The following is a 113,757-nucleotide window of genomic DNA, read 5'->3' as shown; positions in this document are numbered from 1 at the left end:
AAAAAAAACCAAAAAACAAAAACCGAGAACAGTGACAACAGGAGATAAACCAAAGGGGGGGAAAATAAGAGAAAATAAAAAACTAAAAATCCCTCTTGTTTTCATATCTTGGAGTTCATCTCGATTAGCACCATTTTATATGGTCATATGTACATAACTATTGAACTATTGTGATCCTCCGCTAGGACAATCCTAGATATATGCTAATTATTACAAATGAGGGACACCAAAGCTTACTTCCCTTCATATGATTTTTCCTAAATATTTCCATTTCTTTACGAATGGGGCTATGGTATTCTTTCTGATGCTATTCTTTCTGAACTCCATTGCGCATATATAGCACATTTTCTTGATCCATTCATCTACTGAGGGGCACACTTTGAGGAAAACTAAGGTGTCTGTTAACTCTTCTATATGCTCCCTTCTGGACTAAGCCTGAGTAGGTCTGTCAGGCATTGTTCTAGAAAGTTAAGGACCACGTACTTGGCTTCCCTCTTCTTTGGTCAAGAGTTGTACCGAGCCATTCAGACAGGCCTGGGCATTTTGCATACCTGATAATGATTCTGCTCCTCCTGGCACTTGCTCAGACTCAGTACCAACCAAGCATTTCCCCTCCTCCCCACCCCAGGGAAATCGGGGCGGGACCACTACCGAGGGCAGTTTGATGATTGGCTGCCTTAACCACGTGGCCAGCGCTGACCCTCCCGCGCTATGTGATTGGCTGTTGGTGATATTGATAGACGGGGGGGGGGCCGGGGCGGGGCCAGAGCCCCGAGAGTGTGAGTGTCTAGTGCGCGCGCACTGGGGGGAGGGAGGAGGGGGCCCCCCGGAGGGGGCTGAGGCGCGGGGAGCGCGAGCGCGCGTGCGCGAGCGGCGGGGCTTTCTCCAGAGCCGGTCGGAGGGAGCCGGAGCGCTTCTCCTGAGGTGAGCGGAGGAGCCCGCGCCGGCCCGTCCCCCACCCCTCCCCGGCCGGCTCGGCTCTCCCTCGCCCGGTCCTCCTCCTCCGTAAGCCGAGTGGGCCGAGCCGGGATGGAGGGAGGGAAGGGTTGGGAGGACGTTTCCCGGAGGAGCCCCGCTCGGAAGAGGATGCTTAGCCCGCCCGCCCTCCCCGCCCCACCCTGGCTGCCTCAGTTTCCCCCTCCCCTATCGTGGAACGAACGCATCCCGTCCGCCGCCTCCCCACCACCGTGGCGGGCCGGAGGAGGGGGTTTGCCCACCTGGGCAGCCTCTTCTCCTCAGCCTTTGTTTCCCTCCCGGAGGGTGTGTGGTGGGGTGGGGGGGGGGCTCCTCAGGTAAAAGATGCGCGTGGGGTTGGGGGGGCGTCACATGACGGGGTGGGGGGACCCGAACTGATCCGGAGGCGGCGCATTCCGAGTTGAGCGGTGTGTGGAGACCCCCCCTCCCCAGCGCCCCCTCCCCAGCGCCCGTCCCTCCCCGCCGCGGCCCCGCTGAGCCCCGCAGGCCGTGGGGGGCGGCGGGGCGGGCAGCGCTGCCCGGACTTCCACCCCAACCCCACGCCGCTGCTGGAGGGATCTCAGGGATGCGTTAGGTGCCTTTTATTATTATTATTATTTTAAAATTACAAATACATGTCTATGAACAGTTGGGAACTGGTGGAGCAGGTCTGGGAAGAAGGACCGGAGAGCCGGTGTGATTGATGACCGGTGTGCATGGCGAGGAGGGGAAACGCATGCCTGCAGTGAACTGCAGACCAGAGCCATCCGAGGTTTTCTTTTCAGGGGAAGGGGAAGGGGTGGAATGGGGGGGGGGCGTTGTGTTGGTCATTTCTGCACATTTCAAGAGCCGTCCAGGTGATTTCTTACCATCAGGCATGACCAGCGGCGGAAGGAAAAGGGTCTAAATAGAATCCATTCAGATTTCCTTCATGAGTTAAAAAATAAAAAATACCATTTGGTTGCTATGAGGTGGGTACGGGAGAATGTCTTCCTTAAATCCCGCTTTAAAGGGGGTAGGGGGCATCCGGGAACTTAAATGCTGGTTAAGGGGTCCCCCGCCTGACTCCCATTTCACTAAGACTGCCCTAGGAAGAGTGTATGCTCTAGGGATTGAGCCATATCGAGTCTCTTCAGTTTTGCCCTGGTTAAACTAAATTTTGTGGGAACGTCTCTACTGTTAAAAAATTGGTCAATGGCTATGAAGATTTTTTTTTTTTTACTGTATTCTGCAGTGTCGGTGGAATTCATTGAGAATGTGTTCTGGTTTGAGATGAACAACTCAGAGATTCCTGCTTTAAATTCATCTTGGTACTCCCTTCCGAGTACTATGAGGTTGTATTTGTTTTAGGAAACATTCTAATATTCAGACATCTGAAACATAGCTCATGACCTCGCAGTGTCTACAGTTGCTAAGAAATCAATGTATTAGATGAGTTAAGAATTTAAAAATGGAGAGAGGGCCAGCACTTAAATGTTTTTAGGGGATCACACTTGGGTTTCACAGCAGCAGCAGCAGCAGCAAATCAGCTTCTCTGATGGTGTTCTGACCATGAAAGAAGTTAATTGCAAACCTTGCCGGAATGCCACAAATGATCCTTGTAAAGCAAAAATGTAGGTTGTCATCTGACAGATTGAAACAGAAAACAGATGACTGGGGTGGGGGGGTGGGGGGAGTAAAACGTTTAAGTTTTTCTGGGGTGCAGAAAAGAAGAAAGAATTTTCAAGGTGAGGTAGGTGTCCACTTTTAGAGAAAAAGTGTCATTTTTGTTTAAAAAAAAAACCTACACAGAGGGCATGTAGTGTTTGCTTAGCCTATGGAAAGGATGCAGGGGTTTGGGGGGCAGGGAGAGTGAGAAATACTCATTTGATTCCGGGGGGAACCAACAGAAAGATTGACGGGTTTAGTTCAGCTAGAGGGAAACAAGACAGCTTCATCACCTATGGGACAAAGTTTTATTCTCTAGATCAATAAAAGCCCACACTGGTGCCGCTTTTAAGACAACAACTAGATGGTTTCCCTTTCTGCCATTTTCTGTCCCCCTAGGCCAGGGACAGGAAAGGATGAGGAATGAAGGAGAGAGATTAGAATCCAACCTGTGTGTCTAAGCAGTGGCATCCTTTAAGGATCTGTGTCACATTGTGTAAAGATTAAGAGCCTTCACCCTGAATGGGCAGCAGCATGCTGCCTTTGGGTGCATGCCATGGGATTAAGACTGCGGATGCAGCCACAGGTTGGGGTCATCCCATAGGAAAACACTGGGGGAAAGGGGTAGCCTGCAAATGCTTAAATTCAGCTAGACTCTGTTGCTTGTCGCAGGAGCCTGGTGAGCAAGCAAGCATTTGCTGGCTCAATCTCCTGGTTAGTGAGGACTCTCCTTGGCTTTCAGAGCGTCTGCAGTTCACCAGGCAAGGCTCCTGTGGAAGTTACAAGTCTGAGGCTGAAACCCACCTGCATTATGCTCTGGAAAAGCAAACTTCACAAAGGCATAAATCAAGGCTGCTGTTTTTTCCAAGTTCCCTGACTCGGGTCAACCCCCACCTAACTTCCACAAAACAAGCTGTACCCTCCCTGCCAGTAGATGGCGCTGCTGCCTCTGGGAATTTGTGGAGGAAATGATGGGGTTATCAGAACAGTCAGGTGTGAAGTCCCCAGTTTAGATTTTCAAAGGTCATGTAAGTTCCCAGGCACGGTGAATCTCAAAGAAAATAGTTTGGAAAGGAGCTGTTTATAGAACTGCTTAAGAGTGTGGGAAATGAGGAATGGTTCTAAGGGGTGTGTGTGTGTGTGTGTGTGTGTGTGTGTGTGTGTGTGCAGAGGCTAAAATGGTAGCAGGCATCATGATAGTATACATTTTAAAAGTACTTGGTGTGCATGTTTGTTGGTTAATTAAACAGGATATTTGAGATCATGATTCAATTGGAAATTCCCTGCCATTTCCCATTTCTACTTGTTTTATTTTTTTATTTTTTTTGCCAGTCCTGGGCTTGAGCTCAGGGCCTGAGCACTGTCCTTGGACTTTCTCAAGGCTAGAGCTCTATCACTTGAGCCTCAGCACCACTTCTGGCTTTTTTTTCTATATGTGGTACCGAGGAATCGAACCCGGGTCTTCATGCATGCTAGGCAAGCACTTTAACCACTAGGCCAAACTCCCGGCTCCCATTTCTACTTGTTTATATGAGAAGCACCACATACAAAAGATACATGTGATTTCCAAACCTAATTAATAGCCAATAACTACATGTCTGATGATGGCAGTGAGTATAGTAGTAGAAATAATTCTGATTTGCCTGGCACTGGTAGCTCACACCTGTAATCCCCCTTGCTGTGACTTTTTGCTCCAATTTAACACCCAGAAAAGCTGGAAGTGGACCTGTGGTTCCAATGGCAGAGCACTTGCTTTCAGCAAAAATGTTCAAGGAGAGCTGGGTGCAGTGGCTCATACCTGTAATCCTAGCTACTCAGGAGGCTGAAATCTGAGCATAAAGGTTCAAAGCCAGCCCAGGCACAAAAGGAGCCGAGACTCTTATCTGCAGTTAACCTCTAGAAAATGGAAAGTGGGGCTTGGCTGAAGGGTAGGGTTGGTATCCTTGAGCTGAAGAGCTCAGGGACACCGTTCAGTCCGAGTTCAAGCCCCATGACCCACAAAAAAAAAAAAAAATGCTCAAGGACAATGCCTAGGCTCGCAAGTTTGATTTGTTACTATACTTCAAGTCTGTCCATATAAATTAAGCCAAAGTTATTTCAAATTAGTTTCCTCTAAACTTAATTTTTTGTTTTTGGCAGTACTGGCATTTGGACTGAGGACCTTGTACTTGCTAAGAATGTGCTCTCATCATTTGAACCACACACTCCTATCCTTTTTAGTTATTTTAAGATCTGTTCTCAAGCTTGCATCTGGACCAGTTTGATCTGTGGGTTTCCTTCCTATGCTTCCATGGTAGCTGGGATTACAGAACTATATCACCATGTGATTCTAGAACTATATTACCATGTCTGGCCCTTTGCGTGGAAATGAGGATCTCACTAAGTTTAGGCCTGGACTGCCCTTAAACCATGATCCTTTTGGATCTCTGCTTATCATGAGATTTTTTTCTGAGCAAATTCTTTCAAGGTCAGATTCAAACTTCAGTCCTCCTGACCTTGTTAGCCAAGGTTCATCCATCCATCCTCCAGTTACAAAATACCGGTCCTTTGTTCTTTGAGTGTTCTGGGTTTTTCTCTGAGATTGCTTTTGTAGATTCGAAATTTTTAGGAGGTGGTGCAGTGATAGGTAAGTTTACAGTATAGAGACAGGGGTTTAGCTCTAACCCTGTCAGAGGTACAGCACCATGTCCTTGGGTAACATTGCCCCTAACCATGTACCAGAGTGTACAATTTCATCTCATGACTCAGCTGTGTGAGCATGCTTCCTGCCTCTCATCAATAAACCCATGAGCCGGTTTTTACTACCATATCATTAAGTCCCACTGAGGGCAGGCAGCTGTTGAAGTAGCTAGCTCATTAACATTGTCCCATGTCTTGGGTCATTTTCTCACGTGTTTACTGAGTTTGGTGGGATGGTGATTCTTGAAACTCCTAAATTGATGATTGCTTTAACAGCATATATACTAAAACTGGAATGATCCAGAGATTAACATGGCCCCTAAGCAAAGATGACATGCAAATTTGTTGAAGTGTTCCATATTTTTTTCTTGAATCTCTGTATCTTTTGTCTTATATGTAAGTTTTATCAGTTTGGGGAAAGGCAAGAGGGAGTATAGAAATGGTGGACCGAGGGCCGGGAGTTTGGCCATGTAGTAGAGTCATGTAGTAGCCTGTCATGCATGAAGATTCGGGTTTGATTCCTTATTACCACATACACAGAAAAAAACTGGAAGTGCTGCTGTGACTCAAGTGGTAGAGCTCTAGCCTTGAGAAAGCCCCAGGACTGGCAAAAAAAAAAAAAAAAGGAAATGTAACCCTTCTGTATATCACCTTGCAATAACAATACAGTGAAAAAAGACAAACACATTTTAAAGACCCCATAACACCCAGGTGGGGTACAATCCTAGCTAGGATTACAGGTGTGAACTACTGAGCCTGGCTGTAATAGGCTTTTTTAAAATGTTCTTTTGCTACCAGTTTCTAATTTTATTCCAGTGCGATCTGACAAAATAAATTATTCTGTTTTTTTTTTCCTTAGGGGGTGGATGGGGGGGCGCATGGAATGTTTGTTAAGATTTATATTCTGGCCTAAAATGTGACCTATTCTGGGAAAGGTTCTATGGGCTGTGAAGAAGAGTGTGTATTCTGAAACTCTTGGTTGGAATTTCTGCAGATATCTGTTAAGCCCATTTGTTCTGTGGTGCCCTTTAACTCTAAAGTTTCTTTGTGGATTTTTTTTTTTTTACCCATCTGAATGACCTATCTGTCAGAAAGAAGAGGGTATTAAAGTTCCCCGGTCTTACTGTACTGTGGCCTATGTGTCCTCCTTTATGTCGAATAGTGTTTGCTTTATGATTCTAGATACACCATGTTCAGTGCTTATATATCTTCTTGAAATAGTGTCCCTTTTATTAATGTGTAGCGTCTTCCTTAATCACTTTTGATTCATTTTGTCTTTGTCAGATAGCAATACGGTGACTCATGTCTACTTTTGGGTTACCTTTGCTTAGAGTATCATCTTTGCTGTCTTGTAGCCTGTGTTTGTCTTTGTCAGAGAGGAGAGTTTCTCTAGCTGTGCATAGTTGGATCTTGTTCATTTAATCTAAGCAGGAAGTCTGTGTCTTTTCATGGGAGAGTTAAAACCATTTACCTTAGTGTTATTATTGAAAAGTTTGCACTTTGTTCTTTCTTCATTTTAGAGTTTGCTGGCTTGCTGACTTAATGTTTATTTCCTACTGCTCATATATTTATTCTCTCAGAGTTACTCTTTCCTTAGCCCTCATGCCTATGTATATCTTTTTCTCCCCTCTCCTATGTGTATTGGTTCTTTCAGTATCTTTTGAAAATATTGCTTTATTTGTCTTGATTTGGTTTACTTTATACTTTATAAAAAATTCTGCTGCTCCTTGAATTTTAAAAGATAGCTGCTAGCTATCGAAGTATTGATTAGCAGACAATGTTGTTAGAACTCGATCATCAGTCCATGTTTTGCTGGCCTTCAGTGTTTCTGCTGTTACTCTGATAAGTTTGCTTTTGTAAGTAAGCTGGCATCGTCTCTCTTGAAGTATTCCATATTCTCCGTTCTGAATTCTTGGCGTTTTAACTATAATGTGAGTATGTTCTTTTACGGTTATTTCTGTTTGGGATTAAAAATTTTTCATATACTTGGGTTTGCATTTCTTTCAGTAGATTGGGGGAAATTATGACTGTCATTGCTATTGTTGTATTATTGTTACTACTGGAATTTGAACTCAGCGCCTGGCACTTGATAGGCTGGTACTCTACCACTTGAGCTATATTGTTGGCTTTTTGCTGTTTATCTTCAAGGTAGGGTGTCATTGAATTTTCTTCCCTTGTTATCCTTGAGCCATGATCCTTTAGATCTCCTAGTAGCTAGGATTATTGGCCTGATTAACTAGTGCCCAGTTCATTCACCTTTATTTACATCCAAGGTGTACCACAGAAACCACTGTTCCACTTCACTTCATTATTTCATTTCATCCTTTATACTATCTGCAATCCCCAGAACTTTTTCTATGTGTCCCCAGATCGGAGTGACTCAGAGCTTGTATATATTGGAAGGGAAAAATCTTGTTTTTGCCAGAAGGCATACAGAAGTTATTTTGTGTTCCATTCCCAATTTAGACACATGAAAACCACTTTGGAGGAGAATTAACCACCTTGCAAAAGACATTTGCCTGAACATCTCTTGATTTCTGTCTGTGACACCTTGCAGAAGCCAGGCTTGTTACTTTGGTGGCCTGTGCTGGTAATTCTTCCTTTTGGTTCCGTTTTTTTGAGTATAAAGCAGGATGATATTTGTTCTTGCTTTAGCAGAAGAATAAAAATTACCTTTGCTTCTTCCGGAGGTTATTGACTGAATTCACGTAACAAATAAGACAAATTTGTCCATTTGATTCCCAGCATGCTGCTGAATTATTGTAAAAGAAAAAAAAAGTGGTGGGCAGAAAGGAAGAGCATTGACTTATTCTGAGTTTGCATTGTCTGAAAAATAAAAGAAGAAAGCAGTGACTAATTCAAGTCTTTACCTGTCCCCCAAATCCCATGACTTTGTGAAATTCTGGTACCCATACTAAACATAACCTTTAAAATGATGACCACTAAGGATCTCATTTATAGTCCATCAAACTCAGTGCCAGTATAAGATTTCTTTATATCTGCACATTGCTTTAGTACTTTCTGAGTCCCTACCTCTTTTCTGAGGAAAGTACAGCTGGAGAATGGCAGCATGGCTGTCCTCTGGGTACCTGTTTGAAAGGCTGCGTATCAGGCTTTCCCCCATCTCCACCTCATCAGAATACCTAGATGACGTACATGCATGTGAAAACCCTGAGACATTTTGCTTCAGTTCATTTTGAGTCTTCCATGGACCATGTTGGGGAGACAAGCATGTTTTACAGAAGAGGAAACTGAGGCCCAGAGTTGTTAAGTAACTAGGTCAAGGTTATTATGCTAGAATCTCACCTAGTACTTCCTACTCTAAACTGAATGCTTCCGTTGTTGGTTGAGCCAGAGTCAGCCTCATTTGATTCTGTTGGCTGCCATACCCACAGGGTTAGGTGTGGTTATTTGGTTGAGTCTTAGCCAGCCAAAGAATATAAGTGGAGGTATAAAAATGTGAAGGTGGAGGTTTACATCTATAATCCTAGCTACTTAGGAGACTGAGATCTGAGCATCAAGGTTCCATGCCAGCCTGGGCAAGAAACTCTTACTTCTAATACACTACCAAAAAAGCAATAGAGTTGTGGTTCAAGTGTCAGATTGCTAGCCTTGAGCAAAAGAAGCTCAGGGACAGTGTCCACCTCTGAGTTTAAGCCCCAAAATTAACACATGCACATGCCCCAAAAGAAAAATATTGTGAACTACTTTAAGGAAACACACACACACAGACACACACACACACACACACTACCCATGCACATTCCTTGATATTATTTTCTATTCCTAGATAACTAGAGTGAAGAAGACCCCTAAGAAAACTGGGGATTATGTTTTAAAGACCCAGGGCTTCATTTGAGTGCCAGTAACTCACACCTGTAATCCTAGCTAATTTAGGACACTTTGACCTAAAGGATTGCAGTTTGAAACCAACACAATCAGAAACGTCCAAGAAACTTCATCTTCCTATTAATCTGCAAAAAACTGGACTGGGGGCATGGCTCAGTTGGTAGGGTGCTAACTATGAGCACAAAAACTACAAGAATGTGAGGCCCAGAGTTCAAGCCTCCTCCCTGCACAAAAACAAAAACAAAAAATTACAGGTCTTGCCTCAGCCCGAGTGCCTTGATGGCTGCATGTGGGCCGCTCTATAATAGTTTGACCTTCCATCTGTAAAGGACACTTACGGGAACCAGAAATGGACCTTTATCGAGTTCAAACCATTAAGAGAGATTTGGACCTGTGTGTTGGACACTCAAATCTCTTCTCAGCAATTCACTCAAACAGAGGCTTGGGGCTTGACGTCTGGTTCTTGGGCCTAATGCATTCATTCATTTTTGTCTTTAACAGCTGACAATCCTTCGGTCCAGCATGCACAAGTGACTGAGCAGTGAAAAGCCCATGGGTCATGAGGATGTAAGTGCAGCTGAAGGTTTCCACACCCTCCACTCCAGGGTAAGTCCTGCGCATTCCCTGCCATTGTGTGCAGAGTTCCTTTCTTGGTATCCTTGCACTAGGAGACCCCGTGGATGAAACATACCCAAAGCTTTACTGACACAACAACTCACATCCATCAGCAGCTCTACACAGAGAAAACCATGACCAGCGAGATGAATTGGGTTCTGTGCATGGGATTATCTCAGCCCGGGAATTGATGGCATGTGCGTATGGTGTGTGATTTACATGGGAGCGGGCCTGGAGGACTTCCTGAGTTGTGCTATAGAGGAGGGAAAAGGGGCAGTCAGGGAAATGGACATAGCATGAACAAAGTCCCCAGTTCTACCCATTCTGTGTTCTTCATCCAGCACCACCACAAGTCGATCTCCCCTTCCCCCACTCCATGTTTGCAGCCCCTATTTCAGTGCCTTTGAGTTTTTGTTTGTGCTGGGAAACAGCAGAAAGAATTCACTGTCCTGTGTGAACTCCTCAGCACCCAGGTGTAGGAAGAAAGGGGGTAGAAAGGACATCGATTCCTTTCTGTGTTCTCCCAACTTGTCGAGCTTTGACTAAAACCAGACTCCTGGAAGAGGAAACAAGTGATCAATACTAATGTAAGCAGAGCTTAGGATGATTAATAGAGGAACAGGAGGTTAAAAAAAAAACAACAAATAATCAGCTGGAAATCTGGTTGTTTTAAACACCTGAATTTGGTACTATAGAGCCATCGCTAGATAATATTGCATCACTCAGGCTCAGAGGGCATCCCGAAAGGCTGTTGTATATAAAGGTGCCATGAGTGGCTTAGTAATGAGTACAATTTACTGAACAAAATGAACAATTAAGGGCTGCAGATCTCTGGAGAGTCTGGTTAAGTGTATATCATTGAGGCCCAGAGGGACATGCATGCTTGGAGATAAGAAGAGCAAGGACAGGCAGCTGCAGAGCAGCGCTGTCAATGGAAGGGTCCAGGTGAGCAACCGGATGCAGACCACAGTGTAGGCAACTAATGACAGAAGCAGGTCCTTGCTAGGTTTTCTCATAGCCAAGAAGGGGCTTAGTTTTGCTAGGATCCTTCTAGCATCCTTCATTTTCCTCAGTAGCTACTCTATTTTAAGAGTGAGTTTTTTTAAAAAAGGATAGAATGTCAGGAATAGCACTTGACTGACACATTTTTGGGTAAATATTATACAAGAATCAAATTGTTGAGGGAGCCATTCTGACTTTCGATTAGGAACCAAAGAAAGTTATGTGAGCTCAGGCCTATAGTCCTTACTTTATAGGAGACTGAGATCTGAGGATCAGGGCTCAAAGCTAGCCCTGGCACAAAAGTCCATGATACTCTTATCTCTAATTAACTACTAGGAAACTAGAAGTGACGCTGTGGCTCAAAGTGGTAGAGTACTAGCCTTGAGCTGAAGAACTCAGGGGCAGTGCCCAGGCCCCGAGTTCAAGCCCCACAATTGACACAAAAAAAAAAAGTCTCCAAAGATTGTCAAATGTTATTTCACTCTGAGTTTCTCTGGAAGTGTATTTTAATTACGTATCTTTATGTTACCTCAATTTCTCTACCTGTAAAATAGGGATCCCACCTTAACAGTTCAGCATAAAAGTAACAAGATACATAGTACCTGGTAACTCCTTTAGGACCAAATTTCAGGACCCACGCATCTCTCCTATTTATTTATGATGGTGATCAGTGGGGGTAGTTAGAAGAGTCTGGAGCAGGGTAAAATTAGTTGTGCGGGAAATCTGGATTGTGAGTTTGTTCGTTTGTGTCATGTTCCAGCTCAGGACCACAGTCTATTCCAGATAAAGATTTGTCTTTCTTTTCCTTTGCATTGCTAAAGAACAAGGAAGAAGGGACAAGGTAGAAAGGAGGAGGTTCTGAAGAGCGGTCATGGAAATTGCATATGACAGGGTGATCTCTTAATGTTGAAGTGACTCATGCATAATTAGACCAAAGGACATAAGGAAATAACCTCCGAAAGAAAAAAAAATCTCTTCCCAAATGACTTGCTGACCCACACTAAATTTTGCACGTACTATAATATTTGGAGAAAACTCCTTTTGTTTCTTAAAATAGAGCCTTTACATTTTTAATTCTTCTGTTTTAAGGGGAAATGGAAAAGGATCATCTTTACTGGTAAATGAAATCTTTTTAGGTTTTCTTTTGGTATTCTTCAGTACTCTCTGTTGGAGTAGTGAAAGGGGCTGTAAAGTGACTTACATCAAGAAGTAATCTGTTTCAGTAGAGTAGCTCAGGTGCACTCTAGGACAGGACCAGTGCTGGGGTTAGAAGCTGGGGATAGATTTCAACCACTCTGGTGGTGCCCCTGGTCCAGGTTCATGGTTGGAGTTACTCACAAAACTTGCAGCTGGGCTGGGAGTTTGGCCTAGTGGTAGAGTATCTGCCTAGCATGCACAAAGACCCGGGTTCAATTCCTCGCTACCACATATATTGGAAAAAGCCAAAAGTTTCAAGTGGTAGAGCTCTAGATTTGAGAAAACCCAAGAACAATACTCAGGCCCTGAGTTCAAGCCCCACAACTGGCAAAAAACAAAACAAAACAAAACCTTGCAGCTGTTTTCCATCTTGGATCTAATCCATGGTGAACCATTGTCATCAGTCTTGCTGCTTTGCATTCTTGTGTGTGTGTGTGTGTGTGTGTGTGTGAACAAGTTCAGGAAAACTTGCAAGAATGCCAGAGAATGATTCTCGCTCCCTTGCTAAAGAGGTATTTTCTTCAGAAGACGGGGAACAGTGAAAGAAGCTCAGGTGGAAGGAGGCTGGTGTTTGATGTGGAAGTTTTCAATGTCTAGTGCTATTCAAAGTGTGGTCCCTGCACCAGTAATACCAGAACTGCCTTGGGTATTCTTAGAAATACACAGATATAACAAGTCACAGTCTGTGAAGGTGGGCCTGCCACCCTGTGTTTGGCAAGATCCCAAAGAACTTCTAGTAGGCACTAAAGCGACAGAAGCCTGTTGTATCTAGTGGTTTGTGATGAAATAACATCTTATCAATTGCATTTTTTTCCAGCTGCTTAATTTAAGGTTTTCTTGTGATAAGCTTTTGTCTGTCTGTCTGTCTGTCTGTCTTTCTTTCTTTCTTTCCTTCCTTCCTTCCTTCCTTCCTTCCTTCCTTCCTTCCTTCCTTCCTCCTTCCTTCCTTCCTTCCTTCCTTCCTTCCTTCCTTCCTTCCTATCTTAATTTCTTTCTTTCTTTTTTGTGGGTCATGGGGTTTAAACTCAGCCTGGGCATTGCTCCTGAGCTCTTCAGCTATCACCCTACCCTGAGCCAAGCCCCATTTCCATTTTCTAGAAGATAAGAGTCTCAGGTCCTTTTGTGCCTGGGCTGGCTTTGAACTTTAATCCTCAGATCTCAGCCTTCTGAGTAGCTAGGATGACAGGCATGAGCCACCTCACCCAGCAGGTTATTTATTATTTTTACCAACACATGGTCTAAGTTTTTTTTCCTACATTATCCAGTATGGCAGCTATGAATGACGTGACTACTGTTATTTAAATGATTACAGCTCATCTCTTCTTTGCCTGAGCCACATTTCAAGTAACCCCAGAGCCTGCCACATGCCATTAGTGGCAATTATCTTGAATGGGGCAGACATGGCACCTACCCATCAACTGAGAATGGTCTGTAGCAGAGTCTTGGATTAGTCCCTATTTGTCAGAAATCCAAGTTTGTAGTCATACTGTACATGCTCTTTTTGTAACAAGACACTGATTCTTTAGAAAAAAAATCTTAAATAAATAATAATTAAAAAAAAAAACCCGGGCTGGGAGTTTGGCCTAGTGGTAGAGTGCTTGCCTAGCATACATGAAGACCCGGGTTCGATTCCTTGGTACCATATACATAGAAAAAAGCTGAAAATGGTGCTGAGGCTCAAGTGGTAGAGCTCTAGCCTTGAGAAAGTCCAAGGACAGTGCTCAGGCCCTGAGCTCAAGCCCAGGACTGGCAAAAACAAACAAATAAACAAAAAAACAACAACAAAAAAACCCCTCTCCATCCTGGGAAGACTTAGAGCTTATGAATATACCTTGCTGAACTTTTTACCTTGCTGCAGCATCTGTCTGCTACCCAAAGGGCCACGACTATGTCCTCTGACATAATCTAATGCACTACCTCTAAAATATTTGCCCTTTTGTTCAAGGCTGCTGAGCTGTCTCTTTCCATTTGTCCTCTTCCTGCCCTGACCCTCAGTGGCCAGGCTTGTTTGTACAGCATGTCTTGTTTGATATTGCCTAGAGTTCTACAAAGAGTCTGGGAGATATGACAAGAGAATTTTTACCCCTCTTCTTGCAAGCCCCAACTTTGGCTAAAAAAAAGTGTTTCATAAGAGGGTATTAGTTAATAAGCTTCCCCTCTGAGGAACATGTCTCTCAAGCAGAATTTCCAGCACAGACATATTATAGCACAGATTGAGTGATTAAGCCCTTCAATATCACAGAAGAATATTCTGTTGATACTATTTATTAATATTACCAGTATTAGTTGCTCAGAAATGATCATTAACACAAATGAAAAGAGGGAGGGAAATAAAGACGTGCTTTTAAAAGCTGTAATTGAAAACTAACTGAGCCCAAGATGGTTTTATATGACGGAATAAGAAGGAGGATTTATTTATGCGCTTTTCATATTACTGCTGGAGGTGGAAGAAAAGGAGAGTGGGGACTGAATCAATCCTTGCTCTGCCTTCCACTTATTCACTTCTGATGGAATGCATTTCTTTTGCTGTCTTCTAAAAAGACTTCTTTTTTTGTGTGTGTGTGCTTTTAGCTTCAAGAAAAAGTGAAAGGGGAAAGTACAGAGCTTTCTTTTATACCCCTGCTCTGATAGATATAGAGTCTCTCCCATGATCACATCTCTCACCCAAATGGCACATTCATTACCATTGATGAGTTAGGTTGTTATCACAATCAACCAAAGATCAGTGTTTATGTTAGAGTTCACGCTTGGTGTTGTGTATGCTTTGCAGTTGGACTGATAGGTATTTGCCATTAGAGCATTATCCAGGCAGTTTTTGTTGTCTTAAAACCCCTCCGTGTTCTGCTTATGCATAGCTCTTTTCCTCCCATGCTCAAGATCAAGTCTGTGGAAACCATTGATATTTCTCTTACCTGTGTAGTGTTGCTCTTTCCAGCATGTCTCATAGTTGGAATGTTAACAGATAGGCATCTTCCACTTAGTGATACATAGTTAAGTTTCCTTCTTGCATTTCCGTGGTTTGATCATCTCCTATTGGAACTGAATAGTAATATATTCCATTACCTGAATCTGCCAAGGTTAATTTAGCCAGACTCCTGGGGTGGGGCAGGGGAGGGGCAGCACATCTGCACTAACTGTAGTTGGTTGGTCCATATTTTACCTCTCTGGCTGGGCATCTTCATGTTGGCTTCTCCTCTTGATTCCTCTCATTCCTGTTCTCCATTTTTGTTCCCATGACCCAACTGAGGATCTATGTATGGACCAGCTCTGAAGGAAAAGAAGCATGGTAGCTCTCCTCCTACCTTTCATCTTTACTTGTCCAAGATCTCATTCCAGGTAAACTGAGAGCTACTGAGGTTCGGTCTCTGTCCAACCAGCTGTGACCAGGACTGCTTGTTACATGAGGGTTAGACGCTCACAGTTTCCCTAGAAAGAAACGGGCAGAATAAATGGATAGAACCTAAGACTCTTCTCTAGTTTTGTAGACCCTGAGTACTTAACTCCTGGGATCAATAGAAAACAGGGTTTTTTTTGGGGGGGTGGGGGGTGATAGGCGTAACACAGAATTGGAAGATAATCTGTTGAATCCATGTGTTTAGTAGCAATTGTGAGGTAGTACAAGTCTGTTTTTTGCTTTGAGAACTCTGGCTATATCCCAAGTGTAGAATGGTAGAGAAATTGCTGGTGTGGGTGATTGCACAATGAGGGGTATAGTTTCCACACACACACATACCTTATGTTTTTTCATCTATCAGATGTGGTTCTCTCAGCTAATGTGTGTGTCTGCCCCACAGGAATAATGGCTAGGTGGCTGTCTCAATGTTGAAAGACATTTTGACATCTTTGACAAGTGTTATTCAACAGCTGGGTTTGTAATGATTCTAGACCCGATAAGGGGAAAATAACTTGGCTTATGACTCTAAAAATAAACTGCATGGAAGTGTTGAATTTGGAGATGAATGCCTTGCTAAAATTGATTTAAATATTTCTTTTACAGTGATATCTCTTGTTCATTTCTTCACACCCCTCCCTCCCCCCCCCCCCCCCAGTCCTTGGAGCATTGGATTCAGTGGCACCAATGATGGAGTGACTTTACAAAAGAATGCATTCTGATATTGCAGAAGGCATGGTCTTTATTTCTGGTTCTCTGTCAGCAAAAAGCATGGGCCCAGCTGCATTTGAACTTGTACAAGTTGTGTGTGGAGTGACCCAGAGCCAGTTCAAACAGCTACCATTTCATCAAATTCATTTGATGACTCTAACATCTCTTAAAGTAGCTGGATCTCAGAGCAGTCAGTATTTTCTTAAAGGGGAACACAGCTTTTGTTGAAAGAGAGCTTTAAAGCAAAGGTATCCATGAGCTGCTGGCTGGGGAATGGTATTTGTTAGTGAAGGGTGGTAAGGATGGGCTTTCTCCCCACAGCTTTGAACTGTTGGAATGTAGAGAGCAGACATGAATCATTTGCTCAAGTTTCTCTTCTGACCTTTGAAATTCTCTGAGGGAAACAATTATATCCAGTTGATTTGAACATATACTCATGTTTCTTCTGAACAGGAAGATTTATCTACAGCTAACTACATATTGTCAGAAGATTAAACTCTTCCATTTAGATTTTAAAGAAACAGTCATCTTTCCATATAAAGTACCTCAAATTCATGTGAATGCAGTTTTTTTTACAAAAAGAAAACAAAATGATGTTAGCTCTCATTGAATCAAGAATTAATTCCCAGCCCCTTAGTGAAGATTCTGTATGAAGAATGAAAGGAATCTGCTCTCTCCAGAGTGTAGAGAAAGATTGCTGTGTACCAAGAATCCTAAATCTTTGAATCCAGTCCTGCTATAGGTAAACTCCCTGTGGAGTTTGTAAGGGGAATAAATTCACACTGGGAGGAAAACAAGCTTTAAATACGGATACTTGGATTCCTACAGCTGAAACTTCCAGCCCTGAACCACAGGGGTGAAGGCACATCTCAGTCCTTCCCCACACCCAGACCTACCATTTATAATATCTTCAAAGGTGACCAGTTCCTATCAGCGCCCCCCCCCCAACCTCTTACAGGGTCCCAGTAGACGAGGAAGCAGAGAGACAGAAGCATGTATTTCCTATGCTGTCAAAACTGTTCCTTCTCCATTGCAAAGAACTTGTCAAGTTTGCTTCTGAAATACCTGATTATTGACACTAGTACACCATTAGCTGAGCTTCAGATGACAGAATGTTATTTAGAAACTCTCCATTTAGAAAATTACGTTTTGACTTAGAGAGACGCAAAGCATGTATTTGTGTATAGTCCTGGAACTTTATTTTTTGTTTCTTCTGGGTTTTGTCCTTGGGCCCCTTTATTTTTTTGTTTCTTCTCTTAACCTTATTACTTTATTTATTAGTTAGGTTTGCATCCTTTCTTAGTCTTTCTTTGGTTTCTGGAGTTTTGTGGCTCCCAGCTAGCTGGTGCAGACAGATACTTCCTGAGTAGGCTGGAAAACAGTCCACAGGCCTGTCTATGGGCTGGCAATTTCATACTTAAGGGTGATTTGCATGGAATTGAGTTTGTTGGTGAGAAGAAATCCATGCAACTAGAATCTTCTTTATTCTTTGGCTAACTTTTTTATTCTTTCCTAACTTGGCCCTTCCTGATTATCTAAATTGTGTGGTTTTATTTGTTTTCACCTTAGGCTTTTGGGTCAGCTGTGTTAGAGGCCACAGGAATATTGGGGTATAAAATCTAGCACAAAATACACTCCCCCCCCCTGTTTTGACAGTACCAGAGTTTAAACTCATGTCCATACACTGGCTTGGTTTGCTTGCTTGGCTGGTGTCCTACCACTTGACCTATACCTCCAACCCAACTTTTAGCTGGTTATTTTCAAGATAGAGTCTCATGGACTCTTCTGTCTGGTTGATTCTGAACTATTGGCCCCATCAACACAATACATTTTTCTCCCAGTGTCCCCTTTGGCAGAGTGTTAAGGTAGATTGTTTGAGAGCCATATCTGGATGATCACCTAGTGTAAATGCTTTGAGGAGGTTTGATTGGCAGCCAGAGGACCCTCAAAGCCCTCACTCCCTGAGCTGTGATGGGAGGTTTGCTTACCTTGGAGTACATGAATGAGCAATATTGTCCCTGTCCACTGGGAAATGAACCTTCCAATCCTGCCCCTTCTCCCCTCAGTTTGTGAGGGCCCAAAAAAGCTAAAGAAATGAGAGGTGAATTCCCCACCGGCAAAGGCTCTGAACTCGGATGCAACTTACATAGCTGAAATACAGATGTAAAAGAAACACAGAATGAACTCTGAAGAATATGATTAAGAGGAGGGCATGATTTAAATGTCCTTCTAATGTTTTATCACATGGACTGACTCTCTGTAACAAAACATTGTCCACATCCCGGCAGGCGAGCTACAGGAGAAGCATTTTGATGATCTGAGTACAGTACTCTTTGCAGTGAAAGCTTTCTCTGAACCTTGTTCATTTAACAACCGCATGTCATCAGAAATGAATTGTGTCAGACCCAGGCTATGGCAACAGCGGCTTTCAGTGTTCCATTGACTCTCTCTCTCTTTTTAAACTCCACACTGACTGCCTACAGGAAACTTGCATTGAGAAAGATAGGAATACCTGCCAGCTAGCTAATGTAGGTCTGATTTCCTTACAGGCAGCAACTTGGGAATTCTTGTGGTTTCTCTTTTTTTCTTTCTTTCTCTTTGTTAAGCAATACTTTCTGTGGTACCCAGTGGCCAGAAGGCATGCAGTAGACATTCTCTTTTTTTTCTTACTTGTATATAATTTCAAAAATTGAAATAAGTTGCAGTATAGTATTAGAAAATACCCATATCATCTTAACTCAGTATATTATGTCGCTAAGGCTATTAAAAAAAAAGAAAGAAAGAAAGCACCATGGACTAGATATCATCAAGAGTAAACTACTCTGCTTTATTCTGTACGTCATTCTAATAACAATTTTTTTAAATTTTAAAGAATAAAAATGATTATACTCCTTAAAAAAAATACTTTACAATTCCTAAAGATTAAAACTCTGAGATCAAACTATTGATTAGACAGAGCTGGCTTCCTTTGGGGCTTGTATATCTCCTTTTGTCATTACTTGAACTAGATAGGTCTATGTCTAAATTTCCTCTTCCTATCAAGGCACTGGCTGTATTGGCTTTGAGCATACTCTAATGGTTTCATTTTCATCTCATTTCCTCTTGAAAGATTTTTGTCTCCCCAGTGGATTTACATTTCTGAAGTACTGGAGTTGGGAGTTCATCATGTGAGTTAGGGGTAGTGAGGAAAGAGTGTAGCCCATTTAAAAAATCCTGATCTACTTAGTTAAATTTTATAGCTGTCATGCTGCTTGCCTCTGCTTCCTTATGGGGGAACCCATCACATTTTACCCATCTATTTACGCATTTGTGCTCATTTAGGTTCTCCAACTCAGTATCTGCTGCTTGCTTTGGTTCATTGGCTGGCACTCTATGACTGGAACCACACCTCCAACCCCTCATTTAGATTCCCTCCAGCAGTCTTTCCCTCAAACAAGGCTCCCACCCCAACAATAGGTTCCGATCTTGGCTCGAATCTGAGAGTTCAAGAAACAGACATAGGGATGAAATTCCTGACCTATATTGAATATGGCTAATCAATACTGATTTTCTCATCACATGACTTAGCCAATATGCCCCTCAGCAGTTCTCAGAAGGTTACAGTTTCCCCATATCCCACCAACACTTGGCATTGCCCAACTTTCAAACGTTTGCTAGAGTGCTAGGTGTAAAGTCAGCTTTTGTTTGCTTGGTTTCTTCAGATCACAAGCTTCTCATGCTCTTTTGCTGTGATTTATTTCTTACAAGTTAAAACAGCCTGGCTGTGTTGTCTTTCTAGCCCTCTACCTCATTGCTGTTTTTTTTTTCTGTGTCATATATATCTGGCACATCCCTCAGAGTTTCCTCCTCTGGCTACCATCCCTCTTCTTGTGTCTTCTTTGTGAGTTGGTAGAATGATAGAAAAGTCATTGAGCCAGTCCTCTTACGTTTCATTGCTGTAAGAAACAGCTTTGTACCAGCAGTGAGTTAGGAAGTAACAGATGGTTTGACAGGTTAGTGATATTCCCTTAAAAAACCAGTTGATGGGGGGGAGCGGGGTAAGTGAATGGGTTGAGAGAGTGCAGGACTCTGAGATGGGTTACTGGGAAAGAGTTTAAATGAACCTTCCCAAAGTCCAAAAGAAGGAGGAAAGATGGCACAGCAGGACAATGTGAAATATACCCAAAGGAGATTGTTGCCATTTGAGCAGGGAGGAGGTTAGAAAGAAAGGAGTTCAGGTCAGGTGCTGGTGGCTTGTGACTATAGTCCCAGCTACTCAGAAAGTTGAGATCTGAGGATTGAGATTTAAAGCCAACCCCAGGCAAAAAAATTCTGTGAAACTCTTCTCTCCAATTAACCACCCCCCACCCCCTCCAAAAAAAAAAAATGAGGGGCCGGGAGTTTGGCCTAGTGGTAGAGTGTTTGCCCAGCATGCACAAAGGCCCGGGTTCGATTCCTCGGTACCACATACATACAAAAAAGCCAGAATGGTACTTTGGCTCAAGTGGTAGAGCTCTAGCCTTGAGAAAGTCCAAGGACAATGCTCAGGCCCTGAGCTCAAGCCCAGGACTGGCAAAAACAAACAAACAAACAAACAAACTGGGGCTGGGAGTTTGGCCTAGTGGTAAGAGTGCTTGCCTAGCATGCACGAAGACCAGGGTTCGATTCCTCAGCACTCCACATACATAGAAAAAGCCAGAAGTGGTGCTGTGGCTCAAGTGGTAGAGTGCTAGCCTTGAGAAAGCCCAAGGACAACGCTCGGGCCCTGAGCTCAAGCCACAGAACTGGCAAAAAAAAAAAAAATAAAAGTAGAGCTGTGGCTCAGGTGATACAGTACTGGCCTTGAGCAAAAGATCTCAGGACAATTTCTAGATCCAAAGTTCAAGCCCCAGTAGTAGTCAGTGAGAGAGAGGGAGGGGGGCAGGGGGAGGGGGAAGAGAGAGAGAGAGAGAGAGAGAGAGAGAGAGAGAGAGAGAGAGAGAGTCAAAGTCTATATTATTGCAGAATATATGTAGCAAAATATAGATTTATCCTTACAGTGGGTGTATTTGACATTTTATGTAAGGTTTACTCTATCATTCTGAAAGTTATGAGATCAATGCCCAGAGCATTCATTGCCTGAATACAGAGCTTTTTGAATTGCTTTAGAAATTGTGGGGTAGAGAAGAGGCCGATGGACATGTTTAAGACATGTGCTGAAGTTGTGTGTACTTCATGGGTTCAGCCACACTCTGATCAGAACTGGCTGGTGATTAGAAAAGTAGAGGAAGAAGGGATGAAGCAGGAGAGGGTTGAGCTGAGGATCAGATCTCTGAAAGAATATGGACCAAGAAGGTCAAAGATGATGAAAAGTACAAAACCAGCAGAGAAGCAGGCCAAAGTATCCATGGTCGATAATGCCATGTCAGTGACTCTGCGATCATGTCATTATCCACACTATCACTCTTACCCTCCATGCAACCTCATGGGCTGCCTCATCTGCTTTGTCTTCTGAAAACAGATACTTTCTCTCTTGATTAAAAAGGGAAGTATGTGAGTGAATGCCTAGCCATTTGTGACCCAACCAAGAGAACAGCTAGGATGGTACCAATGGTTATAAATCATAAGATAGAAAAATGAATTGTGCAGAGACGTGACCATGTAATCGTGTTGTGTATTCCTCTTATTCCTCTTTCTTTGCTTTTATTATGACAACTGAACTGCAGTGTTGTTTAATGAAAGATCAAGTGAAGTAAGACTAAATGACTCATTTATTAAGTGTGAAATCTCTTTCTTGGACTATTAAAATAGTAGATGACCTTTGATGGACCATTTTGCTGCTTTCCACTTTTACCCTTTTTCAACCTTCCAGGTAGCACTTACCTCCTCCCCTCTGGCCAGATACTATCCCCAGAACTTGAGGGCTCTGGGCTAAAAATGGACTTCTTTGCACAAAGTATGTCCCATAGTTCTTTGTTTTGTTTAATTCTCTTTGTGGCATCACGTTCATTGGAAGTTCTATTCCTTTTCATGTCCCTGAAGTAATGGTTTATTTTTAGATAGTTCTAATCCAGAGGGCATTTGAAAGACAGTATTTCTGAGTTTGTTTTTTTTTTTTTTATAAAGGGATATGTCATTTTTTTAGAAGCACATTTTGCTAAGGGACAGGACAGTGGGGTGAGGTTGTTGTTTTGTTTTTTCTTTTTTTCTTTGGGGGGAATGGAGAGGGCTGTATTGATAGCATTACTTTCTTTCTCACTCCTCCAATAGTCCTGAGTGACTCAGTTCTAAAAGCTGTTCCCCTTGTGACCCAAGCTGAGACCTTCCATTTAAAACTTCTTCAGATACCACAGATGAACTCCCTGACATGGTGTAACTAACAAAGGAAAACTGAAAAACCATCCATATTACTCTAACCAAGGAAGAATATAAACTCCTTTTTTTTCCCCCAAGTCGGTCATGGAGCTTGAACTCTGGGCCTGGGCACTGTTCCTAAGCTCTTTAGCTCAAGGCTAGAGCTCTATCACTTTGAGCCACAGCTCCACTTCCGGCTTTCTGGTGGTTAATTGTAGATACGAGTCTCACAGACTCACGCCTGGGCTGGCTTTGAACTGTGATCCTCAGATCTCAGCCTCCTGAGTAGCTAGGATTACAGATGTGAGCCACCAGCACCCAGCTACCATGCACTACTTAAGTACTTTATTATCTCATTAATTCTCAACAGCAACAACCCATTGAAGTGCAGGAGGATCTGGGACACAAGAAGATAGTAAAGAGTGTCAGATGTCCACAGATCCACAGAATGGGGTGAAGAGCATTGAGACTAACTCCTTTAGGAGACAAGCCATAGGGCCAGAGGCAAAGGGACCCACTGCTAGTAGTTGATAAGGCTCAGATGGCCCCTCCAAGGCCTGCTGGGTCTGGTGTGTTTCTGTTAAATCATACAGTTGCTTCTATTCATGAGTCTTCTGGTGCCCTCCATACCCTTCAGGAAAGTGTCCTGCTTTATTTTCTTCCTTATCTTAGCTCAATAATCTCTTGGGCTCTGCAAACATTTAAAGAATGTAGCCTGTTCAAAGCATGGGAATAAGACAGGGCAAAATTAGAGGTAAGAGTCCCTTGACATCCTTATCTGAAATTCTGAGTACAAAATGAGATGTTTTCATTCCTTGTCCATTTCCTATCTCTCCCAAAGTGATTGATGCTGAAAGGTAATTTCTTTCTCTGCCATCAAAGGCATTGCCCACTGTGAGGCTTTCTCATTTTCTTCTTTTACTTTTATAATGGGTGGGAGGAGGTGCTGTACCAAGCCAGAATTTAGTGAGAAAGGAACATGAAGCGGATTGCCACTTCTCAACCAGATACTCAGAGATGGGAATAAGATTGAGTTAGGAGTGTTGCTCTTTTCTCCTTTTATTGTTATTTTTATTGCATGCCACCATATACTCATGGGCTTCTACTCACTCAATTTATTATCATCAGTTGTACTCATTATTTGGTACACATTTGGCAACTGGGAGCCTCCTCAGTCTGGTTCTTACATCTTTCTCACATTGCCCCATTAATCTTTGAGTACTTTCTCACTTTCATGACAGTAAGATATCTAAGTGAACTGGGCACTGTAGCTCATACCTTTTAATCCCAGCTGTATGAGACTTAAGATCGGAGGACCATGTTTTGAGATCAGCCTGGACTAAAAAAAAAAAAAAAAAAGCAAGACTATCTCATACAACAAGATAGCATAGTATTGTACATTTGTAATCTATACTATGAAGGAGGTAGAGATAGGGGGATCATAGTTCAAGGCCACCCTGGGAAAAAGTTATTACAGACCCTCTGTCAAAGAACAAGCCGGGCATTCCAATCCCTATCCTTAATATCAGCTAGGTAAGTGTAGGTAGTAGGGTTGAGGTCCAAGGAGCTATCTGGAAAGTAACCAATGCAAAAAGGACTGGAAGTATGGTTCAAGAACGCTTGACAACTGAGTACAAAACCCTGAGTTTAATCTCCAAAACTGCTCACACACAGAAAGTGTTGAGATGTCATATTGTACATTGTTAGGGTTCCTTCATTCCTTCTTCCATTCTTTCCCTTAATTCCCCCCATCCCTCCTTCCTTTGTTTTTTGTAATAATCACTCGTGTGTGGGGTTATGCCAATACTGGGGCTTGGACTCAGGGTCTGTTCACTTGAGCCACAGGACTGGAGCCACACCTTCACTTCTAGTATTTTGGTGGTTAATTAGAGATAAGAGTCTCATGGACTTACCTGCCTGACTGACTTTGAACCATGATCCTCAGATCTCCTGAGTAGCTAGGATACCCAGCATAAGCCACTAGCACTCAGTTTATAATAATCATTCTCACTCTTGTTTTTGAAAGACGGTCTTGCTATCTACCCCACGCTGGCCTTAAACTCTAGGTCTTCCTGCCTTGGCCACCCAAGTAGTAGAAATTCAGGTATGGCTCATTGTCATGCTCAGCACCTTTACTGTTTTCCTTCTGTAGAAAAATTTAAGTAAAAGTTTGTTTAGATTCTTCAAGTTTTAGTGTTACTTGCAAAAAAAAAAAAAAAAAAGAAAGAAACCAAACTTGAAAGCCTTTAGTTAGATCAATGTACCATTTTCTAACTTTCAGATAAAAGGAAAGAAAATTTCAGCCTTGAAAGGCATTTAATTTTTAGAGCCTTATTATGGAAATGGAATTTATGTGTTTTCTAAATCGAGAGTTTCTATTTTCTATTCATCTTCATCTCTTCTCTTGTTAATCTCCCACTAATTTCTCCCGAGCTCAACTTGAAAAAGAAAGAAAGAAATCAGGAACAGTGCTTGCTGCAGGGATTTCATATGGAAAGCCCTTGAAATGATCGTCGGCTCTGACCTTGTCCAGGGCATGGTAATGAAGGCCCAACGTGGCTATCCTTAGCCTTAGCCCCACTGTGTATCCGGAGGTCCTTTGTCCCCATCCCCATCACCACCCAGTCAAAAGGCAAAGTCCCAAATGCCTAGAGTCACCTCTTCCCATCTTATCTCTAAAACATTAAAGATCTTTCTTTTCTTTTCTTTCTTTCTTTCTGTCTGTCTGTCTTTTTGTCTTTCTTTTGATGCTGGTATTGGGGTTTGAACTCATGACCTGGCCACTGTTCCTGAGCTTCTTTTGCTCAAGGCTAGCATTCTACCACTTGAGCCACAGCACCACTTCTCACTTTTTCTGCCTCTCATTTAATAAACTTTTTTTTGTAAATATAAGACTGATGCCCAAAACATATAACTGAATAAGTTATGCAATGAACATTCTTTGCAGAGGCATAAGTTAGGAAATCAATCCCTCTTTCTCTGTGAGATGAGAGATGAACAGGAAGCCCTGTTTTCTTCAGCCACACACAGGAAGGAGAGATGACATCCATTTGACTATTTCATTTGCTGGATCTCTTTGTCTTTCCCTACACTGTGGCCTGGATATTGCTGTGGATTAATTTCACCATTCCAAATTTCCAAAGTCACAGAAAGACTGATCTGCTTTGCTGTTTGCATTGTTTTTGTTTTGTCTGTACTATACCAGCAGTTGAACACAGGCATTCACCCTGGCTAGCCAAGCTCTCCATCTACCCACTGAGCCATGACTCCAAGCCATTGCTTTGTTGTTTTTCAATTATTAGTAGGAAACAGAGAATGCAGATGTTTGGAAACCCTGGTGTTTGGCCCAGAAACTTTTAATTTACACATGTGAAAGGAAATTGAAAATTATAGAAATCCCAGAGGAAGAAAATTCTAGTGTCTGGGTTCTGGGCTTGTTGGGAGATTTTTTTTTTTAACCCTGTGGTTGTCAGCAGCCATTGAGTATGTGTGTGTGACTCAGCTTGGTCATCCTCTCCTTTTGAGTTCCTACCTCAAATTCCCTCTGTGACTCAGCTCTCCATTTCCTGGGCCTGCTTCTCAGCCCCCAGTCCTCTGTGAATTCTGAATGTGGCAGTGGGAGTTACTTGTCCCTTAGAATCCCACACACAGCTCTGTTTCTTGTTCTGATGTGGTAACCCTGCAGGAAGAGCCTTCTAGAACTATTTTTCTCAAGCACTGAACCTTACCATCAGTGGTGGCGGTGATTTGCTTTCTTGTCTAACCCTGGTCTAGAGACCAGACACTGGCATCTACTGGCTTAGGGGTGAACCAAAGCAATGTGTTTATGTTCTTTCTGTTCTTGTTTCCTTGCTTGCTTTTCATTCTGGCCCTTAAAAAAGAAGTCACAAAGCTTTAAGCATTATGATCAGATAGCATTGCTATTAGGGACTGGAGGATGACTAGGCCAGAGAAACCAAAACCAAACAATGGCAAACATAGCTCTTCTCTGGCAGCTGCCACACATATAGATGATATCACTAACTGTTCAGGGTTTAAGGAAGTAAAAAAAAAAAAAAAAAACAAGAACAGACATGTTCTCTATCTCAAGCCATGCTGGAGCCAGCCGGCAGCGAACCTGATTTAGGGGGTGAGGGCTTGGAAAAGAAGAAGACAAGAAACAAACAGATGGGGTCGGGAGGTCTACAGCTCAAGTCAGCAGCCCAAGACTGCAGCCTAAAGTGAGCTTAAGACTATAGCCTAAGGCTGTGAGTTTAAGACTGTAGCCCCATTTATTTTTTAACTCCAATCTTAAATACTTTTCTTAAAACCAGGGAACTGCCTGTGGTTACATTTGTGCAAATGGTAATCAAGTCTCAGATCGGTTAAGCAGAAAGTGACAAAGCCATAAATGTTTATGATACTGGTGATGTGGCTCATATGACAGCTCATTTCTTTGTGTACTTAGCTCTAATCAATACTTTAGGTCCAAGGTCAGTCTGACCCTGTATTCAGCTTTCTACAAAGCCATCAGTGGGCCCATTACATGGGGCCCAGAGTAGCTGCCCTGAGATGCCAGGGTGCCTGAGAACCATAGACAAGGCCTGGCGATCTGGGGTGTAAGATGGACTAAGAGGCAAGAAAGGCCTTACACACCTGATTGAACGTGAAATCCTGAGTTGGATCTTTATCATTATGGGGATTTGTTTAGTTCAGGGAAGAAGGCTTTTAAGGAGAGAAGATTAAGAAGTTAAAAAGCTAACGTACTGGGCACTGAGCAGGAAAATTGGGCTGAAGTATAAGGAGGATAAGACAAAGTAATATTGGGTAAGTTGCTTCGTTATGAACCACCAAAAACATGTAAGAAAGGATGCTTCGGAGAAGATGATACAGGATTTGCTTCCCAAGGGCATTGAGGGTCATAGGGATGCACTGATGCCAAGAGAGGCCCATGAGGGGTGGTGAGATTGCTGCTAGAGCTGCCCATGGAAGTAGAGCAGCTCAGGCCTCTGTGTTCTCCCCCTAAATGGATGCCGATTTGTCTTTATAGATCCATGCTAGCAGTTCATCACACAAAGAGGGAGTTTTGAAGGATTCATGGTACAGAGCCGTGCACGCACATCATATTTAAATGTTTGGCTTGTTATAAATACAAGCATTAATAACTTTTCAGGGCATTTCTGTTGGCTAGCAGTCATGTGAACAGCACTTGCTAGATTGACTATAAGAGTGGTGCTGTTAGTCTGGGGCTTTATGACAGCTTTGCTGTTGTTTGGGGACCCATGAGGACAACTTTGCCTGTCATGAAGACTGGCTGGGCCAGTGAGTGGAGTACTGGTGGCTCATGCCTGTCATCCTAGCTACTCAGGGGGCTGAGATTTGAAGATCATGGTTCCAAGCCAGCCGAGATGGAAAGTCTAAGAGACAGCTATCTCCAATGAACCACCAGAAAACCAGAAATGGCACCGTGGCTCAAAGTGGTAGAGCACTAGCCTTGAGCTGAAGAGCTCAGGGAAAGCACCCAGGCCCAGAGTTCAAGCCTCACAGCCAAAAAAAGAAAGTAAGTCAGTTGGACTTTCCTGCTCAGCCTGGCTTCAAACTGTGATTCTCAAATCTCAGCCTCCTAGGGATTACATAGGTGAGCCACCTCCACCTGGTAATAAGACCTACTGTCTTTGAGCTTCTTTTGCTCACAGCTAGCACTCTAGCTCGCCACTTCCAATTTTTTCTGTGTATGTGGTACTGAGAAATTGAACCCAGAGCTTCATGCATGCTAAGCAAACGTTCTACCACTAAAGCCACAATCCCTGCCCCAGATGTAACTTTTTACATGAAGTAAATGGGCAAACAGAAACCTCAGTGTTTGCTGCTGTTTCCAGGTATTCCTGGAATGTCATGCCGACTGTTAAGGCCGAGTAACTTTCCAAGTTGGAAGCCTTGCTATAAGCAGGTAGAGTTTTAATGCATTGGAACCTTTGGTGAAATCTTGGTGGATGCTGTGTCTCTTTTTCTATCAGTCCCAGGCCACTCTGAAACCTGTCATTTGCATTTGTCACAAGTGACGGCAGCAAGGAGAGTTTATGTGTAACACAGGCACCTGACAAGCTAACAAAATCCCAGAAGCTTAAGTTGTTTTGAGCTGATAGATCAGCTACTACACAGACAGCAAAAATAGTAGCCCAACTCCTCAGCTCAGTCCTAATTTCCGCCTAGGATGTGTAAGAATTTAAATTTTTGTATCTGAAATTTCTGAAATTTTTGTATCTCTTTCACCTGGACTAGCAATGAACTGAGATCCTCAGATTACAACCTTCTGATAAAGTAGCGTAAGCTACTTTATTTTTTTATTTCCCTTTTTTTTTTTTTTAAATACTCTTGTTTACAACCACACACAATAATCCCATGAATAAGGTAGGGCTACTGAAAGAGCATCACTAATGCAGTAACACTGAATAAATGGACTCTCATAAGAAAAATAGAAGCCTTCAAATATAGCAGCCAAGCCATCAAATCAAAACTGAATTTATTTGAAGTAGTTGCCTGGCTTTCTCTCCCCCACCCCGAGGAGAAAAAAATGTTTAGATTCCTTGGTGGAAGACAGCTATTTGACTTCGTTTATACCACAAGTATCTTCCTTTTTCTCTGAGGGCCCCTGTGCTTGCTAGAAAGATTGTACATATAACTGGGTTAAATTATTATGGAAATGAGTTAAATTAGCCATTTTAGAAAAGGTTGTTAAAATTATGGAGAGGCTAAGGCCAACCATTCTTTGTAGGAGTAGATAACAGTCTTTGATCAGTCTCTAGAATAGACTGTGTTTAGAAAAGCAATCACTGGAGGTTAATAGCTCTGCATCTGTGGTGTTTGGTATTTAAAGAATCAAATTAAACGTCTTTCATTCTGAGGAGAATTTTAACAATGTTCTTTGGTGATTAATATATTCCAAGGGTGCTTGAGACTTAAAGAGTAGGCCAAAAAAAACCCAAAACAGTAGATTTCTCATGGTTAAGGTTCCTGATCATTAAAAAAATAACAAAATAACTATTTCCTCATGTTTTAGTCTTCTTCCTGTGGTGGTCCCAGGAGGCCTGTGTTGTGGCTCTGTGCTGGAAAAGAGAGGCACAAAGGAGTTCCCTGACAAAAATCTCACACTAGGCAGACTCACTAAGCTCTGAGGTGATTTTCATTTACCACCCTCCCTCATGTTCTAACCCCTGCCCCCAGGCATCACTTTTGAAGGAATTAGAAAAATAACCCTGGCTGTACCTGAAAGGATAAAATTAGGAAATACTATATACTTTGTGATGTTTGCTTGCTTGCCATATGAGCCTGATGGTATCTTCATGGTAAGCTAAGTGAGCTAAGTGTTATTACACACGCAAAAGTCACTTTAGAAATCAATGATGTTAGATATTTATTATTTTATTTTCCATTCTGGGGCTTCTGGACCAGCAGAGCATTTCTGTTTGACTTCCAAACCCTAAGAGCTGCTTGGGTTTGGAAGGGTGTGTGACCACGTGTCACAACATGAAGGGCAGATGTCAGTCCTGCCTCTTGTCCTATGTTCTCAGACAACACTGGGAGCCAGAGCAAGTGACTCTTGCCAAATGTTTCTCCCAAGTGAGGAAGCATAACTCCTTCACCATACTAGAAAGAAGTCTTTAGCCTAGGCCCAGATGCCAGGAAGCCTGCCTTTCAAAGGGGATGGAGAATACTTATTCATTCTCAATTTGGTTTCTGGTAGGTCAAGACAGGAAGTTTCTAATGTACTTCCAGGTCAAGTCTTCACTTTTTTCATCTATAAAATACAGTCTATGAAGACCACTTAGAAGTGCTGGCATGTGCCTTTAGGAGTATGTTGGAGAGTAGACAGATAGATAGGGGCCGAGAGTTTGACCTAGTGATAGAGTGCTTGCCTAACATGCACAAAGACCTGGGTTCAATTCCTTGGTACCACATACATAGAAAAAAGCTGGAAGTGGTGCTGAGGCTCAAGTGGTTGAACTCTAGCCTTGAGAAAGTCCAAGGTCAGTGCTCAGGCCCTGAGCTCAAGCCCAGGGCTGGCAAAGAAAAGAAAAAGATAGATAGATAGATAGATAGATAGATAGATAGATAGATAGATAGATAGATAGGCAAAGAAAAGAAAAAGATAGATAGATAGATAGATAGATAGATAGATAGATAGATAGATAGATAGATAGATAGGTAGATAGATAGGTAGATAGGTAGATAGGTAGATAGATTGATTCAGTATATGTTGAAGTATGCCTTCAGTATATATTGTCAGTTTCTATTGCTATTTTTTTTTGTGAAGCCTGGTAATTCATAGAAGTGATCTTGATTCGTCTACCTGCCAAATGGAGATAATGATAACACAAGCCTCAAAGGATATTATAAATATTAAATTACAGGATGCATGTAAAGTATGGCTCCTCACAGGTAATAACTGCTCTGTGAATGTTATGGGTGTTAAGTAGTTATTGTAATCCAGGATGATTTTTATGAATCTAGGCAGTACCCTTTCCCTTGCAATTGACTGCTGACCACCCCGCTTACCTTTCATCTCAACATTTGTAGTACCTATTAGATTTGGTTCCCCTCCCTCTGTTTTGTTAAATGAGAAAATGAGAGCTACTTTACAGTGAGGCCATGGTTAGTCACAAGTGCTTTATGTATTTCTCTATCTTTTCTTTCCTCCATGGATAAAACTATGAATATGAACAATTCTTGTACAAAGAGAATCAGTATGCCACCCTGTTGAGGTTCTAAAATGTGGCTTTCCTTTCATAAAGCTAACCAGCTAGTAACTGAAGGAGTAAAGACAGATGTCTGCTTCCAGACTTATTCTTCTAGTAGAAATGAAGGGAGGAGCTAGGAAGACATAAGTTAATTATATTTTTCATTAATCAGACGGACACATGGGGCTTCCTTCTAGGCACTTTGGTTATTCATTTAGGAGGAATAAATACTGGTTTTCCTCTTCCTCACAAACTTTTTGTGATCCTCTTAGATGATGGGGAAAGGAGCAGCCGTTTAATAAACGTCTACTAGATAACAGGTATATATTTCATGAACATCATTACTTGCCATCCCTGCTGTTGATTTTGTACAGTGATTACTGCCATTTCCAGAAGATAGATTCATTGCCATCTGTTCTCATGTGTGGGTTTTTGCTTGTTGCCCGTCTTGCTCAACTCATTCCACTGGGGAGTAGGGGACTATTTTTAAAGCAACACATGTTATTGGTAGAAAATTTGGGCAATGGATTTGAGCAGGCAGTCTATAGAAGAGGAAACTCAAAAGGCCATCGGGCTGTGGCAATGTGCACAGGGGCAGGATGATAAGAGGTCAAAAACAAATCACGGGGGGAGGGTAATGGGGACCAAGACATGTGAAAGGGTATCAATGTATGTGAATTAATGCACCTTCTATCTGGCAAATATCATGTAACCCTTTTATTAATTACAATAAAAAATATTTTTAAAAAATCACTCTAGATACATTAGTGACACTCTTACCTGAAACCCTGCCTCTCCCCAAAAGGGAGAGGAGCATCAAGTATTGGGGAAGGTAGACCCTCAGCAACAGAGATGAGAGAAATGCAGATTAAGTCAATAATAATACATTGTTGCATAGCACTTTAGTTCAATTATATGAAGTGTTTCTGGGGACAGAGGGACTCCTGTAGCAGAAGTGGACTGGTAACTACAGTATTATGTCACAACTTCTTCCAATGAGGGCCACTCATATGCCAGCATGACCACTCATGCCCATGACCCAGCAGCTACACTCAGGTATATAGGACAATATCTTTTGGCTATGTGTGTGTATTTGAGAGACAGAAAGATAAGATGTGAAATATTCACAGAGGACTATTGTGCTGGTGAGAAGTGATTCGAGGTAGTCTGAGTGTCCTTTACTAAGAAAATGGATAGTTAAAACTTGGTGAAAGGCAAAGCCAGTGGCCCATGCCTATAATCCTAACTACTCAGGAAGCTGAGATCTGAAGATCATGGTTCAAAGCCAGCCTGCAGAACAAAGTCTGTGAGACTCATATCTCTAGCAAACTACTCAGAAAAGGCTAGAGCAGCATTGTGGCTCAAATGGTAGAGTGCTAGCCTTGAGCAAAAGAAGCTTGGGAGCTCTGTCTAGGCTCTGAGTTCAAGCCCCAGGACCAGGAGAGAGAAAAAGAGAATGGGGGTGGGGGGAAGCCAAGCAGAGTGGTATACACCTATCATCCTAGCACTTGGCCTGCTGAGGCAGAAAGATCTTGAATGTGAAGCCAGCCCAACCTTATAGCAAGACACTGTCTGGAAAACAATAATTTTAAAAAGCAACCTTGGCGGCTGGGAATTTGGCCTAGTGGTAGAGTGCTTGCCTAGCATGCACGAAGACTCGGGTTCAATTCCTCAGTATCATATACCTAGAAAAAAGCCAGAAGTGGTGCTGAGGCTCAAATGGTAGAGCTCTAGCCTTGAGAAAGTCCAAGGACAGTGCTCAGGCCCTGAGCTCAAGCCCAGGACTGGCAAAAAAAAAAAAAACAACAAAAAAAAAGCAACCTTGGCAAATGAACATAAAGGAGTACTGTATAGCACTTATACCAAGTGAAAAAGTCAGAGTTCTACTGAAGACAGATGAAACTGTACTTGACATCAGGAAAGCGCACCGTCGCAGTACCTAGTAGCTCCCTTTATAAATCACAGTGAGAACAAGTTGACACACTAATGCTTAATACACAGGATCCTGCCTCCTCCAGCTCTCAAAGGATATGATGTAAGAAGTTGTCAGTTTATGGGAGGGATGTATAAAAGGGCTTGCCATTTACTTGGGAATGGTAACAGGGGATTATCTGTGTAGTAGACCAAGAGTAGAAAGGTTGAGTTCAGTGCTAGGCTCTATCATTTTCCTTAGTACCTTCCTCTCTTCTTCCCTCTCTTCCTGCCTACCATCCGTCCTGAGCAAGAACTCTAGCACTTGAGCCATACACTCTTTAGGTATTTTTCAGGTAGCATTTCTTGATGGTGTACGTGTGTGTGTGTGTGTGTGTGTGTGTGTGTGTGTGTGTGTGTTTCCCTGAGGTCTGCTTAGAATCAAGATCCACCTACCTCTGCGTACCACTTAGTGGGGATTACAGGCATATGCCACCAAAGCCCAACTCCAGGGTATCATTTTCTTCCATGCATCCTTAGTAAATGTAGCCTTAACCATGTCATTGACTTTCCTCCTAGGTGGTTGAACAAAGAGACCATGTTTGTCAGTGTTCTCTGCAGCTTCTGAAGTGTTTTGGGAAAGTGCTAGAAAATGTGTTTTTGCCTGTTGCCTTTTCTGTGGCTGGTTGTCTGGTGCATCTCAGCTCTCTCCGGCTCCTCAATTTGCCATAGCATCACAGAATGCCAGATTGGAGGGGAAAGAAACACACAGCAGAAAGGGAAAGGCAAGGGAGCCGGCCACACCCCTCCACCCACACTGGGCTCCATTCAGCATGCAGCCTTCAGTCCATTCAGCAGTTCTTCCCTGCTTTGTATGCAAAGGCAGAGCCTCTTGGGGTGATCACATGGGGAACCGTGGAGTATAAACACTTCACTTAAAAAATACATCCAGATGCAGTCCCTGCAGCCATCTGCCAGCCTGTTCTTAGAGACGCAGTTCATTTCTACGTTTTGAATTCACTAATTTATGGCTCTGATTTCTCTATGGTAAGTGTGATGTTCACTCTATTTTACCTTTGAAGAAGGGGCCCACCAAGTAATTGGGCAGTGTAAAAATACCTTTGGTGGAAAGCATGCTAACCTGCCTTCCACTGCCCTCCTTGCGTATGTTTGCCGCCTAACTGTGCTCCAATTCTGAATGATTTTAGTCACTAAAGTAGTCAGAGTTGCTGCTTAGTAATGGTTTATTAGCATCTAATTTGTACCACTCTAGTAAAACCCTATTTCTGTAAAACCTGTCCATAATTCAGCATTGCCACACATATCTTCCTTCTATCAGTATGAACTTGGTTTAAGATAGTGCTGTCATTAATTACATACCCTTAAATCCCATTGGGCATTTTTTTAGGGGGTCATTCATGGGGCTTGAACTTTGGGCCTGGGCGGCTGTCCCTGAGCTCTTCAGCTCAAGGATATTGCTCTACCACTTGAGCCACAGCGCCACGTCTGGTTTTCTGGAGGTTTAATTGGAGATAAGAATCTTACAGACTGTTCTGCCCAGGCTGGCTTTGGGCCACGATCCTCAGATCTCAGGCTCCCTGAATAGCTAGGATTATGGGTGTGAGCCACTAGCATCCCACAGTGGTTTTGCTTTCTTTATGGAGTAAGTACCTTCTCACTTTTCTTTAAAACTTGGCTGGATAGGCCTGATGCCAGTGGCTCTAGGTGAGCTGTCATTCTAAATATTCAGCAGTCTAAGATCTGAGGATCTCAGTTCAAATCCAGCCTCAATCAGGAAAATCTGTAAGATTCTTACCTCCAATTAACCACCAGAACAAAAGCCAGGAGTGGAGCTGTGAATGAAGTGGTAGAACACTAGCCATAAGCATCAAAGTTCAGGGACAACACCCAGACCCCCTGACCCCCAGAGTTCCAGCCCCAGGACACACACACACACACACACACACACACACACACACACACACACACACTTGGTTGGATTATTTCTTGGGTTGCTTTTAGGAGCAACGCAGTGTTGGCTTTAATCTTCAAAGGGCACCAAGTGTTCTGGCATCCTTTCAACAGACTCCCTCTTCCCAAGATCTGATAACGCACCAGTACATTGTTTAACCTGTATAGACTTACAGAGGAAGTATTCATTTTGAAGCAACCATATTAGATTATGGACACTGAGTATTCCTTTAGAATTCACTTCAGGGAAAAATTATGGATGGCGGCATCAATGCCTACTAATAAATGTCTACCAAAATAAATGTAAATGTGCAAAAGCAAAGCTAGTCAGTTAGAATATCTGTTTGCCAGACTGTTAAGTAAAAACAAGAGTGTCTGTAATCCACAGCTTGATGAAAGGATAAACTTGAATTTCTGAATGGAGGCAGCTATTGGATCTGGACAGCTGTAAGGCACAGAGTGAGGAAGATCTGAGGTTCTCTAGGAATTGAATTTTTCCTAGAGATAGACCGGGATGAGCTCTTTAGAACTGTCCATTTAAGCTATTGCTTCAAGCTCATGGGCGTTTTGTTCGTCCTTGTTTTTGTGGGATTTATTGGGGGATTTTTTTTTTTTGGTACCAGTACTGGGACTTGAACTTAGAACCTAGGTATTGTCCTGTCCTTTAGCTTTTTCACTCAAGGCTACCACTAGAATCACAGCTCCCCTTCTGGCTTTTTGTTGATTAAAGACCCTCGTGGACTTTCCTATCTGAGTTAGCTTCAAACCTAGATCCTCAGATCTCAGCCTCCTGAGTACCTAAGATTATAGGCACAGGCCACTGAAGCCCGACTCCTATTTATTTATTTTACCATGGGAGGCATCAGATGCTCGAATTTGCCCAGCCCAGTAGCTGTGTGTACACCAAGCCAGTGCCCAGGGAGAGAGGCCTGTTTGGCAGCTGCCCTTTCTGTTGCTAGCCAGACCCTGAAAGTATTTTTATAAAGATCAGAGAATTGTAAAGCAAGCCCCCTTTAAGGAACTGGAGCAGGCTAGTAGTTGCTAGGCAAGTTAAAGTAATTCATCGTCCTTGCCAAACGTCTGCCACACAAACAGGGAACTTTGAGGGAAGGAGAGTGAGATGGTGGTGGCTGTTGGTTGCCATAGGAATGTGTTGCTGATTTGAACAAAACCACAGAGTGGGGAGAGCAAGCTCGAAGCATCCATGGCTCCTTCTGCCTGGGGAAGGGAGCCATGAGCAGGAGGTGGACCAGAGGTAAGCCCTGGGAAGGTAAGGAGGGAAGCAAGCCCAGGGCTCTGTGAGGCCCAAGAATGGGGAAGATATAAGGATGGAATGTCCTAGAAAGAGGTGGAAGGCCAGAGCAGACTAAGCTCAAGCGACCACATGCATTTAAAAAGAAGAGCACTGAGTAGATTTAATCAGAAAAATTATAATGAGCTCTTCTGGTACTCTGAAGACCTGAGGCTAGAGTTGAATTTAGAATCCAGGATTAAATCATGACGAAATTTAGTTAGAATCTGGACTGAACCCAGATTGAAAATAGGTGAGCACTGAACACAGTGCAGTTCAGTAGGTATCCGGAGATGGAAATTTTCGCACATGTAAATATTATGTCAGATTGTGTCATTATTTTAACCCATTGTTAATTCTTCTGCATTTTTTAAGTTCTTGTTCAAGGTAAAAGTGATTGAAGAGTATGTTACTAGCATGAGATCTTGTGACCTTGGGAATATAGCCCTATTCACAGACACCAGCTATCTGGTTTGGAATGTGCTACATAACTTCTGCGGGGATGAATCCATTCTTTGCTAGGCCATGGGGAGTGGTCACTCTCCCTCCCCTCTCTGGAATGGCATGCGCATGGAATCTCTTTTCCTGTAGTTACCACTTTGGGGGGAATAGCATAAGATCCTGGGGTGCAGGTAATGGTGATAACTGGCTTAGTTGTCTTTTTGTAAGGCTTAGCTAAAAGACTTTCCATTTTTAGGGCACGAGATTTTAGGGGAACTTTTAACTCTGAAAATTTCACTTGACTGTTTGGAGTGTCTGTACATCTGTTACCATTTGTCTCATGTTTGACTCAGGCCACAGAGATGTGTGACATCTCTTGCTGAGTGAGGGCATGCTAGCAGTATCTTTTGTTGTAAGATCTAGTCTTGGAGCCTGGCTCCTGGCACTGAGCTCCCAAGTATGTTGCGATTTCCTGGGAGATGAGAATGTCTTATCTAATGAGGCAGCGCTTAGTGGGCTTCTGGTTAGCTTCAGGATGAGGACTTTGGTCAGGAAGAACAAGCTGTGGTTATTCTTGGAATGTTCATCCCCACTCCCATCCTCTGGGGAAGAAGGATGGCTGGAGATTGGGTCAGTCATTGATCACACAACTATGATGACATCTGTATCAAAATCCTTAAAACTGTGGAGTTCAAGGAGTTTGATGAATACATTTGAGGTATGGGATCTACTTTTGCCTTAAAACAGAGGTGCCAGATGTAACTCGGAGTGTCCAAGAGGAAGCATTTAGAAAGACAGGAGAGAAAAGGGAAGAGGGAGAAAGAGGCAATGCAGGGGAAGACAGGCAGGGATCTTTCATTTAATTAAAAAAGTATTTGCAGGCTTCTGCTTCCTCCCTGCTGTTCTTAGCTAGCAAGGCCAGACTTCCCCTGGAGATTGCCTTCCGGCCTATGAGTCCAGGGGAAGGCTCTCTTATTGATGCATGAGTCATGCCTGATTCAATGACCTATTACTCATTCACATGTAGTTGTTGCAATGCACACTGCTAAGGAGAAAAGAGAGCCATCTTCTCCCCTCTCTCCTCCCAGGGTGCTAGGCAGCTTTGCCTCCACAGGTGAGTCTGTCAGCCTGAAACCTGAGCAGCGGCTTACCTTCTTCCTATTCCTGTCGTACAAACACTTCCAGGCATGTCTTGACAGAGGGGGAACTGGCCCAGGAGTTGTCTAGGGAAAAATAAAAATTGTGTCTCACCCAGGGTTTTATTTTGGAGCAAAATATCATGATCTTTCTGTGTTGGGGATGGGATGATGTATAAGACACCACTGTGTGTGGTGTGTGTGTGTGTGTGTGTGTGGAGTGAGAGAGAAAGAGAGAGAGAGAGAGAGAGAGAGAGAGAGAGAGAGATATCTCACATGTTCTCTCATGTCTTATCTCACATCCCTTTCCCCGCCTTCATTCACTGTGTGTTCCTGGTCTATGAAGTTTCCTTTCTGCATCTCTGATGCTACAAGTTAAGGAAACTCAACTCCTAACAAGATGTTACATTCTGCACATTCCTTCCTCCCTAGAGCCTGCCTCTTCTCCTATGTCAAATGTAGTCAGTATGTCTGCTCACCTACTGCTGATTACATTTTATTTGGAGATACTCAACAACCATTTCTCTCTCAATCAGACTTACAGACTGTTTCAGTAACTGTGACTTAATCTTATGATGAGTTAGACTCTTTGATAGGTTGCAAGCAATACTACTGTTCTCTTAACCATGTCTATGGAGTAAATTATACAGCATTAAGTCTTGGAAAGATAAAGATGTGAGTCCTGACTTAATATAATTATGTCCCCTACTGGTAAGCTGCCATATAGTATTTGTCCATATTTGGTGAGGTCCTGAGAAGGTTCTTCAAGACCTTTGGAGTGAAAGTTAGAGGAATCATTGCATGCTTGCTTGAATTTGTAGGCCGGTTAGAAGGTCAATCCCATGCTGTAATTAAATTGCACTACAGGGTACATGGTGTCTGAAAAGTGGCTAGTATTTGTCTTTCAAGCATAATTGAAAGCAATTATGAATGTGTGGATGGTTTTCTTGAGGGAGTAGAGAAATGCACAGGGTAACTTAAGAGCCAGGAAATTTGCTTTTGTTGTATTCAGTTTGTTTCTATGGACATTAATTTTTTTGAAAAGACATTGTCTTATGTGGAAAATGAACTTCAAAACTTGAGGGTAAAGAGAGTGGGTGGGGGTAGGGAGAAATGGGGGAGGGAATAACAGTGTTCAAAGAAATGCAATCATTTCCTTATGTAACTGTAACTTCTCTATACATAACCTTTACAGAAAATTGTCAAATAGAAAATACATTATCTTCCATGAGAATATGGCTTGTGTCCTGTCACCACGTTTTAATTAGATGATACTGACACTAGAGAAAGCTGGAGGTTCATTTGGGTGTGCTCTGCATTCACAATATAAGACCGTGTTAGTCATGGAAGTCCCTAATAGGTTTTCTTCCTTTTGTACGGTGGGGGGGGCATATTTAACTCAGCATAAAGTCCTTCACATTCATGCACACGGCCACAAATGGAAAGACTTCCTTCTTCTCATAGGTGGGATAATATCCCTTTGTGTTTTTTTGCCCCTTGTCTGTTTCCATTCATCATTTGATGGACACTTAGATTGTTTCTCTGTCTTGGTTACAATGAATGATGCTGCAGTAAACATAGAAATGAAACATCTATTAGACATAGTGACACCTCGGGATACATATCCAGAAGTAGCTTTACTAGATCATATAGCCATTCTCTGCTTTGCTTTGTCTCGTTTTGAGGAGCTCCATAATAACCTCATCAATTTACCAGTAGTGCACAGGGTTGTACTTTTTCCATATGCTTGCTGGAACTTGGCTTTTCTTCTTTTCTTTCTTTGACAATACTGGAACTTGAACTCAAGTTTTCATGCCTGCTAGGCAGGTACTTTACCACTTGATCCACTACAACACAACTTTGGACGGGGGGTTGGGGGAGGCAGTGTTTGTTTGTAGATCGTGGGGCTTGAACTCAGAGCCTAGGTGTTTGCTCAGGGCCAGAGCTCTACCACTTTGAGCCACAGCCCTGCTTCTGGTTTTTGAATAGTTAATTGGAATCTCATGGGGATTTTTCTGTTTAGGCTGGTTTTGGACTTGTGTCCTCAGATCTCAGCCTCAGTAACTAGCAAGACAGGCGTGAGCCACTAGTGCCCAGCTAGTTCTTGCTTTTCAGATAGGATCCCCCTCTCTCTCATTTTGCTCAGGCTAATCTCCAACTGTGATCTTCCTGCCTCCACCTGGAAGCTGGATCCTAAGTGTGTGCTATCACCCCAGGTATTACATCACCTTAAGATAAAAATTTATTGTTTAGGCATCCCACAGTGTGTGAGTAGCCTAGTTATCTCATATATCAGTTGCTGCATCTGGTGGCAAAATAGATAAGACCACCTAGAGGCCTGGGGAGCCAAATGTCTTGTGAGGTACTGATAGGCCAGATGTTGTTGTATCTATCTACCATTCACCGGGTGCTATTTCACACATCTTCAGGTGACCCACACAAGGGAGTCTCATGAAGATGTCTTGATTTGGTCATTTGAGACTTCTGTTACCCCCAAATGGTAGCTGACTGTCTCAGGTCTATGGTAGCCTTTGTCAGTTGAGTATTTACTTCCAAGATATCAGCAGGATATTCTCTTGCATCAGAATCACAAGGTACAGTTTAGATAGAAAGGAAGCAGGTTCTCTGCTCTTCATCCATGTTGCTTCTGAGGAGTAAAACAGTATGGATTGCTAATGAACTGCCATAGCATATTCTTGGCACACAGTTGGTCAGCTGGAAAGTCACATGACCATCGAAATCAAGCTCTCCCCAGAAAGAGAAACTATCTCTTTTTCTACCATGTAATGACTACATGCTGACTTCTGTGTACTTGGTCTGTGCTGCTCAAGAGATATCTCTGGTAAATCTTCATAAAGCCAGAAAGAAGCTAGATGGGCACACCTGCTCCTCACTGAGTAATGGCTTCATTCTGGAAAGGAAATGAATTTTCACAGTTGTTTTTAGGAACTTTCCTCATCTATTTGGATAAGACTTTCTCTCCCTCTCCTGCTCCCCTCCTGCTCTTCCTCCCCCTTCTCCTCCTCCTCCTCCTCCTCCTCCTCTTCCTCTTCCTCCTCCGTGTCTCCCTTTGGAATAATGAGAATTGAACTCTTAGAGCCTGGAAGGCATGGAAAACCTATAGGAATTTCTAGGTCCTTAATACTTAGAAAAACACTTTCAAGCTGTCTTCTGTGGTGCCCTTATCTAAGGCTTTTTAAATAGAGGCTAATTCGAAGTTTTTCACTTTAAAGTGCATTGGAACATTGCAAGCCTTTCCCATAGCTCTTAAAATTCTTTAGTGTAGCAGTTTCGAATGACTTAATTAAAATAAAACAACTGACAATATCATTAAACTGGTGAGCAAAATAGAGCTAATTCCAGGCTGGTGTCCTACCTCTAGGCTGCAGAATGCTTTGATTCAATATTTAGACTTGTTTCCTTTTGTTCTCAAGCCAGAATTTAACAGTGTTTAAGAGATTGGCTGTGTTCTGAGTCCTTAAATAGGAAATTTTTTCTTTTTTTTCCAGAAGAAACAAAAATGAACCAAAGGAAATTGACCTTGATCTGTATAGAATCAAATAGATTATTGTATCTAATAGGATTCTAAACAAGATGTTCCCACTGACCACAGAATTACAAGCTACCTGTTATTGTACAGGGAGAAAACAGAAGAAAACATTTTGAGAAGTTCAATTAGGAGTCTTTATATGAAGGCCAGCGAATGCAGGTAGACTCTTGTCACAAAGACCTGCAACCCCAGGAACACACTTAACACTGTTAGAAAACTGAGCTGTGAGATCTGGAGAAGAAAGAAAAAGCAGAAAAACAATACCAGCAAACCAAATCAGCTCCAATAGAGAGCTAAAGTGGGATACCATGGTGACTGGGAACCCAGAAAAGCATATTGAAAGTGGGGGGTTACTATATAAAAAAGGGAAAGAGCCAGGCGTGGGTGGCTCATGCCTGTAATCCTCACTACTCAGGAGGCTGAGATTTGAGGATCAAGGTTCAAAGCCAGCTGGGGCACAAAAGGACCTAGACTCTTATCTCCAATTAACCTCTCAAAAACTGAAAGTGAAGCTGTGACTCAAGTGGTAGAATGCTAGCAATGAGCACAGAGAGTTCAAGCCGACAAAAAAAAAAAAAAAAAAAAAAAGAGGGGGGAGGAATGGGACATTGCATTTCTCTAGATCTTTGCTTCTGATATCCTCTACTGCAAATCCATTTCCTCTGGTCATCTTCAGCTTGATAATGTATACAAAGACTTTCCCATATCACCTGCCATACCAGTTGCTATTGGTGGGTAGAACTCGCTGAGACATATTGCTGTTTTTCCACCTGTAAATTAGTCTTTTGCTAATGAATCACCATCTCCCATTTCTTTGGCATTTAGATATTTTAAAAAACATTTACATGGGCCAGGAGAGCCTAATGGTGGAGGGCTTGCCTAGCATGCACAAAGACCTGGGTTTGATTCCTAGGTACCACATACATAGAGAAAAAAAAAAAAAGCCAGAACTGGTGATGGTGCTGTGGCTCAAGTGGTAAGGTCCTACCCTTGAGAAAACCCAAGGACATTGCTCAGGCCCTGAGCTCAAGCCCAGGACTAGCCAAAAAAATAAAAAATAAATAAAACAATTTACTCACCTGTCCATTTCTTTCGGAGCTCCCTGGATGCATGTATCCATGCTGTTCAGTGGCTAATTTATTTTCTCCCATGTGTTCTAAGACATCCCCCTGCCCTTGACTACTTACTCTTTGACAGTTCTGGTACTTTGCCTGGCATCTCTCTGTTAGAATTCTTTCCAAGAGTAGAAACCCAAGTTCATATTGTTTTAAGAAACCCATAGTGATGATGTAGCTTTAGTGCTGGGCCAGGCACAGAGCATGTGTTCTTCTTCTTCTTCTTCTTCCTCCTCCTCCTCCTCCTCCTCCTCCTCCTCCTCCTCCTCCTCCTCCTCCTCCTCCTTCTCCTTCTTGTGTTTGTCATGAGGTTTGAACTCTGGGCCTGGCTGTTGTCCCTGAGCTCTTCAGCTCAAGGCTGTCGCCCTACCCTTGAACCACAACCCCACTTTCCATTTTCTAATGATTAATTAGAGATAAGAGTCGCATGGCTTTGTAGTGCCGGAGTAGGCTTTGTAACCATGATCCTCAGATCTCAGCCTCCTGAGTAGCTAGGATTACAGCCACCACATCCGGCTTGACATGCATTCTTGTTAGCTCAGTTCTCCCAGCAACATTGTGAGAAGGTATTCTTATCAGCCTCATTTTGCAGGAGAGGAAACAAGTAGAGAGGTTTCATGACTTGTCCATGGCCACACAGTTGATAGGGGCAGAGCTCAGATTCAAGCCACATCGTATGGCTCTCAGGCCTCCAAACCTTTCTCCTCTTTCCTGTTTCATTTTCTTCGTAACCTATGTGACATCTCTTTTCTGCTTCTTCTCTTCTTTTCTGCTTTGTTCTACTCTGTGTATGAAGACTTAACAGAGGCATGGAGAGGGTCAAGTCAATCTGCTCATTTCATTATGGAGTAAATATGCAGCAGGGAGCAGGCAACACACAGCCAATGCCTGGACCACAGTCCCCTTCGATCTGATAGCTGGTTTATTTTAGTCATTCTTGCAGTTCCATAGTTTTATCAACTGGGCCCAGAGATACTAAAGTTCATTCAGTTTGCGTCTTCCTAACATAGATGTTTGAGCAGCTCTGTAAACAAAGCATGGACTCTGTCAAGAAAAAAAAAAAAGAAGAATGATCCCTTCAAGACAGGTGTCATCCTTGAGATTAGTCTTTTCCTTTGCAAATACTTTTTGTGCCCAATAGAGTCATTTTCCCAAGAGATGGTCTGGGATTGTTTTGTTTTGTTTTTCCAGGATATGTGTTTTTCTTTAAGATATGCACGCTCAGTTCCCAGAGCACTTCAATTCTTTGGCAAGTGGATAAGTAAGGTCATTGGAGGGAAAGAGAATGCTAATATATGTGTGCTTCAAGGTAGTCATTAATGCAGTGTTTTGTCTCTGAATTCCTGGCTGCTGGTTTCTTCTGCCTCATATTCCCCCTGTCTGTCCTACCTCAGTCTCTTGTGGGGTACTCTTCTGGGAGGAGGTGCAACTTTCTGGCTGATCTAAGGCAGAAAAATCTTCCAGGGTAAGTGAGCTTCCTTTCAGGAACCTCTTGCTCAGGTGGGCCACAGCTTCAGGCAGAGTCGTTGACTCCAGCAGTCAAGGACAACTGTGTCGCCTTGCCTAGCTCAGGCTGAGATTTGGCTGATCAAGGTTCGAGTCCAGTTTGTACAGAAAAGTCTGTGAGATTCCCATCTCCAGAATAACCAACAAAACCTGGGCTTTTTGGGAGGTATGGCTCAAGTGACAAGAGTGTCATAGTCAGGCAAGCAATTCAAATGACGATAAGGCCTTGAGATCAGACCCCAGTACTGGCAATAAAATAAATAATTTAAGTTAAATTGACAAGAGCTTCTCTCAGTGGATCTAATTAGTCGGTTGTATCTTATTATCACCGCTTACCTGGCTGTCTCCTCAAACCTCTACTGGCTTTGAAGACCAGTATGCCAGATTTGAGGGAGTCTTTCAGCTCTGCCATTCTATCCACTTCTGATGGATCTAGGTCAGCCAGGCTGGCTTGATGCCAAGCCCCATATCCTTGTGCAGTCTCATGCCCTCTTCAATGGACTTCTCCAGTTTGGGCATACTGAATAAAACCCAGGCTTCATGCTTATCCCTACCTCTGCCTCAGACAGGATAAGGAAATTCTTGTTGTCTGATGGGTGGTCTATCCTGTAAAGGTTCTGCTGTTCCATTTCTTGAGAGTCATTTTCTCTTTCCCTCCTTGTAAAGATGTCCTTGACAGGTCCTGCCCTCCCTGGATTCTAAAGGAGTTGCAAGGTGAATGGTTCAGAGTAAGGACAGATCAAAATGAAGACAGGGATGCTTTGAGTACTTGTTACAGCTATGCATTCAGCATAAAAAAGGGGGGGGTGGATAATGAATTAAGAATTTAATGAATTCTAAGCCAAGTGACAGTAGCTCATGCCTGTAATCCTAGCTACTCAGGAGGCTGAGATCTGACACTCGCCATCCAAAGATAGCCAGAGCAGGAAAGTCTCTTAAAAGACTCTCATCTCCAATGAACCACCAGAAAATTGGAAGTTACTCTGTGGTTCCCAGTGGTAGAATGTTAGCCTTGAACGAAAAAGCTCAGGAGACAGCCTGAGGCCCAGAGTTCAAGCCCCATGACTGACCAAAAGGAAAAGAGGGATGGGAAGGAGATCCTGGCTTCCAGGAGCTAGAATACCACCCTAGTTTCACTTCCTTACACGTATTTGAAAGAAGGGTGCTTAAAATGACAGGACATGGTCTGGGCAAAGCAGTGCTTTTCTCTGCAACTTCTCCAGGTCTGTGGGAGCATCTTTCCTGAGCTGTCAGCTTCCTGAGCACAGGACTCCAAACTGACCTCAACTGACTCATCAGGTTATGAACAGAAGCTGGGAATAGACATTATTTCCCTGGGGGATCCCGGCTGTATAATAGGTATCATTTGTATGCGGTTAAATGATTTGAAGAGGCGCTCAGCCCAGAGCTGCCCAGCTGCATTTGGTCTGTTTATTTTTAGCGGCAGATGAAGTAGTTTCTAGAAGGCAAGGTGTACATAGTCGGCACATCTGGATCTGCACTATTCTCCCCTACCACACAGATTTCAGTAGGAGGTCTTAAATCCCAAGGAGCTGGCTTGAATGGCTGTGGCCAGTTTACCAAGGACAGGCCTGTGCCATTTCTCCCTTCCACAGTCTTGAGCCTCCAGATCATGCCTAGGGGAAGAGCTAGGTATAAATATTCATGAGTGACAGAGATTCAGAAGGCGGGAGGTCGGGAAACCCTTTTACCATGATGGGTTTCTGGCTGTGTGCCTGGCTTTCCTCATCCTCTACCCTAATCCCTTAGAGGAAATTAACAGAGAAAGTAGTTATTAGCTTCCACTTCCAGCAGGGAAGAGGCAGGACCATGTGAAAGGCAGCATCTGGGAGAGGGGTAGGAATCACACATGGGTTGGCCCCTGGCATATCGCCTACGGATTCCTGGCCCACCTATTTTACCACGGGTGGGTGCAGTGCCCCCACACCAGTGACTGGTTCTCTGCTTGGTCTCAGGTTCCTGATTTTTCAGCTTCTTATTGTTCTAAGCTAGAATCTTGCCTGTTTCTAGTTGCCCTTACCTAGGTTTCAATTTTTTTTTGGTGGAGGGTGGGGTATGTCATCATGGGGCTTGAACTCAGGGTCTGGATGCTGAGACACAGCTCCAATACTGGTTTTCTAGTGGGTTACTTGGCGATAAGAGTCTCATGTACTTCTCGATCCTAAGATCTCAGCCTCCTGAGTAGGATTTACAGGTGTGAGCCACTGGCACCCAGTGAGTTCAACTTTTTAGTTTATACTTCTCCGTCTTCTGTGCCTGACTTACTCAACATAATGATATCCAGTCCCTTGCACATTGCTGCAAATGACATGATCTCATTCTTTTCTATTGGCAAATATTTAACTGTACATAGTGTAACAATTTTGTTCTTTTTATAGCTGAATAATTACTGTGCAGATGTACCATTTCTTCTAGGTTTTCCAATTTGTTTGTATACAATTACTCATTGCAGAAAGCACTGCGTGGAGACATTCAGAAGAATGTATGCAGTTTGGATGAATGCATGTCCAGTCATTTACAGCTATGAGGAATTCCATGTAGTTATATTTTCTAAAAACACTTTTATACCACCCAAGTATAAATCACTACAAATCTCTATTTATGGGGATTCAACTCATCTATGAGAATAAACATGCATTTTTTCATTTGTCAATTTGGGATCTCACCTTAATTTTTGGAATGAAAGAATCATGATTTAGACATACCTAGTTTTTTTTTTGTCTGCCTGTGGGGCTTGAACTCTAGGCCTGGGTGCTATCCCTGAGCTCTTCAGCTTAGGGCTATTGCTCTACCACTTAAGCCACAACGCTACTTCTGGTTTTCTGGTGGTTAATTGGAAATAAGAGTTTCACAAACTCTTTGTGCTTGGGTTAGCTTTGAACCGCAATCCTCAGATCTCAGCCCCCTGAGTAGCTAGGATTACAAGGCGTGAGCCAACACGCCCAGCCCTCTCCTGCTTCTTATCATAGAAATTATTAAACATTTATGGTTTTCAAAGCCAGAATTTATACATGGCTTGGAGAAAGTCATGTGGGAGAATTACTTGAATTACCCAAACAGCTATTAACAAAAGATATGATAGATGCTAACAATAATGACATAGTAGGTACCACTTGCTCATAAAGAAAATAAGCTCTGAAATGTTTATATTATGATGGTGCTACAAACATCTTGGGTGAAATAAAGGCTATTGTGTGGCAATTTTGTCAGATAGACATACACACAAACACATTCCCTCCAAGAAGCACTTGATTTATTCTTTCTTTGGAGAATGAATCTTTTTCTAGTTGTTCTCAGCTACAGACAATTTGCGTCAAATAAATTATGTGCTGCATATCTATTGGCAGGTCTAGTCGACACTTATGTCAAGATAAGCAACTACAGGAACTTGATACCAAAAAAAAAAGATCGGATTGACTGACACTCAACCAATTAGACCTGCATTGTCTGTACCCATCACTCCAGGTTCATTTTTCTTCATTATTAAAGTCCCTCAGGAGCTCAATACTCCTGTGACTGGTCTGAACCTTTTTTTTGCATTATATAATGTGTGTTAAACTTCCATTTAGCTGACCTCTTCCTTTCCCACTTTTATACCTTGTGAGAACCATGTGGATTTTGCCTCATTGCTCAGAGTATTTTTTTGCCTGGGGCTTGAACTCAGGGTCTGGGTACTGTCCTTGAGCTTTCTCAAGGCTAGTGCTCTACCACTTCTGGCTTTTTCTGTGTATGTGGTACCAAGGAATGGAACCCAGGGCTTCATGCATGCTAAGCAAGTACTCTGCCACTAGGCCACACTCCCAGCCCTGCCCAGAATATTGAGTCACAGGCATTACAGTTTTTGCTCATTTGTCTGGTACTGACACTTGAACACAGGGCCTTGAGAACTATCCATTAGTTTTTTTTGCTCAAGCCTAGTGCTCTACCACTTGAGCCACACATCCACATGCAGATATTATGGGTTTGATAAAAAGAAATTGCCATTCAGTTGTAAATCCCTCTCATTTCATAGCCTACTTTGTCTGAGGCCTGTCTGGCCTTCCTCACCTGGCTCAATCTTTCAACAAGGTACCAAATTTCTGTCAAATATATCAAGGTTTAGTTATTTCTGCTTGTTGGCTTTTCATTTCAGTTATTCGTTTAAACAGAGTCCTTTCTTCCCAGTGGTAGATCCATTAACCAGACTGCATAGAGGGCAGGAAAGGTTAACTTTTCCCTTCAGGACTGGGAGTCCCAAGTAGAATACAAAAGGTGAGAGCCTTTCTGAGTAGAAATGTGAAGAGACCTGCTGGGGATCACCCTTTGGAGAGAACAGCCTGAGGTTCCAGCAGGGATTTATCACTGGCCACATCTAAGCATTAGCCAAACATGAGACAGGAATTGCAGGAAATCTCAGGGCCGTTAAATACTACTGGAATGTTGTAATATAGAGGTTTTTATGTCTGCTGCCTGAGAAGTATTTTCCTTCTTTGTTTCATGGCCCCATAACCCTAAAGCACACTGCCGCCTTCCATGTTCACTTGATCATTGTGTGCTGGGAAAACCCCTCCAGTCAGCAAACTTCCATCTTTCTTCATCCTAGGAATGCAAGGCCTGTCTAGAGGCACGGTAGAATCTATGTATTAGCCTTTCAGTGAACCTCTTAGAATCGAAAAAAAATACACCTCTTGTAATAGTAGCACCCAAACAAAAATGTGTTCCGAGGAGATAATGTTCCTGGCAGAGGAAGGGGCCTAACTTTACCATCAGAGACCCGAGGGAATACAGTGACAAAGAAATGGAGGTATTACTGTAGATTGGTATTACTGTAGGTACAATAACTGATGTACCCTGGGAGAATTGGGATGCCCTTATAAGAAGGGAAGAGCCAGGAGTGGTCTAGGGGTAGAGTGCTTGCTTAGCATGCAGGAAGCCCTGGGTTCAATTCCTCAGTATCCCATACACAGAAAAAGCCAGAAATGGGCAAGGAGTGTGGCCTAGTGGTAGAGTGCTTGCCTAGCAGGCATGAAACCCTAGATTCGATTCCTAGGTACTATATACACAGAAAAAGTCAAAAGTGGGGGCCGGGAGTTTGGCCTAGTGGTAGAGTGCTTGCCTAGCATGCACGAGACCCGGATTCAATTCCTCCATACCACATATGTAGCAAAAAGCCAGAAGTGGTGCTGTGGCTCAAGTGGTAGAGTCCTAGCCTTGAGAAAAAATCCAGGGACAGTGCTCAGGCCCTGAGCCCAAGCCCAGGACTGGCCAAAAAAGAAAAAAAGAAAAGAAAAGAAAAAGTCAGAAGTGGTGCTGTGGTTCAAGTGGTACAGTGCTAGCCTTGAGAAAGCTCAAAGACAGTGCCCAAGCCCTGGTTTCAAGCCCCAGGACTGGCAAAAGGGAAAAGGAGGAAGAAGAAGAGGAAGAAGAGAAGGAGGAAGGAAGGAAGCTATCAGAGAGTCTCAATATTTTCTTTCTAAAGCTTCTATTCAAATTATGATATTGGAATAAATATAAGTTGTATTGTACATATACTTACAGTAAAAGCTATTACATTAAAGGTGATCAGAACCAATTTTTTAACCAGTGGCTAAAACAGAATCATAAATAATGTATATGCATGTATATTTCTTGAACATTTTGTTTTAATTTAATGTAAATGTACATTAGCAATCATTTAGTGCAGGGCCAAGATCATTTCTTTGTGTATTGGTCTTTCAATTAGAGTTCTGCTTCTTATTTCTTGAATAAATCATCTCTCCACTGATCATCTATTTTTAGTTCTGCTTTTAGTTCTGAGTCAAGAACTCTTTAAGATATTTGTGAAGAAATTTTAGAGTAGGAAAAAAAATGTGTATAGTCGCCTTGATACTTAATTGAAAGAGTTAAGAGAAGCTAGCCTTAATTAAGTCTAGCCAAAGCATTCAATTGAATTTTTATACGAATGACTCTCCAATCTTTCTGTTGTTGCTGTTCTTGTTCTTGTTTTTCAGCATATTTTGTTATAGTAGGTAATTAAAATAACAAATGAAATGGACATAAACAGATCTGGTGAGAAAACTGACTTCTAAAAGTAGATAATGTAGAGACATCACAGCGTAAAACCTGTTACCTATGGGTTTCTAATTTATGGGGCACTGGTGAGAATGGGGTTGAAAAAACTGTTAGGTTTGGAGAAAGACCCTAAGTTCAACTCACAGTACCTCAAAAAAAATGATGAAAAAGAATTAGAGAGAGCAGTTGGTAACCCTCTCTGAAACCCCTTGAACCAGTACCATTATTTGTATTCTTGGCTGTCATAGTTCTGAACTGTACCCATAAGCTAAAATATTATAAAATGATGGGGGGAAAAAAGCACCAGCATCTGCTACTGCATGGGGTAGAGTATGTGTGTCAATTTTTAATACCTTAAAAAAGGCTAAGGAATTAAAACCCAGTGTAAAGCATAATCTGTTCTATTTGTAAGTAGAAAGCAGAAATGTCAGCTGAGACCATATTGTGACAAATCTCTGGGAAACATGTCCTTAGCTGATGTGTGAGCTTATCCCTGCAAAGATCATATAAGAAAATGAACCTTCCCAATGCAAATGTCCTCTCGAAAAACCTTGGCAAAAGCTTTTCTAATCCGAGGTCTCAAGTCTTCCAGTAGAATTTTGCTGGATGATCTGTGCAGTTAAAGACAAGATATTTTTAAATGGCATATAATGCTATTCGGACATCTGAAAATTTAGCATGCAAATTGGAACATATTGTCTTTTTTCTCCTACTGTGTGTGTGTGTGTGTGTGTGTGTGTGTGTGATTGTGTATGTGAATGTGAATGTGTGTATTCTGTCAGGCAGATTGGATTAAGTCACTTAACTCTTCCCATAGCTCTGTCTTTTCTCACACTGAAATGTAAAAAAGTTTTTTTTTAAAAAAACTATCTTATATATTATTTTAAGCCTGTCACATTTTCTTTTTCTTTCTTTCTTTCTTTAGTTTTTTTATTTCTATTTTTTTTAGTTGTGGAGCTTGGACTCTGGGCGTGGATGCTGTCCCTGAGCTCTTCAGCTCAAGGTTACTGCCCTACTCCTTGAGCCACAGTGCCACTTCTGCTTTTCTAGTGGGTAATTGGAGGTAAGAGGTAAGAGTCTCATGGACTTTAGTGCCCAGCCTGGCTTTGAACTAAGGTCAGATCTTAGCCTCTTGAGTAGCTAGGCGTGAGCCCCTGTGCCTGGCTCCTGTCACATTTTCTTTTTTTTTTTTGCCAGTCCTGGGTTTGAGCTCAGGGCCTGAGCACTGTCCTTGGACTTTCTCAAGGCTAGAGCTCTAGCTCTTGAGCCTCAGCACCACTTCTGGCTTTTTTCTATGTATCTGGTAACAAGGAATTGAACCCGGGTCTTCGTGCATGCTAGGCAAGCATTTTAACCACTAGGCTAAACTCCTGGCCCCTCCTGTCACATTTTCTAACAGTCTTTACTCTCCTGGAAAACTATTGCACACTCACCTGGGCCGTGCCTATATAAACAACAAAAACTGAAGTTTTATCTCCAGAAGTTTGTAATATGCGTTCCATGTGTACAGGAAGCAGCCTTTCACTGTGCTCAGCCTCCGTAATATGTGAATAAGAGAGTGTTTAGAGATTCCCGTCTTTTTATGATTTGAGTTTTACGTCCATACCTCCATTCATCATTACCCATCATTCCCCACTGCCAACTCCAGTGTTTAGAAACGCTGGGTGGGAAGGTCTAGGATTAGGAGCAGGTGGAGCAGAACCCTGCAAGGTTCACTTGTAGGAAGTGGAAATTCTGGGCCTAAGCTGTCCCTGGCTTATTAGCATAAGGAGTGGTATTTGAATATGAACTAATAAGATAATTAACATGGCTGGCTTCCCAGTTCCCATCCACTTTGGGGAGAGTGCCATCTTACTTTAGACTTTATAGATATCAGAGTATCAATTGTTGGGAAAGCAAGTGTGTGTATATGTGTGTGTGTGTGTGTGTGTGTGTGTGTGAAAAAGAGAGGGAGGGAGAGAGAGAGAGAGCAAGAGCGAGAGCTCTCACATGTCATATCTTTCCTGGAGTCCTGAAAGGCTGTCATTAAACATAATTCTCTTTTCCTGCCCTGTTAGGATGAGAGACATAGCAAGGCCTCACTTCTTAATTCTCACACCCCATTAAGGTTGAAGCTAATTTGTCACACTAATGCTGAAGAATGTTATTCTTCAAAGCCGAATTAAAAAAGCGAATGGATAAAGAACAAAACCAATAAGCCAGCAGCCCTGACATTTAATTTTCTTGGAAGCCTTTCCCTTCCAACCAAGCAAGTCTGCACACTCCACATTTTCAAAATGAAAAGCGGTGTTGTTGCAGGTTAATCTGCTCCTATAAATGCTGACTGGATAATGTGAAAGACACTGGGTATTGTGGCCATTCCTCGCCTTTCCCTGTCCTCTTTTGAAATGACATTTGTGGGTTCCAGTGTGTGTGTGTGTGTGTGTGTATGCATGTATCAGCACTAGGGCTTAAACTCAGGGACTGGGCACTTGACCACAACTCCACTTCCAGCTTTTTGATGATTCATTGGTGATAAGAATCTCAGTGACTTTCCTGCCAGGCTGGTTTTGAACTGCCATCCTCCTATCTCAGCTTTCTGAGTAACAAGGATTCCAGGTTCCTAGCTGAATCACCTTTTTTTTTTGCCAGTTGTGGGGCTTGAACTCAGGGTTCAACGTGCTTTGGCCTGGAATCTTAAGATTCTGATTGCAATGACGTATTGCTTTTTTATTGATTGTAACCCTGCCAGCTAAGGCCAGCACTGTCAGAGAAATCCCATCTCCATGGCAACAGAGATCTCAACTTTTAACTGGACAGCACATGTAAAGGAACAACATTGTTTTCTTACTAGTCTTAGGGATGGCAGTTTTATGAATGTGGGACCAAGCTTTGATGGTAGGGTTTTGTAAAGAGCATTTGAGCCACAGGGCTTATATCTAGGGTGAAAGCCTTTGGGACTTTTAATATGCCATCCCTGATTTTATTTACATCAGGGCAAGAGGCAGCACTTAGGTCATACAAGTTATCACTTTTCTACCAAGAATGTGACCTTATTTTCATTCCAAAGGTATCTCAAGAGTAGAAGGATAAAAAATTTCATTTGTTCGGCTTCTCTGAATATTGCCAGACTCTCAGAAAAGTAGGTAGGAAGGAGGAGCTAATTAAAATAATGTCTATTCGATGTCACTGCCTTCTTTTCTTGCTAAGTCAGTAACCTCCTTCTGTCTCTTAAAGATGGGAAATGGGGGTGGGGGAGTCACCTGATCACCCTGTGACCTGTGGGGAAATCATTTGCCATCTCTGTTTTAAAACCAAAACAAAAAAGTGATCATCGATCCTCATGGCTTCATTAGCGACACAGAGCAGCAATGCACATGAGAGGAGACCAGACACTGGCTGGGCACATTGCATGCTGGGGTGGTACTGATATTACTCAAGACAGGAGGGTTTTCTTCCTGGCTCTGGTGACTTAAAGAGTCACAGACCATGCTGGTGATTCCTAGAGACCGTCACTTGCTATGAAGATCTACACTAAGATTTTAGTGCTTGGTATTTGCTATATTATAACTCTGTTGAAATTATTGGAGGGGATGGGTATCACTTAAATAATAGTTATTTATAAAGAAAAAAACAATACATCCAAAGAGTGTTAGTCTGGTTCATTTCTATTCTTTTTATTTATTTATTTTTTGGTCAGTGATCGGGCTTGAACTCAGGGCCTGGGCACTGTCCATAAGCTATTTTGCTCAAGGCTAGCACTCTACCGTTTGAGCCCACAGCTCCACTTCTGGTTTTCTGGTAGTTAATTGGAGATAAAAGTCTCATGAATTTTCCTGCCTGGGCTGGAAGTTTCTGTGTATTTGGTACTGAGGAATTGAACCCAGGGCTTCATGCATGCTAGGCAAGCATTCTACCACTAGGCCATGCTCCCAGACCCAACAAACACTCTTCTTTTTGATTTTCTTTAGTTGTCCAAAGGAGGTTGCAGTTCAAAGATCACCTTATGAATAGAATGTGTTTTGATCCTTTCCATCATTGTCTCACATCTATACCATCCCCACCTGTCTCCTCAAAGTCTCCTGGTTCAGTTTTTACATATACATTTTGAGTATCATGATAATATCTGCTCACCTTCCCTCTTTTTATTCATCTGTCCCCCTCCTTTTAATTCCCATCCCTCTCAGTCAAAACATGTTTCAGCCTTATGGCTTCCGAGTGGTTGAACTGCCTGGTTCAAATGGATTACACCGAGAAATGGTTGTGTTACAAAACCTTTATGAGGGGTGGTAAAGTCAGAAATCAAAACCCTGCTATCTTACAGAGTCTCAATAACTAGATGTTTAACTTCATCAGTTTGCTCTCCCACTATCCAGTGTCTTTGTGTACTGAGCAAACTTCCAGCTATTTCTGTATGAAATAGAAAAGGCTTTCAAAAGGCTCTGTCTGTATCTGGTGAGGTAGGCTGACATATGCTGTTAACAGTCAACCACCCAGAAGCAGGAAATGATGGTCTCTGAGCGTGTCTTCCATGCACACTGCATGCCAACAAGAATGGACACAGCTAGCTCATGCCTGTAATCCTAGCTCCATAGGAGGCTGAGATCTGAGGATCAAGGTTCAAAGCCAGCCCAGGCACAAAAGGACCTGAGACTCTTATCTCCAATTAACCTCTGGAAAACCGGAAATGGGAATTGGCTCAAGGGTAGGGTGCTAGTTCAAGACCCTTAACCCACAAAAAAAAGAATGGACACAGCTTGGCCTGATGTCATCGTACCCACACCTAGGTCGGTGATGTCTGGAGCTCTGCCAATTCTGTAATACAGGAGAGGAAAGTTCCCTTCTGTTCACAGGTACACTGGGCTATTAAAATTTCCTTCCCAGCTTTCTGCTCCCAGCAAGATCAAGACTCATACCCTTGTCACTGCCCAGTGGGGAGCCATTGAAAAAGTCAAATGTGATTTGGGGCAGGGATCAGGAATGGGGGAGATGGGAAGAAGCAAAGCAGCAGGAGTCTATTACGACTGCCTAGTGTTGGACTCAGGCCCTGCTGTGAGTGAACTGATGGGCAGAATCCTGAAGCTGCCACTACTATGTAAAACCAGGTCATTGATGTGGCCAGCCTGCTTACCATGCTGTGGTAACATACCAGAACAGCTCAAGCTCTCACTGTCAGTATTCCCAGCCAGATAAATTTTCCCAGCCTCTCCTGTTCTGCACTCCCTCCACCCCCACCCCTACATACCACCATCTTCCACTTGCTAGCTGGCTATTTTGTTGTGGTCTATGTGTGCATGACCCCTGGCCCAGGCTGCACAAGCTCTGACAGACTATTGCTCATGCAGAAGAAGAGTAGGAGACTGTGGTAGCTTTTGAACAGTTGCTCTTGCAGCCACAAATGAAAGGGTGTGTGTGTGTGTGTGTGTGTGTGTGTGTGTGTGTGTGTGTGTGTGTGTGTGTGTGTGTGTACTGGTGTACTGGGGCTTGAACTCAGGGCCTCACATTCTCTGTTGGCTTTTTCATGTAAAGTGGCACTCTCCCACTTGAGCCATACCTCCATTTCCAGCTTTATTATTATTGTTTGTCATTGTTGTTGAACATTCCATTTCCGGCCTTTTCTGGTTAGCTGGAGATAAGAATCTCTCATAGGCTCTTCTGCTTGGCTGGCTTTGAACCTCAGTCCTCAGATCTCAGCTTCCTGAGTAGTTAGGATTAGATGTATGAGCCATCAGTACCTATCATGAAGGAATTTATTAGGAGCCTGTGTGGTGATTGGTAGAGTATGGGTGTTTAGTAGGTTTGACTTTTGAGACTGAGTTTTAGGAAGTTCTACATATGCTTTCATCCAGAAGAGACTACATAGTTTACCAAAAGGATCGTGAGGTTTACTAAAAGATAGTCAAAGTCTTGATTTGGGATCAATGGCTCTGACATCTGCTAGCTTCATTACCTTAACTAACCTAAATTTTCTGAGCCTTCACACACACACACACACACACACACACACACACACACACACACACACACACACACACACACGGGCCATTAATACCTATTTACCTATTTTATGAGGGTTATTTGAAGCCAGCAATAAAACAACCCCATTTAACATGTTGCTGAACACACAGTCATTGCCCAATAAAGGCAAATTTCCTTTGCTTTTATCTACTCTTGCAATGTGGTGCCCTGATGAATGGAGGGCTCTGAGCCACACTTCCTGTCTGCTTTGCATATTACCAGTCAACTGGCAATGGGCATTTTTCTCACATCATTAAGCATTTAGATAAAAATGAGTTCATTATTATTAAAGTGTAATATAAACATGAGCTAGCATCAATTATTGATAAAATATTTGATTATCAAGTTTAATAAAACACAAGTGCTTAGGAATTGTGGGATGATTAATTCTTCAAACCAACCTCTCTTTCCCTGTGAGTTGATTGTAAGTGAAAGCTAGTTAAAAAGTATGAAGCATTGGGTTCACATCCCAGTGTCAATAAAAACCCAAAACAAGCCAGGCACTGGTGGCTCATGCCTATAATCCTAGCTACTCCCTTTTAGTCTTTAGTGCCTTACTCATTTAGACAGTCATATAAAGTAAGAAGTAGAGAGAGAGAGAGAGAGAGAGAGAGAGAGAGAGAGAGAGAGAGAGAGAGAGAGAGAGAGAGAGAGAGATTAGAAATTGGGTAACAAATCACCAAGAGCTCATGTTACTTAAGACAAGAATTGCATGAAAGGCAGAGATCTAAATATTTAAGAAACACTGACTCACTCCTTTTCTATTTTGAACAGAACATGCAAATGCAGTTGCATTTATCATCGCACTCCCTCCCTCTCATAAAAGTGCCATTTTTCAGGAAAGGGGAGGAATGATTTCACCTCTCTGTGTCTCTGGTTTTCTCTGGGATTGAGTCAAGGATCTCTGGTTATCTATTTATCCACTAACCTGCACAGCCTATTCCTGGGGGCTCTTCCCACCCTCCTTCAAGGAGTCAGGTTTCTTTGATCTGAGATAGGGGTGCCACTGAGGCATTGATATGTTCCTCCCATTTTTTTTCTGGTACTAGGGCTTGAACTCAGGGCCTCACTTGCTGAGCTTTTTTCCCCTCAAAAGTAGGTGCTTTCCCACTTGAGTTATACCTCCACTTCCAGTTTTTTGGTGGTTAATTGGAAATAATATTCTCACAGAGATGGGCACTGGTGGCTCACACCTGTAATCCTATCTACTCAGGAGGCTGAGATCTGAGGATGAAGGCTCAAAACCAGCATAGGCAGGAAAGTCTCTAATGAACCACCAGAAAAATCAGAGGTAGCACTGTGGCTCAAAGTGGTAGAGTGCTAGTCGTGAACAAAAAAGCTCAGGGACAGCTTCCAGGACCTGAGTTCAAATACTACAACCAACAACAAAGTGCCACAGACTTTTCCGTTCAGGCTGGCTTTGGATTACAGTCCTCAAATCTCTTACAGGCATGAGCTACAGTACCCACCTCCTCCCTGTGTTCTGAATGTTCAATTAGAACATCTAGCTAAGGGTTTTGGTTTCTAAACTTGGCTATTCTTTTTTTTTTTTTTTGCCAGTCCTGGACTTAAGCTCAGGGCATGAACATTGTCCTTGGGCTTTCTCAAAGTCAGAGCTCTACCACTTGAGCCACAGCACCACTTCTGGCTTTTTTCTATGTATGTGGGACTGAGGAATTGAACCTGGGTCTTCGTGCATGCTAGGCAAGCACTCTACCACTAGGCCAAACTCCTGGTCCCACTTGGCTATTCTTAAGGACAATTGTGAGAGCTTTTTTTATTTTATTTTATTTTTTGTAGGTCATGGGGCTTGAACTCTGGGCCTGGGCATTGTTTCCTGAGCTCTTCAGCTCAAGACTACCATCCTACCCCTTGAGCCACAGCCCCACTTCTGGTGGTTAATTAGAGATGAATCCCAGGGACTTTAGTGCCTGGGCTGGCTTTGAACTGTGATCCTTAGATCTTAGCCTCCTGAGTAGCTAGGATTATAGACATGAGCCACTCCACCTGGAATCTTAGGAGCTTTTAAAAATCAGTGCAGCCCCTAAACTAGGAATTCAAATTCCTGAGGGAATCTATTTTGAAGCCAGACCGACAATCAACGAGGTTGAGGGTTTAGCAATCTGTACTCTTGAATATGTCTCCTAGCCTTTCCAGTCACCCAAGGAAGGTAGATTTGTCAACACAATCAGTTAAAGCTATTTAAAGACTTCCGAGATGAGGCTGAATGTATGACTCCTGCACCCCAACAGGCCATCTAAATGACACTTATAAGAGATGCTTGAAATGACCTTGAACTTGACCTTCTTGAGATGAAGCTCTAACCAGTGCTTCCTCCACTCCTCAAATAAAAGCCTGGATCTGTTTTATAGTGGCCCACCCCACTTTCTCCAGCCTTTTCCCCCATATCATGATCATTTTTATTCCACTACTATCTATTCAATAGACCGCTTCTGCAGAGCCACTTGAGATAAATTATGTATTTTGGGAGATGAAACCAGAAACACAGATTAAAACTACCCTTATGCTATCTTGAGAATTAAAGAGTTCCTTTATATGGTTTCAAGGGGGGAATGAGAAGAGCTAAGGAAAGGCAATAGAGAAAGGAGAGTGCTTAAAGTTAAAGGTTGAAATTCAATTGGTGGATGACTAATAATACTGTGAACAATCTTGCACACTGAAAACATACTATCTCTGCAATATATATTTCAGGAGTTTAGATGCTCTTTCCATTTGGAAAACATTCTGGTAAGTTTTACATATTTTATAGGCCTCACTTCCATTTCTGATATAAAAACATCCATATATCTTTCAGAACCAATGCTTACTGCCCACAGGAAATACACATATATATTTTTAAGTCCCCAAATTCAATTTCGGAAACCATTTCTCAGGCACTGCAAAAGGAGAGAAAAAAATGAATGACTTTGCTATGGATAAGAAGTAATCTTTTCCATAAGCACAGCAGTCAAAATGATAGAACCTACTCTTTTAGTATTTGGCATCTCTACAATATCATTTAATTCCCTGACCTCAATAGTCAGAGTCTTTAACACCAAAACCATAAAAGAGGAAATGTGATATGTATTCCTCACTTCCCCACAAGCACCTCCCTGTCTCCTCAAAGGAGATGAATGGTCCTAATACATTTTAATGCTGGGAGAGAGAAAGAGAGAGAGAGAGAGAGGCCTGTGTTATTCTAAGGAACGGCCAAGAACTGGCACTGTGGACAGCGGAGTTCCCTCTCCTCTGCAAATAAGGAGGGACCACGGCTGCCTAGCCCTGGAGAAACACAGGGCAACTGCTTTCAGCAGAATTCTCTCTAAATGGTTCTCTTTCTTGGGCTTTTTTTCTTAGCAGGACATAAAGGCTTTTAGAGCTTAGCAGCGGTGCCTCTGACAACCTTCTTGCTGTTCTTCAGCTTTTTAGAGAAGGAAGATAAAGGACATGAGGCAGAGGGGCTCTATTGAAGGTGTTCTCACCCCTTTAAAATATAGAGAAAGGTTTGGGGTGGCTGGAGGATGCTGGGATGCAGGGCAGCTTCTGTGCTTCCTCTTCAGTGCTTTTGTTCATATACATTCTTTTCTTCAGCTGGCTACAGAAGAGCTCATCTGCCTTTTGCTTTAGGAAAGCCAAGATCAAAGCTGGGTGTTGGTGGCTCATGCCTGTAATCCTACCTACTTCGGAGGCTGAGATCTGAGGACTGCTGTTTTGAAGCCAGACTAAGCAGGAAAAGTCTGTGAGATGCTTATCTCCAATAAATGCCTCAGAAAAAAAACTAAAAGTGGTGCTGACTCAAGTGGTAGGATACTAACTTTAAGTACAGAGTGGCTCAGGGGCAGTCACCCTTTCCACTATTCCCCACCCCTTTTAATAGGGAGATCAAGGGTGGGGCCTCTGAGAAAGGGCGGTAAAATTTTCCTGTGTTTCATTCTAATATCTTGAGCAGCAGTTGTAATGTAGACTTCACTGCCATGTCAAATGTAGCATGACTTTGTTTCTCACTTATGTACATTGAGTATTATACATGTGCCCCCCATTTCTTTTTCCATTTATCACTCATTTGCCTCCCCCTCCCCCACCGTTCAGGCTGTGTTTCAGCATCCTATTTATTTTGTTCAACCCTCCAGTGATTGTTCAAAGGATTTCCTCCATGGAGGCTGTTTCACTCTTGTATCTACTGTACTTTAGTCAACTTGATTAGTTGTATCTGCATGTGCGTCTCTGTGTGTTTATGTGGGAGGTTGTGTTTTATGTCTAGGATCTACATAAGGAGAGAAAATGTGTGCCCTTTTTGTCTTTCTGGGCCTGGCTTATTTTTCACTCAGTATGATATTTCCCGGATCCATTCATTTCCTTGCAAATGACATAATTTCATTCTTTCTGGTAACTTACTTTAAATAGCTATTAAAAACAAAGGAGTAAAATAATAGTAACAACTCAGAAACTTAATTCTGATAGCAGGGGGAGAAAAGTACAGTATGCAAAATGACAAACCCATTAAAGAGCATATTTTAAAGCATGGACAGATACACCTAAAGTCTGAGCCATCGATGCCCATATCACAATGATAATATATAATTGGTAATTTTTCATTTACTCTTTTTTTTTGCAGATATTAGGGCTAAAACTCAGGGTGTGGCATACTTACTCATGGCTGGAACTCTACCACTTCAGCCACGCCTTCTGTCCTCATTTACTCTTATCTATATTTTCTTCTAAACATATGACCCAAACATTTCATAACAAAAGTATTCTTTGTAACAAGAAAATTACTTTAATGCAATTCCAAGTGTGATTGTGCTTTCTGATTCTTGTTTTTTTTATTGTAAATGAGCAAGAATGAGGTTAGAAAAGAAACTGCTCAAGACTAGAGACTGCAAAGATTCATGGAAAGTCCTCAAAGTTCCAAAACCAGAGTTTTACCCTCCAGCTGCTTATGTGAATTTTCTTCAGGAGAGGGTATGGTTTCAATATTGAATCAATTGAGTGTGACAATTTTATAACAAGAGGACATTGTAAATTAAAATGTTTATGGTATATCAAACCCAAGATTTTTCAACTTCAAATTTAGGTATTTTAAAACCAGGACTATATAGATTGAAGCTCTTTCTGATTATTCATTTTAAGTATGCCCCCCTGGATGTAACAATTCCTTCTCCCGTTTTCCTAGACAGAATCATGAATAGACTGGAGGCTAAGCAGGACCAGATGATACCATGAAGAGAAGTTTACAGGCCCTCTATTGCCAACTGTTAAGTAAGTCCATACCACATTTCTTTTTTTCTTGTGGACCTATGCTCTTGCCACTAATGTGCCAGAAACTTACACACCTTCTAATAGGGAGACCAAGGGTGGAGTCTATGAGAAAGGGCAGTGGAAATTTCCTCTGCTTCATCCAGATACACCATCAACCAAGGAGTCATTCTACTGTCTTGAGCAGCAGTTTTAATGCAGACTCCACTGTAATAATGCCAACATGACATGTTTGTTAAGCATCATTGGTTCAAAAATGTGTACCAAAAGCACCGTTGCAGGGTTTGTAGTAAAGTGAAAAGTCTTTCAATATAGTCTTCTGTAGGTTCTTCATGGGGAAAAAAGACATTCACTGTGTCTTCTGAATTATGCCACATAGAATCAGTTATCCTTTGGTAATTATAAAGCCTTTGGCATGGAATGTTTTTTACATATATATATATATATGTGTGTGTGTGTGTGTGTGTGTGTACATGTATACACATACATATATGTGTGTATGAATATGGATATATACACATATATATATTGATGTATGATGAGGATAGATAGATAGATAGATAGATAGATAGATGTGTAATGAATTTTGTCCCATAGAATTAGTTATCCTTTGGTGACTGTAAAGCCTTTGACTCAGAATGTTTATATGTATCTAGATAGATAGATAGATAATTTTCAAATGATTAAAAAAATGAGATTTCTTGAGGCTGGGAGTTTGGCCTAGTGGTAGAGTGCTTGCCTAGCATGCACAAAGACCTGGGTTCAATTCCTTGGAACCACATATACAGAAAAAAGCCGGAAGTGGTGCTATGGCTCAAGTGGTAGAGCACTAGCCTTGAGAAAACCCAAGGACAGTGCTCAAGCCCAGAGCTCAAGCTGCTGAGTGGCAAAAAGAAAAAAAAAAGAGAGAGAGAGAAAGAGAGATTTTGTAGGTTTAGGGTGGAACCAGAAGTGTAACTTTCTAGATATTACATATGTTTGGGGATCATATCACAAAGCTCGTGTTGTATTAGTGACTATACACGCCTTTGGTATGGGACTGCTGCTGAGTGATGGGACAAAAACCAGTAGCAGTTGAGTATTGATGCTTTGACTGACCCACTCGGAATAGCAGACATTGCCGACTTCAGGGAAAGGCACCAAGCTGGAAAGCCTGGAGTTCCTTCTGTTTGTCCAGTTTCTTGCTGAGGCAAAAGAGATTGAAATACAAATCACCAGCCAGTCAGCCCTTACTACTTCAATAATTCAGGTTATATTATTGAATCCCCAGGGCCCAGCACTTTATCTACAGACAATATTCTGGCTGAGTGTTTTAATTGATTCATTTCTTTTGCTGAATTCTAATCCCTAAAACACAGATCATGTCAGGCTATTTCAGCCTGTGGCCAGTGGCCAAGAGTTATGGGGACCCTCTTGTATCCTTTTTCCATGTGTCCTAAAGGACTGTAGGTTGGTTGCCTTTTTTAAAAATTGATAAGCTTGTTTGCTGGAGAAAAGGCTTTATAAACTGAAGAAGCAATGTCATCAAGGAATAACTAACTCTACCTTGATGGGAGAGGAGACATTTAAAGGATAAATGAGATTTCATACACACACATGCGTGGGTGCAGGTACACACACCTCAAAAAGGAGAAGATAGCCATTGGGTCATTTCTGCACCAAGATTTTTGTTGAGTTTACCTAAGCTGACTGTCCTAAAGTTGGTAAAAAAAATGTATATATATTATATATGTGTGTATATTTTCATGCTGGGTGTGGTGGCCCATGCCTGTAATCCTAGCTACTCAAAAGGCTGAGATCTGAGGATCACGGTTCAAAGCCAGTCCAGGCACTAAAAGAACATGAGATTCTTATCTCCAATTAATCACTAGAAAATGGAAGGCGAGGCTATGGCTCAAGGGGTAGGGTGGTAGCCTTGAGCTGAAGAGCTCAGGGACAACGCCCAGGCCCAGAGTTCAAGCCCCATGATCAGAGGGAAAAAAATATTTTAAGGTCATACCTTATTTGAAAGACATTGCATAATTATTCTAACATTCAGAAACAGATCTTGTATTTTAACAAGGTTCATCTTCCTAAGTGGAATAATTATGAATACAAACAGGGTTTTAAACATCACTTAGATAGCCAGAGAAATGGCCTGTCTCAACACTTTGTTATTTGTCAGAGCCTTCCAGGATGTACACCTGGACAGGTTAGGTAGGTCTTTGTTGGTTAGGTGGTATGCAGTGGCACTCACTAAGCACGTCTGATTACTGGCCTGTATGAACACACACAGTAGCTTGTATACATCACTGGTCCATTTTTTACTTTTGCCTGTGCAAACACTGTACACAAGCAAAATGTTTTTGCAGTGTCTAAAACTGACTTGAGAGCTAAGAAGCAATACAACTTGCTGTGTGCTTTTTTTTCATGGATTTCAGCCAACAAGTATATTAAATATGGGAGGTTGGGGCAGGGAAGAAAGCTGAGTTTGAGACAACCATAGAGATTCTGCAGTTAGGTATGCAGAGCGGCATCCTTTTCACAAGGAGTTGAAAGGAGATTCATCTTCCTTAATGGAATTCTTTGTCTGCTGTGCCTCTTTCCCTTACTATGTGCAACTTGCCAGGTGGCAAACTCCTCCATGTAGTGTAGCAGCTGAGGCCTTAGATTCTGGAGCCGGACAGCCTGGGTTTAAATCTTGGCCTTACCAGACTATTTCCCCACCAAGCATACCAAGTTGAGCTGGTGTGTTCTCTGTCTCCCACCCTCTAAGCAAATTCCACACTTCAGAAACTACTGAGGACTCTTTTGCTCTTGAGGAAATGAAGAACATGGTCCATTAACAGTGAAGACTGGTTCACTGGCCTGTGGGTAATGGTAATGACACATGCTCAGGGTCATCCATTAGCATTACAGAAATAGGAAGCATCCATTTCCCACACACTGCAATTTGCCACATTAGACTGAATTCATCTCCCTGGGTTTGATCAGGCTTCATGTATCCCCTTGTCTAGAGCCCACCTCTGATTACATCAGCTTGTGAGGTCAGGGAGCCTTGAGAGTCACTGACTACATGGGTCTAAATGCTTCTAAGCTTACCTGTGCAATGCAGTCACTGGAGGGCATTGTTGAATCCACCCCAGCATTTCTGAGTCACTGCATCTGGAATTAAGCCAGGAATTTACATTTCTAAGTTTCCAGTGCTGTGGAAGCTTTTGGTCCCTTGACCAATGCAGGACTAGGCTGGACCAGAAGATGCTCTCAGCCTCCCTAAACTATCAACATCATATGGTAGAGAAGTAGATCCTGGAAGAAAACCAGGATCTGGGGCTGGATATAGTGATGCACACCTAGAATGACAGCTCTGCAGAAGGTGTGGGGAGCTCTCCTCCAAGGCCAACCCTGAGCAAAAAAGCACGAGACCTCATTTGAAAAACAACCAAATAAAAAAAAAAAAAGGATGAGAGTGTTGTTCACGTGGTACAGAATTTGAGGTCCTAAGTTCAAATCCTATTACTGCCCAAACGAACAAACAGAAAACCCGTGATCTGTGAAGACAGGAAGCTGAGAAGGTACTAGGGAATTGACAGCAGAGTCACAAATGTGGTGGGCTTAGGAACTTGCAGTTGCTTCAGGATGTTCTGCAAGTTCCTTTATATTTTTTTTTCTCATGAGAAGGGCACACAGGAGTGGGCTGGCTGGGGTTCTAACACAAAGGCAAAAAAAGAGATGAGTAACTCTTTACTGGGACTATATAGCTGCCAGCCTAGTTTAGAACTGGATTTTCTAAAACTATTTGTTCCTCAGTTCTTGCTGGTTGGCTTTTTGTGCAAATCAACTTTTCAAGGCTGGATTATTTTGTTCTTCTCTATGTTGAAATAGCGCTCTCTAGAGAGAGCAGGGCTCTGGGGTTCTGAACACATCAGTAAGACATCTTCTTGTCATTGGTACTGGTGACAACTGGAGAGTGAAATGTTTTAGCTGGGTGCTGGTGCCTTACATCTGTAATCTTAGCTATTTAGGAGGCTGAGAATTAATGGTTCAAAGACAGCCTAGGCAAGTCCATGAGATTCTTTTTTTTTTTTTTTTTTTTTTTGCCAGTCCTGCGCTTGGGCTCAGGGCCTGAGCACTGTCCTTGGACTTTCTCAAGGCTTAGCACTCTACCACTTGGGCCTCAGCACCACTTCCAGCTTTTTTTTTTTTTTCAATGTATGTGGTACCGAGGAATCGAACCTGGGTCTTTGTGCATGCTAGGCAAGCACTCTACCACTAGGTCAAACTCCCGACCCCGTCCATGAGACTCTTATCTCCAATTAACCACCAAAAAAAAACTGGAAGTGGAGCTGTGACTCAAAGTGGAAGAGCATTAGTCCTGAGTGAAAAAGCCTGAGTTCAAGCCCCATGACCAAAGAAGAAGAGGAGGAAGAAGGAGGAGGAGGAGGAAGAGGAAGAGGAGGAAGAGGAGGAGGAGGAGGAGAAGGAGGAAGAGGAGGAGGTCTCAATCACAAGCTTCAGGGTTACACTGTTGTACACATACCAACCCACTGCCTATGCTGGGGTGTTGTTGAACACTGTGGAGTTGTTATGTGTCAATCAAGCACATGGCATAGTGCATAGTGTCTGGTGAACCTGAGCAGGTGCTCAGAAGGTGGTAGTCATGGATCGAGGGTAGCCAGGAGGTGAGGAAGGAGAATCAGTCAGGCAGGTTGTGTTGATATGATTCTCATGCCTCGAACCTAGTGCAGAGCATCTTTCCAGCCAGTAATGCAGTTCTGGGTGGGAGGATGCAAGTCTGCAAACCACTGCCCTGTGATCATGAGCCTTGTTTAACCCTGAGCATAAGGGCTTTAGCAATTCCCTTAGATGTTCTCTGAAAGCCACATGCATCTCCCCACAGGCCTCAAAGCCCTGGCTCCATGCTTACAGTTGTAGGGGTCCCCTAATTCTATGCTGGCTCAGAAGAGAGCCCTCCATCCCCTCCCTGGCCCTTTAAGATACACACATGAAAAAAAAACTGCAGTAGATTCCTTCAAATTGCCTTACTGGGGATGCTCACTTTCCCCCAAAAGGCAGAAAATTGAGTCTCCAGGATTCCCCTGAATAATGGACCAGTCCTATGCCCCAGGCACCTGGAAGGTCATAACCTCAGCATCCCAGCAGGCGCAGGAGATGTATGGAGGGGAAACTGAGCCACTTCAGCCGAGTGACAGTTAGTAAGATCACAGCTGCTGGCTTGGAAGTCATTACCAGGAGGCCGCACAGCCCTCCAAGCTGAGGGGGTGTCATCTTGAAAGGAAGCCAGAGTGGCGGGGCAGCTCTCTTGCCTCAGCACACACAGCCACATCTAAGCAACTCTCACCATGACAACAGAGAATTCCTGCAGAAGGAAACAGAGGCTCAGATAGATAGTCACAGTTTGTTTGTTATTTTGACCTGTTATACATGTAAAAGAATTAAGCTTTAAAAAAAACAATAAAAAACCGTGATATCCTACTTCAGTGGCCTAATTAGAGAAATACCATGGAGAATTCCCATATTTTACCCTAAAATGGACCTGGTACTGTCTTGATTATCTTTTGGCCAAGTGTCAGAGAATGGATGTCTACCTAGAAACAAATCTGATTTCTGAGAGTAGCATACTGCTATTATCCCAGATGTTTGGAATAATCACAGTTCAAAGCTAGTTGGTAAGGGGGGTGGGGGAAGGGGAAAGGGAAGCAAGATTCCATCTCAATAAGTAAATGAGGTGCGGTGGTATGGGTCTAATCCTGGCCGTGTATGAAATGAAGATAGAAAGATCTAAGGGCTAGAGTACAGTTCAAGTGATAGAATATCTCCCTAACAAAAATAAAGTTCAAAAGTAAAGTAATAGTAGAGGCAAAAGAGGAGGAGGAAAAGGTGGAGACGGAGGAGGTGGTGGTGGTGGTAGTGGAGGAGGAGGAGAAGGAGGAGGAGGAGGAGGAGGAGGAGGAGAGTTGTTATACCTTTCTTGTGTCCACTGTGTTGGATGACGACTTAGAGGAACTGAGAGAGTGCTGGGCACTGTTCAAACGCTTAAAGCAGTGAGCACCTACATATTAATGCGTGGAAGGTATTTAGAGCAGTGCCATAAACTAATCCCCCTCCTCTTCCTCTTCCTCTTCCTCTCTGCTTCCCCTCCTCTTCATCCTCCTCCCAGGTCTCCTAACATAAAACAGAACCTCAGATCTCTTTTCTCTGTTAGGACTTCACCGGCCTTTCAAGCATTTTCTTCCAAAAAGACTGTGTCACCCAATCAATCACTTGTGGCTTGTGCTCATAATCCTAACTACTCAAGGCTTTCTCCAGTCTTGTAAAGCTCTTAGAAAAGGGTTGGGACATTCGCATTAGTAGAAAGACCTCCACATACCAATTCATACCATCTCATCCCAAATTTCATGCCATGAGCTGATGCACTCAGCCACTCTGAAAAAAAGAAAAAAAAATATGTCATGGCTGGGAGTTTGGTAGAGTGCTTGCCTAGCATTCACGAAGACCCAGTTCGATTCCTCAGTACCACATACATAGAAAAAAGCCAGAAATGGTGCTGAGGCTCAAGTGGTAGACCTCCAGCCTTGAGAAAGTCCAAGGACAGTGCTCAGGCCCTAAGCTCAAGCCCAGGACTGGCAAGAAAAAAAAAATTATGTCATGATGTGTGTATCCCTGGGGAAAAGAGCAGGGGTCACTGCTGTCATGTTAAAACGTCAGATGTCATGGGCTTCTGTCATGGCTCTAAATTCATTACCAAGTGACAATCCATCTCTGCTAAGACTATTAGCAGTCTGGTTTTAATTGTGAAATCCACAGTCAGGTGCCCAGAGAGCCAAGGTGCCTGAGAAGCAGACAAAAGCTGAAATCTAGAGAAGTTACTGTTTTTTACATCAGAAGAACTTGCAGATAGATAGAGCCTCTGACCAAATAAACAAGCATATCTGGCATGGAATCCTTACAAGAAACCCCTGGAAGTTTGGCCTAGTGGTAGAGTGCTTGCCTAGCATGCACAAAGCCCTGGGTTCAGTTCCTTGGTTACCATGTACACAGAAAAAGTTAGAAGTGGTGCTGTGGCTCAAGTGATAGAGTGCTAGCCTTGAAAAAAGCTCAAGGACGGTGCCCAGGTCCTGAGTTTTCAAGCCCCAGGACTGGCAAAAAAAGAAAGAAAAGAAAGAAAGAAAAGAGAAAAGAAGTCCTGGATGGCATCTGATCATTGGCTAGGTTATTTTTCTACAAGCCCTCATAAAGAACCTATTCAGAAGCTGGGCTTAGGTGGCTCACACCTGTAATCCTAGCTACTCAGAGGCTGACTAGTTGATAATTGAGGTTCAAAGGCAGTTTGGGCACAGAAATCCAAAAGACTCTTATCTCCAGTTAACCAGCAAAAATGTGGAAGTGGAAGTTTGAGTCTGGGGCTAGTGGTAGAGTACCAGCACCAGCAAGAAAGGAAGACAGAGATGGGGGGCAGGGAGGAGGGAAACATATATAAGAACCTGCCACACTAGGCAGGCAAAGACATGAGCCCAGGGATAGGGGCATTAGCTCAGTGGTAGAGTGCTTGCCTCATATGTACTAGGAAAAATAGGAGAGAATTGAAGCCAAGAGGGCAGAAATCTGTTTTGTTTTGGTTTATTTCAGCCAGCTCACCCTTGCAGTTAGAGATCACAGTGTTATAGACAGTTTTGAGACATTTTTAATGTGGTATTTAATACAATTTTCATAATAGAGCCAAAATCCTCAAAAGCTCACTCTATAGCTATGAGAAACTCTCATGGTGTGGCATTTCACCCTTCTTGTCAACTCAGTTATGTGGGAAATATAAATAAAGGATTGTGGTCTGGGCTGGTCCAGGGAAAAAGAACCCTAACTGAAAAAAGAACAAAAACAGAAAAGGTTGAAGGCATGGTTTAAGCAATGGAGAGACTGCTGGGAAGGAAGGAAGGGAGGGAGGGAAGGAGGGAGGGAGGGAGGGAGGGAGGGAAGGGAGAGGAAGTTACAGGAAGACTTGAATCTAAAGGTAGACCATCAAGAAGGGTGAAAATAGACATAAAGTTGTTAAGTAAGACAAGGCAGGGGAAAAAAACCCAACAGTCTTTGGACTGAGAGTTTGGCCTAGTAGAGTGCTTGCCTAGCATGCATGTAGACCCAGGTTTGATTCCTTGGTTCCACATACATAGAAAAGCCTAAAGTGGTGCTGTGGCTCAAGTGGTAGAGCACTAGCCTTGAGGAAAGCCCAAGGACAGTGCTCAGGCCCTGAGTTTAGTCCCTATAACCAGCAAAACAAAATCCAACAGTCATTAAACACAATAAATGTAAATGGTCCAAATTAACTATTTAAGTGCTTCACAACTCCCAGTATAAAGTTGTGCAAAAAGCAAACAATGGCAAAAAAGGGAAAATATTAGGTTAGTCTTACTGATAATCAGAATCATAGAGCCATGGCATGGCAGGAAGGATAGCACATAAGAATGGGATAAAAGACCCCATGCCTGCACCTGTCACCACTAATGTCAAAGTGTCTACAAGACACACCATGCCTGTGACAGGAGGTCTTTAGTGTCATTCTCTCATTTGAGAGTGTCTGTTAGTATTCATGACTGGAGGCCTGTGTTATATAACAGCACTCTTTTATGACTCACGATGTCATAGTCTTATGAGTAACGATGTGTTTGTGGGGGTTATGGAAGGATAGACTCATCCCCAACCCCCAAGTTGCAGGAGCTGAGGCACCATCATAAAGAATTTATCAAAGTGATTCATCTCTGTTACTGTAGACAGATTACATTCTCATTCTGTCTCAGGAAGTTTATAGCCCTAGCTCTGAGTAGTTACAAATGTATTATTAATAATCCTTAGGAAAGCAGCACATCATTGCATGGTTTCAGCATTGCCCATGTCCAGAAAAATTTTACAGCAAGGGAACCTGACCTCATGAAAGCACTTTCTCTGGGAACTCAATTCCCTCCCAGACAAAAACTAAAGGAGTGTTTTTGCCTGGCTTTTATTTAAGGCACGAGCTGATGAGTTAGGGTAGTCTTAAAGCATCCCATAGGCTGGGGGGCCAAAGAAGAAAGCCCATATCATAGGCAGGTGTTCCCCCTTCTCTCCTTTCAGTCTTCCTATCTCTGTCTCTGTCTCTCTGGCTTCTCTATGTCTTTCTCCTCTGCCTACTTTCCTCTCTCTCTCTCTCTCTCTCTCTCTCTCTCTCTCTCTCTCTCTCTCTCTCTCTCTCTCTCTCTCTCTCTTTCTCTCTCACTCACACACACATACACACACACACTCTCACACACTCTCTCTCACACACACACACACACACACACACACACACACACACACACACTTCCTCTCTTCCTACCTCCCTTCCCTGTTCCCTCCCCACCATCATGGACTGAAACCTCTAAAATTATGAATTATGAATTCAGTTAAGTCCTCTTCTCCCCACCTCCCCCCCCCTCCTCATCGTTGCTGTCAGGTATTTATTTGATGGAGTGACAAAAAGTCTGACCACAGTATAGTCATCACTGGAGAATCAGACACCAAAATAGCCTGATGCTGTTTTCTTACATGTTTTTGGAAAAACTCTGCCTAGCTTCCTGGTGGAGAACTGATTGTGGAGGTTCAGGAATACTGGTCCAGCTTCCCAGTGAGGAGATAGCTTGGAGGAAGGTGGTTGCCATGGAGATGACAGAGCATCCAGAAACATGCTGGAAGGAGAGACAACAGGACTTGCTCATGGATTGGATAATACAGAACCAGGGAGTCAGGTGCAAGCAACCTTTACAGTGATAATGTCATAACCAGAAATGTCCTCGGTCCAAACTTCCCCATTAGTTGTCCAAGGTACCTGGCCATACACGGGATACGGGAACCAGGTCCAGACTAGGTACTTCTGCCTATCCCAGCATCATCTTTAGATCCTTGGGTAGTTAGAATGGGTGGCAATAAATGGGGCCAGTCCCAGGGCTTGAACTTGGGGCCTGGGTACTGTCCCTCAGCTCTTTAGCCCAAGGCTAGAGCTCTACCACTTTGAGCCACACCTCTACTTCTGGTTTTCTGGTGGTTAATTGAGATAAGAGTCATATGGACTTCACTGCCCCAGGTAGCTTTCAACCGAGATCTCTAGATCTCAACCTCCTGAGCAGCTGGGATGACAGGCGTGAGCCACTGGCATCCAGCTGCAAAACACTTTTAAAAATACTTTTGTGTTTTGGCAACTGAGTGTATATAAAATGACATATACTTGGTCAGTAATCCTGAAGCTGGGTGCTGGCACTGTGCCCATTAAAGTTTGTCATCTTATGAAAGCTAAGCTTTATATTAAAGTTATAAACCTTAATATTCTGTCTTAGAATCTATTTGTCCACCATTTTTTATTATGACCCTTTATGCCATTGGTGGTCATGGTCTTGAACTCGGGACCTCCTGGGAACTGTCCCTGAGCCCTTTTTGCTCAAGGATAGCGCTCTCTACCATTTTGAGCCATGGTGCCACTTTGTTTTCCTGATGGTTCATTGGAGACAAGAGCCTCAGAGACTTCCCTATCCAAGCTGGTTTTGAACCACAACCCTAAGATCTCAGCCTCATGAGTAGCTAGTATGACATGAACCACCAGCACCAGACTTACTATCTTTAAATAGTTGTACAAGAGAGTTGACATTTAACAAATCAGTTTATGAGTACAGTACATTTTGGTCAGTGCCCCCCTTTCAACATTTTCACACACACACACCCCTATTTAACCCATGATATACTTCCTATCTGCTAGTCATAGCTAAGTGATGTGAGTGTAATCAGATGAATTTCTAGCTGGGTTTCTCATACTCCTTATGTTCTTGAGCAGTTCTTCACAAGCATCCTACTGGCTATGTCACATCTACCATGGACATAAAGTCTGTTGTCTGTAATCATCACAGCAGCTCCTTTCTTTCCTAGGTGTTTGATGGTATTTCTCCAGCAGGAATAATTCATCCATTTCCTTCATGGTTCTGGGTGTGCTCACTCCCCATCCATACCCATCCCCCCTAAGGCTTCTGGGTCTCAGCATGTCTTGGCTCTTTTCCTCAAGGAATACAAAAGGTGTCTCTCCATAGCGTTCTATTTTCTCTTTCCCAAGACCCAAACTGCAATTAATTTATCATGGAATAGTTCCATTTTAAGAAGCTCTTAATTCCAATAAATGTAGATGGAGTTTTTGAAGCCCAAACACTTTAATGAAGCTATAAATCAAGAAACCACAACAGTTTGCTTTAAATGTCCTTACATAAAAATTGTGTGCAGGATGAAAGGTTTCCTGCGGTGTCTTGGTGCCGGCTTCAGGTAGTCAGATGTCTTCCCTGCTTGGCTTCTAAGACTGGTTACCATTAGCACAATATTCTTTTCTCCTCCCTGTCTCTCTGTTTTGGGGGGGGGGGGATCAGTTGTAGGGCTTGAATCCCTGGGCACTGTACCTGAGCTTTTTCACTCAAGGCTAGCATCCTGCCACTTTGAGCCATAGCTCTACTTACAGTGTTTAGGTGGTGTTTTTGTTTATTTTTTTGTTTTTGCCAATCCTGGGCCTTGAACTCACGGCCTGTGCTCTGTCCTTGGGCTTTCTCAAGGCTAGAGCTCTACCACTTGAGTCACAACACTACTTCCAGCTTTTTTTTCTATGTCTGTGGTACAGAGGAATCGAACCAGGTCTTCATGCATGCTAGGCAAGCACTCTATCACTAGGCCAAACTCCCAGCCCAGTAGCTTGTATTATTTAAATGAGTTTCTTATAAAATTGGGATACACAAGCTTTGTAGGTTAGCAAAGAGGTTGCCCTCTGGGCTGACTTTTCTATGAACTACATCCATCTCATGGTCACCTCCTCCTTTCTGTTTTTGTTTACGAAGCTTCAGTGGACCAGGTGTTACCATAGTAACAGAGAAATATTGTTCAAATAAAAACAAGAGAGAAAAGGAACATTGGACTTGCATCTTTTCCCAGTCAAGATATAGGGTGTGAAGAAAGTGAGGGGTTCCTGTTCTTGAGATCATTAGCTGCTTAATAGAGAAGACAGCATTGTAATACTTGTGGATTCCTTAAAATTTAGCTCATTAATTATTTAGGAAGTACCTACTCTGTGTTAAACCCCATTGGCTGTTAGATCCCTAGCACCCTATAATTACTAGCCCAGGTATCAGAGGCTCACACCTGTCAATACTAGCTACTCAGAAGGCTGAGATCTGAGGATCCCAGTTCAAAGCCAGCCAGTGCAAGATAGTCCATGAGATTCTTGTTTCCAGTTAGCCACCAGAAACCAGAAGTAGAACTGTCACTCAAAGTAGTAGAGGGCTAGCCTTGAGCAAAAAAATGCTCAGAGACAGTGCTTAAGCCCTGAGTTCAAGCCCCATGACAGACCAAATTAAAATATATATATACATATACATATACGTATATATAATATATAATTGCTGCTTCCAAATAACTTGCCATCTAGTATTTGTATCTCTTCTGACAGATTTATTTTTCCTGCTGGCATCTTTTTTCCATATCTCTCCCCACTCCCTAACAGTTCCTATGTTATATTACTATTTTTGGTCTATATTCTACATAAGAACAAAGGCATGTAATAATTGTCTTCCTGCACTTAATTTGTTTCCCTTAATATGTTGATCCTCAGTTCATTCATTTTCTGGCAAACAATATCATTTTGTTCTCTTTTAAAGATGTCTGAATGATACTTCATTTTATATATATATATATATACACACACATATATATACATATACTTTTATATTTATGTATATTATAGTTTAATCTATGTATATATATTATATATGTATTATGTGTAGTATATATCATATTACCACATTGTCACTAAGGATGAGGGATAATGTAATAACGAGAAAGCTTTCTTTTCTTTTTTTTTTTTTTGCTTGTCAATAAGTTTATTGTCTTTTTGAAAAAAAATCTTCATAGAAAATCACTTGGTTTAACTCTCAGCAGCCCGCTCCTGAGCTCTGAGGAAGCTTGCCTTCTTCTGAGCTACCCGATCTTTCTTCTGAGCAAGGGACATCTTGGGACGATTCCACCTCTTCTTCTTCACTTCTCTCTTGGGCTTCTTCACATAGACTGGGTTCTCTCTTATAGCAGCATGAGCCTTCTTGTACATCTCCTCCATCATGTCTGGAGTTACATTGTTCTTTATGTACTGTGAGAACTGCTTCTTGTACGAATCTTCATCCTCTTCCATTAGGTAACGCATATAATCTGCAACATTCTGACCCATGATGTGCTTCCGATGTACTTCTGCATTGAACTCCTTGCTCTCAGAATCATAGCCAGGGAATCGCTTGGTACTGTGAGGGATAGACAAGCCTTCATCCACAGCTCCCTTCAGGGCACCAAAGACTTTATTGCCAGTGTAGTTCTGGCAAGGCCTGCATCCAAATAGCAGGTGAAGGCACCAGGTTTTCCAGCAATGCTCTCCACGTTGTATTCATCACCAGTCACCTCCACTTGTCCTTCGTAGATCCTATCCATCCCAAACCTATTGAGAAGCCTGCGGGCCAGCAGCAGGCCAGTGCAATAAGCAGCCGCATAATTGGTGAGGCCTACTTTCACACCGTACTTGGGTAGTTCGTGTGCATATGCTGCACACACGACCATGTCTCCTTCTATGCGTGCGTAAGCAATCTGACAAATAATATCTCTGTTGGTTACACGAACTATCATCCTGTATTTGGGTGTGTTGTACTTATTTTTGTCTTGAATTACCAAGCGTTTCCGAGCATAGTAGTCAGTTTTGCCCTCTCGACGTCTTCTAAATTTCACTTGGTATCTCTTAAAGTAGGCCTTATTCTTGACAACTTTAACAAACCCCATCCTGCAGACTCTAGCTTTCTTTTCTTTTTCTTTGTTTTTGTGCTAGTCCTGGGGCTTGAACTCAGGACCTAGGCACTGTCCCTGAGCTTCTTTTGCTCAAGGCTAGTGCTCTACCACTTAAGCCACAGCACCACTTCCGGCCTTTTCTTAGTAGTTTGTTGCAGATAAGAGTCTTATGGCCTTTCCTGCCCTGTCTGGCTTCAAACCACATTCCTAAGTTCTCAGCTTCCTGAATAGCTAGGATGACTGGCATGAGCCACCGATGCTTTCTGTTTAGCATAAATTATGTCCCCACATTGAGGAAACCTCCATACATCCCTGCTGTAAGGATTGACATTACTTCTGAATCACTTTATTTGCTTTGTCTTTAAGACTGAAGAACAAGATATTTAAATTTCAGAAAAGAGGCCATAAGGAATAGAATAATACAATAAACAAGGGTTTGGAAGGCTATGCAATAATGCACCTTCTGGAAAATGTTCCTGTTTCCAGACGACCTTTCCAAGCATTGTCTTGTCTGGGATCAGATGTGGACCAATTAACTCCTGGGTTTCTCACAATAAATATCTGCCAGGAAAAGCCATTATTTGTGTTACAGCCAACAGGAGCCACCAGCCAGTGGTTTTTGCACTTGTTAAGCGCAAGTGCATGGTGTGGTATCTCTTGGTTTGCCAGCTGGTAAACACCATCTGTTTTCATATGCCATGTGTCAATTTTCACTCCCCCCTACCACACCCACCCTTCTACTCACTTCTTTGCAAATAGAAAAAAAATATATATATATATATGTAAAGAAGATAGTTCTGTAGCTCAGAACTCAGAGGAATATGCCAGTCAGTTTAGGAAAGAAAAGAGGGATAAAGGTAGAGGAGTGAAGGAGAGGAGAGAAGAGGGAAGATGAAGGGAAGGGAGGAAGAGGGAAGATAGAAAGGAACTTTCCAAAACTCCTGCCCTTAGAAAATATTGGAAATAAGATCCTCCAAAATCTCATAGAAATGAGCCAGAATAGGATAAGGGGTGCTAATTTCAGCTATCCCTAAATATTGTAATGAAACAAACTCATAGTTCTCTTTTTATATAAGCCTAACAGATACCTGCCACAAGCCTTGCATGATGGGAATTTTTCAAGTATTCCTTACCTTTCTCTTCTCGGTTTCCTTCTGTACCAACACTAGCGACCTTGTAAACTACTGTTGAATGTTATTTGTTGTTGTTGTTTTCTGACAGTCCTGGGGCTTGAACTCAGGGCCTGGGCTCTGTTCCTGAACCTCTCTGTGCTCAAGGTTAGTGCTCTACCATTGGAGCCACAGCGCCACTTCTGGCCTTTTCTGTGTATGTAGTACTGAGGAATCCAACCCAGGGCTTCCTACATGCTAGGCAAGTGCTCCACCACTATGCCACATTCCCAGCCCTGCCAAATGTATCTCTTGTCCTTGCTGTGTGATGATGAATACTCCAGCTTGGACTCCCCAAACCCTACCCCAACATCTAACCAGTCTTACCATGCCTTTCTCCCTACTGTAGACCCTCCTAACCACCCCAGAGGAGGAAAAAAAGGTAGAAAGAAGAAAGAAAGAAAGAAAGAAAGAAAGAAAGAAAGAAAGAAAGAAAGAAAAGAAAAAAAAGGCAGTTGTCCAAAGCAGTCAAGACTTAAAAGTACTAGAAGCTTGAATTTTTCTATAGAAGAGGAAGAATTCAGAAATTGACCCGAAAGTAGGTGAGACTTAAGAACTCTAAGGAAGCAAATTGTGTTGAGTTAGTTATATCAGTCACATCCTCTTGCTGTTAGAAAATACTGTTTTTACATGCAGGTTAGATGTTAAAAAAACAAACAAACAAACCTCTCTTACAAGGCCCACAAGCTTTCCTATGAATAGAATTCTCTCCCTCTTTTTTCAATAGGAACATTTAAATTCTATATTTCAAAAGTGATTGCTTGGAATGAATTTCTTATGTGGTATTAAATCTCCAGAGGAAAATATAGAGCAGTGTTTTACCCATTCGATGCTACTTACCAAAGGAAGAGAGAGAAATCACAGAAATTAGCAATATGGTTCAGTGGGCTTCACAGGACTGCCAGCCCCAGGTGTGAATGCAGGAAGTGTTTCATTTGTAGGGAGAGACAAATTAACACACAGTCACTGCTCTAAGTCCCCAAGGATGCGGGGGAGGAGGCAGAACTGGAGGCATATTTAAATGTCAAGAGCTAGTCCACCTTCCTTGGAAGAAAACTAAACTTGTTCTCTTCTTTGTTGGTATGGCAGGGAGTTGAACCCAGGGTTTTAGGCATGTTAGGCAAGCACTCTACCACTAAGCCACATGAGAAGTATTCTTTCCACATGAAACTGACTGCTTAGCATCCTTTTTCCATATTAAAATTTAAAGCCCAGTGTGGGCTTTATATTACCCGGACGTTTGAGCTCAGAGCAGACCCATTTCAAGGGGCAACTGTGGCAATACTGAATGGCTAGCACACTGGACACTCCAGCCCCAACTTATTCAATAGCTCATTCAGTTGTTTTGCTCTAATTCCTTACTTGAAACTTTCACATAATTCAGAATAGATTCCTGTTTTTTAAATGTTAATATAATATTTAGATATTATGTAAAGTCCCAGGGGAGTCTTAGACTGGGCACCTCACAATCAAATATTTCCATAGCAAAAAAAAATTACAGTATACACAAAGTAAGATAAATAAAAAGCATCCTGTAGGTTGGATATTGCAGCCAAGTATACTACAGAAGGCAGGGGCTAGGGGGAGGTAGGAGGGGAACATAAAGAAGCCTTCTTGTGCCAGGCGCAGGTGACTCACACCTATAATCCTAGCTACTCAGGAGGCTGAGATGTGAGGATCTCAGTTCAAAGCCAGCTCAGTCATGGAAGTCCGTGTGACTCTTATTTCCAGTTAACCATCAGAAAACCAGAAGTGGCACTGTGGCTCAATGTGGCAGAGTAGTATCCTTGAGCTTAAAAGCTCAGGGACAGTGTCCAGGCCCGGAGTTCTAGCCCTAAGACTGAAAAAAAAAAATCAGAGAAGCCAAGATGTTTGAAAAATTATAGGGTTTCCACCCTGTCCAAGAAAACATGGTTTTCCTGATATATATTTTGTACAGTCTTTTAGAAAAGAATATTTTCTGCTTCCTGTCTTGCTAACCTCTTACTGATTAATGGCATGCTCTGTATCCAGCTCCTTTGTATTTATTTCTTTAATCACAGGCTGTGGAGGGTTTTGGTGGGGAAAGGGGAGAATCTGCTGTACTTCTTTCCAAAGAAATAATTTCTGTTGTAAATTTCCTTTTTGCTACCTATCTAGATAATGTTCATTTTTGCTTTCAAACAAAGTAGGTGGGAAAAGTTTCATTTCCTAAGGGAGGGGAGGCCAAGTTGGTACCATTCCTGTAAGATGAAAGAATCAATCCCTGTCAGGTAGCTTTTGTAACAACCAACCCCACAAAGCCAAGTACTTAAAAACTGCCATCATCTCGTTGGCTCACATTTGTACTGGTTAGCAGACAGGCAGAACTCTTCTGGTGGCCACCATTGGGTTGGAGGAATGGCAGATCCAAGAAAGGACTGCTCATCAAAAAGTTTGAGGTTCAAAGCCAGCCCAGGGCAAGAAAGTGATAGAGTGCTAATATTGAGCAAAAAAGCTCAGGGATAGGGCCCAGGCCCTAAAATTCAAACCCTACAACTGACAAAAAAAAAAAAGGGTTGCCACAAAAAGGGCTAGAGAATCTGGGCACCAGTGGCTCACACCATAACCTAACTATTCAGGAGGCTGAGATCTTAGGTTCCCTGGTTTGAAGCCAGCCTGGGCAGTAAAGTACTTCTGAGACTATTATCTCCAATAAACTACTCAGGAAAAAAAAAAGCTGGAAGTAGAGCTGTGGCTCAAATGGTAGAGTGCTCACCTTGAGCACAAAAAGGCTCAGGGACAGCACCCAGGCCCTGAGCTCCAGTCCCAGGATTGGAAAAATAAAAAAGGGCTAGAGATATGGCTCAAGCAGTAGAACACCTGCTCAGCAAATGTAATACCTTAAGTTCAAACTCCAATGCAGAAGGGAAAAAAAAGTGTGGTTTTTGCAAAGAAGCGATTGTAATGCATGCCTCTGGGTATAGACAAGTCAACAAAATGTTTAGGAGAGAAGAACAAAGCATCCTTTTTTCCCTCAGACTAACAACCTAGCATCCTATGCAGGGAGCTGTAGAAATCTTTCTAGCCCCATAGTTGGAGTTGGAAAAAAAAAGAGAAGGAAAACACCAAAAATTTTTCAGAAAATAAAACTTCATGTGCCTTAGCCTGTATAAGAGGCACCTGAAAACTTCCCATTTCATGTCTTAATTACACTGACACTCCAGTTTCATCCTCAGAGCTAATTCTGAGAAGTGACAGATTCTTACACACTGTGCAGTTTAATTACAATTAACTCTTTACAGTTTAATTACCAGCAAGTAGCGGGGGGGGGGAAGGGGGGGAATATCTTGGTTTTTTGGTTTGTGTTTTCCCTCCAGAATTGAGGTAACCAGAAAGCTCACGTAATCAGCCATTCTCTGCTATAATCTGCTTTTTTGAAAGTGATTATAAACAAGAGGCTGAAATTGGGAACACTTTAAAAAGAAAAACATCTTTCAGGATCTATCATAGGGTCAGTCCAGGTGAAGCTTAATTTTTTATACCCTCAGCAATTATAGTACCATCTGCTGATGTGACCACTGCAAGTAATGTGACTTAGGAAATCTCACAGATAAAGTTGTGGGTGATATCTGGTGTTGCTTTTTCCTTTTTGAAAATTAATATCCAAGCCTGGTGCTGGTGACTGTAATCCTAGCTACTCAGGAGGCTGAGATCTGAGGATCACGGTTCAAAGCCAGCCTGGGCATGAAAGTCCAAAAAACTCATCTCCATTTAGCCACTCAAAAACCAGAAGTGGCACTGTGGCTCAAGGGAAAGGTCGTGGCCTTGAGCTGAAGAGCTCAGGGACAGCACCAATGCCTAGAATTCAAACCCCATGACAAAAACAAATTAAATAAATAATAATAAAAACCACTAACAAAAGAAAAATGGTGTGTAGCTTCCCTTCCCTTCCTATTTGCCCAATCAAAACCTGAACTTAGAGAGTGAGGGGCAAATAATAAATAAATAAGTCTACCAACTCAGTGTTGAACCTCAGTTACAGTAGGAAAGGAAGAAGTCATGCCACCATGAATTAGAGACGTTAAATGACACAAGCTCAAATGCTTAGATGTCTGAAGAGGGATCCAGGCTGCAATAACGCTAGCTGCTTACTCGCACAATAACAACTTCCTAATGTTTTGCTTCTGTATAGGATATCTTATGACAATGAGAGTTGAGGGACCATGAGGGGCTTGTCATTTTATTGAACCATATGCAGTGTACAGGCATGAAAATGTTAATAGCAATGAGAACCATCCATCTGAACAAGCAGGGGTTCTTTTCCTTCTGGCACCCTTTGAAGTTCTGTAAATGGAAATATTTGAAGAAAATAAAGTTTAAATCACTCCCACTGACTTTTTTTTGATGGACAGCTGCTACTTCAGTGGAGCTGTAGATTTCCCCTGAGTTTTACTCACAAGAAAAGTCAAAGCTCTGGCCAGGCGTGGTGGTTCACACCTGTAATCCTAACTACTCAGGAGGCTGAGATATGAGTATCGCAGTTCAAAGCCAGCCTAGGCACTAAAGACTGAGAGACTCTTATTTCTTAACCACTAGAAAATGGGAAAAAGAGTAGGGTGGTAGCCTCAAGCTGAAGAGCTCAGGGACAGTGCCCAGGCCTAGGGAAAGAGAGAGAGAGAGAGAGAGGGAGAGAGAGAGAGAGAGAGAGAGAGAGAGAGAGAGAGAGAGAGAGAGAGAGAGAGAGGGAGGGAGGGAGGGAGGGAGGGAGGGAGAGAGAGAGAGAGAGAGAGAGAGAGAGAGAGAGAGAGAGAGAGAGAGAGAGAGAGGAAGGAAAAAAGGGAGGGAAGGAAGGGAAAGAAGGAAAAGAAAATTCAAAGCTCTATTGGTAACATGTTTGTAGGATGCCCTGTGTGCCTGGGCCTTGTTGGTCTTGCTTCTGTATCCCAAATAAAGCCATCAGACTCAGTTGCTATCACTGCTGCCACCTGGGGATAACCCAGGCCCTAAGTTCAAGCACCATGATGGACAGAACACATACACACACACACACACACACACACACACACACACACACACACACACACACACACACACAAGCCAGGCACAATAGCTCATGCCTTTAATCCTAGTTATGGAAAGTGGAGTCAGGACACACACACACACAGAAGCCAGGCACAATAGCTCATGCCTTTAATCCTAGTTATGAAAAGTGGAGTCAGGAAGACCATAATCTGAGAGCAGCTTGAGCAGTATAATTGGTGAGAGGCTATCTCAAAGAAAAAGCCAGATGTTGGAGTTCATATCTACAGTCCCAGCTACATATAAGGAGTGGAAGGGAGGATCATTGGTCTTGGGCTAAAGAGCATGAGGCCCTATCTGAAACACAAAGCAGAAAGAGCTGGAGGTGTGGGTTAAGTGATACAGCATCCATCAACCATGAAAACAAGAAGCCCTGAATTCAAAGCCTAGTACCAATTGTATTATAAAACAGCTTCCAGCCAGGAGTTTGGCCTAGTGGTTAAAGTGCTTGCCTAGCATGCACAAAGACCCGGGTTCGATTCCTTGGTACCACATACATAGAAAAAAGCCGGAAGTGGTGCTGAGGCTCAAGTGGTAGAGATCTAGCCTTGAGAAAAAAAAAAAGTCCAAGGACAGTGCTCAGGCCCTGAGCTCAAGCCCAGGACTGGCAAAATAAATAAATAAATAAATAAATAAAATAAAACAGATTCCTCCTTACCAGAGTGCTTTAGGAGAACAAAACTTGCCCGACTTGTATATGCCTCATGACCTACACAGAGTCTGGCACATAGGAATCCCTTGATGAATACTGGGCATTAATTTTGGTCTGTAATTTTTTTTTTGCCAGTCCTGGGGCTTGAACTCAGAGACTGGGCACTATCCCTGAGCTTGTGTGCTCAAGGCTAGCAGTCTCCTTGAGTCACAACTCTACTTCTGGCCCTTTATTGTGTGTGGGTATGTGTGTGTGGTTAATTGAAAGTAAGAGTCTCACAGACTTTTTCTGCCCAGGTTGGCTTGGAACTTCGATCTCAGTCTCAGTCTCGGATTATAGGCATATGCCTTGGGGGCCCATCTCCGAGAAGGATGTTGAGTGATTTTGCTGGCTAACCCTGTGAGTGTCATTAAAATACACCAGAAGACTAACAAGATTGTCGACTTGAATCATAGGATTGTTTCCAGTGGCAATGGGAAACACGGAGATCAGTTTATGAACAGTGAAAAGAGAAGCTGTGGGTTGGAATGCTGCCATCTTATACCCCAGCTTGTACCAGATATAGTATGCAGAAGGGTGCTCACATTTGTTGTTTGAGTAGTAAAACAGCCTACTCTGCAGTGTTTGGTCCCAAGTGCCTTATTTGGGGTAGATTCAATGAAGTTAACTTTCCAGAAGTGCTTTTTTAGATAATAAGCAATTGTATTACTCCTCTTTACACAAATTCAGAGCATCTTCAGGCAGAAGAAAAAAAAAGGGCGGTTTTAATCATAAAGAAAAAAAGTGTTTTGTGTTTTGGGTTTTTTTTATTGTCCAGTAAAAATTGTCCCTAGGGCTGTTCAGAGCTGATAGCAACACAGTTCTAAAATTATTTCGATGCCTCATAAGAAATTGGCAATAAAAACTAAGCCATTTTCATGTTGCTTATTGTTTTAATTTTTTTCAATCAATTTAAAGTGGAGAAGCTGAAGAAAAATATGAAACGACAAAAACATACAGCCTCATGTCACAGTTGCGAGATGATTTGGCCCAGCATAATTTTCTCTGGTTCCTTCAAATATGATTATTTCCAGGCAATTTAATTTAAATACTGGTATGAGAATTATTTCTGGAGACAGGAAATTTGCCTCCCAGGATAATTCTCTTATCTTGAGAAGGATACATTCGATTTAATTCCCAACTAGTAATATCGAGTTATATTTTTATTGGTTTGCTGGAGTATTTCTTAAACTTCTGATGGACACTAATCAAAGCTGTATATGCATAGCAGCTTTCATCACATGGCTTCTACAGAGATTGTAAGGGTCAGGAAATGGTAATCTAGCCCATTTCTTTAGCAAAGTTGACCAGCCCACAATTGCAGATTTAGATTTCAAATGTCTATATTTTCATCCTGTTTCCTGAAGAATTTGTTGTTCGTTCGGTTGTGGGGTATAAACGCAAGTCCTGGGCACTGTCCCTGAACTTTTTTGCACAAGGTAGTGCTCTACCACATAAAGTGCCACTATCAGTGATTACTTGAAGATAAAAGTCCCATGGACTTTCCTTCCTGGGCTGGCTGTGAACCACAAACCTTAGATCTCAGCCTCCTGAGTAGCTCGAAATACAGGTATGAGCCACCAGTGCCCGGCTAACCGTCTCTTTTTGAGTTCATGTAAAACTTCCATTGCATTGCCTAAGCAGGAATTACGCTCGGGGAGAACTCTTGTGGAGACTTCTATTTGTGCACATAAAAAAATCACATCTCTGCCCATGTGAAATATCAAGCCATCAGGCTAACCAGGAAAAATAGTAGTGATTTGATATCTCCGTGGAGCTTTCTGTTTGTCCAGATCTCCCTCTCATACCTCATGGAACGATGACCAGTTTGGTGGTAGAACATATGTAAGCCCAAGTGGCCTGTAAATCCAGGGCTAAGGGCAATGTAGAAGCAGGACAGGGGGCGACATGGATCCCTGTGATGGACCAAGGGGCTGGCACAAGCTTTCAGGGCATACCTGGAGGGAGGGAGGGTGTCAAGGATGAGATGTGCATGCAGTCAGTGCACCCAGCAGGTCTTGCAGTCAGAATTGACAGAATTGAAGTAAATACTTTCTCATTAGGTGTGAGGAGGAATAAAGACAATGAGTCAATGAGTGTCACTCCCACCCCCACCCAGGGATGTCTGCTACCCCTACTTTTCTTGGGGTATCTGGTCCTCAGGTATCCATTCAAGACACTCAACCAAGGCCCAGGTCTGAGCTTAAATCCTCAGACGGCTTCATCTCCAAAGGAAGACAGAACCATATCAGGCCAGCGGTGGCTTTTGCATGGGGAGACGCTAATAATACTCATTAGGCTTCTAGCTCACTCGAATTTAATTTAGAGTGATCCAGTTGTGTATATGCTGTGGTTGCCAGGACAGATGTATGCACAGCTCAGGCCTGCTTCTCTTTGGCTGAGACAGATGTCAGGATGTCAGGCCTCCTTGGAACAGAGCCAGGATATTTATTAGTGATGGTAGTTCACCAGCTTCCTTTCCCTCAACTGAGCCTTTTGTGTGTAGAGTCAAAATGTAAGCCCCAGCTGAAGAAAAAAAGAGAAAGGGGAGATTCTGAGCAAGGTAGTAGAAGGTGGAGAAAGTGGGGGTAAAACCATGTGAGAAAATAGCAAGTAAGCCTGATGCCAACATCTCATTCCTATAATCCTAGCTATTCAAGAGGCTGAGATCTGAGGATTGTGGTTCAAAGCCATCCTGGATAAGAAAGTCTGTGAGGGGGGAGGGTAATGGGTACCAAGACATGTGAAAGGGTATCAATGTATGTGAATTAATGCACCTTCTATCTGGCAAATATCATGTAATCCTTTTACTAATTACAATTAAAAAAAAAGAAAGTCTGTGAGGCTCTTGCCTGCAGTTATCCACTTAAAAATCTGTAAATCCCGGACGTAGTGGCTCACGCCTGTCATCCTAGCTACTCAGGAGGTTGAGATCTGAGAATCAAGGTTCAAAGCCAGCCCAGGCACAAAAAGACCCTGAGACTCTTATCTCCAATTAGCCTCTAGAAAACAGGAAGTAGGACTTGGCTCCAAGAGTAGGGTGACGGTAGCCTTGAGCTGAAGAGTTCAGGGACATGGCCCAGGCTGAGTTCAAGCCCCATGACTCACAAAAAATAAACAAAGAAAAATCTGGAAATGGAGCTGTGATTCAAGTAGTAGAGCACTGACCTTGAGCACAAAAACTCAGAGACAGCAACCAGGCTCTGAGTTCAAGCCCCAGGACCAGTGCAAAGAAAAGCAAAGAGAGCGAAGGAGAAAGGGAGGGAGGGAGGAAAGAGAAAGAAGAAAGAAAATAGCAAGTGACCACAAAGCAAAAGAAAAAAGCCAGCCATTTCCTTTCACCAAGAACGATCTTCATAGGACTGTAATGTGGCTTAGCGGTAGAGTGCTTGCCTAACATTCATGAAGTCGTGGGTTTGATTCCTCAGTACCTCATAAAAAGAAAAGGCTGGAAATGACGCTGTGGCTCAAGTGGTACAGTGCTAGCCTTGAGCAAAAGAAGCTCAAGGACAAATTCAAACTCTAGGACTAGCAAAAAAAAAAAAGACCAAAAAAAACCCCCATAAAACCTTCATGGTTTGATTCCCAGATGTAACTTGGATTCACCATAGGAGTGGAAGGTGATTCAATATTTAGAATCCTGAAACCCACCCCAAGATTTCCTTCATGAGGCCTAGGAACCTTTGGCAGTCAGAGGTGAAAACACATATTGGAGTCTTGGTTGAAGTTTGCATGGAAAGGAATGGCATACAAGATCCGTTAGGATTTGTTGCTTCCCCAGTTGGAAAACCACACAAGAGACAGGTATCCTTCTCATAGCGCCTCGCCTACAGACGCAAGATTCTCATCTGTCTCTTGGGGGAGTTTATGTCCGTCACCCATACATTGGGTATGGGTGATATAGTCTGAGTCTTCCGCTGTGCAATGGCTGGTTTCCATTTGGGTTCAGTAAGCACCCCCCTTTCTTTTTAGACAGGGAGATTTTGATTTTCCTTGGATATCTGGCACTGGCCTTGCAACACTCTTAAGTAATTGCTACCCACTGTGAACACAGCACTTAGCTTTAAAGCCTGAAGACCTTGAATGTGTATTTAAGGCTTTTCCCTAATGCATTGCTGATTAGAAGTAGAGCAAGCAGCTATGATTGGAGGAGCATTTTCTTATCCACACTAATCTAATACAAGATTAACTCCTTTCTGCTGTTCTATTAATAACCCCCCTCAAAGATTTCCCTGATTTCATCCCTACCATGCTTGTTCATAGATAGATAGATGGAGCTGCTTCCTATAAGAATTTCGAAGGGTCTATTTATTCTTTTCTATTTAATCAAATCACGATAAATAAACTTGCTAGGAACTGGTGGCTCATTAGCTACTCAGGAGGCTGACATTTGAGGATCTTGGTTCAAAGCCAAGCCGAGTAGACAAATCTGAGATACAACTCACCTTCAACTAAGCAACAAAAAGCTAGAAATTGAGTCATGGCTTAAGTGATAGAGCTCCTGCATGTGGCTTTTGAGTTCAAACCCTAGTAACACCAAATTAAAAAACAACAACACAAACAATATCCCTCTCAGAGCTATAGCTACCAGTGTGTTTTCCTAAACATGAAGTTCTGCTCATTATTGTTCTGAACTCTGGATCTCAGTATGAGGTGGCGGGAAGTGTTCAGCATAGTGTGTATATACAATAGCCTATCCCAAGTGTGAGAATCAAGGTCAAAGGACAGGAGGTAAAATTGAGAGAAGTGCTCAGTTTTGCAAGTCTGCAGTTCCTAGAATTTGATTCGCTTTCCTGTTTCTGCAGTTCCTCCTGTGCTGTTGAAGGTGGTATATCCGCTGTCCATGCCTGGCCTGGGCCTGTCCGGTGCCATGCCTGCCTCTCTCTCACCCTGACAGAAGCAGAGCAATTCTCTGTTTCACTCCCATGGTGAGAGCAATACTATCAGACACTTCCAGGCCAATAGTAGAGGCGGCTTTTCCTGACCTCAGCCCTCCCTCCTTCATTTCAAGCTGTCAGACTTGTCTCCCAGCTGCACACAGCCACCCAGGGTAGCAGGAGATGGAGACAGTGCGATTTTTCTAGTGTGTAGCTGACTCACTGCCTGCTAAGCCTTCCTTGTTACAAGTCTTTGCGGAATGATTGGAAGGGATCAGGAAGGGATGGGGCCTCTTTTCCTTCTGGCATTCAATCAGTGATTTTTGACTTAACCCCTTCCTCCTCTGTGGCAGTGCTTATTTATTTCTTTATGTGTCTTCCTGTATGTCTTCCTGACGCTAGGATGATAAATGTGGCATACAGGAGGTGTTTAACTAAATGCTTGAGAAGTGGGACAACAGTTGAACTTTGTGAAAATCCCCATTCTGTGTTCAGTTCAGCCACACAGGTGGGAGGGGGGTACTATTTGCTGTAAAACTACTACTACTAATAATAATACTAATAATAGTACTGCTAATAATAAATAGCACTCCCACTGTTGACGAAGGACCGGGATCATTTTCTTGTGTGTTGCATGAAAGTCAGAGAAGGAATCGGGCTGGTCATTGATGGCAGAGCCCATGCCAAGCTTGGTGGGTGAAAGGCAAGGCTCAATCGGGTCCTGTCTCTGTAGACAAGCACTTTCAGGTCCCAAAGCCAAACTCCAGAGAGAAAGAAGCAGCAAAAACAACCTCTAGTCACTATGCATATCCTTTGTCCCATGGATTTAACTCCAAACAGCTTTGCTAATTCCATGGGGATGTCTTTGGCGACAGATTTATTCTTGGACAGATTTTGCTTGCCGAGACTTCTTTTAACTTCTTTATTTTTTTTGAAGGCAAATTAAAAATTTTGAGAGTTCTTATCACAGCCTGCAGGCACACAGGGGCAGGAGGCAAAGCCCACTGAAGTGACAACCTCAAGTACCGGCTGGTACACACAGACTCCTGCCCCCCCTCCCGTGCCCCTCCCTTCCCTTTCAAGGCTTCATTGTGCCGTTAGATCTCAGAGAGAAAGTCTGGGGATGCTGTGTGGTTGCATTCCCAATCTCTCCCTAGATTAGACTAAATTGCATTTTCTCCACATGAAGGAATGCTGTCTATTCACGTTCTTTGGGAGCAAGCTCCCTCCTGTCTTGTCATCCTTCTTTGCCTCCTGGAAATTTCACTTTTATTTTTATTTTTTTTTTTACCAGTCCTGGGGCTTGAAGTCGGGGCCTGGGCACTGTCCTTGAGCTTCCTCAAGGCTAACACTCTACCGCTTGAGCCACAGCACCACTTCTGGATTTTTATGTGTATGTGATATCAAGGATGGAACCCAGGGTTTCATGCATGGTAGGCAGGTACTCTACCACTAGGCCAAACTCCCAGCCCCAAGAGCACATTTGTTCATAGACAACGTGATCCCTTCCTTTGTTCTCTCCCAATTTTTCCTTCCCATCCCACCCATAAGTTGTATAGTTAGTTTTTCAGCATGATGTCTGGTGAGTATCACTGCTGCATTTCTCCACCCTTTGTTCTCCATTTCTGCCAAGTTTTGCTTTTGAAAAGAAAAAATAAGTCACAACATGACAGAGGAAGAAAAGCATTTTTTTTAAATGGCATATATCTCTCCAGCTATTTCCCTACACTGACATATGCTGGATCCATTCCCTTTGCCAAAAGAACTGTTTTATAGAATCATGAGAATTAAAAAAAAAATCAAGCGGGTGCCCGTGGCTCACACCGGTAATCCTAGCTACTCAAGGAGGCTGAGATCTAAGTATCACCATTTAAAGCTAGCTTGGGCATAAAAGTTTGTGAGACTGTTATCTCCAATTATATAGTATGAAAGCCAGAAGTAGAGTTGTGGCTCAAGTGGTGGAGTACTAGCGTAGAGCATAAAAACTAAGGGATAGGGGCTGGGAATGTGGCTGAGTGTTAGAATGCTTGCCTAGCATGCATGAAGCCCTGGGTTCGATTCCTCAGTACCACATAAACAAGAAAAAGCTAGAAATGGCACTGTGGCTCAAGTGGTAGAGCACTAGCCTTGAGCCCAAAAGAGGCTGAGGGACAGTATCTAGGCCCTGAGGTCAAGCCCTAATTGTAGCAATGCTTTTCCATTCAGTCTTAGTGTCTATTCTGTGGCAAACCACTCTGCAGCCTGTTTGAAAGCACAAACAGCATACATCACGAGCCCTATCCTAACCATGTTAGTGGAGAGAAGGTGGCAGACTTCAGGGTCTGTGTGCCAGGGGAAGCCCTGAGCCGGAGACACAGCGAGACCCATGTGGAATCATCTGAGTCTAGTCAGACATCTGATCAATTCCAGACAATGCACAGGTGGCGGCCTGTTAGTCTGGACAGCACAGGGCTCAGACCCGTCACCAGGGAACTTTCTCAGGAGGCCTGTTTGCTTTAGCAAGGAGTTCAGAACAGAAATAAGAGAGGTTTTATGTTACAGCCTGGGAACACATTGGTGAATGCAAGAGAACAGGCAAGAACAGAGGTGTTGACTAGATGGATCTCGACCTTGAGTGGGAATAAGTAAAACCCAAGATTCACCACCCAAAGAAGGCTTCTAGGAGGTCCCCTACCCCCACACCCTTCACCCACCCCCTGCCAGCCCAACTCAGACAAGGGCTTAAGTAAGCCCTTGGCTGTAGCCAGAGATTGTCAAATCTTACTTGAAATGTCATTGAGCCTTTTTTTTTAACATGGATGTAAATTTCTAATTTGGCTTTTCCCTTTACATATTCTTTTGACATATGTACAAGCACATGCTTAAAAAAATAACTACAGTTCAGTTCTGATTTGCTTACTTCAAAATGATGGGCCGTTCACACTCGGATGCATAATTCATTATGTAAACTGCTTGCCGAGCTCCCTGGAGGGGAGAGGGCATGGGCAGGCAAGGGAAGTGATGTCACTGGGGTCATACTAAGCTAACACCTGTGAGAGACCCCTTGGGAGTGGTGACCAGAATATTTGGAGATGGTTAGGGAAAGGAAAAGGCTTGCTTCTTTGAGGTTATGAGTTGGATTTTATATTTTGTTTGGGGGGTATTTTTGAGGGTGTGCCTGGGGCTTGAACTCAGGACCTATGGTACTGTCCCTCAGTTTTTTGGTGCTTAAATGGAAATAAGAGTCTCACTCACTGGCCCTCCTGCCCAGGTTAACTTCAAACCACCATCCTCAGATCTCAGCCTCCTTAGTAGCAAGAAAGACAGACATAAGCCACCAGCACCCTGCCAGGGTTTGGTTTTTAATCTCTTGAGGACTTGGTTTTGAGAAGTCTGTCAGGTGGACAGACTTCTGTTTCTCTGAACTTGGGATGCGTTTTGTGGTCGCTGTTGCCTCATCCTCTTGCCACAGGGATTGTGTATCGGGAACTGCTGTTTGAGACGTCCTCACTGAAATCGCCTGTGACGTGGTCTCATATTCAAAAACTCACATCGGCTGAAAGGCAGACACAATAAGACAGCAGTGTCTTTATTTTTGGAACAAATTCTCAATATAAGAATGGCCTTCTTTCCATGTTCCAAAGCAATGTGCAAACTCTATAAATGGGACCAAAGATGCTTTCAAAGCAGTCAAAGCTGGGCTCCTTTTTTTTTTTTTTTTTTTTGCCATGTAGCTGTTTACAGAAGGACTGGCATTTAACATAGTTAATCATAGTTAAGCAGCAGAGATGTCAGTGGAACATGAGTCCAAAGCAGCTCTTCCAGTAAATATGGAAGAAGGCTTCATTCATAGTTTCACTGACTGTTATTTTCCTCCTATAGACATACAGCCTAATAAAAGGTTGTGTTTACCTTAGATGTTTACCCTAACAGAAACAAAAACATATCCACACAAAGGCCTGAAAGCGAATGTTCATAGCAGCTTCATTGAGAATAGCTCTAAACTGAAGACAACTCAGATGTGTTTATGATCAGATGAATGATGGTTATGGCCCTGAGATAGAATATTACTCTGCAGTTTAAAAACAAATTTGGGGGAGGGAGCCATGCTTACACCTGTAATTCTAACTACTCTGGTTTAAAGTAATAGAGCACTAGCTTCGAGCAAAAGAACACAGGGACAGGCACCCAGGCCCTGAGGGGCACCAACTCTTCGCAGGCACTCATACCCAGGAATCCAGAGCCATTAGGTGCTCACACACTCACACACACACACACACACACACACACACACACACACACACACATCCTATGCAGGCTTCTGCCAGCTTTCTTGCACACTCACTAGACCTTGGCTGTGTGGCTGCCCTACCTCCAGCTGTGGGTGAGCAAGCTGCAGAGAATAACAAACACATCTTTTGAGGTCATGCTTTACAAATGCAAATTAATTTCACCAAGGGCAGACAGGTTAGATTTTGTTTGTTCTTGGCTCACTTGAGATAAGTAACAAGCATGAAACAGTGGAGCCAGCCAGCCAGAGGGCATTGTTTCCAGAAAAAAAAAAGAAATACCTGAGGAGCCAGGCAGAGCTGGGATGGAAATGTGCTACAGGCCACAGACCTGCTGCTGTGTGGCTCCCCTGTCCAGCCTCTTCATCTGTTACCATGGCAACAGGCATCAGTGGTCCTCTCCACCATAACTGGACACCGATTTCCCTAAGGGCAGGACATCTGAACTTTGTTCTAATTAGAATCATCTGAAGACTTGTTTTTTCCCCCCAATTTTTTCCCAAATATTGCTCAGTGCATGGAAATGAAGCATGTGGTACCTCTGCTGGTGGTGGGGAGGTGGAGTAGCACACCCTGGAAGGCTGAATTTCAGAATTCAGTTGTAATATCCACATCCTGCCCAGGATAGAAATTACACCGTTGGGTGTGGGCACCTTGCCTGGAAATGGGAATGGAGAGCAGTTGACAAGAAGGCACAGCTGTGTTGTCTGAGCCGTTTTGCTCTAGTCAGAGTGGAACAGGCCGAAACCTCTTGTCAACCATGGAGAGAGCATAAACAGATGCCCTTGTAGCCAAATCAAAGCAGAAACTCGGTCACTCAAGGGCCAACCCCCTTCCCTTTCACCCCTGCCCATGCCCTCTTCTGGGAAACCTGAACACTGCTCTTACCAACCTCTCCAAGGAACCATCAGAAAACTGGAAGTGCACTGTGGCTCAAAGTGGTAGAGCACTGGCCTTGAGCGGAAAAAAGCTCAAGGACAGTGCCTAGGCCCTGAGTTCAAGTCTCACATCTGACCAAAAAAAAAAGAAAAGAAAAAAAAATGCATGTGAGTTATATAGTCTGGCTGGTTGGGTGAAGGAGAGAGGGAGGGAATTATTCTTATCTCCACGTGCAGCTGGGGTTCCCCAAGTCATACATAGTTAGACCTGTCACCGCTTCGTTTGTGACTCAGTGTCCCACCAAGTGGCTAAGTACCCGCGGGCCCCCAAATTTCTGGAGCTTTCCAAGGTCTGGCCACTGCTCCAGGGTCTCATTCACCTCTCCTCCCTGCCTCCTCCTGCAGGCTTCCTCCTGATCTTGGCACTGACTGAACAAGCGCTGGTACTTGCCGTCCAGGGATCATCCCCCCGGAATTCCTCCCAAGTCCTTCCCCCAGCTAGTCCCCCAGGCACCATGGTGACAGCCCCCCACAGCTCCACCAGACACTCACCTGTGACGCTGAACCCCAGTCCTGATGGATTCTCTTCGCAGGCCACAGCTACCCAGACCACAGCACCCCATCCAGACAGGCGCACCACTGCTGCAGGCACCACATCCAACATCCCCCGTGCTCAGAGCCCCCTGCCCACAGGTTCCCCCACCACTGCCATGGCAACCGTACCCTCCCACCCCGAGGGCCGCCCCCTGGGAAAGACCACCCCCACCATCCTGCTGACAAAGCCTGCGGGAGCCGCCACCAGCCACCCGACCACCTCCACCACCACCACCACCACCACCACCACCGTGTCCCCGAGGGGGACCACCCGCAGGCCCCCCAGGCCTTCAGGTCCCTCCCGGAAGGGGGCTGCTGGATCGTCACGCCCTCTGCCACCTGGTGGCCACCTCGGGAGGAAGGAAGGTCAGCGGGGACGAAATCACAGTGCCACCCACCTGGGGCAGAAGAGGCCCCTGGGGAAAATCTTCCAGATCTACAAAGGCAACTTCACAAAGTCCCTGGAGCCAGACCCCTCCACCTCGACTCTCACCCCCAGGACCCCGGGGTGGGGCTCCTCCTCTTCACCACGCCCCCAGACAGTGGCTGTGACCACCCCGGAGCCCAGAAGTACCCCGTGGGAGCCCCCCACGGTTCCCCTAGTGCCTGCAGAGGACAAGCCAGACTTCCGCAGAGATGACCAGGGGGGCATCGCCACCTTCACCAGCCTGGCAGAGCCATCAGATGGCACAGCCACCTCGGGTGTCCCTACCCACCCACACCTTGCCCCAGTGCCTTCTCAACACCCCCGTGGGGACATGCAGGACAGCCCCAGCCGCAGCGACTCTTGGCTTACCATCACCTCTGGCACCAACAGATATTTATCTGCCAGTCCTGGGGTCCTCATGGTAGCCACAGAGCCCATCCAGGCTGCCTTTGATGCCAGTGTCTCAGCCCCTTCTCAGGGGATTCCTCAGGGAGCATCTATAACCCCACATGGCCCAGCCTGGCCCCCTGGGGCCTCAGACAAGACTGTCACTCCGGCCAGGCACGATGCTGAGGCCTCTCCAGTGGTGACCGACAGGGGGCCCAGTCCTCTCTCCACAGCGCTGTCCACAGCCACCGGAAATTTCCTCAACCGCCTGGTCCCCGCAGGGACTTGGAAGCCCGGAACAGCAGGGAACAGCTCCCACGTGGCTGAAGGGGACAAACCCCAGCACAGAGCCACCATCTGCCTAAGCAAGATGGATATTGCGTGGGTGATCCTGGTCATCAGTGTTCCCATCTCCTCCTGCTGTAAGTACCCTGCCTGGTCCTGACCGTGCCTCATCCCCTAGCCTCTGGACTCACCCTTTCATCCCCACGCCAGCTTGCTCAGGACCTGGGCACTTCCAGCTTGTTACAGGTTACTTGGGGGAAGATAAGAGCCTAAAAGGGTCTGGGAGCATAGCCTACTGGTAGAGTGCTTGGCTAGCATGCACGAAGCCCCTGGGTTCGATTCCTCAGGACCACATACACAGAGAAAGCTGGAAGTGGCGCTGGGGCTCAAGTGGTAGAGCACTAGAAGAGGAGGGTAGGCACAGTAAGCCCAGGCCTGTCCCAGGAGGAGTGGGGAGTGAAGCAGCTCACCTGCGACTTCCACATCTCCAGCCCGGCAGTGGCTGAGAAATGCCTTGTCTCCTGAGCCCTTGCCAATCTTGCCTGGACAAATGGCCTCAGAAGTGTGGAGAGCTGGGATTGATAAATTGGATCCAGGCCCCTGGGCAGCACAGTGACTCCTGAGCTAGTCTCTGCTGCCACCATCTGGATGGATGCCCAGAGTCCACCACCTGCTGCCGGAAGCCGCTGGCCTGCCACTGAGCTGGTCCTCAAACATCCCTGAAACCTGTCACATCCATTTCGCAGTTTCTCTCAGTACCAGCCTATGAAGAGAGGGAGAAAAGGAGGGAGAAAGGGAGAAGTGGGGAGGGAGGGGAAGGAAGAGAAACTAAGCTCAGAATAACAGGAAAAGAACAGGATTGGAACCTGAACTATGGCCAAGAGCTTGTCTCCTTAGATCTTGTGAGTCCATAGGAGGAGGCAAGGCCAAGGCAGAACTAGCCAGGAATGCCACCCTGACCACACAGGGTCAAGCAAGATAGCCTCTTTGTCTAGTGCCCTGCCTCCTGCCTCTCCCTCTCTCAAGCCAGACAGCAAGCCTTCCAACTTAATTTCACCAGGCCAGCCTAGACTTATTCCATGCCCCTCTGAGTCCTGCCCTTGGACTCCTCCTTGAGTGGCCAAAGAAGGAAATGTCCATTCTAATCCCTGCCCAGTCTCTTACATTCACTCTCTGGTCTCAGGTTTCTCATCTATAAAAGGAGAGTGCCAGGAGCCAGGCCTAGTATTGCATATCTGTAATCCCAGCTGTTGGGATCAATGATTCAAAGCTGGTCTGAACAAAGTGAGGGCAAGAATCCTATCTGAAAAGCAAAACAAGAAAGCTAATTATTAGACCAAAATGTGTGGCTCAAGTGGCTCCTTGTCCTAAGGTCACCTCCTCAAGGAAGCTGGTGACTCTAAAGCAATCTCTCTTTCTCCTCATTCTCTTTCTCATTTTGCCTGTGTGTGTGTTGTGTGTGTGTGTGTGTGTGTGTGTGTGTGTGTGTGTGTGTGTGTGTGTGTGTGTGTGTGTTTCCTGTGGCTTGAACTTAGGGCCTGAGCTTCTTTTGTTCAAGGCTAACACTTTGCCACTTGAGCCACAGCACCACTTCTGGCTTTTTTTGTGTGTACATGTGGTCCTAAGGAACGGAACCCAGGGCTTCATGCCTGCTAGGCAAGCACTCTACCACCAAGCCACCTTCCCTGTAAGGCCACTTTATTTTTATTGGCTAGTTACTACTCTCTGACTCTCCTTATTTACTCATGTGATGACATAATATCTGACCTACTCTGTAACCCTGCAGACCCACACTGGGAGAAAAGCAGTGGCGAAGGGTGGTGAGGAAGAACAAACCATTTCTATAACTGTAACCCCTTGTTTATCACCTGTATAATAAACAATGTTTAAATAAAAAAAAAAAGTGGAGGTGAGTAATAGAGAGCCTCCACAGCTCCCCCTGGAGGCTAATCATTGACACCAGCCATGCCGGCTCACTGGGGCTCCTCCTCTGACTTGGCCTCTCTCCACAGCCATATTGCTGACCGTGTGCTGCATGAGGAGAAAGAAGAAGACAGCCAACCCCGAGAACAACCTGAGCTACTGGAACAACGCCATCACCATGGATTACTTCAATAGGCACGCCGTGGACCTGCCCAGGGAGATCCAGTCCCTGGAGACATCAGAGGTAACCATGCCCCGGAAAGTACCAGCCAGACCAGTGCAGGGGGAAAAGTGTAGGTCTCACACACAGTTCTCCTCCTGGGGGCCAGGCCTGGGTTGGGGGGTATGGGGGGAAGGGCCTGGACCAAATGCAGCCCCAGTCTTGAGAACCTGCAGAACTGAGCCGTAGTCCCCAAGTTGGCCACAGCCAAACTGCGCACTGATGTTTGGGATTTCTGGTTCTCTGGGATCGACTCACAGATGCTCTTTTTTTTTTTTTTTTTTGCCAGTCCTGGGCTTGAGCTCAGGGCCTGAGCACTGTCCTTGGACTTTCTCAAGGCTAGAGCTCTACCACTTGAGCCTCAGCACCACTTCCGGCTTTTTTCTATGTATGTGGTACCAAGGAATCGAACCCGGGTCTTTACGCATGCTAGGCAAGCACTTTAACCACTAGACCAAACTCCCGGCCCTCACAGATGCTCTTTGATGACCGGTTTGGAGGGCCATGGGGAGAACAAAGCTTGCTCTTTCAGGGAACACAGATTCTGAGGTGTGGGGCCTAAACCCATGTGTCATTCAAAAACAAACAAACAAGGTTAGGTACCTGTGGCTCACACCTGTCATCCTAGCTACTCAGGAGGCTGGGATCTGAGGATCTCAGTTCAAAGCCAGCACAGGCAGGAAAGTCTGTGAGACTCTTATCTCCAGCAAGTCACCAAAAAAAAGCCAAAAGTAGAGCTGTACCTCAAGTGATAGAGCACCAACTTTGAGTGTTTAAAGAAAAAAAAAAGCTAGAGGACAGTGCTCAGGCCCTAAGTTCAAGGCCTAGTACTTGCACAATAAGTAAAAATAAGTGAAGGGGAATGAAGTACAATTACAAGGCAAAGAGCTGACAGAGTCCTTCGGAAGTCTTCCCAACAGAGGTGAAAGAAGCTTGGGTAGATTTCAGCAGGCACCCCGAACACGGGAAGGGGGCGTGATCCAGCGCTGAGGGCCCTAGGTCATCCAAGCAGTGGCAGATTTGTGGGAGAGATGACTAGTGACAGCAGTACCTGAAGACCAGGATGTTGGGTACAGCAGGGCCCCAGATAATGGGGTAGGGCCAAAGTGGGGCAGGTCATAGAGCCAGAGAGCCATAGAATTTGGATTTTATTTGGGGCATCAGAGGGTAATGTGGATTTCTTTGTTTTGTTTTGTGCTGGGTGCTGTACCATAGCTTTTTTTTTTTTATCAAGGTTGGCACTCTACCACTTGAGCCACAGCTCCACTTCTAGTTTTTGTTGTTGCTTTTTTTTTTTTTTTTTTTGGTATATGCCAGTACCAGGCTTTGAACTCTGGGCCTCCACATTCCCTTAGCTTTTTCACTCAAGGCTGGCTTTCTTCATCTTCAAACACAATGCCACTCAGCATTCTGTTAGTAAATTGAAGATAAGTATCCAGTACCAGGCTTTGAACTCTGGGCCTCCACATTCCCTTAGCTTTTTCACTCAAGGCTGGCTTTCTTCATCTTCAAACACAGTGCCACTCAGCATTCTGTTAGTAAATTGAAGATAAGTATCTTACTGACTTTCTTGCCTGGGCTGTCTTTGAACCTCATTCCTCAAATTTCAATCTCCTAAATAGCTGGGGTTACATGTGTCAGAGGATAATGCTTTGATCTTGGGTGACCCAGTTAAGGGAGGATTAAGTTGACAGCCAGTACAGAGTCCTCCATGGGCAAGAAGGCAAAGAAGGAATAGTCTCAAAACCAGATGGAGAGTCAGGCACAGTGGCTTACGCTTATAATCCTAGCTACACAGGAGGCTGAGATCTGAAGACCTTGGTTCAAAACCAGGCTGGGCACTAAAGTCCGTGAGACTTTTATCTCTAATTAACGACTAGAAAAGCAGAAGTGGCGCTGTGGCTCAAGGGGTAGGGCAATAGCCTTGAGCTGAAGAGCTTAGGGACAACACCTAGGCCCAAAGTTCAAGTCCCATGACCTACATACACCAGAAAAAAAAAAAAAACAGGAGGATCGGGGTTCAAAGCCATCCTGGGCAGGAAAATCTGTGAGACTCTGATCTCTAGTGAACCACAGGAAGGAAGGAAGGAAGGAAGGAAGGAAGGAAGGGAGGGAGGGAGGGAGGGAGGGAGGGAAGGAAGGAAAGAAGGAAAGAAGGAAGGAAGGGAGGGAGGGAGATGGAGAGAAAGAAAGAAAAAAAGAGAGAGAGAAGAGAAAGAGAAAGAGGAGGGCCGGGAGTTTGGCCTAGTGGTAGAATACTTGCCTAGCATGCACAAAAACCCAAGTTTGAGTCCTCGGTTCCACATACATAGAAAAAGCCAGAAGTGATGCCATGGCTCAAGTGATAGAGTGCTGGCCTTGAGAAAGCCCAAGGACAAGCCCTGAATTCAAGCCTCAGGACAAGAGAAAGAGAGAAACAGGAAGAAAGAAAGAAAGAAAGAAAGAAAGAAAGAAAGAAAGAAAGAAAGAAAGAAAGAAAGAAGGAAGGGAGGGAAGGAAGGAAAAGGCAGGAAGAAAGGAAAGAAGAAAGGAAGGGAGGAAGAAAAAAACAAACCCCATAGCCAAAAGTTTGGCTTGGCTTCCAAGTGGATCGTATCACCTTCGGCCTCCCAACAGGCTATGGTGGCTTTCCTTAGAGAAATCCTGCTGTGTAGCGCAGCGCCCTGAGCTCATGATGCTGGAAGACCAGCATTCGTACGTAGCGGGCAAGTGTCCTACAGATCATCCAGGCATTGACCACATCCCACCATGTTGCACATCCTCCGTGAGCCCTCGCCACCGGCTTTGGCTGAGCACATCGTCTCCTCCATCTCTTCCTAGGACCAGCTCTCGGAGCCTCGCTCTCCAGCCAATGGCGACTACAGGGAAACTGGGATGGTCCTTGTGAACCCCTTCTGTCAGGAAACGCTATTTGTAGGCAACGATCAAGTCTCCGAGATCTAACTGCGGCAGCCTTCGCTTTACCACTTCTTTATTTTCGTCTCTAGAGTTATAAATATACAAATATATATTATAAATATAACCTTTGTGTAATCTTGACTTAATGAAAAACATTTTCAGCTTTTTTTTCCTGAGAATTGTCAACATCTTTTTTATAAGTGTGGTTTAAAAAACAAACAAAAACTTTACAGAATGACCTATGGCTTTATAAAATAAAGGTATTTCTAAGCAAAGCAGTTGTAATCAATTGTGTCTCTTGGGGGGTAGGGTCTCAGGAGCCCAGAGCAAGTGAGGGGAGAAGCCAGCCTCTTGAGGAAGCACCCCCATTTGCAGTGAACCCAGTCAGATTCCCCCTCCTCTCAGGAGGTATGGCTAGCTCTGGAATGCTTACTTGTTCTTCTTAAGGGTGATTTAGCTTTGTTGCTCCATAGATAGATGATGGTATTGTGTCCTCTGAGTATTGAGTTTGAAGTATAAAACTGGCACTCTTAGCAACACTACTGGCTCATGCTTATAATCCTAGTTACTCAAGAGGCTGAGATCTGAGAATCACAGTTCAAAGCCAGCTCAAACAGGAAAAGCTCCTTGAGACTCCAGTTCATCAGCAAAAAACAAACAAACAAACAAACAAAACAAGGAATGGTAGACCACCAATGGTTCTATGGACAAGTGGTGGAGTGCCAGGCTTGAGCAAAAAAAGGCCCTGAGAATAAAATCACCTTTAAAACCGCCCAGGGGCCAGGAACATAGCCTAGTGGTAGAGTGCTTGCCTAGCATGCATGAAGCCTTGGGTTCAATTCCTCGGTACCACACACACACACACACACACACACACACACAGAGAGAGAGAGAGAGAGAGAGAGAGAGAGAGAGAGAGAGAGAGAGAGAGAGAGAGAGAGAGAGAGAAAGCCAGAAGTGACACTGTGACTCAAGTGGCAGAGAGCTAGCCTTGAGCAAAAAGTGTCCAAGGATAGTGTCCAGGCCCTGAGTTCAAGCCTCAAGACTGGCAAAGAAAAAAAAAAACTTCCCCCTGCAATCCTACAGAAACAAGATTACCAGAGTGATAGCTTGGAAGAAGTTCTGTACACCTATTGCAGGCTTACCTCCTCCCCCTCCCCTGCTCCCTGTTATTCCAATCTTAGCCACCAGGGGTCAGACTTTCAGAGGCGCCAGAGGGGCTCCGAAAGGCAGCTACTTCTCTACCTCCCCCTCCCCACAACAGATTAGCAGTTAGGAAAGAATGTAACTGCTTTGACTCTTCCTATCTCCAAAATAAAAATAATAAATAATAGTTTGATAGTCTATTTTGAATATAGATGTTCCTATGGTCTGACTGGGAATTGAACTTGAATGTTGGTTCACATTTGTGTTATTGCTGTGGTGAATCTTTCCGTTTTGCTTTGTAAAAAATGAAAGATGGCCTTTTGGAAAGCTGTGTGCTCGATGTTGTATGAACCAACTTAACATGAATTTGCTTTTCACCTTTCTCCAAAGGCTTCAGCCCACAGAGAAGCAGGTGCGATGTTGATGTCTGATCTCCATAACCTTACTGTAATATTTCTGTTTACTGTTACATTGACTATCTCAATGTGTGTGAGTATATATATAGAGAGAGATATATCTCTGTTTGTAAAAGTGAAATTTATATATAATATATGTCATCAACGGTACATATGTTATATATACATTTGTGGATGTATGATTTATTTTTCCGTACCCACAGAAATCAGTTACCATGTATATATAAATAAACTTATTTTATTACCCAGAGGATTATGTGGCTAATACAGTTGGCATTCTTTTCATTTTTAAAATGAGGCTGAGATCTGAAGGTCATGGTTTGAAGATAGCCCTGGGTGGGAAAGTCCATGAGACTCTTAATGAATCCAATAAAACTACCCCCCTTAAAAAAAAAAAGCTGAAAGTAGCAGTGTGAATGAAGTGGTCACTAGCCTTGAGCAAAAGCAGCTCAGGGACAGCACCCAAGACCTGAGTTTAAGTCCCAGGACTACACAAAAAATAGCATCAACAACAACAGCTTCAAAGTCTCCCTCAAGTGAATACAAATAGCACTGCAGGTCTCTCCCTGTTTATTTTATTTATTTATTTATTTATTTATCCGTTGTGTGGCCTGAACTCAGGGCCTGGGCGCTGTCCCTGTGCCTGTTTGTGGTCAAAGCTAGTGCTCTACAACTTGAGCCATTCCACCACTTCTGGTTTTTGAATCGTTAACTAGATATAAGAGTCACCGTAGGGCTTTTCTACCCAGGCTAGCTTCAGACTGTGATCCTCAGATCTCAGCCTCCTGAGTAGCTAGGATTACAGGCTTGAGCCCCTAGTGCCTGGCTTTCCCTGTGGTTGTTTTAATCATTGAACATTCAAGTTGAGTTTTTAACCAGTATACAGAAGGTCTATAGTAGCAAATGCTTATTTGGTTAAAAACAAAATAGATCCTTTATAAAAAAAAAAAAAAAAAAACAGGTTTGGAGCATCACCAAGATAGAATGCTGTCTCTTCGGGTGTTTGGTGACAACAGTGTTAATTCCAGCTTGAGATCTGAGTGAACTCTGGGAGGCACCGCTGTGACACTTGTCAGCTCTGGCGCCTTGAGCCTTCGTTTATTAGCCTGTGAGATGGGCAGCTTCGAAGGCTGCTTTGCTACCTTAGGAGGTAAAACTCACAAACCAGAGGATCTCCTCTCTGGGCCTGCACTGACCCAACCCTTCCCCCTTTCCCTCCCTCCCCTGTCAGAAAAATCTAGATGGCTGCATACAGGATCCTGCAGTCAAACAAAGCCCAGCGCCTCTCTGCCTGCAGCCTGCCCGGCCTCTTCTCTTTCAGCTTAGTGAATGATGACAGAAACTCATAGACCCTGGCGGACAAAGAGCCTCAAATACCGGGAAGCTTCTAGAAAGACTCGTGACCAGACTGGGTAACCCAAAGGCTCTGTAGTGTGGCCAAAACAGAGACACAACACAGAGAGAGATGAGTGAGAAGAGAGTAGCGGTGGATTTGCCTCTCCAGAGGCACAGGGCATCATCCCTTAGGGGAACAAGGGCTCCCTCTTCCCTAGACAGCTCCCCAACCTCCAGGACTGGTGTTATGGGAAGCCTTGTCGGTGCCCCTGGCATCTATGTAGGGACAGCTCCCAGTGGGTACACAGGTGGCCTGGGTGCCAGACTGACCCGCCGGGCTCTGGGTATCAGCAGTGTCTTCCTTCAAGGCTTGAGGAGCTCAGGTCTGGCCACAGTGGCTGCTCCTGGCCTGGAAAGAGATCACCGTGAGGTCGCGGACCTAGGGGGCTGCCTGGTAGACTATATAGCCAAAGTACATGCCCTGGAACAGATCAGTCAGGAGCTGGAGACGCAGCTTCGGACACATCTGGAGAGCAAGGCCAAGCGTTCAAAGGGCTGGGACGCACTCCGGGCTTCCTGGACCAGCAGCTGTCAGCAGGTAGGATCAGCCTGGGTCTTAGGGGGTGGCAGGAAGCTGGGAGGGGGTGCTGAAGGTGGTGTCGTAGTTTGGAGAAACTGTAAGCCCTCTTTCATATTCAAAATGCTAAATTGGTGCGTGGTGCTGGGGGTGGGGGATTCACGCCACTAGTGCAGTACCTGTAGCATCCTTTGTGGTGAATCACCTGAGCTAGCCAGGGAGATGGAGCTCAGATATGAACCCCCATTTCCTCGGCCTGTCTCCTTTACTATGGAGGAAGACACCTGCAAAAAGAACTCAGGGACAGTGCTCAGGTCCTGAATTCAAGCCCCACAACCAACAAAATAAGAACATAATATAGTGATGATGATAACACTACCCATGTGCATTGCCTACCTTTTCTGCCACCATTTTCCCTACTGCTCAGGAGGCATTATTAGTATATGCACACTGGCACACTGGTGGGCATGGGATAGCTCAGAAGCATCCCCACTGCTGCCTCTGTCTGGGTTTCCTTGTCACATAGCACCACCTGCTGGTCACTCTAGACACTGCCCTTCACATTTTGTGTCCTTCCCTTGTCGCTTACCTCTAAAATATTATGTCCTTATTTTAAATAATTTTATTGTTATTAAGGTATGGTACAGAGGGGCTGCTATTTCATAAGTAAACTAATAAGTACATTTATTCCTCTTTTGTTGGTGCCAGAGTATAGTCCCTGAGATTCTTTTTCTCAAGGCTAGCACTCTATTACTAGAATCACAGCACCATTTCTGGCTTTTTCTGAGTAGTTTATTGGAGATGGGAGTCTCATGGACTTTCTTGTCCAGGCTGGCTTTGAACTGCAATCCTCAGATCTCAGCCTCCTGAGTGGCTAGGATGACAGGAGCGAGCCACCCGTGCTCAGCTATTTGTTTGAGAGTTTGGTATCCTGTTAAAAATGTCTTCTGTATGATCCAGGCTGGATATGAACTCAAAATCCTCCTGACCTGGCCTCCAGTGAGCTGGGATTAAAGACATGAGCTATTATATCTGGTGCTAGGAACTCATTTTTTAATTAAACATGTTGTGATGCACTGAGTGTAGTGATATGAAAATTCAAAATAGCAGACAGCTGACATTTTCAGGCTCTGCCAGGCACTGGTAGCTTACACCTCTAAACTGAGGATCACAGTTCAAAGCCAGCCCTGGTAGGAAAGTACAAGAGACTCTTATCTCCGATTAAACCACCTGAAAAACTAGAAGGGGTGCTGTGGCTGGAAGTGGTAGAGCATTAGCCCTGAGGGGGAAATCAAAACAAAACCTCAGAAGCCCTATTCTCTGTTGGTTACCCCACGAGTGACCTCATGACCTGTCACACCTGCTGTGTCCATCCAGGTTGGGGAGGCTTTTTTAGAGCATGCCCGGCTCATGCTGCAGTTGGAGACCATCCAGGCTGGTGCAGATGACTTTAAAGAGAGGTAAGACGCTCCACCCTCACCCCAGACTCCATGGGCCCGTGCCCCCAATTCACTTCCAAGACTAGATCCGGAGAAGAGAGACCTCAGCAGAGCCATGAGATCTAAGCAGATCTCTCCCGGTGCCGTGCAGTTCTTGGCTAGGGTATGTGGAAACCACACAGGTGCCTTATAGACACTGGGTTGCCAGCCTCCGAGTTTCTGAGTCCATAGATTTTGACCTGGGCTGAGACTTTATGGGGGGGGGGGTGTATGTGTTTGTGTGTGTATGTGTGTGTGTATCTTGGGTTTGAATTCAAGGCTTCACATCCAGTCAAACAAGGAAAGGCCCAAGAGGACAGTTCTGCTATGAGAATGACAAAGGGCAAAAAAGTTAGCAAGACCATCACCTCTCATCTCAACCAAGAGGTTTATTTTCATGGCGGTGCCTGTCTACCATCCCACCCATGGCAGAAGTGGAAAAAGGAGGCTCGCAATCCCGGGCTGACCCTGGCAAACATGTGACTGTGTTCCCAAAATGAAAGTTAAAAAGGGGCTAGGGAATTCCTGCCCAGCAATCACAAACCACAGTGCCAGAGGGAGAGGGAGAGAGAGAAGCAGAGAACTCTAGAGGCAGCCAGGGGCCTTCCATGGTGTGGGTACACCATGGCAGAGGAAAACCAATAATGTGTGTGTAAAATGTTAATCTAGGAGTTCCAGCAGAGCTTATGTTTAGCAACTGCCAGGTCCTACAGCCTCAAAATAAATATAAATAGAGGCTAGGAAGGTAGCCTAGTAGAGTGCTTGCTTAGCATGCATGAAGCCCTGTGCTCCATTCCTCAGTACCACATATATAGAAAAGGCCGGAAGTGGTGCTGTGGTTCCAGTAGTAGAGCACTCACCTCAAGCAAAAAAAAAAAGCTCAGGGACAGTGCCCAGGCCCCTGAGTTCAAGCCCCAAGACTGCCAAATGAATAAATAAATACCTATCATCCTAGTTACTCAGGAGGCTAAGATCTGAGGATCATGGTTCAAAGTCAGATTGGGCAGGAAAGTCTGTGAAACTCTTGTCTTGTCTTGAATCAATTACCTAAAAATTCAAAGTGGAACTGTGGCTCAAGGACAGTGCCTAGACCCTGAATATAAGCCCAGGACTGGCACAAAATAAATTTCAAAAATAAAATAAATGGCCTGGAACAGCTGGGCCCTCAAAGCCTGTTATAATGGTGACTTTGAACGCTTCCCTGCCTGGTGCACAATTTGGATAGTACCAGTAATCTGCTCTTCCCCCTTTTGGGCTAGCCACCTGTGCCGATGAGATTGCTTTATCTGCAGATACAGAAATGAGCAGCCTTTCAGAAAGGCGGCAGAAGAGGAAATCAGCTCTCTGTACAAGGTCATCGATGAAGCTCATCTAGCAAGAACAGATCTGGAGAGTCAGATCGAAAGTCTGAAAGGAGAACTTGGCTTTTTGGCAAAGAGCTACGAGGAGGTAGGTAGGGTAGGGGTAGGAGAGGCTGGCACTACAGGGATGAGAGGGGTGAGGTGCTCACCTGTGTGGCTTTGGAGCTCTACGTGTGTGTGTGTGTGTGTGTGTGATTAAGAACATGGGCCAATCCAGGGACTTGAACTCAGGGCCCAGTTGCTATCTCAGACCTTTTGTGCTCAAGGCAAATGCTCTACCACTTGAACCACAGAGCTACTTTTAGGTGTTTTTTGTTTTGGTTTTTGGTTTTTGGGTTTTTTGGTAGTTAATTAGAGATGAGTCTCATGAACTTTTCCTTCCCTGGTTGGCTTCAGATTGCAGTCCCCAGACCTCAGCCTCCAGAGTGTTTAAGATTACAAGCATGAGACATCAGAGCCTGGTTGATATTATTTACTTATTTATCAGATGAACTCAGGGCCTGAGCACTGTGTCTGAGCACTTTGCCCAAGTCCAGCAATCTTTTGCCCAAGGCCACTTCGAGCCTCAGGGCCACTTCTCATTTTCTGGAGACTCTTATCTCATTAGAGTCTCTCATGGACTTTCTTACCCAGGCTGGCTTTGAACCTCGATAGTCTGATCTCAACCTCCTGAATAGCTAGGATGACAGGCATGAGCCACCGGCGCCTGGCTATGAGTTTGAATTCTGTGTGTCATCTTCCTCCTCCAGGGCTCCCCTAATGTGTATGTGTTTACCTCCAGGATGTGAAGCGGCTGTACAAACAGCTTCTAGGGTCTGAGCTGGAGCATGTGGATGTCCCCATGGTCACAGGTCTGGATAGCATCCTCGAGACCATCAGAGTTCAGTGGGAGAGAGATGTAGAAAAGAACCAGGCAGAGGCTGGAGCCTTACTCCAGGCTAAGGTAAGAGAGGACCAGTGGCTCCCACGGCTTAATCACCTACCACCTTGCCACCTTGTGTCTGTCTCCCACCCAGCACTGATGAGGATTTCTCTGAGGACAGGCTAGAGCATTAGAATCACCCTAAGTCAGCCAGGTACTGGTGGCTCACAGCTGGCATCCTAACTACTCAAGAAGCTGAGATCTGAGAATTGTAGTTCGAAGCCAGCCCAAGCAGAAAAGTCCCAGTGAGACTCTTATCTCTAATAAACCAATATAATTTAAAAAGAAAAGAGAAGAAAAAAACATGGAAGTGGAGCTGTGGCTCAAAGTGGTAGACCCAGGCCCCAAGTTAATGTCCCATGGCTCGCTACTCAGGAGGCCAGGAGGCTGATATCTGAGGGTTCAAAGCCAGCCCAGGCAGGAAAGTCTGTAAGACTCTTATCTCCAATGAACCCCCAGGGAAATGGTACTGTGGCTCAAATGGTAAAGCACTAGCCTTGAGCTGAAGAGCTCAGGGACAATGCTTAGGCCCAGAGTTCAAGCCCCACAACTAACAAAAAGAAAAAAAAAAGCATCATGGCATAAGCTGGTCATTATTATTATCCACCCTGTCTACGCCAACAGTAACTAGAAACATTCACTCTAGAACAGATTATTCATTAGTGTACTAATCTGAAAGCTATGTCTCAGGACAGACAGACGGGACTTGTTCTTGGTTGGCCCGTGCTGCCTGGGCCTCTTGTGAGAGAAACAGAGCTCTAAAAAACATTTGCAGACAGAGTGAATTCCTGCGATCCACAAGAAGCCAGCAATCAGAGCTGACAGCCAGGATTCCTCCGATAAATAGCCTATTCTGTTACCATTGTGTCTCTGGGGGGCTGACATTTGCCAGCCCTGGACTTCTCTCCTCTGTTTCTTGATGGCAAAGTTACACACACACACACACACACACACACACACACACACACACACACACGTTTTCAAAAGCTTGTGTAAAGAGAAAGCAAACATGCACTTAATTACCTTTCATTCCCAGGAGGCTGAAAATTAATTACCATGATTAATTCATGTTTCAATTTAGGTTATTCCCTATTACCCCCCCCCCCCGCTGCTACACACACACATATACACACACCTCAAGCAGATTTTGAGGTAGCTCATTGGATTTGCAGGTGGTTTTGGGTTTTTTTAAAACAGGTAGTGGGTGGGTCAGGAATGGGAGGATCAATAAAATCATAGGGAAAAAAAAACACACAAAAAAGATGCTGAGAAGGAAGCCATCAAAGGACAAGCAGCTGAGATTGGAGAGTAAGTCTAGAAGAATTCTGGCAAGTGCTTCTTGATGGCAAAATCACACACACACTCACACATGCAGGAGGAGAAATCCAGGAAGCTGGGGTTTTGATAGTCTTCTACCATGGCAAGCTGAGTGACCTTTCCAGGAAAAACTAATGAGTAGGGGCCCGTGTCATGGTGTCTGCTGTAACCGGTCTATCAGTTCTTTTTCTTTCTCTTCTGTTGGTGTTTGTGTATGCCAGTATCAGGACTTGAACTCAGGACCCGGGAGCTGTCCCTTAGCTTTTTTTCTCAAGGCTGGCACTCTTATTGCTTGAGCCACACATCCATTTCTGGCATTCTGTTGGTTCACTGGAAGAGTCCTCACTCTGGCTTTGAAACAGCATCCTCAGATCTCAGCCTCCTAAGTAGCCAGGATTCTAGGCATGAGCCACGCAGAATGGCCTCTGGCTGTCTTTTATATGCTATTCATCATCGAAGGCATAAAAGGGGGCCAGGTAAGGGTCAGTGCTGTTAGCCCGGTAGTCCAGCTGTCAGGAGCCTCCTGGTCCAGGTTTCTGAGCTTGCAGAGTTACTTTGTTGAGCAAGTGGAAGGTCAGATTGGTCTAGAGAATCTTAATATGCTGAGAGCATCTTAAAACTGCCAAGTCTCTGCTCGGGAGATCCGGATCTGAGAATCACAGTCCACAGTCAGCCTCAGCAGGAAAGTCCATGAGTCCCTTATCTCCAATGAGCTAGTGAAAAAAAAAAAGCTGGAAGTAGGGTTGTGGCTCAAGAGAGCCATTTTTGAGTGAAAATGCTGAGATAGTTGTTTTGCACACACACACACACACACACGCACACGCACACACACACACACACACACACACACACACACACACACAAACACACCCTATTTGGAAATAAGAAAAGGATGCTTTCTACCAGAGACAGAGAGACAAAGACAAAGAAAACACCAACATGTATATTTCCTTTTTCTTTTCCTTTTCTTTTTTTATTTGTGCCAGTCCTGAGGCTTGAACTCAGAGCCTGGGCACTGTCCCCAAGCATCTTTTGCTTAAGACTAGCACTCTGCCACTAGAGCTACAACACCAGTTCTGGCTTTTTCTGTGTATGTGGCATTAAGGAATCAGACCCAGGGCTTCATGCATGCCAGGCCAGCACCCTGCCACTGAGCCACCTTCCCAGCCCTGTGAAACTCATCTCCAAGTAACCACTCAGAAACTGAAAGTGGCTCAAAATAGTAGAGTTCTAGCTTTGGGGAAAAGTTCTGAGAGACAGTGGCCTTAAGTTCAAACCCGGGAAGGCAGGACTCAAGTGGTAGAGCACCCCCAGCTGAGCAAGCCATCCAAGCGATGTTGATCCTGAGGTCAAGCCCTGGTACCAGCAAAAATGGAGTTTTGCTCATCTGACAGATGACAGCTCCTCCGGTGGGAAGGTGTAGAGGCGAGAAGGTCTGTCAAGAAGGGATGGGGCTCCCTACTCACCCTGAGATCTGACTCCCCACAGCAAAAAGCTGAAGTGGCCCTCGTGTCCCAGACTCCGGAAGAAAAGCTGGCAGCCACACTGAGGCTGGACTTACACAACGCCTCCTGCGAAGTCCAGAGTCTCCAGGCCGAAACAGAGTCTTTGCGGGCCCTGGTGAGTGGCATCAGCTATCAGCTTCTCCCTGCACAGGTCCTAGTTGACAAAGGAGTGCCACTGGATTCTGAATTATGACAAGTAGAGTAAGAAATAGCACCTGCCACCGGGCACTGGTGCCCTCTCTCTTGGCCTTGACCACAACCCATTGACCACAGAGAAGTTCTAGAATTCCTGTCTCAAGCTCTGATTTTGGACAGTGCAAGCTAACACACCTCGTAAGTTAGTCAAAGTCATATAATTTGCAGGGAGGGTCTCTTGCAACAATTAGGTTTTAGTGGTGATCCTTGGGCTTGAGCTCAGGGCCTGGGCGCTGGCCCTGAGGTTTCTTTGTTCAAGGCTGGTGCCCTACCACTTGAGCCAGAGCTCCACTTATGGCTTTTCGGCGGTTCATTGGAGGTAAGTCTCACAGACTTTCCTGACTGGGATGACTTCAAACTAATCCTCAGGTCTCACCTCTGAGTTGCGGGGATGACAGGTGTGAGGCAGCAGCTCCCGGCTTAGCAATGACTGTTATTCATTCAAAGTGACTGGAGTCAACCCTACGTACCCATGGGTTCAACCAACCTTGGATTAAAAGTTTTTGGAAGAGAAATCACATCTCTTCTGGGCTCATTATTGTCTAAATAACAGTATGACACCTGCTTACCTGGCATTTATATCCTACTGGATATAAGGAATCAAGGGATGACTAAAGTACATACTCTGCCTCCTGACCGCCTTGCTCAGCTCTTTTTTTTTTTTTGCCTATTTATTTAACAGTTTGCAGTTTTGAATTGGGGCTAGCCTCAGACCCAGTGCCTACTTTCCCATCTCCAGTGATCTGAGGAATACAATATGGCCACAGACACCCATGCCAACTCCCTCCTCCTTTTGTTAACCTCTTTGTTTTCTTCTTCCCCATCAAATTAAAAGTAAAAAACAAACAAACTAAAAATGGAGTTCAGGTGGTAGAGCCTCAGCCTTCAGCAAAAAAGCTAAGATTCTTGAGTTCAAGTCCCAGTGCTGGCCCGCGCGTGTGCGCACACACACACACACACACTCACTCATGACTGTAAGCTCAGCTACTCAGGAGGCAGAGATCAGTAGGATCACAGTTTTGAGGGTGTCCCCGGCTTGGCGGGGGGAGGGAATAAAGGGTTTTGAGACCAATCTCAAGCAATAAAATGCTGGGCATGGTAGCACATGGCTGTCCTCCCATCCATCTGTGCCTTGTAGCAGGCCTGGGGTTGAATCTTGCTCACCTTCCTGCAGAAACGAGGCCTGGAGAACAGCTTGCATGATGCCAATCACTGGCACGACATGGAGCTGCAGAACCTAGGTGCTGTGGTGGGCCGGCTGGAGGCCGAGCTGGGCGAGATCCGTGCTGAGGCCGACCAGCAGCTGCAGCAACATATGAGTCTGCTAGCCAGCCAGGGCCAACTGCAAAGGGACCTGGAGACTTTCCATGCCCTGCTGGACCGGGGTGAGAGCAGGTATGGAAATCACGCAGACCCAGAGTATAGAGGGAACCCAGACTGCATGTGGCTGGGAGGGGCATGGAAGGCAGGAAAAAGAGAGAGGAAGGAGGAAGGGAGGGAGGGAGGGAGGAGGGACGGAGGGAGGGAGGGGGAAAGGAAGGAAGGAAGGAAGGGAGAAAGGAAGGAAGGAAGAAAGGAAGGGAGGGAGGGAAAGAAGGAAGGAGGAGGGAAGGAAGGAAGAAAAGGAGGGAGGGAGGGAGGGAAAAAAGGAGGGAGTGGGAAGGAAAAGAAATGAAAGAAAAGAGAGAAAAAAGAGGTGCTGGGAGTGTGATGTAGTGGTAGAATCTTGCCTAGCATGCATACATGAAGCCCTAGGTTCAATTCCTCAGTACCACATACACAGAAAAAGACAGAAGTGGAGCTATGGCTCAAGCGGTAGAGATTAGCCTTGAGCAAAAGAAGCTCAGGCCTTGAGTTCAAGTCCCAGGGGTCTACCATCAACAAACAACAAACACAAATAGTTCTAAGAAGGCTCCCATTGAAAGAAAAAAAAATAGCTCTATTTCTAGCTTTTTTTGTGTGTGTGTGGTTCCTTGGAGATAAAGATTTTCATGGACTTCTCTGCCTGGGCTAGCTTTGAACTGTGATCCCCAGCTTTCAGCCACCAGGGTAGCTAGGATGACAGGCATGAGCCACCAGCTCCTGGCTTACAGTCTTATGAATCACACACAAAGTGATGTGTGTAGGCTGTGTCTATTTCCAGAACCCGTGTCCTCTAGGTGGTGGCTGCTAGGTGGCCACTGGCCCTCTCTCCTGGCCTCCTTCCTTTCCTCCCAGTCCCACAGTGTAGGACACAGGCAACTGTCCCCACGCCACACGTTGTCGTGCTCCAACAGTCCAATTCTTTGAGAGACATCTGCTTCTCGTTTTTGCCATTCCTTCTCCTGATCTCTCTCCTCTGTTCTTTTCTTTCTAGCTAACTGAGCAACTTCCTCTTTTCACCCAAGAAAATGCTGCCTACCTTTCCTCACCAGCCAGCCGGTGACGTTTGCTTGAAGAGTTTTAGTCCCTTACTTGATTTGGCCAGAATTGGAGAGGGTCTTGCTTTCATTTAAGTAGCTTGAGCAACAGCCCTTGTCCTTCTCCAAATAAATCTTTTGTGTGCATGGCCTTTGCTCATGGAATCTTTGTTGGGGGTCATTCTGGGTTTGTTTTTGGCTTTGAGATAGTTTTTCAAGATAGACTGAGCTAGCCTCGAACTTGAGATCGTGTCTCTGCCCTGAGTATAGGCACTTGGCACTGGAAAGGTCTCTGAGTCATGCTATCTGCCTCCACATGCAAGAGGCAACTGTTCAGGGATTTATCAAAATATGAGTGCTGCTCAAGCAAAAACTAGGCTAGGACCAGCTGTAATAGTATAGGCTCACAGTCCTGGCTGCATAGGAGGCAGAAATGGGAGGAGGGTGGTTTGAGGCCCAGATTTGCAAATTCAGTTGAGACTAGAAACTCCGCAAAATAACCTGGGCATGCTAGTTCAAGTCTGGAATCCCAGCGGTAAGGGAGGAAGAGTTAGGAGGTCTGAAGTTCAATGCTCAGACCCCCGCCCCCACCTCCCCAGAGAAAAAGCCCATTACCCTATCTGAAAACTAAACTGGGAGAAAAAAGAAAAAAAGACTGGAAGTGTACCTAAGTCCCTGAGTTAAAAACCATACTTCAGGCTGGGAATGTGGCTTGTGGTAGAGTGCTTGCCTAGCAAGCATGAAACCCTGGGTCAATTCCTCAATACCATGTACATAGAAAAAGCCAAAAGCGGCACTGTGGCTCAAGTGGTAGAGTGCTAGCCTTGAGCACAGAGAGGCTCAGGGACAGAGCCCAGGCCCTGAGCTCAAGCTTAGGATCGGCAAACGAAATTAAAAAAAGGAACTTGGGGCTCATTCAGGTGGTGCTCTTTCCCCTCCCCCCCCACCCCAGTCCATAGCCTTCCTAGTTTTCCTCCAAGATCCTCTTTCCCTAGCCCACTCCATGCTGGGAGCAATCATATATAATATGTGCATCTGTGCCCCCCTCTCTACCTCCCCCCTGCAGGACTCTGCCTCTGATTCAACCTGAAACCCCCACCTGTGTCCTCACTCAGCTCACAGAGCCACAAAAGCCACACAGAGGAGCCCAACGTCTTAATTCTTCCAAGTTCCTCTTTACCAACCTGTCACACATATCTAGACCAGAGTAGACAACAGTTAAAGACCTCCATTGTTGTTGTTGTTGTTGTTGTGTGTGTGTCTGTGTGTGTGTGTCTGTGTGTGTGTTTGTCTTGTCTCTCAATAGTGGAGTTTGAACTCAGGGCCCGGGCACTGGCTTATTCCTATCATTCCGGCTACTCAGGAAGCTGAGATTGGATGAAGCTAGACCATTGGGGAAGGAAGGTCTATGAAATTCTTATATCCAGTTAAGCAGCCAAAAAATCCAGAAGTGGAGATGTGTGTGGCTCAAGTAGTAGAGCACCAGCCTTGAGGGAAAAAAAATATGAAGGACACCACCCAGGCCCTGAGTTCAAGCCCAGGACACACATACACATACAAGAATCTGAAAGACTAAAGTCTGCAGTCCCTTGGGGAAGGCAGCTGAGTCATTAGGGGAAGAGGGAGAATGGAATGGAGGCCCCCTTCCTAGTTCCCCCCAGAAACAGCAGGGGCAGCTACTCTAAAACCACTCACCTAATCACCATTTGGCAGGGAGAACAAGGCTCTTCCCGCCCCAGCACGGGCTCCTGCTATGTCTAATGAGGCTTTATTAACAGGTATGAAAGGCATTTGCTGGCCTCCCTGGCTCTGCCAGGCTTTATATAAGTCAGGCCTCCTCTCAAACATCCGGGTACAATTACACTCTGGCTGTGGTAGCTGGGGCAGGTGGCCAGGGACGCTGGCCTTGCCTTAAAGTCATGGTGAAGGCATTTGTTGCAGTGCAGCTTCGGATGGATGTCTGATAAGCCCGCAAGGGTTTGCTTTCCAAGGCAGTTGCTTGCTTCAACTTCCCCAGCATCTGCCATCCATTCTGGACCACAGTGTGAACTCCCAGTAAGATGGCTACAATATATGCACTGTTTTCCAGCTCCTGTATTCTTTTTACTTTATTTTATTGTTGGTATCAAGATTTGAACTTGCTTACAGATAGTGCTCTGCCATGAGCCATGCCTCCAGGACAGCTTTTTGGGTGCATGTGTGTGCTGGTACTAGGGCCTGGACACTGTCTCTGAGCTTCTTTTGCCCAAGGCTAGCGCTCCACCAATTGAGCAACAATGCCACTTCTGGCTTTTCCTGTTTA

The 113,757-nt window shown here is 44.0% G+C and overlaps 2 protein-coding genes, 1 non-coding gene and 1 pseudogene across 6 annotated transcripts; 3 read left to right on the top strand and 1 right to left on the bottom strand.

The window, feature by feature from the left end:
- Positions 1 to 835: 835 nt before the first annotated feature.
- Positions 836 to 99,757, top strand: Tmem108 (transmembrane protein 108). Of its 4 annotated transcripts, none has more exons than XM_090323296.1 (6): positions 836 to 924; positions 9,631 to 9,735; positions 61,221 to 61,302; positions 92,476 to 93,900; positions 95,776 to 95,930; positions 98,727 to 99,757. In XM_090323296.1, exons 3-6 carry the CDS (start codon positions 61,263 to 61,265, stop codon positions 98,847 to 98,849), a joined length of 1,743 nt encoding a protein of 580 aa, XP_090179422.1. In that variant the 5' UTR covers positions 836 to 924; positions 9,631 to 9,735; positions 61,221 to 61,262; the 3' UTR covers positions 98,850 to 99,757. The 4 variants fall into 4 exon arrangements, with proteins under 4 accessions (XP_090179422.1, XP_090179421.1, XP_090179424.1 ...); XM_090323295.1 differs by having other exon boundaries at positions 61,217 to 61,302; XM_090323298.1 differs by lacking the exon at positions 92,476 to 93,900 and having other exon boundaries at positions 61,217 to 61,302.
- LOC150043083 (U6 spliceosomal RNA) lies at positions 5,545 to 5,645 on the top strand. Its single transcript, XR_016533516.1, has one exon. It is a non-coding gene; the product is annotated as a U6 spliceosomal RNA (small nuclear RNA).
- LOC150043082 (large ribosomal subunit protein uL18 pseudogene) lies at positions 74,180 to 75,150 on the bottom strand (annotated as a pseudogene).
- Positions 99,758 to 101,831: 2,074 nt separating the features above from the next.
- Bfsp2 (beaded filament structural protein 2) lies at positions 101,832 to 111,286 on the top strand. The gene is made up of 7 exons (XM_090323184.1): positions 101,832 to 102,299; positions 103,656 to 103,738; positions 105,049 to 105,205; positions 105,899 to 106,060; positions 108,845 to 108,976; positions 110,231 to 110,451; positions 111,274 to 111,286. Exons 1-7 carry the CDS (start codon positions 101,832 to 101,834, stop codon positions 111,284 to 111,286), a joined length of 1,236 nt encoding a protein of 411 aa, XP_090179310.1.
- The last annotated feature ends 2,471 nt before the right edge of the window (positions 111,287 to 113,757 follow it).

This window comes from Megascapheus bottae, chromosome 32 (genome assembly GCF_031878675.1).
Source record: "Megascapheus bottae isolate mThoBot1 chromosome 32, mThoBot2.hap1, whole genome shotgun sequence".
NCBI lineage: Eukaryota > Metazoa > Chordata > Mammalia > Rodentia > Geomyidae > Megascapheus > Megascapheus bottae.
This window is presented reverse-complemented; position numbering and strand designations above follow the sequence as displayed.

What these genes read in the sequence shown, in the direction of transcription:
- Tmem108 (XM_090323296.1), top strand. Translation starts at nt 61,263, where the DNA reads ATGAAGAGAAGTTTACAGGCCCTCTATTGCCAACTGTTAA. An exon ending in CCTCTATTGCCAACTGTTAA is followed by an intron (nt 61,303 to 92,475) that starts GTAAGTCCATAC and finishes CTCCTCCTGCAG; the next exon opens with GCTTCCTCCTGATCTTGGCA. An exon ending in TGTTCCCATCTCCTCCTGCT is followed by an intron (nt 93,901 to 95,775) that starts GTAAGTACCCTG and finishes CTCTCTCCACAG; the next exon opens with CCATATTGCTGACCGTGTGC.
- Bfsp2 (XM_090323184.1), top strand. Translation starts at nt 101,832, where the DNA reads ATGAGTGAGAAGAGAGTAGCGGTGGATTTGCCTCTCCAGAGGCACAGG. An exon ending in GGACCAGCAGCTGTCAGCAG is followed by an intron (nt 102,300 to 103,655) that starts GTAGGATCAGCC and finishes GTGTCCATCCAG; the next exon opens with GTTGGGGAGGCTTTTTTAGA. An exon ending in GAGCCTTACTCCAGGCTAAG is followed by an intron (nt 106,061 to 108,844) that starts GTAAGAGAGGAC and finishes GACTCCCCACAG; the next exon opens with CAAAAAGCTGAAGTGGCCCT.